This window comes from Brassica rapa, chromosome A09 (genome assembly GCF_000309985.2).
Source record: "Brassica rapa cultivar Chiifu-401-42 chromosome A09, CAAS_Brap_v3.01, whole genome shotgun sequence".
Taxonomy (NCBI): Eukaryota; Viridiplantae; Streptophyta; class Magnoliopsida; order Brassicales; family Brassicaceae; genus Brassica; species Brassica rapa.
In genome coordinates, this window is record NC_024803.2 from 19,292,210 (window position 1) to 19,434,434 (window position 142,225).

General features: G+C 36.0%; 15 protein-coding genes, 2 long non-coding RNA genes and 1 pseudogene across 27 annotated transcripts; 9 read left to right on the top strand and 9 right to left on the bottom strand.

Annotated features, from left to right (window-relative positions):
* The first annotated feature begins 14,190 nt into the window (after nucleotides 1–14,190).
* On the top strand, nucleotides 14,191–15,077 carry LOC117127737 (secreted RxLR effector protein 161-like). Its single transcript, XM_033278385.1, has 2 exons — nucleotides 14,191–14,794; nucleotides 14,893–15,077. Exons 1-2 carry the CDS (start codon nucleotides 14,191–14,193, stop codon nucleotides 15,075–15,077), a joined length of 789 nt encoding a protein of 262 aa, XP_033134276.1.
* A 7,963-nt stretch (nucleotides 15,078–23,040) lies between these two features.
* On the bottom strand, nucleotides 23,041–24,120 carry LOC103838904 (sodium transporter HKT1). Its single transcript, XM_033278386.1, has one exon. The coding sequence runs from the start codon at nucleotides 24,118–24,120 to the stop codon at nucleotides 23,041–23,043; it is 1,080 nt and encodes a 359-aa protein (XP_033134277.1).
* Nucleotides 24,121–40,772: 16,652 nt separating this feature from the next.
* On the top strand, nucleotides 40,773–45,332 carry LOC117128014. The gene is made up of 3 exons (XR_004451097.1): nucleotides 40,773–44,366; nucleotides 44,652–44,749; nucleotides 45,078–45,332. It is a non-coding gene; the product is annotated as an uncharacterized LOC117128014 (long non-coding RNA).
* Nucleotides 44,394–46,992, bottom strand: LOC103864033. The gene is made up of 2 exons (XR_632157.2): nucleotides 46,076–46,992; nucleotides 44,394–45,723 (listed from the first exon to the last, which is right to left on the bottom strand). It is a non-coding gene; the product is annotated as an uncharacterized LOC103864033 (long non-coding RNA).
* A 289-nt stretch (nucleotides 46,993–47,281) lies between these two features.
* Nucleotides 47,282–50,790, top strand: LOC103838903 (B-box zinc finger protein 23). Its single transcript, XM_033279317.1, is given in 2 exon segments — nucleotides 47,282–50,185; nucleotides 50,241–50,790. Coding segments are annotated over 2 exon segments (489 nt in total). The 5' UTR covers nucleotides 47,282–49,981; the 3' UTR covers nucleotides 50,526–50,790.
* A 1,607-nt stretch (nucleotides 50,791–52,397) lies between these two features.
* Nucleotides 52,398–55,252, top strand: LOC103838928. The gene is made up of 5 exons (XM_009115380.1): nucleotides 52,398–52,972; nucleotides 53,111–53,827; nucleotides 53,885–53,939; nucleotides 54,021–54,525; nucleotides 54,669–55,252. The coding sequence occupies exons 1-5, from the start codon at nucleotides 52,398–52,400 to the stop codon at nucleotides 55,250–55,252; spliced, it is 2,436 nt and encodes an 811-aa protein (XP_009113628.1).
* A 3,492-nt stretch (nucleotides 55,253–58,744) lies between these two features.
* On the bottom strand, nucleotides 58,745–62,499 carry LOC103838902. The gene is given in 5 exon segments (XM_018654549.2): nucleotides 58,745–61,022; nucleotides 61,504–61,636; nucleotides 61,739–61,828; nucleotides 61,830–61,907; nucleotides 62,017–62,499. Coding segments are annotated over 5 exon segments (543 nt in total). The 5' UTR covers nucleotides 62,094–62,499; the 3' UTR covers nucleotides 58,745–60,857.
* Nucleotides 62,500–67,222: 4,723 nt separating this feature from the next.
* Nucleotides 67,223–68,790, top strand: LOC103838901 (DPH4 homolog). The gene has a single exon (XM_009115351.3). It carries the CDS (start codon nucleotides 67,959–67,961, stop codon nucleotides 68,517–68,519), a length of 561 nt encoding a protein of 186 aa, XP_009113599.1. The 5' UTR covers nucleotides 67,223–67,958; the 3' UTR covers nucleotides 68,520–68,790.
* Nucleotides 68,791–73,105: 4,315 nt separating this feature from the next.
* On the top strand, nucleotides 73,106–79,049 carry LOC103838899 (RNA-binding protein 7). The gene is made up of 3 exons (XM_009115350.3): nucleotides 73,106–73,449; nucleotides 73,537–73,681; nucleotides 78,796–79,049. The coding sequence occupies exons 1-3, from the start codon at nucleotides 73,204–73,206 to the stop codon at nucleotides 78,897–78,899; spliced, it is 495 nt and encodes a 164-aa protein (XP_009113598.1). The 5' UTR covers nucleotides 73,106–73,203; the 3' UTR covers nucleotides 78,900–79,049.
* Nucleotides 78,928–83,957, bottom strand: LOC103838900 (subtilisin-like protease SBT3.8). The gene is made up of 10 exons (XM_018655099.2): nucleotides 82,352–83,957; nucleotides 82,162–82,253; nucleotides 81,976–82,073; nucleotides 81,677–81,832; nucleotides 80,933–81,594; nucleotides 80,763–80,851; nucleotides 80,433–80,681; nucleotides 80,230–80,344; nucleotides 79,959–80,151; nucleotides 78,928–79,860 (listed from the first exon to the last, which is right to left on the bottom strand). The coding sequence occupies exons 1-10, from the start codon at nucleotides 82,466–82,468 to the stop codon at nucleotides 79,289–79,291; spliced, it is 2,343 nt and encodes a 780-aa protein (XP_018510615.2). The 5' UTR covers nucleotides 82,469–83,957; the 3' UTR covers nucleotides 78,928–79,288.
* Nucleotides 83,958–84,202: 245 nt separating this feature from the next.
* On the bottom strand, nucleotides 84,203–85,117 carry LOC103838898 (molybdopterin synthase sulfur carrier subunit). Of its 4 annotated transcripts, XM_009115349.3 has the most exons (3): nucleotides 84,889–85,030; nucleotides 84,772–84,813; nucleotides 84,203–84,700 (listed from the first exon to the last, which is right to left on the bottom strand). In XM_009115349.3, the coding sequence occupies exon 3, from the start codon at nucleotides 84,668–84,670 to the stop codon at nucleotides 84,359–84,361; it is 312 nt and encodes a 103-aa protein (XP_009113597.1). In that variant the 5' UTR covers nucleotides 84,671–84,700; nucleotides 84,772–84,813; nucleotides 84,889–85,030; the 3' UTR covers nucleotides 84,203–84,358. The 4 variants fall into 4 exon arrangements, with proteins under 4 accessions (XP_009113597.1, XP_009113596.1, XP_033135206.1 ...); XM_009115348.3 differs by lacking the exon at nucleotides 84,772–84,813 and having other exon boundaries at nucleotides 84,889–85,117; XM_033279315.1 differs by lacking the exon at nucleotides 84,772–84,813 and having other exon boundaries at nucleotides 84,910–85,109.
* Nucleotides 85,118–89,550: 4,433 nt separating this feature from the next.
* On the top strand, nucleotides 89,551–90,909 carry LOC103838897. The gene is made up of 2 exons (XM_009115347.3): nucleotides 89,551–90,384; nucleotides 90,564–90,909. Exons 1-2 carry the CDS (start codon nucleotides 89,740–89,742, stop codon nucleotides 90,687–90,689), a joined length of 771 nt encoding a protein of 256 aa, XP_009113595.1. The 5' UTR covers nucleotides 89,551–89,739; the 3' UTR covers nucleotides 90,690–90,909.
* On the bottom strand, nucleotides 90,851–93,074 carry LOC103838896 (probable serine/threonine-protein kinase PBL17). 3 transcript variants are annotated; one of them, XM_033279307.1, is made up of 7 exons: nucleotides 92,718–92,951; nucleotides 92,332–92,654; nucleotides 92,115–92,250; nucleotides 91,900–92,036; nucleotides 91,666–91,789; nucleotides 91,069–91,586; nucleotides 90,851–91,012 (listed from the first exon to the last, which is right to left on the bottom strand). In XM_033279307.1, exons 1-6 carry the CDS (start codon nucleotides 92,797–92,799, stop codon nucleotides 91,081–91,083), a joined length of 1,308 nt encoding a protein of 435 aa, XP_033135198.1. In that variant the 5' UTR covers nucleotides 92,800–92,951; the 3' UTR covers nucleotides 90,851–91,012; nucleotides 91,069–91,080. The 3 variants fall into 3 exon arrangements, with proteins under 3 accessions (XP_033135198.1, XP_033135199.1, XP_009113594.1); XM_033279308.1 differs by having other exon boundaries at nucleotides 90,876–91,586; nucleotides 92,718–92,867; nucleotides 92,938–93,074; XM_009115346.3 differs by having other exon boundaries at nucleotides 90,876–91,586.
* Nucleotides 93,075–94,121: 1,047 nt separating this feature from the next.
* On the bottom strand, nucleotides 94,122–95,671 carry LOC103838895 (elongator complex protein 6). Its single transcript, XM_009115344.3, has 5 exons — nucleotides 95,309–95,671; nucleotides 95,170–95,242; nucleotides 94,716–94,906; nucleotides 94,505–94,651; nucleotides 94,122–94,421 (listed from the first exon to the last, which is right to left on the bottom strand). Exons 1-5 carry the CDS (start codon nucleotides 95,528–95,530, stop codon nucleotides 94,287–94,289), a joined length of 768 nt encoding a protein of 255 aa, XP_009113592.1. The 5' UTR covers nucleotides 95,531–95,671; the 3' UTR covers nucleotides 94,122–94,286.
* Nucleotides 95,672–95,897: 226 nt separating this feature from the next.
* Nucleotides 95,898–98,294, bottom strand: LOC103838894 (annotated as a pseudogene).
* An 80-nt stretch (nucleotides 98,295–98,374) lies between these two features.
* LOC108869852 (zinc finger BED domain-containing protein RICESLEEPER 2) lies at nucleotides 98,375–108,757 on the top strand. Of its 6 annotated transcripts, XM_033279306.1 has the most exons (5): nucleotides 98,375–99,101; nucleotides 99,183–99,278; nucleotides 99,369–99,470; nucleotides 99,606–102,598; nucleotides 102,732–108,757. In XM_033279306.1, the coding sequence occupies exons 4-5, from the start codon at nucleotides 100,526–100,528 to the stop codon at nucleotides 103,077–103,079; spliced, it is 2,421 nt and encodes an 806-aa protein (XP_033135197.1). In that variant the 5' UTR covers nucleotides 98,375–99,101; nucleotides 99,183–99,278; nucleotides 99,369–99,470; nucleotides 99,606–100,525; the 3' UTR covers nucleotides 103,080–108,757. The 6 variants fall into 6 exon arrangements, 3 of the variants coding, with proteins under 3 accessions (XP_033135197.1, XP_033135196.1, XP_033135195.1); XR_004451090.1 differs by having other exon boundaries at nucleotides 98,375–102,598; nucleotides 102,732–108,155; nucleotides 108,231–108,326; nucleotides 108,396–108,757; XM_033279305.1 differs by having other exon boundaries at nucleotides 98,375–98,830; nucleotides 98,920–99,101; nucleotides 99,183–102,598.
* An 11,529-nt stretch (nucleotides 108,758–120,286) lies between these two features.
* Nucleotides 120,287–131,638, top strand: LOC103838892 (probable serine/threonine-protein kinase At1g09600). The gene is made up of 9 exons (XM_009115343.3): nucleotides 120,287–121,199; nucleotides 121,267–121,551; nucleotides 121,615–121,932; nucleotides 122,009–122,236; nucleotides 122,430–122,530; nucleotides 122,613–122,916; nucleotides 123,006–127,928; nucleotides 128,698–130,658; nucleotides 131,429–131,638. Exons 1-7 carry the CDS (start codon nucleotides 120,750–120,752, stop codon nucleotides 123,171–123,173), a joined length of 1,854 nt encoding a protein of 617 aa, XP_009113591.1. The 5' UTR covers nucleotides 120,287–120,749; the 3' UTR covers nucleotides 123,174–127,928; nucleotides 128,698–130,658; nucleotides 131,429–131,638.
* Nucleotides 131,639–136,868: 5,230 nt separating this feature from the next.
* LOC103838887 lies at nucleotides 136,869–142,020 on the bottom strand. Its single transcript, XM_009115342.3, has 2 exons — nucleotides 139,595–142,020; nucleotides 136,869–139,333 (listed from the first exon to the last, which is right to left on the bottom strand). The coding sequence occupies exons 1-2, from the start codon at nucleotides 139,623–139,625 to the stop codon at nucleotides 139,089–139,091; spliced, it is 276 nt and encodes a 91-aa protein (XP_009113590.1). The 5' UTR covers nucleotides 139,626–142,020; the 3' UTR covers nucleotides 136,869–139,088.
* Between the last annotated feature and the right edge of the window lie 205 nt (nucleotides 142,021–142,225).

Sequence of the window (142,225 nt, forward strand, 5' to 3'; positions counted from 1 at the left end):
TTCTCGCGATCATGCGATCGTTCTACCATATCCCGGATGCTGTGGAGTTCCGGGTTCCCTGCCCCCCAGAGGGTTACTTCACTTGCTATGAGGCGTTCGTCGTGCGTTGTCGCCTATGGTTCCCAATACCCGAAATTCTCGTCCGAGTGTTGGACCGTTTCGAAGTTGCGATAAGCCAGTTGACTCCCCTTGCCATTCAGCATCTCATTGGGATCCTGATCCTAAGCTACGAGCATGGTCTTTCCCTTTCCGTTGATCATTACGAAGCGCTTTTGAGGCTTCAACTTGTCACAGATACGGATAAGCATAGGTTGGTCCCTCGGAAATTTATGTCAGTGGTTAAGAAGTTCATTTCGAACTTCAACTCGTGGAAGAAGTTCTTTTTCTTTGTTCGTATAGACGCTGCGTCCATCGAAGAGAGTTGCATTCCACTGTTCCGGAGGTTGCCGAATGATCGTCCCTTCATCAACCCTCTTGCTCTGTTCCCTGAGGACATCATTGCGGTGAGGGATCTTCTCAGGAACGGTCCTTTCTTCTGGACTTCTTTTACGCCGAAGAGGGTTCGGAGGGCACTGGGATTCGTGCAACCCGGTCCTGCTTCGGCTGCGAACACGGGAAATGACTCCGAACCTGACGACCAGAATCCCGTCGAAGCTCCAAAATCTGTGCCGGAGTCGAGCTCTTGGAAGGGAAAAGATGTCGATCTTGGCGACATAGAATTTTTGATGGATGACTCTATGCTTCCAGGATGGGATCCGAACCTTGCTTACGGCGATGGAAGTGGTTCGAGCGAGGTCCTTATTCCGGATTTCGATGATTTCTTTGCTGATCTGCCACCGGGTTTCGATGCTCCTCCTCCTACGAAGGAATCGGCGAGGCCGAGAGTCGTTGCGGAAGGATCTCGCATCATCAATGGGGTTAGTTTTTTTTTTGAGAATTTTTTTGCGATTGTCCTATGTATATATGTATGTTTATAACATGTCAATCGATTTTGCAGGGCCTGAGCTTCCTGGGCTCGGCCATTGAGGCGTGCCATAGAGAAGCCATGGTCTACCGCTTCAAAGCGGAGAAAGCGGAGCGGGATCTCGCTCGCGTGCAAGGCGAGATGTTGGAGCGAGAGGTGCAAATTTCTCGTGATCATGCGCGGGCTATCCGCAAAGCGGAAAGGAAGGGCAAAAGGGAAATTGTCGAGGTCATGAAGACTCGTGCCTCTCAATTCCAGGTTGAGTATGGGAACCTCAAGAATGCCTTTACCTTGGTGGGTGACCTTTGTGAGTGCCGCGGTTCGGTCAGAAGTCTTTGGAGGATGCAAGCCGATGACTACGTGTTCGAGGACGAAATGAGCTTGATGAAGAGTGGGATGAATGAACATGCCCACGCTGAGGCGCTTATCCCTCCGATTGACGAGCGGATTCAAGGGTTCTGGGATTCCATCCCGGTTTCCCCTGATACCGAGGAGGTTTCGACCGGGTTTCCTGATGGTGGCGAGGAAGTGGATTGTCCCGCGGACGCGTTCGGTGCTTCGTTGTCCGGGGACTTTGATTTTGGATTATGAGTGGTGGAGTAGTTATCGAAAGAAAGATGTTTGTCTTTCTGTTTTATGTTTATGGCCGAGTGTGGCCGAGAGATTTGTATGGGCCTATTTTGGCCGTTTTTATTGCTTATCGGGACTGGCCGTTGGTGGCTTCGAATCCCCTTGCCGCTTTACGCGGTTATTTATATGATGAATTTTTCGTTTTTCGAGTAGGTTCGGAGTAAATATGAGTTGTCGTCTCATATTTAATTCCGATGAGACGTCCAATCTGTTGGTTCGTTCGTGATTTTCGTAAGAATTACCCATTTTTACGATTTTCGAGAACATTGAGATACGAACGGAGAGACATGGTTTAGGATCTCGTATCATTTAGATATCATGCCATGAGATGTTTGAGACCAGAGTGTTAAGTTTAGGGCAAGACCTAGGTTTACTTTCGGTTAAGGTTTGTGCTGACTAGCCGGCTATCGTTTTTCCTGTTGCGATTTCTTCCTGACTCGTACCGATTTAAAGTCCGCGATAGGTTCTCGGCTTATATGACTTGTATGGTACGAATCGAGCATCTTCTCAGAGTAAACTGGAAGTGCTAAACCAAAATTTCGGATTTTTTTTGTAGCGCGCTTTTGTCCTTGTGGTGGACGTTTTGAAGATCAAAAGAGTGATCGAATTGCGTTTGTTTAAGATGGCTAGCGTGTTCGTCGGGGCCAATCGACGAACGAGGTGTAAGGTTTTGGTGGTCGCGTTCGGACAATTTGTTAGTATCATCCTCGAATTTTAACTTTTGCGACGTCTCGCAGTTATTTCGAGGATTGTACATGTATTTTTGAATGTTTGAAAGATGATTATTTTTACGATTTTTGGGCCGGATGAGGCCGCAGACAAGAGTCTTAATGTTTCCAGGCGTGTCCTGAAAGTTTCTTTTGTGTTTTACTGAAGCGTAAACGTTTTCGATAAAAAGAACAACGTATATTGTAGTAAAAGTTTTTGAAGTTTCTGAAAACTCGATTACAATAATGAAGATTTTTCTAAGTGGGAGTATACGAGTATACGCACCCACTCCCCCCCCCCCTTTTTAGAGAGGGGGATAGCTGAATTCGTCTTTTGACGAACTGCCTACGTACCCCTTTCGAGGATCAAGCCATCTCGCAGTTCTGTTTCATGCCGCGAGTGTTCTTACTCAGCGGTAGATGTCGCGATGTCCGCCTTGACCGTGTCGGACGTGGCTGGGTCAACGTTATTTTCCGGATGTTCCGGTTGAGTTGTAGCGTGGGCTTCGGACTTGTGTCGAGCTTCGACGTCCGATGCGTTTGCATCGGTAGACGATTTTAATTCGTCTTTTCCCTGGGCGCTTTTGGTCGAAGATCGATCTATCTTCGTGCGTTTGCCGTTTGCAGCTGCAGAAGTCGTGATTTTCCTTAACTTGTGCTCTGCGAGGAAACATAGCCGCGACTGTTTTTGGCATCCCCAGATGGCCGCGACTCCGCTTGGCGTTGGGAATTTGAGACCCAGGTGGTAAGTTGACGGAACTGCCTGCATGGCGTTGAGCCATGGGGTTCCCATGATCACGTTGTAGATAGCGGGATGATCGACTACCGCGAACTCGATGATTTTCGTGATCTCCTTGGCCATGACTGGCAATTGGATCGATCCAAGAGTCATCGATACTTCGCCTGAAAAACCTGTGAGTGGTTTTGGCGTCGGAATTACTTCTCCGAGTTCGATGTTCATCCGCTTGAGAATGCTTCCCGTGTCGACGAGTACCCTTCCGACTTCTAAATCTCGTATGACGAGATCTATGACGAGCGGGTCGCAGTGAGGTTGGTCGATACCGCCGGCTTCTTCCTTTGTGAAGGTGATCGAGCAATTTTGGCCATCTCGAGGAGGAGACCATGTAGGCCAATTTGCACTCGACTCTGCCTTCCGTTGGTAAGCCTTGATGGCCGATACAGTATCGCTGCAGTATTGTGATCCTCCGATGATCATATTGACTCTGCGACGATTGTTATCGTTCCCCTTGTCGTCCGGCCTCCTACCGCGTTTATCCCCAGGTTGGTTTCGTTGAGGGGATTTTTCAGCGGGCGGATTTCTGTCCGTCTTTGGAGGGCGATCAGAATCGAGGATGAGATCCTTGACGCTAGTTACTTCCGAGAGCTCTCCAGCGAGTAGCTTCGCGGCCAGTCTTGCTCCCAAGACTTTGCAGTTGGTCGTGGAGTGTCCTCGGGATTGGTGGAACTCGCAGAAGGTGTTTTCGTCATACCCTTGATTGCGAGTCCATGTGTTGCCCGTGGTCCGGCCTTGATCCGAATTGATCGCATAGTTATGCGCCCCTTGGAGATCTTCCCCCTCGTGATGGACGTACTTGTCGTTACGAGAGTTCTTCTTTTTCCCTTTCGGATCCACGTCTTTCGAGGATGGTCTTGCCGCCTTATGTTTTTGCGATAAGACTTTAGTTTCTTCCTCGACTATGATGTAGTCTGTTGCTTTGTGGAGGGCGTCCTGGATCGTTCGCGGTTTGTCGAGAGTTATCCACTTTCTGAATTTTGACTTGTACCAGAGCGTCTTTCTCAGCGCGTCGATGGCCACTTTGTCGCTTATCCCGCTGACCCTGGACATTATCAGCTTGAAACGACTGATAAACTCTCGGAGGGGTTCGTCTTCCCTCTGGGAGAGACTCCAGAGATCAACATCGGAAGTTTCTCTGTCTATGAATACGGAGTACCGTTTGAGGAATTCCGATGCAAGCTGTCGAAAACTCCCAATGGTGTTGCGACGAAGGCGTGCGAACCATTCGAGCACTGCTCCTTCAAGATTTTCGACGAACAGGCGGCAATAGCCGGCATCTTTTTCACCGTCCTTCAGTCTTGCTCTTCCCATCGCGATGTGGAAAGCCTGAAGGTGCGCTTTTGGATCGGCCGTACCATCGTACTTCGGTACTTTGATTTTTCCCGGATCGGACACCCTCATGTCCGAAATTCGACTGGTAAAGGGGTCTTTCGAGCTCCTTCCAACAGTCGATCGATCTTGGGGGAAGCACTAGTAGCATGATGGATTTGAGACTTTACGGCTCTCACTTCTGCCGCAGTCTTGGTGATGTAATCACGAAGATCGCGGATATCTGATGTCTCGTCAGTGGATTTCCGAGCTTGTCGGTGTTTACTGCGAGTGAGCTCGGTTTGCTTTTCGGCCAGCTCCTCTTGTTCGTTCCAATAGGCGACTTCCTCCTCTTCCGTCATTGGTTTTTCGAACGGGGAGCCTTCCCGAGCGGATCGGCTTCTGGTCCTTCTTGGATGTCTGTCGACATCCTCGTCTGTGTCGTTGGAAACATCGCTAGGATCCAAGTCAATGTGTTCGGCTTCGTTATCCTCCGAGTCCTTTGCAGGGGGCGGAAGACTTTCAGGGTTCCCCTTTTCGATGGGAGATTTCTCGCTAGGGTTTTGACCAGAAGGTCGTTCCCGCGCGACTCCTGTTCTATCGAGTGGGGTGGCGAAGTCGAGCCTTTTCCCGCGGATTTTGGTGGTTCCGCGGGGACGGATTGCTTGGGTCCTTGCCGTTAAGGTTTCAACCTGTTTGGTCAAGGTATTCACAAGCTTATCCTGTTCTTCCGACCTTTTTTCATAGGTGGCGAACATCTTTTTAAACTCCTTCAGCGTCGTGGCGTTGGCTTGTGCGTTGGCCGCGGATACGTCCGCTACTGGAGTGTGGAGATCGGTGCCGCTGCCTCCGTTAAGAGGAGTTTTCACGTTATCCGCATCGTTATTTGACATATCTGATTGAGAGTGATGTGGTTTTTGCGGGTTAGATTGATCCGTACCACCCCTCCTTCTAGCGCCAAACTGTGGGAACCGAAATTCACACTGTCGATTTCCGTTTAAATAAGGAAACTAGGAAAATCCTAATTTCCCAGAGGACCCGGATATCTGCTAATTACCACACGTCAAGCAATCAGAACACGAGAATAACAACGATAAAGTATAAGAAATCGAAAAAGAGAGCAAAGAAGATCTTATTCCGAATTTGCGTATGAGCGTTTACAACAAGGTATAAACCTAATTGAGTCGCAGCTCGAAATAACAAAAACGAAAAATTGCCTAAATTGCTCTAAGTGCTAAGTTTGCTCTGAAAATGTTTTCTCCCATGCTCCTCGCCTAGGACTCCTTATATACTAGCTCCAAGGTCGGTTTACGCTTTTACTCTTCTGCCCTTAAGCCGTCATAGCATAAAAATGGAGATATTCCATTTCTCCCGATCTTCACAATTATCTTCAAAACTTCCGTATTTATCCGCGGAAACTTGACATTTATCCTTCCTTGTGGGCCAAGCGTAAACCGTGCTGCGGTTTACGGGCTTTTGGTTAAGAAATCGTAGGATGGGCCTCGAGTCGTGTTTTAGGTCCTTTCGGGCCGTCTTCCGACTCGACACGTTTACTACGATATCTTTTTGTTAAAGAACGAACCTTCCGCGGTTTCTAATCCGCGAAGTTTGATCGATGAGTTAGAATAGCGGAAAACATGGACTGAGCTTGCTACGGTCTTCGGGAGATAGCATTTCGAAGGTTTGGCGAGAATGCATGGATTGATGTTTGTCGATGTTCGGAAGAGTTCAATCGCTACACAGCGACCGAACTTCAGCTCGAGCCCAGTCGCTACGTAGCAACCGAGCGGGACGAGTGCTCGGTCGCTACGTAGCGACCGAGCTTTGGCTCGAGCTCGGTCGCTACGTAGCGACCGAGCGGGACGAGCGCTCGGTCGCTACGTAGCGACCGAGCTTTGGCTCGAGCTGGTCGCTACGTAGCGACCGAGTGGGTCGGATGTTCGATCGCTATGAGGGCCGATATCGCCCCGAACTTGGTTGCTACGTAGCGACCGGACGGCGTGTATGCGCAGTAATTACGCAACGACCGAGCCTGGTTTGTTTGGTTTGAATCTTCAAGGATACTTCTTCGTAAAAACTTCGTATTGGTTATATTTTACGAAAGTTGTATCCTTCTTTTTACTATCTCTTTCGGAAATACGATCTCCGAGGATTTTCGGGTGGTAATTCCGTCGTAACCGTTTTTAACCCCAACATCTTATAATATGAAAATATTTACCATTATATAAATTGATAACCGGTAAATAGTTGACTGTCTATCAGAATCTACATGTTACTATAAAATTGGCTTATCCACATGTGTATCTTCAAAACAAATTTGAAGTATTCTACTTCCTCTCCACATTTATCTCAAGTTGTTAATTTTACATTCAATTGTCGATCTGGCGAACAAAGTTGGTTGTAAGATTTCTAAGACATTGCTGCACCACAAAGTGTAAAGACATATCCACTTTTTTGGATTTTGATTTTTACAGTTGGAAATCTATTTGGCATCATTTTATCCTTTTAAAACATTCAGTTATTTACCACAGCGTAGTCCGTAACTTTTAGTATAGCATCACTACTTTAATAATCTAGTTATGGCTTTCTAGTGTATATGATTTGGATTAATTGTGTAGTGACTAAATACATTAACTACATGTGATAGATCAGGGCTAATGCAGTTTGTTAAGTACATTAGACTTCTGATTACATGAGTATACTCCAATTATGACACCGCTTCACTTATATTTTTAGTCAGGTGAAGGTTCATGTATATGAGAGTTTTTGAATTCCCATTTTGAGTAGATTTTGAATATGTCAAGTATCATTTCAACATAATGAATTTAAGATAATATGATTCCTTGATTTTATTTTTTTTAGTGTTTTAATCCCTATAATGACATACATTAATTCCATATATTTCATATCAAACTTGCAACCCTAAATATTTTTAGTTTGACTGATCATGTCTTTATTACTTTCAATTGAGCATTTGATCAACATACAAATAATGCAAATGTATCTGTGTAGAGTAATTTTGATGTATATGAACGTAGCACACTCATAAAGTTGAACTGTTTGACATATTAAGATGAACATGGCCAAAACTTCCATGCCATTAATTTAGAATTTGTTTTAGTTTGTATAATGACTTAACAAGTCTGTAGACTTTTCTTGTTATGGGACAACCAACCTTTTAGATTTTTTCATATAAATCTCTACTGCTTGATTACCATATAGAAAGGAAGTTTTAAAATCTACTAGATTTTAACCCGTGCAACCGCACGGGTGTTTGTTTTCACTTTTCTATATATAAATTATTGTTCTAGAACATAAGTGGTTATATTTTAATGTTAATCATATACTTAAATATGTATATAACTATTTCAAATACAATAATTTTATAATTTACATGTTATAATTAATTAATTGTTTAAACCTTATGTATTTGCAACTTCTTATTATATATTTATCTTATTGTATTTGTATTTAGTTATTAAGCAAATTAATATATTCATGAGAAAATATATTTAAAAAATATTTTGTATTTAATTTATGCTAAATTATGACCCGTATTTTAAAACTGGATTTCTTTTTACCAATATTTTTATGCTTATTTATTTTAGATAATTTATTATTGTATATATAAAAGTGTAAGATATGTTAATTTTTAGACATGTATTATATAGTTTGTTAATTTTAAGCCGTTCTATTATCATATTATATTTTAAATAAATAGTTTATATTTATGAAAATAAAATTTATAAATTTATCAACTGAATATAATTTTATCATATTTATTTTAGTATAATAATTATATTTTAACATGATCATGACTATAAAAGTAGATAAAATAGGATATAATATATTTACTTTCATTTCTAAACGATAACTTAAAATACATTAAGTTATTGTTTAAATATTACACAGATTTATTAGAATTTTTAAAATATAATATATAAATATATATTATATTTAAAATGAAAATATATTATGATTAAAGTAGTTACAAAGATTTTATATTATTAACTTTAAAGAAATACATGTTAATTTTGATACATGTATTATATAGTTTGATAATGTCTACCCATCTTACCAACATATTAGATTTTATTTTTGAACATAAATATTTTATAATTACGAAAATAAAATATATAAATATATAAATTTAATACAATTTTATTATATTAACTCAATATAATAATTTTATTTTAGTATGATTGATTATGATTATATAATAACTAAAATATTATAGATTTTTTTATTTTTCATTTTATATAACTGAATATATTAATGTATAATAATATTTTAAACTAATTTTAAAATTAGTGAAAATATTTAAATATAATTTCGAAAATGAAGATCTTGTAAAAATCTTTTAAAACAGATTTGTTAGAATTTTAAAATAATATATTTATATTTAAAATGAAAAGATATCAAAAGATACTATGATTAAAATATTTTAAAAATTATATTTATTATTAGTCTGAATTAAAATATAGTATGAATTTCTATGAATAGGTCCATTAGGTCCATTTTTAAAAAAAATCACACATGAATCAAAGTTGTGACTTCTGTTTTAATATATAAGATTTGATTGACTTTTAGATCTTTTAGTGCCATCCATCAACATTATGATTACATTTATTTTTGTTACCGGAGAGTAGGTGTGATATCATTTAAATTTCCCTAAACAGTGATTTTATTCTTTTAATTAAAAGTTTCAATAGTAATATTTAAGGATCGAATCCACATAGACTTTAGGATTACACAATAAATTTGTAGTTTTCGAATTAAAACTAGATGATTATGATTAAAGCAGTAAATAAAAAGCTAAGGTTTTGATGAACAAGATAATTAACTTACACCCTAAGGCTTTTGTTGGATATAGTCAAGTTTCTATACATTGGTTTAGGTTCTAATTGTATAGCGGGATTAAAGTTGGTTTAGTCGGTTAAGCTTGTAATCAATTAGAACCGGCTCTCTCTCTCGAGTTAGTTGATCTCACGTGTGAAGTGTGCGCACGTGTGACGGTTAGACTAGGATAAGTATGAGCTGAGCTGATTAGGATCTTGTTAGATCAGCACTCAGACGTATTGTAGAGTGAGAGAAAAGCTAGGTGATCGAGTTGTAAAGACGGTGGCTCGGATTGTGAGTTCATCCGTTGAAGGCATAGTATATTGCCGGTTCAATCCCGGCCCTGGTGAGATATAGCAACCACTCCTCGTTAACGGAGTGGTGCGGTGAACACCGGGCGAACGCTCTCTTGTGTGATCCTTCCGTTCGACAGTAGACAGTGATCGAGTGGAGCGTGATTGAGTTTCACAAATTGGTATCAGAGCCGGAGGTTAAGAAGATCGAGCTGAAGGTTACAAAGATCAAGAACGGCGAGATTCGACTTCTCGATCGGAGAGTGAATCTGCAAAGTAGGTGAATCTTGTGATGGTGACGCACAAGATGAAGATGCAGATCCAGATCACGATGTTCGACGGAACCGGGATCTGGAAGAAGAGGATGCTTGCTAACTTAAGTGTTCAAGGCTTGAAGGATGTTCTGTCACCACAGTCACAAGCCTTAGTGACGATGAAGACAGATGAGGATGACGAAGAATCCAAGAAGAAGAAAGATCTTGAAGAAACGGCAAGATTGGATCGAGATGAGAAGGCGTTAAACATCATCTTCATGAGTGTTGGAGATCATGTTCTCAGAAAACTCGACAAGTGTACTACGGCATTGGAGGCATGGGAACTTCTTGACAAGCTGTATATGGCAAAGACTCTCCCTAACAGAGTGCATGCGCAACTCAAGGTCTACTCATTCAAGATGCAAGAAGCAAAGACTATCGACCATAACGTCGACGACTTCCTCAAACTTGTTACGGACCTGAACAAACTCAACATAGAAATACCTGAGGAGGTACAAGCGATACTGCTACTCAATGCTTTGCCAAGCAGGTATGACTCTCTTAAAGAGACGTTAAAGTATAGTAGAGAGGCTATTAGAGTAGATGAGATTGCTAGTGCTGCTAGGTCTAAAGAATTGGAATATAAGGACTCATCTACAGCTAAGTTGAATGGGGAAGGAAACTATGTAAGAGGTAGGTCGGAGAGTAGGAATAGAAATGCTTTTGCAGGTAAAAACAAGTTCAGGTCAAGATCAAAAAGTAAGGATGGGAAACGTCTGTGCTGGTCATGCGGAAAAGAAGGTCATTTCAAGCGGCAGTGTCATAAATGGCTTGAAAGAAACAAGAACCAGAAGCCTGATCAAGACAGTGGGGAAGCTTCCCTAGCGAAAGATGATGCAAAGGACTTGGTAGGGTTGATAGTAGATGCAGTGGTAGCAGATTACGATGAATGGGTGCTTGACACGGGTTGCTCGTTCCATATGACACCGAGACGAGATGTGTTCCTTGACCTGCAAGAAGTTCGACAAGGCAGAGTGAGAATGGCGAATGATACGGTAGTAGAAGTCAAAGGCGTGGGAGCTGTACGTTTCCAAAATGACGATGGAACTACTTTTCTACCACCGAATTCAGATACATGCCAGGGATTTCGAGGAACCTGATATCAATGGGAACCCTTGAAGACAAAGGCTGCAAGTTCAAGGCAGCAAATGGAGTCCTGAAAGTTATCAAAGGGTGTACAGTCTTTATGAAGGGACTACGAAGACAGTCACTTTACATCCTGATATTATGTGTATACGCACACCAATTAACCTAATGTGCACACTACCACAATCGAATGGTATGTCGATGTAGCACTTTAGAATCGAATCCACAGAGACCAACTATTACACTTTATCTTTATGGGATCAATATCAAGCTAAAACAATATGGGGGTTTTAAGATTTGAGGGTTTCGTGAGAAATAAGTAACAAGATTAATTAAAGTATTCAGATAACTAAAATGCTAGCCTAGGGTGGTTTGATCGGGTGTTAAGCAAGTGTGAGCCAAACAATTATTCAAGTTTAATTAAGAGCAAATCTAGAACTCGGATCACTCAAGTAGAACAGTCCACTGTCGTGGTACTGCTCCCTATGCTGATCGATCTTGATACCTAAACTCTCGTTTGGATCAAGATGCGACAGCAAGCAATAGAGGTCAAGTCCGATATGTTCACAAAACACCCTAACATCTACTTTCGTTGTTTAGGGATGCAATGCTCATTTAAGTTATGTCTAGCAACCTATAACACTTTTGATGAATAGATTAAACCTTAAATCAGGCACTAAGTGGTTAACTTGATGCAAGCCTTAAGAACAACAGTGAATGAAGACAATCGATTTATAACTTATTTATGTCAAGCTCACGGATCTAACACCCTAACACCCTAGACTAAGCAAGCTGACTACTCAGCCATGAAGCAAGAAAACACAGAGACAGAGATATAAAGCAACATGAAATATGACTGAAATAAAGTAATAGGGTTCAGGGGGTTCTTCTCTAAATCGAGAGAGATGGCCTTCTCCCTTTACAAAGTAGCAAAATCTCAAGTCCCCAACTCTAAGGTCTGGTTTCTTCTCCAAAAGTAACGTAGAATGATCAGGAAAAACATAAAAAGATGATATATCAAAGCTACATGCGGCTGGGAGAGAAAAGAGAGAGATTAGGGCAAATCCCAAAATAGGTTGTAGTTTCCTTAAAAATCTCTGCCGCTGGAACAGGCATTCGGAACAGTCACTCGGGTTGCTCCGCTATCCGGAACAGTCATCAAGACTGTTCTGCGTGAAAATCACCAAATTGCACTGTTTTCTGCCTCTTTTGTTCCAGCTGGTCCATCTCCCATCCAATGCAACTCCAGACCTGTAATGACTCGAAAAGGACTAGGAAGACTCGACAAAAACTTGAAAACCAATTGAAAAGCATATATACAAGATGTATAAAACACCATATATCACATCCTTACCTCTAAGGCCAGATCAACTTCATCGTGTGTAGGTGAAACTAGTTCAGCTTCAACCATAGACAAGCTGATCAGTGACACTCAGATGTGGCATAGCAGACTTGGCCACCTCGGACAGAAGGGTATGGAGATTCTTAACAAGAAGGGATCATTTGGAAAGAGCAAAGTTGAGAGCTTAAAGTTCTGTGAAGCGTGTGTGATTGGGGAAACACACAAGGTAAGCTTCAGCCAGGCTAAGCATGTAACCAAAAATAAACTGGATTACGTGCATTCTGACCTCTGGGGATCACCAAATGTCCCATTCAGCCTAAGCAAGAGCCAGTACTTCATCTCTTTCACCGACGATTGTACAAGAAAGGTATGGCTATACTTCCTGAGGTTCAAAGATGAAGTGTTTCAGAGTTTTGTAGTATGGAAGCAGATGGTAGAAACGCAAAGGGAGAGAAAGATCAAGAGACTCAGAACCGACAATGGATTGGAATTTTGCAACAAGCAATTTGACGGATTCTGTAAGGAGCAGGGCATTGTTAGGCATCGTACGTGCACATACACACCGCAGCAAAATGGTATTGCTGAAAGACTTGACAGGACGATAATGAACAAGGTTCGAAGCATGTTGAGTGAGAGTGGAATGGAGTTGAAGTTTTGGGCAGAAGCGGTGGCTACTGCAGTATATCTAATCAACAGATCCCCATCGTCAGCATTGGAGTTCAGAATACCTGAAGAATTATGGTCGTCTCAAGTTCCTGACCTCAGTAACCTGAAATGGTTTGGGTGTCTGGCTTATTTACATTCCTCTGAAGGAAAGCTTCTTCCAAGAGCCAAGAAAGGGATATTTACTGCCTATCCAGAAGGAGTTAAAGGTTTTAAGGTGTGGCTTCTCGATGAGAAAAAGGTGGTTATCAGTAGAAATGTGGTGTTCAGAGAGGAACAGGTCTACAAAGATATTAAGACTGAGGTAGCTGAGATAGAGGATGTCAGAACCGTTCCTAAAGTAGTTGACTTCAACGTACTGAAGACTGAGAAGGAGCATAACAGTACAGAAGTTGAAACAGAAATTACTACTGATGAAGCTGATGATTCAGAGGAACCTGACCTAAATGAATATCAACTTGCCAGAGATAGAGAAAGGAGATCCACAAGACCTCCACCAAGACAGATGGACTATGAGTGTGACATCACTGATGGCGAGGATCAGTTTGCTGGATTGGTCTGTTTTATGTCCGAAGATACGTTGACAGAACCTAGTTCATGGAAAGAAGCCATGATGGATGCTGATAGTGATAAATGGACTGGAGCAGCTCAGGATGAGATGACGTCTCTTGAAGCAAATGAGACATGGGATCTTATAGAAAGACCTAAGGGTCAGAAGACAATTGGCTGCAGATCGCTTTTCAAGAGAAAGGCAGGGATAGCTGGAGTAGAACCCCCAAGACATAAAGCTAGATTGGTAGCAAAGGGTTACTCCCAAACGGAGGGAATAGATTACCAAGAGATCTTCGCTCCGGTGGTTAAGTATGTTTCCATACGGTTCATACTATTGGCTGTCACTCACTTTGACATGGAGCTACAACAGATGGACGTAAAAACCGCGTTTTTACATGGTAATTTGGATGAATTCATAGTGATGGAGCAACCGGAGGGTTTCGTCGATAAAAGATATCCGAACAGTCTGTAAGCTCAAGAGATCGTTATATGGTTTGAAGCAGAGTCCAAGACAATGGAACAAGAGGTTTGATGACTTCGTAAGATCAAAAGGATATACGATAAGCAAGTATGATTCGTGTGTCTACTTCCAGAAGAACAAGCAGGGAGAATATGTCTATATGCTGTTTTATGTGGACGATATACTCATAGCTTCTGTTGACAAAGCTGAAGTCTGTTTTGAGTGCAGAATTTGAAATGAAGGACTTGGGAGATGCTAAAAAGATTTTAGGAATGGAGATCACTCGAGATCGGGTTAACAGGAAGCTATGTGTTTCTCAAGAGGATTACTTGTGGAAAGTGTTGGGTAAATTCAATATGGACCAATGCAAGACGGTTGCTACACCGTTAGGAGCTCATTTTGCGCTAAAAGCAGCTACAGACGAGGAGTTGCGAGATCAGGAGGAGTGTATGAAGAAGGTGCCGTATCAGAATGCAGTGGGAAGTATTATGTACTCAATGGTGGGAACACGCCCTGACTTGGCATATGTAGTAGGAGAGATCAGTAGATTTATGTCACGGCCTATCACAGATCATTGGCAAGCCGTTAAATGGGTACTGAGATACATTAAAGGCTCCACTGATACTTGTTTGAATTTCAAACGGAAGGGAGACTTTGTGGTTACTGGTTATTGTGATTCAGATTATGGTGGTGATATGGACAATGTGAAATCAACAACAGGAATGGTCTTTACTGCGGGTGGTAATCCAGTGAGCTGGAGATCCTCATTACAGAAGGTAGTGGCACTATCGACAACCGAAGCAGAATATATTGCGTTGTCAGAAGCAGTGAAGAAGGCCTGTGGCTAAAGAGGTTTGCGGAGGAACTAGGATTTTCTCAGAACTCAGTAGAGATTTACTGTGATAGCCAAAGCGCTATTGCACTATCTAAGAATGCAGTGTTTCACGAGCGGACCAAACACATGGCTACAAAGTATCACTTTATCAGAAACTTGATTAAAGTGGAAGAAGTACAAGTGTTGAAGATTGCAACGGCTTACAATCCTGCTGACATCTTCACGAAGGTGTTACCTGTGTACAAGATGAAGGAAGCATTGAAGATGCTTCGTGTTACTAAAGACTGACGCAATAAGTCATTGAGTCCGGTCAAGGACTCAAGGAGGAGCTCGGTGAAGAGTTCCTAGGAGGAGCAGTTACAGCTTCGCAGTGATCAGGTACATGGTCGTGAAAGTATTATGTTCAGAGTCATGAACATGGATTCAGCTAAGCTTGTTATGAGTGAAGACTTGCCAAAGGAGGAGATTTTTTTGGATATAGTCAAGTTTCTATTCATTGGTTTAGGTTCTAATTGTATAGCGTGATTAAATTTGGTTTAGTCGGTTAAGCTTGTAATCAATTAGAACCGGCTCTCTCTCTCGAGTTAGTTGATCTCACGTGTGAAGTGTGCGCACGTGTGACTGTTAGACTAGGATAAATATGAGCTGAGCTGGTTAGGATCTTGTTAGATCAGCACTCAGATGTATTGTAGAGTGAGAGAGAAGCTAGGTGATCGAGTTGTAAAGACGATGGCTCGGATTGTGAATTCATCCGTTGAAGGCATAGTATATTGTCGGTTCAATCCTGGCCCCGGTGAGATATAGCGACCACTCCTCATTAACGGAGTGGTGCGGTGAACACCGGGTGAACACTCGCTTGTGTGATCCTTCCGTTCGACAGTAGACAGCCATCGAGTGGAGCGTGATCGAGTTTCACAGCTTTAAATATCATGTACGATTTTTTGATAATATAGTTTATTTGCTATTACCGCTTCTATCGACGAATGTGCGCCTGGTGTAAATATTGCCCCAATGAAATTTCTTGATTCATTTTTAAGAAGAAAAAATACCAATAAATTGTCACCATAACTCATTTTATATAACTAGATTCATGTTTATACAATTTTATATCATTAAATGATGTGCCGTAAGTAATTTTCTCTTTCGTTTGAGGTGACTGCATCTTTTTCTTCCCGAGTTCATTTTGGATTTTTCTTCTTTTTTTGTGAAAATGTGACCACAAAGATAAATTTCTTGTTTCATGATTTATTAATATGGATATACAAAATCATAAACCAATAAGAACCACTATTGTATACATATCCAATGAAACTGCAATTAACATTTTTAAAACAAATTGTGACATATTTAGGTGGTGGAATTGTGAGTTTTGCGAGACACACCCACACATTTAGGTATTTGTAAGGATGTACAATACCTTTCCAACGCTCAAATGATGTAACAGTATTCTAAGGATTTAATTTGTGGTAAACAATGTTTCCCCCATATTTTCTAGGATTTAATATTACATTCATCACCTTTGAGGATTATTTTGTTTTGCTCTGCCACTATGTTAGATTCAGGTGAACACAGAGCAGTGGTTTAATGGATAATTTCATATTCTTTGCATAACACATCAATTGTTCCATCAGATTCACTTTCTCTATTAACTCTAATTATCTTTATTGTTGAGTATGTTTTCAACTTCGATTGTGTGCTCATAAAATTATTATTTCACCTCTCGTTTGAATATTCAAATTGCAACTTCTTATTGAGATTCATAAGAGTCTCCATTACATTTCAATTTGAGGTGTTGAATCTCTTCAACAAACCTGTTGATTTCCTAGGTTGAGATACAAATATATTATTTTCTTCTTGCTTACCAGGACCAAGAAAGAATTTTAGCAAACTATGTGTGCTATTTAAAACATCTTCATCATACTATTTTAAAATAAGCAAAAAAAAATGAAGAGAATAGGTTAACTTTTATTTATTTGAACTACTACTTTTGCAAAATAAGCTTCTCAAAAATATATTTTTGTCTTCAAACTTCTACCTAAAATTGTTTGGCATATTCTTTTGTTCTTCTTTTCTGCCACATTATTTGGCAAAAACTTTCTGAGTCTAGCAACCTTCCTTCCATCAAACAACTCATCAATTAATCAACTGAACAACTACCTTGTTCACATTTATTTACTGATTATTTACTGCTTTATTATTCTATTGCGTAGCTTAATTGCGACTTGTTTGAGTCTATTATGTGTGCACGCTCTCTGTGGATTCGATCCCTAAGTACTACAACTAAACCTTTTATTTAAAAGAGTAAAGTCACTCTTCAGGGTAATGTAATCAGATTCCGGTTGACTAAAATGGTCTTTTATTGATAAGGGTTGATGGACCACAATGATAAAATGAGATCGAAATATAACTTGAGAATGAGAGAGCTTGAGGTCGAGGTCAATGTGTTTTGCGTAAGTCGCTAGGGTTTCATGTGTCCTCTCTACTTCGGTCCTCCCTCGTCTTATAGCTACGTGCTCTTCCGGAACCTCCTCAACTATCTAGAGATCCTTAGGATCTCGGTTTGACCGTGTCAATTTCCTCTTCTTCTTGCTAACGGGCTGGCTTCTTCGATATGAATCGAGGCTGTCTCTAGTCTTCAATCATTCTTGGCCCAATCATTAGCTGACCGAAATCAGGCCCAACAATAATATTTACATGTAAATGGATGAACATTCTCAATTAGGATTGTCATCCCATTGGTTCTATTCGTATAACAAAATATTTCATGATTATTTGATTGAAATCTTTAATATATAAGTCGCTATATATATAACAAACGTTCTCAGAAATCACGTAAAGTGTTTTTAAACTTTAATAGTTTTTCCCAAAATCGTCTAAGGCTTTCTTAAACTTTTAATAGTTGTTCCCAAAACTCGCCAAAATGTGTTCTCGAACATTGTTTTATCACAAATATTGTTTTTACTTCTTTTTTAGGAAAACGAGATCTCAAACCTGTTAGAGACTATAGCATAAATCATTTTCTAATACGATTCATCTTATAGATCAAAACGTTTTGCACAATAGCTAAAGAGCGTTCACAATATTCAATCTGATTCATGTGATAAGCAGAAAATGGATTTATTGAGTGAAGATTATAAAACCGCGAAAATCCTAATTGAAAATAACGAAATGGAAACATATAAAGCGACAATATAGACTGAAAACGTTTAAGAAATCACATATAAATAGACGAATTCACGGAGTCAAGATTTAATCTCTTTCCTTAACTCAATAAATCACTTTGAATTCTAGGATACAACCATGATGAAACTGTTTCGTAACGCCCAAAAATAGAATCTACGAACTTTACTACTACGATACACTTTTTGTAAAATTTGTAAAATATGTGGAGTATTACAAATTAGAATACAAACTAATTAAAAATCACCTTTTGAGTGTGAAATGTGACCCTTTCTTATGATAAGGAAGGTCATGTTGTATTTTCTAAGTTATTCATGGTCAACCAGACATTCACGACAAAGAAAAACACAACGGGAAAAAACTATTTATAAAAACTATTTATGTAGAGAATGAAGCTATGTTATAGATGTAACCCTGGTTTACATCAAAGCCCGATTAGTTCAACACATAATGGTCACTTACCGGTCAAGTAAACTCGAGAGATATTAAAAATGAATCGTTCAAAGCTGATAAATATTACCAGCTCCGATATAGTGAACTTTTCATTTGTACTCTCAATAGTTTTTGGTCTTAAATGTTTTGAGTCTTATCTAGGAAGTTAACTTTTTCGAGTTGATGTTTCAAGCAATTGGGTTGCTGGAATGACCAATACTGTTCTGGAGAAGCAGCTTAGACATCAAGGTTTGCCAATTCCATAGCGGGGAAGGCTGGAGCAGAGGACGAGCTCTCATGTACGACTAAGACTTAGGCGTAGACGTTGGGGTTGAAATTAAGGATGAGGCTTTGGGCTGACCATTCCCAGTGTGGGAACGACGAGGAGGGAGTTTTTGGGGGGAAATTTTTCTTTACCATACCGGTGGGAGGGAGCCGACGCTTAGAGATGCAACAGAGGAGGTGAAACAAATAGATCTCAGGTTTAGAGAGAAAACGTACCAGTGCGTGCAGCGTGACTCTTTGTTTCAGTATTAATCAAATAGTTTAAAGCCAAAATTTCATAAAACCGTTTTGGAGTTTCAATTTTGGTTCATTTGGGAGGAGAAATCTTAGCCATAACCCAGACAGGATTTTAAAGTTTCCAAACCGAACTAGCCCAAATTTAAGTTGGGTATAACATTGGGATAAATTTATTAAAACAGAGAAAACCAAAATCCAAACCAAGCCAACGAGATTATCTAAATGCCTTGGCATATAAAACTAAATATTAGTGACTGGTTATGTTTTTTTTTTTTTTTGTGTGAATATGACTGGTTATGTTCGTATAATATTATACATATAACTTTACTATATATGGATGTGAACAGAAAAAAAACATTATATATGTTACATCAACGATATATGAGAACTACAAACAAGCTTGTATACTACATTAACATAACACAAGAACAAAAACGGTAAAACTATAGACATACAAGATTAGTTGTATTATATAAATTAACATATATATATAACATTTTATGGATAAAGTATCCATGGTCGACCAGATTTGGCTGTGAACTGCTTAAATCTACCATACAACATTACTATTATAAGTATAAATTTTCCATTGGGACTCCATCGTCCAACAAACCCATAACTGGTGTCTTTACAGCTACCATTGTTGATGTCTAGGCGCCTTTTGCAGCTGTAACCGGTCGTGAACCCCACGTTTCCAAATGCGCTGCCATAAGAATAATTTATTTGTTGTATCAGCAATAATATTAGTTTTAATGGAGTGATATATTAGATTTTATTGTATCTTATGATAAATGTTTTAAAAGATTTCTGCTTATATATAGCCGGCACAACAATTCATATAAAATACATAAGATCGTCTATACACGTGTTTAGAAACCCTCTTGTTAGTTAGTGGTAATTGTCATGTTTTTAAACCAAATGAAATAAACAGATATGCCAAAATAGATTTTTTTTTTTGCTAACTAAAATAGATTTTTTTTTCTTATCTGTTATCAAGGATTTACAAATATATACTTTTCTGTTTGATTTTTATGTTAAATTTTATTATGCTAATAAAAAAGTGTATATTTTTGGTCAATAAGAACATTTGTTATCATATATAGATATAGTTACATGCTGTATATATATAAAACAAAACAGATAATAATTAATAACTATATACCTGATAACTTCGAGAGTGATGTTAAGGATGTTGAAATTGAGTGGATCTCGTCGTAGATTTTGGCTTTCAGTGATTGAAATAAAAAAGACGGATATTGCCAAAAACGAAAGTTGTGACACGAAGAATCCAGTCTTCTTTCTTTTCTCTTCATTTCCAGTATGATCCTCTACCTCTTCCTTATACTTCTTTATGGTGGTCAACGGCATAAACAACGTGTATGGAGGGAGATACCTAGTGAACGCAATGACATACTTAAATATTACACTTTTTTTTTCATTAAACGACACTACTCTATTAAAATAGAACTATTCTAAAAAATATAATGTAAAAAATTGTTGGACCAGTTTATTAATAATTTAATATGTTTTATTTAATATTTACTTTAATCAGTTAATATAACTTTTAAAGAAAATCACAAAGTATATTCTTTTCTTATCCTCCATTTGCTGTTGAAATTTAAATATACTGGCATCTGCATTTACATATTTTAGCATACATAATTTATGTTATAACTTTTCTTGAATTATTTTGTAAAAATAATATACACATGTAACCATTATAAAAAAACACAGTGATATACATTGTCAAGTTTCATAAAACTTTTTTTTTTTTTTTTTTTTTTGAAAAAAGTTTCATAAAACTGTGTAGTTCAAATAAAATGTTCAAGTGTAGAATATCCAAATGTACACAACATTTAGAGATCTAACACGGATTAATATCTATAAGAATATAATCTCCACAAAATTATATAACTACTTTACTAACTTTTAATGATATTACCAATCAATATGAAGATAATTGTCGAATATATACGAACGATTCCACATATCTTCATCGTAAATATTGTTAATTCAAATATGTAAAAAAAAAATTAAAAAAAATGTAAATAATTGCAAATATGTTTTAAAAAATATTATTTTTGAAACTATATCCAATATGGAACACGATATACACTCTAAAGAAGCATCAAATTTACTACCACCATAATTTGTTTTCTTCCTAATTTTTTATTCTTACATACTTTAGGTGATACGGGGCTGGCCGTATAAACACGCAAATAGTGATTTCTAGTTATGGTGGTAGATTGCTAACAAAAAAAAATATAGAAACCAAATTATGGTGGTATATTGGACTATTAGACATCCTCCATTACCTTGAAGGGCGAATCTTATACGAAAATATAATATTATTACATACATATTGTGGTTAACAGAAAACATATACATATAGTAAATCAGTAGTTTTGGGTGCACCACCCTCTCATAAGCGCATGATTAATAGACACGTGCTTGAATAATAAAATAAAGAATCACATTTTTACCTTTTCAGTGAAAACGTATTAAAATTCATTGCCAGGAAAAGTTTGTTCCACTATATAAAAGGTGGCTAAATGATTTAATGGTAATCCAAACCATGTCAAATAATTTACATTTATCTTTATCCATGACATATTCATATCGTGAGAACGCTTGCATTAATGCAACCACAAATGTTAATGCACGTACACATAGATCGCCGATATAAATTATATTCGTGTACATGTCTATGAGAAGAAATCAATGTCCATATTGTCTACCAAATTGACATCAGTAATAAGAGTATGACTTCAGTATAAAAACAGATGCATATAAATTGTCGTCTAATAAATTAGCTTGACGAAACCAAATTTGAATTTGTGTCAGTCAAACGTTATCGATTTTATCTGAATAAAAAATTGGTAACAGTTGACTATAAGTAAGCATAAGCAACTATACTACTATATAACACTAATCAGTTAAAAAAACTAATAATTAATCAAAACAATCAGATTAAATTATTTATTTGCAAATTATAAAGTATATGTATATATATACAGTAGAACCTCTATAAATTAATAATGTTGGGATTTTAAAATTTTATTAACTTATAGAGATATTAATTTATAAAAGTTACCTTATTTAGATTTCTTATATTTAAGATATATTTATTTTAAGATATATTTATTTGATTTTGGTGTATAGGCATTAATTGTTTTTTTTTGAAATTTGAAATTTATATTAATTTTATTATATTATTTGGTGTATATAATATATATTGCATATAACTTAAATGTGGTTTTAGATGTAATATTACTAAAACTCATCAAAATATATTAAGAGTTAAAAATATAAAGATAATTTCATTGTGAATATAAAACAAACAATATAATAATAGGTTCTTACTTATATAAAATATGTATACATATAAATTATTAATTTATAATTTAATGGAATCATATATTTACATAGAATTTTTAAAGATATTATTATTTTATTATTTTATCGATTTGTGTCAAATTTTGAACTGGTCTAAGTTGGGACCGGCAAAATTTATTAATTTAAAAAGATTATTAATTTATCGAATATTAATTTATAAATATTCTACTGTATGTGCGTATGTGCGTATGTGTGTCATATATGCAATTTAACTAACATGAAATATATTTAAAATCAGACAGAAAGAAACTATTTTCACCTCTATTATTTTCGCACCCAACTGCAAAATGGGATTCACATAATTAGTCATGAATATTTTCACCTCTTAATGAGCGGTTAATATAAGGATGAAGGCAAATATTGGTCTAAAATATTGATCAGCAGATCAGAAATAAGAACACTGTGAAAAGTTAGAAAGTGGGAATATTGGGAAAGCACAAAAATATTTAAATTATCTAATCGAACTTTTGAAAGTATTTAATAAAATAAATGAGCAATTTGTTTCGACGTAATTTGTTTTGATATGTTTTCCATTTGATTCTGAAAGTGGGAATATTGGGAAAGCACAAAATAAATAAATATATATATATATATATATTGAGAGAGAGAGAGAGAGAGAGAGAGAGAGAGAGAGAGAGAGAGAGAGAGAGAGAGAGAGAGAGAGAGAGAGAGAGAGAGAGAGAGAGAGAGAGAGAGAGAGAGAGAGAGAGAGAGAGAGAGCTCACATCATGAAGATGAAGAGTACCAAGATGGCCGGGGATAGCGTAGAAAGGTCAACAATGTTTTCTCCAGTGTGTCTGGAGTTCACCACTTGAAACAACGAACCAACCAACTTCTCGTACGGATTCATTCCTTCAAGAGACACAGAGTTCCATTCAAAGGTGCAGAAAACAAAAAACTGTATCATTACAAACCCTAACACCGTCAAACCAAGAAGAACACACAGACGAAGGGAGAGTAAATGAGAGTATCCCATTGTCTTGTGATTCTTGAGAATGTAACCAAACTCCTCGCGCTTCGTGATCTTATCAAGCCCCCATATGAGCAAAAATAAGAAACAAGGAAACAATGTGTTTCCCATGAATATTTGAGGAATTAAGAGCCAGAGAAGACCCGAGTTCTTGCGAAAGATGACCATGTTCTCTTTTGTCGGGACAAACCCACAGTTTCCAAAAGTGGAGACCGTTGTGAAGATGGAGAAGGTAACAGGTGAGATTTCTTTGGAACTAAGAACAACCTTCGCCGTCTTAACAAAGGTTACGTACACAAGAACTAAAACGGAGCCTGCTAGGTTTGTAACAAGATGATAACCAAGAACCACCGAGTACAAATACTTAGACGCCCTTTCATTGATCTGGCTAGGACGCTTAAGATGATCTGTAATATTCTCAAGGTCGCGACGCCTATCCTCTGTCGGAGGCTTTATATTTAAGGAGCCCATAAGATGTCTAATTTTGTTATGCGGAAAGACGAAGTTGCTAAAATGAGAGAAGTAGAGATCGAGAAAAGAAGTGAAGACTTCTCCACCGAGGAACATGAGGATAGTGATGATGATCAGTTGAGTATTGGAAAAGACCTCCATGTCAATGGTGGACATGGAAGATACAGTGATTGCGGAGACTGAAGTGAATAAGAGATCCAAGTCATGAGGACGTGAAGTAGTTCTTGGCTTTGAGACCTTGAGTGCCAAGAACCCTAAAAGCGAAAAGGAAAAGAAGTAGAAGAAGTAGATGAAGAAAGGGGAACGAAATTTAGCAAGTTGCAAACGAATTTTTGCTAATTGTGCCAGAACTCTCTCCATTTTGTTTTTATTTTAGAATCGGTTTAGGAATTTATCATTGGGCATAGGTTATATATATACTGGATGATAACCCGCGCGAATGCGCGTAGTGAATTTTTATACTAATATTAATTCATTAATAGGATTTAACATTTTGCAATACTACGATTTTTATCGATTGTAAAATGACGAATACAAATGTTGATTTCTTAAATGTATTATCGTTATTGAAAAGTTAAGGTATTACAACTTTTTTTAATTATTTTAAAGATTTCATATACATAAAAGAAATTAAGTTTTGCGGGTGACATAATCACAAAAACCAGATAGGCAACATTGATTGTAAAATGACAAAAGGGGATTATTTTTTCTTCTCTCGATTTGTTTACTATTGAATCTGCATAAGTGATTTTATTTTCTACCTCTATAAAATTGTGTTTTTGTTTATGTTTCATTGATATGTGTTTTGTTTCTTTTTTTTAACTTCTTCTATGAATTCGGTGAATTACATAAGTGACAATTTAAAAAAATAGTCATTTGTAAAAAAATGATTTCACTCTATATACATATCAAAGAATCAATTAAAAAATCACCGGTAAATTCTATTCACAGATTAATGTTCAAATGTAATATATCAAGATGTTATAGAATATAAGTGCAAACTCGAAATATAAATGTCTGTCTAGAATATATTTATCAGTTCAGTCTAAAAATTATCTAATTCTAAAACAACAAAATAAATTACTTATTTTATTAACTTACGTTTTTAAGGGTTAGTTATTTAAGAGATACTTTTGAGGTTTAGTTATTTAAGAGTATACCGATAAAAAAATGGGTGGTTGGTAAAATTATGAGGATATCTTTGAATGGGTGGTTGGTACAGTTGGGAAACTCTCATGTATCATGGAAGTCGAAGAAGCATGATGTATTCTAGAGAGATGGATTTGTATTGTACAGACGGTTCATATCGGAGCTAATCTTATGTTTCATGAGCGTAAAACATGTGGAGTTAGACTATTACTTTATTAGAGATGACATAAAAACTGAAATCGTTCGAACAAAGTATATATCCACCACGGTACAGTTGGCAAATATTTTTTTCAAAATACTTGTTGGTCGTCCTTTCCATACACTATAATTCAAGTTGAACATTTGTGATCTTCATGCTCTATTTAAAGGAGGATATAAAGATATATATCATATTTTGTTTATTGTTAGTTAGATTGTATTCTTATTAAAGGAGGATTATGTTTTTTGAAAGCAATAAGATAATTCTTTTCCGGAACTTTAAAATGTCGACCTAGTTTATCATTTAAGGGACTCAATCACACACAAAAACAGAGTGATCAATTGTAACAGTTTGTCCTGTGGGAATAATGTTAAAAGGTGATGTCATGGATTCGAGACTCACCAACAACCTAATTATGGAGTCAGAGAGAACACATAATAGAGAGGTTGGAGTCGGTGCGCTGCGAACCTGGGGACTACGGGGCGGGTTGTCGGTGAGTCTCGAACCCAGGACCTCACCGTTTAACAGCATTCTCACAGGACAAGCTGTCACCAATTAATACATCTTGTATAAATATTTAAACTTAAATTATATTTCTCCGTAGAGTTGTGGTAGTATTCTTTTAAAGAGAAAGTTATGGTCGTTGATATAAATATCTCCTATATATTAATTGAGGATCATTTAAAAAGTTGGAACTCTAAGTTGTACTAATTAAAAAGAGATCATGCTTAGGTGTCATTTAATTAGGACTAGCTGATTTTCCCGTGCTCATGCACGGATATAAATATTTATAAAATAATATTATAATAATTGATTGCTATTTATTTTAATTTTTAAATTAATAATATTTTATTACTTTAGTTAGACGTATTATTTTAGATATATTATATCTAGTCGGGTTTTTGCTTACAGTCGATTTAGTTGTCATTTGGATATATTCGATTGCATTTATTTTTCTGAATTCAACTATTAAATTTTGTTTTCTAAATATATTAAAAAAATTATTAATTTTCTTATTTGCATTTAGGTTGGTTGTTATCTTAAATATGTAAATATATTTTAGGAAAATTATGTATACTTTAAGATATGTTATGCTTAGAATAAAATAAAAAATAAACTAAAGTGTTTAATTCTAAATTACATATATTAATATGACGATAATACTCTCAAGTCTCATGCATATATATATGTACATACATAAGTAACTCATACATTTTTGGAAGTTCATGAACACATATAAATTTAAAATAATTAAAATATTTTATAAATTCTAAATACTTTTATGCCTTAGATTTATTGAATGGTAAATTGAAATTTATTTTAAATAATTTTAAAATGAGAATTTAGATTTGCTTTGGTATCTTGATTATATATTAAGTTCTACAAACATAAAAAAATTTAAAATAAAATTATATATTAGGAAAACATATAATTTTAATAATGATAAAATATAATATATCTCCCTCATTAAAGTATGGATTTTTTGCATAATTGACCTACAACTTAAAGTCAAACACAAAACTAACCTCTCATTTTTTTGGAAATTGGTTTTGCCTTATTCACCCCACAAGTTCATATATTTCACGAAAATGCCATCAATTTTTTTTTTCCGAAAATGACATTTTTCTCTCTCACCCTCATCATCTTCAAGTAATTACAAGATTGCCATTGTCATCAATACCCTAACCACCATGAACAACCAATTTGAAGCTCTTAATGCTCCCAAAATCGAGTTACCCTTCTTCTTTTTCCATTCTTATGAACTAAACACAACGTATCTCTCACTTTCTCTCCACATTAAGCTAAAAAAACCCAAGATTTTGATTTTACATTTTTTATGGTTCATAAAGTCATAGAAGCTAACGATTATGGGTGGGTCACTTTCGTTTGAGATTCTGTGTGCTTGGAGAAGCCTTATGTGTGCTAAAGAAGTTTTCTCACCAATTTAAGGTATGAAATCAAATTTTTTTCCAGATCTGTTCGTCAGACAACTTACATGGGAAGTCGTCTGGCAGTAGACGACCTACCTGGAAGTCGTCTGGTCAACGCAGAGGTTATTTTTGCAATTGAATTTGAAATCTGTTTTCTGAGACGACTGAAAGTTAAGTCGTCTGATTTTGTTTGGTTACAAAAAAATCTCCAAAGAACCTAGACGACTTACATTTCAGTGGTCATAGGTTAGTTTTGCATTTGACTGGATTATTTCAAAAGTTTGACTTTCCCGGACGACTTACATTTCAGTCGTCTGGTGAAAATTGAAATATCAATATTTTATTAACACTATACGACTTATAATTAAGTCGTTATAGGTTAGTTTTGCAATTGAAAAAAAAACTTTAATATTTAATTATACCCAGACGACTTACAATTCAGTCACCCGCCCGACGACTTACATGTAAGTCGTCCATGATTTTATTCCGAGATTCTGGTCAAACCTCGTAAATCCTGAACGACTTACAAGTAAGTCGTCTGACGGACGACTGAATTGTAAGTCGTCTATATACAATTAAATATTGAAGTTTTTTTTTCAATTGAAAAACTAACCTATGACGACTTAATTGAAAGTCGTCTAGTTTTAAGAAAATATTGATATTTTAATTTTCACGAGACGACTGAAATGAAAGTCGTCCAGGAAAGTCAAACTTCTGAAATAATCCAGTCAAATGCAAAACTAATCTATGACAACTGAAATGTAAGTCGTCTAGCTTTTTTGGAGTTTTTTTTAGCCAAACAAAAGTAGATGACTTATTTTTCAGTCGTCTCAAATAACAGATTTCAAAGTCAATTGCAAAAATAACCTCTGCGTTGACCAGACGTCTTATATTTTAGTCATCTGGAATACTTAGATTGAAGTTGTCCGCGACGACCTAAATGGACGGCTCTCTGGAAGTCTACTAGATGACCTCCATGGATGTCGTTTGCGTCAATGTTTAATAAACTTGCATTTTCTCTAAAACTATAAAGACTTTTTTAACATTTTCTTGTTAATTCATGTTTATTAATGAATATTTGGGCTACTGAATGAAATTTATAACTTAATTGGTGATATTTATGAGGTTACCAACATTCACGTTAATTTAAGTTTCTAACTGATCCGAGAAGCCTTCAGTGGAAGTCTTCTCCGCTAGTTTTTAAGTCTTCTACATTAGTTTTTGAATAACTTGTATTTTTAAGAGTGATAAGTAACTTCAAGATATGTAAAACTCATATTTACAAAATATGTTCTCTCCCTTAGTTTTACTAAATTTGACTAAGTTTTTCAATGCAAACTTAAAAAAAAAAATATGATATGCATTGACTAGTTACTATTGTTTGTTTCCATCTCTTAAGTATTATTGTTATAGACAATAATGATGATTATTGTTATGGGTTGGAAGAAGGGTTAAAATGATTCTTAAAATGATTCTTAAAATGTTGTATCAATATGAAGCTACCAACATTCTTGTTTATTAATATGAGAAAAAGGCCAGTGGAGTTTATTCTTGCATATGAGAGATCTAAAGATAAGAAAAAGGCTATTGAAGTCTATTATTTCATTAATTTGTAAATGTGTAAACACATTGTTAGCACATGTATTATATCTTGGGAAACATTATTACTGATTTTACAAAAAATTCACAACTAAAAGAGTAGACATGCAATTCACAAAAAAAACCACAAACAAAACTATTATAGATCATTCCTCTACAAAGACAAGCTTGGACTCCACTTGATATGGAAGAAGACTTTATCAGAAGACTTCCAGGAAGTCCAGACGACTTTTAGGAAGTCCAGACGACTTCCAAGAAGGCCATACGACTTTCAGGAAGTCCAGACGACTTTCAGGAAGTCCAGACGACTTTCAGGAAGTCCAGACGACTGAAGTGGAAGTAGTCTGGAAGACTTCCTGGAAGTCGTCTAGTGCATTATATTTTAGACGACTAACAAGTAAGTCGTCCCAGAAGTCTTCCAGATCTGAAAAACCTGCATATCAAATCCAGATCTGAAAAACCTGCATATCCAAAAATGTTCAAATGGCTTAAAAACAGAAAAATGAGTGAAAAATTAGATAAATCTATCTTTATAGAACACACAAAAATACATATCTAAAATTAATAGATCTACCTTTAAACGAGTGAAAGATGTGTACCATCTGATTAAAGCCTTAAAAAAAGATAGATTAGTAAGAAAGACATGAGACAAAACTGAAAAATTTATATAAAGTTTGGTGTTTTCAAGTCAAAGAGATTATAGTGGGTTTGGAGAGTTTTAGTTTGGGAAAAAAGTAAGAACTTTATACAACAAGAAGTTACCAAATGAAGAAAAATCAGACATAAAAACTTACCAAAACGCTCAGATCTATTATGAAGGGGAGACTTCGTCAGATGACTTCCAGGAAGTCCAGACGACTTTGTGGAAGTCCAGACGACTTTCTGGAAGTCATCTGGAAGACTTCCTTGAAGTCCTCTGGACTTCATGAAAGTCATCTGGACTTCAAATCCAGATCTGAAAAACCTGCATATCCAAAAACGTTGAAATGACTTAAAAATAGAGAAAATGAGTAGAGGATTAGATAAATCTACCTTTATAGAACACACAAAAATACATATCTAAAATTAATAGATCTACCGTTAAATTTGTGGAAGATGAGTACCATCTGATTAAAAACCTGCAAAAGAGATAGATTAGTAAGAAATACATGAGACAAAACTGAAAAATTCATATAAAGTTTGGTGTTTTCAAGTCAAAGAGATTAGAGAGAGGTTGAAGAGTTTTAGAATGATGAACATTACATTTTTGTTGCAGCCATTTGTGAGGAGGAGAGAGAATGTGTAAATTTTTCTTTATATAGGGAGACAAAAAATCTAATTAGGTTAAATATTTTTGATTCAGACGACTTCCTAGACGACTGACTTACTTGTAAGTCGTCCAGAAGAGTTTAATATTTTTAGCGGGAAATTAAAATATTTTTAGCGGAAAACTAAAATAGAAAACTTTCCAGACGACTTACAAGTAACTCGTCTGGTTTAAATTATTTAAGCGGGAAAATAATTTTTTAAAAAATATTAGGCGGGAATATTTGGACGACTTACATGTAAATCGTCTGTTTTAATTTCTTCACCAGACGACTGAAATGTAAGTCGTCTACACCCTAAACATAACTCCTAAACTTAATTAACTAACTAAACACTTCATAAAATCAAATTAAACTTCAAAAGTGTTTACTATACACAAAAATAAACATGTATAGGTAAAAAATTAATTTTTTAAAAAAACATTTAAGCTTTCCAAAATCTAACCCTAAGAATACATACAATACTACAACATATGTTGCCAAACCCTAGACCAAAGAATACCATGATTCACTACCTACACTCATCTATGTTGAAAACAATTCAATTTTGTTATATTTTAATTTATATCATTTAAAACTGTTTATAATTACATGATTATAATTTTTCGCTTATCAAAAAATTTTTAAAAAAATTTATAAATTATTTTAAGATCAGCTACACCAGAAGACTTACTTTGAAGTTGTCCAGACGACTTCCAAAATCTCAGACGACTCGAACGACTTACTAGGGCTATATTCGTAAAAATAGCTTCTGTTTTTTTGTTTGGTCACAAGGGGCTGGGCTGTAATTTCACAAGGCTTTTAGGTTAGTTTTGCATTTGATTCAAGTTTGGGTATAGGTTTGGAGTTAAACTCAAGTTGTGAGTTAGTTTTGGCAAATTCCCCTTAAAGTATAGTGTTATGCTATTTTAAAATATTATGTAATTACTTGATTTGCTTTGGTATTCACATTATATAAAAATAATGTTTTCATATAAGAAAATATAGATATAAATGAAATATTTTATTACTTCAAAAGTATATTTATGTTATTTATAAATATTCTTTTTAAATGGAGTATTACTATTTTCTGAATTTTCCTTTTTAATGAAATCATATTATATATACATATATTTTCGTTTTTAAATTTACTTTTTAAACTTTATAAATATTTCCTTTTTATTATATATGTTATTTGGAAAATTTTAAAAAGAAAACTAAATAAAAAATAAATAATAGTATTTAAATATAATATTTTAATTCATTAAGGGTTTCAAAGTAATCAACCACCATGAAAATTAACGTGAGAGCGCCACATAGGAAAGTGACTTCTCAAATAATATTAAAGAGATGTCAATTTACCTTATGTGGCAGCTTAAGAATCATTTGAAAAAATGTTAGTCCAAATCCGATTACTATGAAACATTATATTAACCCAAAATATAAAAAAATGTATATTATTTTCTTAAATAAAAGCTACAAAATTACCTAATAATATCAATACATATATATATATATATATATATATATATGGCAATTAATAATTATGAATAATAAAGATTTGATAAAAAAATTTGCATCTTTCTTCATTTTTTTTTAATTTTATATTATTAAAATAATAAACAATCACATTAACCTTATAATAAAAAAATTAGATTTTTTCTTATATGGTATATTTTGAATTTTTTAAATGACTTGAAATTTCAAAAATGAGGAAACTTTATATGTTATATTTTAAATTTTTTAAACGACTTTAAATTACAAAAATGAGGAAATCTTATATGTTATATTTTTCTTATATGCTATATATTTTTCTTATATGTTATATTTTGAATTTTTTAAAATGACTTTAAATTACAAAAAATGTAAGTTTTCTTTAAGGATACGACTAAAATCATTAAAATGACATGTATCAATTTGTTGGTTGATCTGAAACCTTTCAAAACCATATGGAAGATAAATTTCAAAATAATTCAACTGTGTAAACAATATTGTTCACTTTTTTCAAGAATGTGTTCGGTGAAAAAAAATAAAGTTTTTGTGTCATAATATTTTTAATGTCCAATCCGATCAACCCCTAATATATTAATTATTTTTTAGTTCCACAATTTTTAATAAGAATTAATCCGGTCCATCGAAAAAAAATTATATAATAAAAACAAAAACATTGTATATATAAAAATAAAATGATAAAATATATAAATATTTTTCTTTTGATAATATATGTAAATAAAGTCACCATGTACAATACACATGTCTTATCCTAGTTTAAATCTAAAAGATGAGTTGAATGATTGGTTTTTAGGAAGGGGACCATTGATCTAACTCTAAGATTTGAATTGATAAAATAAATAAATCTTGATGTATCAAATCACTGATGTTTTTTGTTTTCTATAAGAAAGCTTTTTGACGACAACGACAAAAAATATTTTTGATACAAATTAGTGTTATTTTGATGAGAGACTATATTGAGAAAAATATTAAATTTGTATTAAGAGGGTAAAAAGAGATAGGAAGAGAAAAGAGCAGAGAAGGAGTGATATGATTAATTGGTGAAATAAAGTTTTTTTTGAATTATTGGATCAATTTTTCCTACAAATTACCTCTTAACTTTCTCGACGAGGACATATAGGTCGAGTATATATCGATCGACGGCCAACTTTATATAGCGCTAGCTTTTATAAAAAAAAAAATATTTTGTAATAATTAAATCTGAGCCTTATTGTTTGTCGACAAATGAGGACAAAAATGACGACCAGAAAACAACAAAAACTGTTGGATATTTAAGTGAATCCTTGCGACCATTAAACCGAAGGATTGCAATTGTTTAGATGAACAAATACAACTGTTTGTGATTGTAACTATTAGTGATAAATCGATGCAACTTTTAATGATAAATCATTGCAACCGTTAATGATTTAAATCTTTGGTAAAGAACCATTATGACTTTTGGTTAACCATTGCATTTGTTGGACTTAACAGCTGTAATTCTTGGACCATTACAACTGTTGGTGCTAACCATTGCAACTGTTGGTGTTAACCATTGCAACCTTTAGTACTCTATATAAAGAGTTGTAGGCAATGGAAAAATAACAATTTTATAACTTGAATCACAAGAAAATCTAAAACTAGTTAATAGAGAGAAAGAGAGGTTCATTGTTCAAAGATCATCAAAGATCTTTGAATAACCACATATAAGCATTAAAGCTCTATTTGTTATTCTTGTATCTTAACCTAGAACAAAAGTGAGACTTTGATTGTCTTATCATACAAAGGGATTTTGTGTAACCCAATGTTTAAAATAGGGTCAAAAAACTCTTTGAGGAAAGCATGGCGATTCAATCAATATCCAAGTATATAATTCACAATTATTCGGGTTACAACCCAAATAACCAACAATCTTAAAGAGTATTTTCGTTGTGAACTATAACTTATGATTTTGTGCGAGAGCTAAAAACAAAATTTGGAAAGTTGTAAATGCTTGAGAGAATAGACTTTCGAAGAGGTGCGATCATATTGTAATCCAAGGAATGCGAGTACATCGTGAACCAAGAGATGCGAGTGCATCATGATCCAAGGGATGCGAGTGCATCTTGATCCAAGGGATGCGAGTGCATTGTGATCCAGGGATGCGATTGCATCGTGATCCAAGTGGTACGAACGTGTTGTGATCCAAGAGGTACGAACGTGTCGTGATCCAAGAGGTACGAAAGTATCATGAACCAAGGGGTACAAACGTATCCTGATTCAAGGGATGCGAACGGGTCGTGATCCAAGGCATGCGAACGAGTCGTGATCCAAAGGATGCAAACGTGTTTGGACCCAAAGAATGCGAATGTGTCGGAACCCAAAGGGTGCGAACGTGTCGGGACCTAAAGAGTGCGAACGGTTCGGGACCGAAAGGGTGCGAATGGTTTGGGACTGCAAGGGTGCGAACGATTCGTGACCGAAAGGGTGCGAATGGTTCGGGACCGAAAGGGTGCGAACGGTTCGGGACCGAAAGGGTGCGAACGGTTTAGGACCGAAAGGGTGCGAACGGTTTGGGACCGAAAGGGTGCGAATGTATCGTCACCAAAAGGGTGCGAATGCATCATCACCGATAAGGTGCAAATGTAACATCAATGAAAGCCATGGGAAGGTAGATGTGATTGTTAAAATTTTACATATAAGTAAAAAACTATTGTTAACACAATCTCATTATATTGAGAAAGTTGTTCAGTAGTTCAATTATGTTCTCCAATGAAGTATCCAATGTATGTGAGAGTGACGCTTGTAACTTATAAAGGACAAGAAGTATCACAACTTGAATATTCGAAAGGAACCATAAATTATGGTTTGTTATATGTCAGATTTTCTTCGATGGTATAAGGGTATTTAGATGCAAGTTTGATTATCAATATAGAAGAACATTCTTCTATTTGAGTAATTTTGCTTGGGGAGGTGCTATCTCATGGGCTTTTAAGAAGCAAACTTGCATGAAATTTTGAATATTGAGTAAATTTTTTTAGCATTAGTGTATGCCGATTAATAGACATATTGGCTAAGGAATTTAATTTAAGAGATTCTGTTGTGACCGAAATAGTATCACCAGTTTCTATTTATGATAGTGAGGTAATCTTGGTTAAGGTTTATAATCAAGTCATTAATGGTAAGTCGCAACACCTGGCGTTTGATATATTTCATTATGTGAGCTGATCACTCACGGCGTGAATACCATAAGGGTTTGTTCGGTCTGAAAGAAATATATCTTATCATTTGACGAAATGATTAGCTAAAGACTTGGTAAGTGAGTCTGTTAAAGGGATGAGTTTAAAGTCTATTTGAAATCTTTAATAGTGGGATACCCAATTCCTCTCTAATACGACGTTAGAGGTTGAATTCAATGTGGAAAGCCTACACTTAAAGATTGTAGCACATGTCTATATATCATCCCAGTGTATGTGCTTGGACCTGCAAGAAAGGGTAATGTTGAAATTTTATTCTTAATAAATACTTTGAAAAAGTGCATTTGCAGGTGCATGAGTGAAAATATTTACCTATATGAGTGTGAAGTGATGCCGCTTCAATAAGCTGAGACTTGGCTTTGTATGCGCTCATGAATGGATAGGGACACATGGCTTATAATAGTGTCAAATACAAACACTTAGAGTAGTATGGAAATACGTGTGTATTATCTTCATGTGCTCAAAATGGGTTGAGGGATTCAATCTGTAGGACATTCTGATTCTCGATCATTTGGATTGTGTAACACACTAAGATAAAAAATCAATTCTTAGTAACATTTTCATTTATGCATGAGTTTGATATGTGTTAATTATTTAGTGAATCTATGATTACACTTAAATGGGGGAGGATTGTTGGATATTTAAGTGAATCTTTGCAACCATTATAGTGAAGCCTTGTAACTGTTTAGATGAACAAATGCAACTGTTTGTGATTGTAACTACTAGTGATGAACAGATGCAACCTATGGTGATAAACCATTGCAACCGTTGATGATTAAAACCTTTGGTAAAGAACTATTATGACTTTTGGTTAACCATTGCAATTGTTGGAGTTAACAGTTGCAACTCTTGGACCATTACAACTGTTGGTGTTGTCCATTGTAACTGTTGATACTAACAATTGCAACTGTTGGTGTTAACCATCGCAACTTTTAATACTTTATATAAGGAGTTGTAGGCAATGGAAAAATAACAACTTCATAACTTGAATCACAAGAAAATCTGAAACTAGTTAATAGAGAGAGAGAGAAAGATTCATTGTTCAAAGATCATCAAAGATCTTTGAATAACCACATATAAGCATTAAAGCTCTATTTGTTATTCTTGTATCTTAACCTAGAACAAGAGTGAGACGTTGATTGTTTATCATACAAATAGATTTTGTGTAACCCAAGGTTTGAAATAGGGTCGAAATACTCTTTAAGGATAGTACGGCAATTCAATCATTATCCAAGTATATCATTCACAAATATTCGGGTTACAACCCAAATAACAAACAAAAACGAGGGCAAATATATCATCTAGATCCATTATATTATTTCCATAATATACTATAAATCAAGCGAAAAAAGATAACAGGTGATATTCGAAGCCACTTATCAAATCTAGTAATATGTTAGATAGATAGTCTTCCTGCCTAAATTAATTGGTGATAATTGAATTGGTCTATTTATCTTATATATTAGTTAGAATTTTTTCTAATTTTCGAAGTAAAACATTTGTCCATAATATGTTTCTTCGAGATGTTGGTTCTTTGAGTGTCAATTTTGAAATATTTGGGCAAGGATCGATAGGTCGACTTTGAGCTTGATCGATGGGCCGACTTTGGGCTTAATCGATAATGGATTGGGTTTGATTATTTGAATCGGGCTCTGATACCATTTTAATCTAGATTGACTTCCAACTTAAAACAAATTGGTGACAACTTAAAATTATAATTTAAAATAAAAATCAATACGAAAATATTTTATATATAAATAATTTTTGAATTTATAATACAACAATCGGAAAAAAAACTAAGGGTCATTCATCGCCTGGTAGAATTCCTCACTCCTCCTCGCAACATCCGCCAAGTTATGTAATGGAGAGTAAGCATGTTCCTTCGAAGGCCCTGCAAAAAAATTTAATCTTTGAAGTTAACATCAACAGTATTAACAAATTCTATAATTAACAATTTCTATAAATCTAGCTAAATTCCCTACATTAATCACCTAATCAACAGTAATTAACATAAAATCCGTAAACCTATCTAAATTCTCTACACTAACCACCTAATCTATCCTAAAATAATCAAATTAGAGAGAGTTACCATTGCTACGAAATAGAGAGGAAGTGGAGAGGAAGTTGAGACGAAATGAAAATGTGAGCGCTCGCGAGTATATATACGAGATTAGATATCCTCGTAATTTCCTCATAAATTTACGAGGAATTACAAAGGCCCGCATTTTGTTTCCTCGTAAAGCCCACGTTAAATTACGAGGAAATAGCAAGGCCCGTAATTTTATTTTACGAGGAAATAGCAAGGCCCGTGTTTTCCGGTTACGAGGTCTTTACGATGATTTCTGCTTACGTGGAATTAACGAGTCCCACATTCTTTATTTTTTAATTTCGTCGTAATTTCCTCGTAAAATTACGAGGAAATTACGAGGATTATGTTTAAATCCCTAAAATCCGAAACCCCAAACCCCACCTTCCTTATCTTCTACTTCATATATTCCAAACCCCAAACCCATCTTCCCTTTAACCTCAATCTATTCTTTCAATTCCAAAACCCAAATTCTAAAACCACAATTCCTTAACTTATAATCTCAATCTCTTATTTCTAATATAAACTCCCATTATCATACACAAAATCAAATAATATAAATAGTTTTTCATGATTAAATCCATCAAATCACATGCATTAAGTTACGAGGAAATAGCAAGGCCCGTGTTTTTATTTTATGAGGAAATAGAAAGGCCCGCGATTTCCGGTTACAAGGTCTTTACGACGATTTCTGCTTACGTGGAATTAACGAGTCCCACGTTCTTTATTTTTTAATTTCATCGTTATTTTACGAGGAAATTACGAGGATTATGTTTAAATCCCTAAAATCCAAAACCCCAAACCCCAAACCCCATCTTCCTTATCTTCTACTTCATATATTCCAAACCCCAAACCCATCTTTCCTTTAACCTCAATCTATTTTTTCCATTCAAAACCCCAAATTCTAAAACCACAATTCCTTAACTTATAATCTCAATCTCTTATTTCTAATACAAACTCCCATTAGCTTACACAAAATCAAATTATATAAATAGTTTTTCATGATTAAATCCATCAAATCACATGCATTAAGTCTGAAAATCAATCTTATTAAAAACAAATACATCAATCGGATACATCGACATTCTCATCATCACTAGAAACATCATCATTTTCATTAAACTCGTCTTCAACAGCTTCGTCTGTGGCATCGTTGGTAAGATCTTCGTACTCGTGATTATGCGGATCAATGAGAAGGATGTCATCAATTTCTTGTTCAGGTTCCTCGACTTCATTTATCTGTTCTTCTTGCAATGGTGGTTCTTCTCCCCTGATGATTCGTCCTCGAGGTGTAACTTTGATCATGGCTAACGAATGTATTCCCGATTCTCTCATCCGAGGGTATGGAAGGAAGCTAACTTAGTCTGCTTGTGAAACTAAGATGAAAGGCTCGAATTTGTTGTACCTGCAAAAATAAAGTTGGTGGATTCAAAAATAAAGCTAGGTTGCCGAAAAAACGTGTTACAACTACAAAGTTGGTGGATTCAAAATTTACTCGCTAAGTAAACGTAAAATATTTTCTGGTAAAGTACACACTACATTTACGTCGAGTTTACAAAGAAAGCGTATTTCCTCGTAAAAGCCACGTGACATTACATCGACTTTACGACAAAATGATTTTGTCGTTATTTTACGAGGAAATAACGTTGATTTTATATTTCCTTGTAAGTTCCTCGTAAATTCGACGTAAATTTACGAGGATTAGTTTTCCTCGTTAAGTTTTCCTCGCTAAACTTGTGTTTTCTTGTAGTGCTATCATGTATGTTTCATCTTGTTCAATGGCTGAATAGTCGGCTAGCTTGTCTAGGGTTCTAGGGTGTTAATCGCTAAGCTAAACATAAATAAGCGAGTATATTGTGTCTTCGTCTCAGAAAGAAACACAAATCCTGGGTGATGCTTCCGACACATCTCCGTAAGGCGTCGAACTGTGAGGTCGTTTCCAATCCCTCGACAGTTCCAACTGAGTGTCCTCATTGATAACGGTGGGATGAGTTTTTGGACCTCATCGAACCATCACCTTTTGACCCGTTTGACTCTTTTTTTTGAAACTGACCGGTATGGTCCCGACTTGTCAACTCTCTCTGATGCAAGTGAACCAGAACGAGCCGTTCTTTTACTTGGAGAGCCCCGACGGAGGATCTCAAACTTCCGGCTTGAACTACCCAACGGGGCACTTCTCCTGATGCCGAGCCTCTTGTGTTTCGCCTTCTTTTTCTCATCAACATTAGCACGCTCAGCGTTCAACAACGCGTCTCCTTCCATCTCCATGAGCTCATCACCCAATAGATCATCCTCATTAGCGTACGTATCCATTAAGCCGCTGTCCTGTTGATCGACAAGGTCCATATCACTTAAAGCTCCGATAATCTGATCATCCACGGGGCCTCTTGCTTGTGGAGAGAATGTGAGAAGCCTTCCATCTGCAACATCGTCAACCCTGCCCCGAACTGTCACGTTTTCTGAAGATCTCACTCGTGACGGAGTGACAATTGCACTAGCCAGCTTCCTAGTACCAGGCGTGTCCTCTTTCTTTTCCTCCCTATTCGAGAGATCATTACCAGAGATCAAAGGATCGTGAGATCCCGCGCCTAAGAAATGTTCATATGGAACAATCTCATTCCTCTTGTTAGCCACTCCATTACCATTCAGCTCAGAATCTGTTGCATTATTGAGTTTTGGTTTAACTCGCCACGACCGTCCTTCATTGCGATCATACGGCCCCGTACGAGCATGTCCACCACCATACCTATCGCTCCTACCCACATGACTTCTGTCACTTCGATCCTTCCCCCATGAACGGGAGTAGTTGTTGTTGCTCTCGCCAAACCTATTACGCAGATCCGGTCTGGTCTCATACTCTTGCGAATTGCGAGAATACATCTCCCTTTTCATCAGCGAAGACTGATGATAGTTACGGTCACTACTTTGAGTATCACGAGCACTTTGATGAACCGGTAACTGTACGCGAGTGAAAACATCCGATCGCTCCAGTGGGGGTTGTATGACCTCGATGGAGGGACAATACCCTTTTACCGGTGAGTAAAAATTCAAGACATTTAAAAAATTAACAAAACTAAAACATGACTTTGGTTCTAACCTGACTTGCTATGGCATCAGCGCAAATTTTGCATATCCTGGGATAATGGACTAAAATCCAGCTGTTAGAATAAATATGCAAGAGGCGATAATAAGCTAACTCGGACGTAAAAACTGGTCAGAATATGAATTCAGGGCATTGGTTGTCATTAGGGACCGGATTAGGGTAATTTTGGACATATATATGACCTGACATAAACGCTTCCTGCAGTTATTTTATTCCATCTGGTATTTAATGGCTACATCGATACAATAGCAATACTAACTTACTAGTTTAAAACCCGTACAATTGCACGGGATGAATGTTATATATAAAAATATTTTTTATCTATTATTATATATTTGTATTTATTTACGTATTATATATATAATTAAATTAGAGTAAACACATAAATCAAAACAATACACCTTATTTATTTACGATACTTTTTAGTAAATAAAAAAATTATTTTATTTATTTTATATGGCATATAACTAAATTTCAATGCCATGAACATAGATAAATAGTATATTTTAATGTAAATATTTATTATTGAGAATTCATACTCATGTCATAAACACAAAATTTTTAATATGCAATTTTTTTAATGCAAATTTCAAAATTAAAATATCAAGGTTTCACTATTTTTTCAATACAAAATTTCAAAATTATCATATCTAAGTATTTTTCTATGTTATATAGTTTAATTTTAAACTACATTAATATATAATATGAATGTCTAGTAAATGAGACTTCATATTCATACGATTTATGATCATTTGTATCTTGTTATTACCAAAAACAAGTTAAACCATTGATCACAAAATTTTAGTGTGAGACATTTAACGTTTATTAATTTATAGTCGTTTTAAAAATTCAAAATATAACATATAAGAAAAAATTTAATTTTGTTTATTATATGATTAATGTGGTTGTTTAATATCTTTCAAAATATAAAATTTAACAAAAAAGAGCTAAGATACAAAAATTATTATCAAATATTTATTATTCATAATCATTAATTGTCATATATACGTTAATCATATTAAGTAATTTTGTAGTTTTTATTTAAGAAAAGTGCGAGAATATTCTTTTGTACACTATTTATCAATTTAATAGTTAGTTTAATAAAAAATATAATATAAGGTAAGATGGACCATCATATTTCTCTAATATGGTTAATGTGATTAATATGATTAATGTGGTCGTTTAATATATGTTAATAATATAAAATTTAACAAAAAAGAGCTCAGATACAAAAATTATTCTCAAATATTTATTATTCATATCATTAATTGTCATATATATGTTAACTATATTAGACAATTCTGTAGCTTTTATTTAAGGAAAGCTTTTATTTAAGGAAGTTCGAGAATATTTTTTTGTACACTATTTATCAATTTAATAGTTAGTTTAATAAAAAGTATAATATAAGTTAAGATGAACCAACCCATTTATCTAAGAATTCTGAATGTCATTCTCATGGTGACACATGACTACAAAACAATGTCGTAATTTTTCTCAATTAATATATAAGAGATTATAAAGGAACTTTACAATTTTCAGCCAATTATCATACAAGCAGCTGATTATAATTATCCACAAGTACGATATAGTTCACTTTTTTTTTGGTAAAGAGAGGTCTTCTAAGCATAATATATATATATATATATATATATATATATAAATATAAATCATTAGGGCCAGGCACCTTCATATCTTGAATATATATTTAACACCATGAGCTTAAAGTTGAGTCATGAATGCATACTTGTGGTTTCCGGGTTGTTCTTTAAATTTCCCACTAAATTGGAGTGTAGTGGTAGGTGTGCATGGTACTTTCTTCTTCAACCACTTACATTTTTCCAACATCTATAGATTCATCTTCATCCAATAATACTTTCTTCTTCAACCACTTACATTTTTCCAACATCTATACATTCATCTTCATCCAATAATACGCTTCCCAGAATACTAAATGGATTTCACACATATTCTCAACTAAAACTAAAAAATGTTATCTTATTGTGTGAAATCGCTAAAACCCATATCACTCTAGGCATGTATATGAAGCGCGAAAAAACACTAGTAAGTTTAAATCAATTAAAAATAGAAGGTAATCTCTAACCGCACTTGCGATAAGTCCAATAAGCAATTCAACTTTGCCCGTTAGTTGTTTAAATCAATTAAAAATAGAGGTAATCTCTAACCGCACTTGCGATAAGTCCAATAAGCAATTCAACTTTGCCCGTTAGTTGCGGCTTTTTGGTATAGCGATATCAACGAAATTATCACTTGATCAGCTGGGGGAAAAAACTGAGCGACGCCATAAGGGCTGCTACACCATTCAACGCTCCATATGGTCTAACTTAAGAAAACAATATGAAACAAAGTCACTTTCGTTGCCTCATCTCATTTCAAATCCTCCAATAGTTGTAAGCGAGGTCAAAGGTATAGTAGTCTCTTTCTTGTTTTCTGGTTACAATCGTTTGAGGTTTTATTTATAATACTTACGATTCAGATAGGAACTCTTAATTAAGCCTATTCCAACATTGTTGGTTATGTCCGGGTAAATAAAAAAAATTAAAATCCCCCAAAAATTTCTTTTTGTAGTTTTGTAAACTATTGGTATAATAAATGTTTTTTTGCCGACCAACAAAAATTAATCAAGAAATTAAAATGTGGTGTTGGTATTTCTCACAGCATGGAAACTTGTTTGGTGTACATGGGACACTAAACATGGGCCTAATTTATTTAGTTTGTCTTTCATTTGAATGGAAAATATTAAAAGACTTGGGATGTGAACACATTTCAGGTTCGATCTACCTGTGATATCATTCAAATTATCCTAATAAGTGATTTGTACTCTTTCAAATATGAGGTAGAGTTATAGCATTTAAGGATCAAATTCACAAGGAGCTAGAACACACTAGATCTAAATAGTTATTGATTAAGCTAGGCTAATAGATTATAAAGCAGTAAATACCAGAACATAGTGAACAAGGTAGTTGTTTAGTAAATTGATGAGTTGTTTGATGGAAGGATGGTTCATTAGACTTAGGGTTTCTATTCAAGCAATCATGATTATAATGGTATAGATGCTAAGGTAGGATATTCTAAAACTCAAACTAAGTAAAAGTTTATCAACTTCCGATTGTTTATATTATCTATTTTCTAGATCTAAGACCTCAGTTGTCGCTTGTTGGTCTTGAGAAAGTGTTGATCGATACCAATTATGGATTATCGATCGATACACCTTTCAGTTTGTCGGTCGATACAACTACTGAGTTTTCAATCGACGTTCCTTCTAGCAAGCTTTACCGCACGAGTTTGACTTGTTCATTAGGTCAATCCTAGCACAATGTAAACTAGATCAGACAAAGGACCATGCTTCCGCTTGCGCCCAATTATCTATAGACAAAGTCCTAGTTAGCTACTTTAGAACACATACATTGAAGAACAGTTCAATTGATTGATATCCTAACAACTTAGCAGTTCTATTTTTTCGGGCTAATCCCTCGTGACTATCTAAACCCTAAATCTAACAAGGTGAATCTATTCAAACATGATAGTTGTCATAGAAAATCATAGATGAATAGATGAAACTACAATAGATATAAAAACCAAAGGAGTTCCAGGAGGTACACTTCCGCTTAAGTATATTCAATCAAAGAATCATATGGTTAAAGGATTCATTTTTGATGAATCATAAAAGAATTAATTTAACAATATCTACTTTAATACTTAAACTAATCAACAATTTCAAAAAGGTCTAGTTTTTTTTTTAAGTAATACTCTTAAATCTGTATATTCTAATATATTATTTAGGATCTTATTTTTAATTTATTGTTAAAAGATTATCATAAGTTTTGGACTCTTTCAGACATATTACAATAATATTTCACGTTCATAAGGCAGGTAGTATTGTCGGTTGTCGAATCGTCTATATAATCTTTCTTATATCATAATTGTAATATCATAATAAATCAGCGTTAAAAAAAAAAAATCAAATGCACCGAACTACTTAAACTAAACAAACGTCGTCACGTACAACTAAAACAACGTTGGTTATATATCTACGAATAGAAGAACAATAGAAAATTAAATTATTTTTATACTAATCAAAGACACGGCTCTGTTTATAGTATGTCTTCAAATAATAATGGACAAATAATAATGTGTTTATTTGACGGGCTTAATCTATCAAATAGTAACGAAAGACAAATGTTTTTCATTACATTTTTCTTCATCTATTACTCATTCACATAGAGTGAATTAGCCCAATATCATATAAGAAGTAGCAAATTAGGCAAATGCCTATGACACAAAAGTTGTGGGGATCCAACATAGAGAAAATGTCAAAACTGACCTTATGTCTATAAAAAAGAGATCACGACAAAACCGGTGATAATAGGTCATAAGCTAAATGAAATAAAAAGTAATTAGCGAAAAGCAATAGATCTCTCTCTCTTTCTTCCCTCTATTATTTTTGAGAGAGAGGGAATTGCGTTATTTCCCATGCTTGATCAATCTGGTGAGGTTTTCAACCCGTATATCAGGTTTGTCTTCGGCAATGTCTTGTCTGGTTTTGTTTTTTTTTTATTTGTTTTTTTTTTAGTTTCTCTGAATCAACCTCGCTTCTCTTTTAGAAAGGTTTCAATCGGATCAAAATCTTAGATCGATTTGTTTCATCCTGCCCTCTCTGTTAGGGTTCAATCATCTTCAAGCTTTTGATTTGCATGCAAGGATTTGAGACTTTCGTTTGCTTTTATTTGTTTGATTCGATTGGTTCTGGGTTTGATGTTCTGAAGCGTTGTTTTTGATTTCGTCTGTGCTGAATCAAGCTATTGTGGAAGCCAAATTCTCTCTGTCGCGTTTTCCTGTCTCCGGTATGTTTTCGGTGGAATACCGATTAGACCGTCCGGCAACGGCTTACCTTTGGGTAAATCAAGCAAATTTAGCAAAAAGTTAGCATGTTTTTGGGTTTAGGTTAGCAAACAAAAATCTAAGGTAACCAGCTTTAAAAAGTAATAACCGCTAAAAAGAATGTTAAATAGATATTCTAGAATTTTTAGCATGTATATCGGAAGATTATTGCATATGCTAAAAAAGTTATTAACAAACTAAAGGAAACTTTGCACTGGTCCTGTGTTAAAATATTAAATTAGTTAGCAAATATTGGTGTCGAAGATTTGTTAGATATGTTAGCGCGTTAAATAAAGTATTGTAAGCTATACCGTTTAGTGACCGTGTAACACTTTTTTATGCAGGTGTAGCGTCAACTCTCAACTGCTAACGGGGTTTGTCTATAAAAGGAAGCCAACAAGCAAACTCTCACCATAAAAAGCTGTCTAGTTAACAAAACCAATACCACTCCTCCGTTTCTGTGTATTGATTGTAGACTTTGTAGTTACAGAATCTTGTTTCGTGATATTTTATTAATACTAGTTACAGAAGCTGTCTAGTTAACTAAAATATTAGTTTGCTCCATTGTCATTGTGGCCAATTATTTAAGTTAACGTCTTTGAATCGTTTGTAGCCGGCTAAGAATAATACTGGATGAGTATATTTAAAGTTAGCTATGGAGTGTCATCGCTACAAAAAGGAAGTTGATAAGGGAGAACAAGGATTCGTTATTATATATAGATAAATCAGTACAAAAAGGGACACAAACATCATTGACTGTCCAAACAAAACATGGTGTCTGCAATCTTTCTGAATAGAAGCTAAGTACAGTCGTAGCAATGTAGGTAGTGTGGAGTGTATTGTTGCTAATATTAGTATTTCAAAATCCAAATATAAATTTGGACGATTCTGAAACTAACGAGGATGTCTTTCCATGTCTTCTCCACCTGTATTGTCGGTCCCATCACCCTCACGGATTTCTTCAGCCTCACGATTGTCGGTAACTGGAATCTGAAACATTTACATGAATAGCAATGTTAAAAAAAATAAAAACAAGAAAATGTGTTGCAATTTGTAGAGTTCAAACAAAACATAATGAGAGCAATATTTATAAATAGAAGCTAAGAAAATTCATAGCAAGGTAGTGAGCAAAAGTATGTTGCTAACATGAGCAAATTAAAATCCAAACAAAACGGGAAACAAACGTCTTTGGCAGATCAAACAAAACATAGTGTGCAATCTTTATGAATAAAAGCTAAGTACATTCGTAGCAATTTATTATGGAGTGCATTGTTGCTAATATTAATATGCCAAAATCCAAATAAAAATATGGATAATTCTGGAGAAAAGGAGGATGGCTTACCATGTCTTCTCCACCTGTATTGTCGGTCCGTCACCTTCAATTGTGAGAATCTAACCGGTTTGCCAGCAAATAGAAACCGAACTTCGTGCTTCTTCGCCACCTTCAATTGTCGGGATAACAGGAACGGACCAAACCGGCCAGAAAACGAGGGTTTGTCTGCAATTTCGACAAGCTTTCCGAACTGGGTCTCCCTGATAGTCTGAGCTTCATCTGGTTCGAGGGCGTTGAGAATTTTCCGAATGCATGTAGGTTTGTGGTAAGGAGTAACGCCGACAGGTTCATCGCCTAGCGCAAACATTCTAGGAGGAAACGGGGGCGGAGAGGGAGGTTCATCGCTTCCATCCATCTGAATTTATTTTTGAATTGAAGTATAAAATTGGGATCTAATTTAAAATGGTTGAATTGAAGTAGAACAATGGATCAACAGAACTTAATATAAAAGGGGATGAAGTGAGAGACTTTTGATATGCACAACTACGAAGCCAATAACCGAGTTTCGATAACCGAAAAAAATCTACGTGCCTGACACAAAAAAGGTAACGTGTTGGATTGGGTAATAAAAAATAAATAATTAAAGAAGTAAATTATATTACAAGAACAGTAGGTAACCGGTTGATGTGAATATGAAGTGAGCAAGGTTAGAAATGTAAAACTAACACCTCCTGACATCCTCGATAATGTAAATAGTGCATCTACCTAATTAGCGTATATGTCTTGTGTGTACGGTGCAATTTCTCATTCATATATATATATATATATATTGTATCTCTCTTATGTTATTCCAATAATTCAATCAAATGCCATCAAAAGTATTGTTTCTGGACAAATAATAATGTGTTTATTTGATTGGCCTAATCTATAAACGAAAATATTATTTATAGGATAAATAAGAAATTTTAAATAGCTACTAGACTTTAACCCGCACGTCCGTGCAGGTGTTTATTTTTCTTTATGTTTCGAAAGGATTATTTATTTTTATTATTAGTAAATATTTATTTTAATATTTACCATATAACTAATTATGTATTATTATATTTTCAAAATTGTATCGTGAGAAGGTTTGTTGGTCGATATTGACCAAATGCTTGTGATATAGAAATTTTTTATTGTTTGATATTTGATCAAATGGTTCAATATGTAATAATAATTGGAGTTATCCATGAAAAAGGTATTCAAATGATAAAAATTGTTTTTTTCTTAGTTTTTATGCTCACTTTGTAATCCGGAGAGTAATGAACTAATAATATGTTCTTTGTTGAATTTTTATTGACTGAATATATGATAATTATATGGTTTATATTTGCCAAGGTTATAATTTTATAGTGGATCAGTGTAGTATAAGAAGATGCCATTGTATTTTTGGTATGATTTCAAATTTATAAGAGTTTGGATTGCTTATAGGAAGAGATAATGAATGGTTAAGATTTTTAATTAATTCTTGTTTTAGGAATGTTATTGAATTGACGTTTGTTTGGTTAACTACTATGTACGGTTTGGTTAGTTATTTAAATTAGATCTAAATGGTTTGATTTAAGTGTTAAATATGATTTAAGCTAGTGGCATAGACTTGTAATATTTAAGGAAAACTGAGGGTTCATTTCAATTTGTACTCCAATTTTAATAGATTAGATAATTTGATATTAGATGGACCAAATGTGTAATATGTTTTCACAAAAAATGTAACCTATATAAATCCCTAAAAAATTGTGGTATATATAATCATTACTACATAACTTTTTTATAGAAATTTATTAATCCTAATGTTTAATATGAAATTTCTAAAGCACAATTAAGCATGTATATTTCTTAATAATACACTTTGATAACTACAATGTTAGAAAATGCAATGAAACTCAAAATTAATAAATTAGATTAAACAAATTTTATTTGGCTAAAATTATTATAAATTGTGTTTGATTGAACTAAATTATTTGTATAATCAAATGTTAACCAACATAAAATTTCAACAAAATCACCTCCTTAATTTAAGAAAAATAATAACAAATTTAATCTTTAAGTCAAATCACTAAATTACCATATATTAACGCTGGGTAAAAACCCCGAATCCGAAGAAACAAACAAAATCCGATTTGAATAGTACCGAACCCAAATATAAATTGATTAAATATCCAAATGGGTTCAAAAACTGAATCTGACCCAAACCAAAGTATTTTAACAAATCACCTCCTTAATTTAAGAAAAATAATAGCACGATAAATCCTTAAGTCAAAACACTAAGTTAATACATATTAGTGCTGGGAAAATACACCGAATCCAAAGAAGCGAACCAAATCTGATTCAAAAATATGAAGATAAGATCCAGTTCTCTAGTTTATATATATGTGCACTTTGAAAGAATGCAGCAGGTTCTTGAAATATCTATTGGTAGATTTTTGTAGAGATTCAGATTGTTCTAGCTTTTTGGCTATGGATATCTTACTAAATTGTGGCCGCCTAGCCGATTTTTCTGCCGCCTGCACGCTACACAGTTGATGAACGTGGCGATTATCATCAATTTGGCTGTGTTGAACAGTGTCACGCGTAATCTGCACCTAGAGAATAGAATACGAAAAACGCGGCTTATAATTTTCGGAAGCCGATTAATCAAAATCAAAAAATTTCTATGTCTGCTCCGTTCTTCTCTTTAGCTGGTGCTGTCGTCGTCTTCGTTTCTAAACAGTGATCCCATCGTGTTTCTGGAATATTCTCTAGCTTAAACAGCCAATCTCTTTGTATCTGCATAGTTGCTTTAAAGGATCTTTTACTTCTTGTAGTTTCAACAGCTGGAGTATTGCTTAAATTTAATTAACACTAATAAGCTCATCAAAAGCTGTGTTCATGTGTTTGGATAGATAGAACATCAACCGTTTATGAAAAATATCAAAAGAAATTGACAAAATATTTTGAAAAAAAAAAAGAATGGTTGACGTCAAAAAAATAAAATACATAACTCATAGTAGGATTTTTAGGAAGATGACAGGGAAAATGACTTTCGTGTCATTCTCTATGTTTAAATGAAAAAATATATATGATAAATAATGATCTTTCCATTTTTCCTTCGAACCCATGACCTATAGGAATGACAAAAACAGTAGCAAACCACTATACTACGTAGTTTATTGGTATTCCTATTAAAAAGAAGGTATATATATTCATATATAGCTATAACAGTGCTAAAACTAGGTCCCGATTAATCCCCGCGTAATCTCCGATTAATTGATTCGGTGCTAGGTCCGGGTCGAGCGTTACCCCTAGCGTAACTTTGAACAAGGATTATGTTATTACACGTTGGATAGGCTGTGTGTCTTTGAGAGTCTCCCCTCATTTCCTGATATTTCATGTAACAAATATGGCAAGACTAAAGAAAATTGGACTAGCCCATGACACTTTTTTCTGTGCAGGCCTATTTTCTTTGGCCCATTACAATTACTGCGTTTGATCAATCAAGAGATGGGAATGTTGACGAGTCATAGACCTTTGTCTACGCATGGGAAAGGGATGGGGAGTGTGAGTGTGCCATGAGCTCCTGACGTTTTAGGGTGTTGGATCTCCATTGCCTATGGTCATTCACTTTATCCCCCAATCTTAGTTTTGCATAGTGTGGTCCTCTCATTTCTTTTGGCTTGCCATGCTTGTGCATTAAGAGAAGCTTGTTGTTTTGTCTGCCAATTTATATCTCAAAAGGAAACAAGTAGTACACAAGCTTCTGGAGAATCATGTCATGGGGACTTCGGTAGCAGAACATTTATTGACTTAAATGCCACCCACAAAGTTGGTCTAACCTCAGCATGTGAACCTATTCAAGTTTGTTCTTTCTTATTCCAATTCTCTTAGATTCTCTCCTTGTCCTACTTCTTAATAATGTTAAGGAACATGTTATGTGTCTTTGTATTAGAAACTTGAAGGATGAAGATACAGTGTGAAGTGTGTGAAAAAGCTGAAGCAGAAGTACTTTGCTGTTCAGATGAAGCTGCTCTTTGCAAGCCATGTGACATTACGGTTCATGAAGCTAATAAACTTTTCCAGAGGCATCACCGAGTTCCTCTACAGAAACCTTCATCCACCACATCATCTACAGCTCCTCTATGAAGGTTTGTTTCCATCATCTCTGTTAACACTCGCAGAGGTGTTTTACCAATTGACTCGAACACATATAAATATGTAGGAGAGAAAAGGGTACTTCTTCTGCTTAGATGACAGAGCATTGCTCTGTAATGACTGTGATGGAGCCATTCACATTTGCAACTCCCACCAAAGATTTCTACTTTCTGGAGTCCAAGCTTCTGATCAGTCTTTGACTAAAAGCTCCGGATGCAGCACTAATCTTAGCTCCGAAACTTACCAGATTCAGTCAAAAGCTTCTTTGAATAGTCAATATTCCAGTGAGGAGAATGAAGCCGGAAACTCAGGTGAGACAGACAAGACTCCTTCTGTCATCTTAAGTCCTTAAAGATACACAAAATCATGGATGGTCCATTCATGTTTGTAGACTAAGTGACAAACTACTGGATATTGATGTCTAATAATAACAGTTTATGTAATGAAGTCTATATAGGTACATAGTTATACATATGTTATATGCATATATTATTCCACTCAGAAGAGATGTTGAGTAATCATTTTTTTTTTTGAGCAACTGAGTATCATATTTGTGGTTTATCCGAGCAAAAATAAAACATGACTTCTTTGACCAAAAAAAAAAAAAAAAAAAACATGACTTCAAAATTAAATGGAAAATCATATTTTAAATCTTGAAAGTAACACACAAACGTATTTTAAATTTTGAACTTTCAAATTATCACTTGTAACCGTCAAACAAACAACATTAACATATCAAACTTGAAATTTTATTTTACACTAAAAAAAATTAATGAATACAATGTATTAGAAGTGAAGTTGTGGAGAGATGAGTACATAAATAGCAAAGACGTCAAACTTTTTACAGTAAAAATTCGATTCAATTAAATTATTATTTGTAATTTATTTTTATTAAATTTCTAAATTAAAAATAAAACGTAACAAAACTATGATTATAAATTTAGATTTTTTTATTAAAAATTTTAAACTACAAAACTAACAAAATTATATTAAATATTTGATTTTAAATTTTTTTTTGGAAAACATAAGATTTTACTATATAAAATCAGAATATATTTATATATATATATAATAAAAATCATATCAAGAATTCAAATCATAAGAAATATATAGTTAGATTTGTACTTATAATGAACAAAAAATATTTTTCCATGCAAATTTGCAAGAGAATTGCGAGACACAAATTAACCTTGCAAATTTTCTAGGTAAATGGTGAATGTGGATATGGTGAATGCGGATGCCATCCTAAGTCTCTCGAAAATTTGCTAGAAAATTAGGTGTCCCTAAATATTTTCATCGCAAATCCCTCGTACAATTACAATAGAATTGCGAGAAAGTTGTTTAAGTGTCTCCTAATTCCCTAGAAAATTTGAGAGAAGTTTGGGTGATAACTTTTTAAATGCTTAGCAAAAACCTCACAATTTTGCCAGAAATTTATAAATTACATATACAAAAAAAAAATAAACACTAATAAAATTATAATTTAAAATATATATTTTAATATAAATAAAGTAAAATAAAGTAAAAGAAGTTTTAAATTCATTACAAGCACAGTAAAATAAACAGAAGTTATAAAATAAGATAGAAAAAAAGTAACTTCTTCAGAATCGTTGTTGCGGCTTAAGAGTGTTCCTAGAAAGCAACAATAGAGGTCTGAAGAATTGTTGCCAAGGTCAAATCTTTTGTAGACATCGCAACTTCTCGATCTTATCATCATGACTCTCAACCGAGCATCATGGCTTTCGAGCCGACTGTTTTGTGCACGAATCAAACGAGCTCATTCCTCGATGATCATCTTCAACTTCAGAAACGTCAGAACAAAAAGAAGCGGGAGTGGATGCTAAAGATTTGCTTATGAAACCTACTTCGTACATTCGTCACTTTTTAACGGGAGTAAACTACATAATAAAATTCAAAATTTTAAATTTAAATTGATTTAAAAATTTAACATTGAGAAATAAAAATTCATTGTAACATGATGAATCTGGTTCCATCAAGAGTGAGGAAGAAAGGAAGGTTCACATTTGATAAACATTTTGATGAAGATCAAGGAGAATGAAAAAACAGAATTCAGTCGCTTTTGGATGGCACGGGGGTTAAACATTTTGATGAAGATCACAAAGGAGAGAACTCGGTGCAGTACTTCCAAGATCTTTTTCATTCCTCTGGCTCTCAAAGTGCAGACCTGTTGCTAGAAGGAATGCAAACAAGATTCACAAACAGAATGTACAACAGCCTTTCAAAGCCGGTGACAGATGCTGAAATTAAACATGCAGTCAAAGCTATCAAAAGCGACAGTGCACCGGGGATAGATGGCATGACAGGTCAGTTCTTTCAAAGATACTGGAGCATCACGAGTGCACAAGTGACCAAGGACGTGAAACAGTTCTTCGAGTCTGGAGTGATGCCTACAGACTGGAACCATACTCAACGGTGCTTGTTACCAAAGGTGCCCAATGCAAAACAAATGAAGGATCTGAGACCAATTAGTCTTTGCTCGGTGGTGTATAAGATCATCTTGAAAGTGTTGAGCAACAGGCTAAAGGTTATCCTACCTCAGATTGTCTCTCCGACCCAAGGAGCCTTTGTTGCAGGTCGGTTGACTTCAGATAATCTTCTCACAGCGCATGAGATGATTCATGGTCTCAAGACGAATCCCAACTGTAGAGGAGATTATATAGCTATAAAGACAAATATGTCTAAAGCTTATGATAAAGTGGAGTGGGATTTCTTGGAGACCTTGTTCACGAAGTTGGGGTTTGCTGGGCGTTGGATTGAGTGGGTAATGAGCTGCGTTCGGTCAGTCTCATAAACGGTCCTCTTGAATGGAAAATCCTTTGGACATATCACTCCTGAGAGAGGTATAAGACAGGGAGATCCCCTCTCCCCGTTCTTGTTTATTCTTTGCGCTGAAGCTCTTGTACATGTGATGGACAGAGCAGAACAAAATGGATCACTTACAGGCATGAAGTTGACGAGGAACTGCCCTTCTGTTCAGCATTTTCTTTTTGCAGATGACAGTATGTTCCCGTGTAAAGCCAGTTTATGTGAATGTACTGAGTTATTAAGATGCTTGAAGCTGTATGAAGACTCATCGGGTCAGGTTATAAACTTCCAGAAGTCAGCGATCACGTTTGGTGCTAATATTGATCCGGTTATGAGGAGGTTGTTGGCTGAGATTCTACAGATTGAAAACGAAGGTGGCGAAGGGAACTACTTGGGTTTACCTGAATGCTTCTCGGGTTCAAAACATAAACTGCTTGCTTTCATTGGTGAGAAACTTAACGAGAGATTACGAGGTTGGTTTGCCAAAAAGCTTTCCCATGGAGGAAAGGAGGTGCTCCTCAATTCTATTGCTATGGTGCTCCCGGTGTACGCGATGTCATGTTTCTGCTTGACCAAACACCATTGCCAAAAGATCATGAGTGCAATGGCCAGCTTCTGGTGGGCTGAAGAAAGTGTCAAAAAGAAGATTCATTGGATTGCTTGGAAAAATATATGTGTACCAAAGGACAAAGGTGATTTGGGTTTCAGGGATATAGAAGATTTCAACCAAGCTCTATTGGCAAAACAAGCATGGAAGCTGCATAATGAGCCTGATAGCTTACTGGCGAGGGTCTACAGAGGTCGCTATTACTCTGCATCGAGCTTCTTGTAATGTGGTAAGGGCTATTGACCATCTTACGCTTGGCGTAGTATCTTGTTTGGCAGAGATCTATTGAGGAAAGGACTAGTTAAATCCATTGGAGACGGGAAAAATACCTACGTATGGTCTGATAAATTGATACTTGATGATGTTCCTCGAAGACCTGTGAATAAACAAATTTCTATGGATGTAAATTTGTAGGTTTCAGAGCTGATAGGAGATGATGGAAAATGGAAAATAGATACATTGGAGGAACTATTCCCACCAAATGAAGTTCAACGTATCAAGCAGATCATACTGGGTAACATGGATGACAAGGAGATTTGGGCCTTTAATAAGGCTGGAGACTACTCAGTTAAAAGTGGATGTTCGCTGCTAAGGAAACCAGCTGAGAATGCGGGAGAAGAAGGTATGGTGCATGATCAGGCTGTGATTGAGCTGAAGAAACAAATATGGAGAATGAGAACTATCCCCAAGATTCGAACGTTTGTATGGTGTGCAGCATCGGGGGCCCTAGCGGTAGCAGAACGTCTTACGGCCCATGGCATGCCTGTGGAGATGACATGTAAGTTATGCCACCAAGGGATAGAGACAATTGAGCATGTTCTGTTTCAGTGCACAAAGACACAAGAGCTCTTGAGTGAGTTTGATCTAACCTCGGGCCATTCCTTTCATGCTGGTACACTCACAGAGTTGTTGAATGAATGTATGCGGCTTATGAAGGATGAAAAGATAGAACATACAAGAAGAAGAGCGATCCCCTGGATGCTATGGACGATATGGAAAAATAGAAATAGCTTAATCTATGCTGAAGTTCAACTATCTCACTCTCTCTCTTGGTACAAACAGCGTTAGAAGAAGCAACATTATGGCATGATTTGAATAGAGTACAGAGCAGTGGCATTCCAATGCCTAATGACCTAGGAGTGCCAAAGCAGTGGACTCCACCAACGCCTGAACTTGTGAAGTGCAACTTTCATACAAGCTGGAGGAATAATAGATACCACTCAAGAGGAGCTTGGATCACAAGGGATCATATGGGAGCAGTGGGTATGCACGCAAGAGACGCTTTTGCTCCATCACCGGATAAATTATCCGCAGAAATTGAATGTTTACTATGGGTCCTTCGTAGTCTGAGAGATTTGTGGCTAGAAGAAGTTATTATAGGTACAGACTCTTCGAGCTTATTGGAAGCTATAAAGAACCCGTCACGTTGGCCACGGTACAGAGGGTTTCTTAGCCACATTGCTGCAGTTTGCACTGAATTTGAAGTGATTTCCTTTGAAGTGGAATCAAGTGAGTCCAATCAGGTGGCGAGAAAGATAGCTAAGAGCGTTCTGAGAGATGGACAGTTCCAGTCTTACCTTACAATGGGAGGACCATTGTGGTTACCTGATCTCATCCGAACTGAGGTTACAATCGTTAGTTCTTAAACTGTTCTCTTAGGGTGAGCTAATGTAGGCCTTGGTTTTTGTTGATGCTTTTATTGTTGGCTTGGGCCGTTTGATTCTGATTTGCAGTTTGTAAACTTGACTTTGGATTCCAATTCTTTGAGTTAAAAAAAAACATGTACCTCACAATATATCTTGTTCTTCTCCGTTGGGGTGAGGCCGCCAAATACGGTTCTCTAGGGATCATCACTAGCAGAATGAGATAACTTCTCAAATCCAGAAGTCACTGAGCGGTGAGATTTGTCAGCGTCAACGAAATATCCATCATGGTTCAATTTTGTCTGCTCGAGAACCCAAGGCAAGTCGGGAATAAAACACCCAGTTGTCCCACGGTTCCGTTTAGTCTGCTTTTAAAGGTTGCAAAGCAATACGGGTTATTCTTTACTAACAAGTCGATACCATCCTCAATCAACTTTTGACTGCATAGATCCCTAAAAATGGCTCCAATCCCTATAAATTTCATCATTAAACAAAAATATTATTAGTATTTAAATTGAAAATTATATATCATTTTTAAAAGTAAATTTTAAATTTATTATCATCTTTTGCTTCATGGACATGTGTTGGTAATAGATTTGCCATATAAACGGTAAGAGTTGCTGCATTAATATGTGACAATCTTGGCTCTTTATCCATAAAATTTCTGGTGTTGCTCTTTGCATCTTCAAAACATCAACACCAGTGTTTTTAAAACCGGACCGGCTAGTGAACCTGAAATTTTTTGGGTCATGAGTCATTGTGGTTCGACTGGGTTTGAACCGGGTTCGATCGGGTTTGACTGGATTAAACTGAATTTAATGATATTTTATAAACATTATGCATATTCTTATAAACAGATCATATCAAATAAAATGTTTAAATAGCCATAATGTTTAGAAAAAATTAAAATAACATTTAACAAAAATAATAAAATAATTTAATAGTTCAAATATAAAATCAATATGAAAAGCATATTTAAACTTTATTCCCAGATCTTATCACTTTATATCTTCGTCACCTTTTTAAGAAATTATATACAAATAAGGTAATATAAAAAAATTTATATTTTAAAATAAAAATTTCACAAATGTAAATGTTACAATTATTAAAGTCTTCAAAACAAGTGATTATAAAATAAAATTTAAACAAAGTGAGAAGTAGACAAAAACAATATCTTCACGTGAATATTAAACTTTATCAATCTTGTAATTTATAAGTTGTAGAGACGTCAAAAGAAAAAGACAAGAGGCAACTTTATTAATTTTTAATATATCATATTTTTACTTAAAAAGGAAGAAAAATTAATTGTTTCATTAATAAATTTTTGGTTTATATACGAACCGGGTTTGGCCGGTTCATTGGGTCAGCGGTTCCCGGGTTTTTAATGGTTCGATAGGAGTTTTTAACCGGTTCAATTTTAGTTAGGTTTTGGCATTAACCCAACCCGAATTATTATCGGTTCAGGGTTCAACCCGGCCCGACCACCGGTTCGGTTCGGGTTTAAAAACACTGATCGACACATATCAATCCGTGATATTTACGATAGAATTGTGTTTACACTTTTTCTTGACATTTAAAATTGTGCACAACGTTCTCAAAAATATTCATTTGTGTGTACGTCAAATCAAGGTTGTGCCTTAAAGATGATCTTTTCAATCTGGAAGCTCCCAAACTATGCTTTTTGTGCCAATTATGAGATGTTGTATATTCATCCAGCAAGTTAGCTTGACTGTGCCAATCTCCCCCAACTTTACATATCTCTCGAATATAATAATACTCAATCTGCTCTAACAAATCAGTTTTTGATTGATATGCAGGTCGATGAACATACACTACCTTGTTTTTCCTTAAAAACTTTTTGTTCTAACGATATGTATGAAGTGGTAGAAGAAGCATACGGTGCCAATCAAACCAGAATGAATTCCTCCCTTTATTCAGCTGAAAACATATGATCTATCCAGAAAATATGGACATGATAACCTTACATGCGTAGTACACCCTTATAGCATTTCATATGCGAGAAAGTCACTAAATGGTCCACATAAGAACACATGCATATTGAATTTCTGCTGCTGCGAGTAGTCGAACATCCGTGCACCGCAATACCACAACTGTTTCAGCTCACAAAACAGAGGTTGCATAAATACATTAAGTGCTCACTTTGGATGTTCCGGACCAGGCACGAGAACGCTTATGAATAAAAATTCTTTTGCATGCACATCTACATAAGGAGTTTGTATGCCTTCAAGATGACAAGCCATCAAAAATATTGTCTCCCAGACATAACAAATGAACTAAATCCATCAGTGCATAGGCCAAACGTTTCAATACTCACTCGAAAAGTCGGTATGTTTGAAAGTGTTTCCATAACTTAGCATCTGAGATGTGTAACCTCGCCATCTTCTATTGAATGTTGGTCATGCCAACACATTTACGTGGACGTCATTTACGAGTGATACAAACGCTTTAATGTATCTATTGATTGACAAGTATCACATACGTTCACATTTCCTTCTTATGATTTTCTGATATCCCGGCTTTCCAGAAAATTGGCATTCTTACAAGGTTCTCATAACTTTTCCAAAAAATAATGCAATTGTCAACACATACATCAATTATATTAGATGGTATACCAAGACCCGCAACTAACCTCTGAATTTCATAATAATTTACAACAACAATATTACCAGTAGGTAAATACTCATTTATTAGTTCAGCCTACGAATCCATGCACTTCTCATTTAGAATATGATCACTTTTAACTGTCATCATCTTAGATGTCAGTGATAATCTAAAAATCACATCTCTACGTTCTTCGTCAATGGTTTTTTTTCATCGTCTAATATATTAAGACCGTTTTGAGTCTATGCTAGGCTCTTCCCTATACTATCTGGAATTCTGCTTCATGACATAAATATGTAACCATATCATGATACCTAGTTCCCTGGTCATACCTATCACCCGTTTATGATTGTACATCCACGCATGTAAAGCATATTTTGATGTTCTGAATACATTTTACTATCTCCCTTTTTTTTCTTTATCTTGTGTTCAGAACTCAACAAATGTTTTTCTATTTATAGATTCTCCTAAAAACATTGGGAGAGACATGAGTGGAAACTGTAATGGCAAGGGATTTACGAAAACATAATATTTTGTGAGGGATTTGAAAGCGATATTTCCGTCACAAAAAGTTGGATACATACCAAAACGTGTTTTCACCTACTTTATTCTATTTTTATGAGAGAATTATGATGAACCAGAGTTCATTCGCACATCCTACGCAAATTTGTGAGGGAGTTACGATGAACCAAAGGTAACAAGCAAATGCCTCACAATTTTTTTGAGATTGTGAGGGATGTTTTTGCCTTGCAGTTCCCTCACAGTTCTGTCACAAACACTGAATAAATTTAAGAACTCAAAAAAGATCAAATAAAAGTGTACATTTTGGAGATGTAAAGAAAGTTCAAGCAAAAACAGTTTTAGCTTGCTTTCATCTAGCTATCTTTCTTTTTCTTTAGACATCGAATGTTTACATAAGTTTTAGTTTGATATTTATCTGTTTACCTGGTAACTTTACTGTTTCAAAATTAGTAAGATTGTAAATTTCATGATTACTAAAGGCTACAACATTAATCTAGGTAAAAAAAATTAACAAGCCCATTAAAAAGCCTAACTACAAAAAATAGGGCCCGGTATATGAAATCATTACCTTTACTGAATGTACAGCCACAATCCACCTTCGCCTTGCCTTTCTCGTCATAATTTTTGAAGCTCGTCATACCACCAATGCGAATTTACAACCATGTTTCTCCAATGTCTGCAACAAATCCAAAATTGTTCCTTTTCCAAAGAGATAGGGTTCATCGCCTTTTATTGACAAATTTCCAAAAACAAATTATTTAGTTAACCACAATTAATGCTCTCCAAACCAACGAGTCATTTTTACCCATTCCTCCAGCGTGGAGCAAATGTTTCCCGGGCAAAGAAGAGTGCATATACGCAAGTTTGTTGGGCAAATTAGCCCACAATATAAGCCCAAATGCGATTTTAAATGTTAAATGTTAAAACAGTCAAACAAATATTCTCTTTCCTATTAAGTCTCCCATTTTGCCAATTTAAACTTGATGTTGCCCATTTTGCCAATTATAACTTAAAATAGTCCAATTCTCTAACTTTCCCAAATTTTAAAACCAAAAACAAAATTGAACAAGTAATAAAATAACAAGTGTTTAAGTGGTCTCTCACGTATTTCTAATAGTCCCTCGTTAAAGAGAAGACCTTGACATTCTTTTTTTACTGCTTTCTCTTTCATGCTTTTGATTAATTTACAATATTAATTGTTTAAGAGACTGATTTGGTATTTGAGTACTACCACTGCTAGTGCTCTAAATTACAGTATAAATCAGCTGATGGAAAAATATATATTTTAATATCAAAACATCGTTTTATTTTTTAATGGAAAGTCAAACAGGATAAAACAAATAAAAACAAATTTCTATGAAAAGAATAAATATTCCTAGCTAAATGATCAACACTTGAACGCATGAAAACGAGTCTAGCAAATTTATTGAGCTCGGTTGAGAAGTTATGCCATGATTCTAGATGTTATGGATATCCTTTTGACACTCAGTTGCAAAGGCTTGAACTTATATTCTTACGGATGCCAATATGTTTCATAGAATAAACATAAATATAAAAATACGGATGATGAAACACATCCGCTTGGATCGTTTCCATGGACGCGGAGAATTGCAGGGTTGTCTTCTTCTTCTTTTTTTAAATGATTGTTAAATTATATTCACCAAAAAAAACTGTCCATCATAAGCTGAGATGCTAGCTAGGGTCTAACAACAGTTTTACAATCTTGTGCCAAACCAAAATTGTAGAAGACCTTCGTGTTTCTTGTTGTCCGTAGACCTTAGTAGAACAAGGCGATTCGTCACATTTTAATCCAACTGTTTGTGTAGAACTTGAGCAGAGCGGGAAGCTTCACTGTGAAGCCGATTATTTCGTTTACTCCAAATCATGCGGATGGCAGCCTGCAGAGAATACCTAACACACACCTTCGACTTGAAATCAAGCTGCATGACCGAGACAGACTGAACAATCTCATTCCAGAACGTAGTGTGATTCCCTTGAAGTATACCCAGCGTGAGGTTGCGCCAGGCCCATGAAGTGTACTCACAGGAGAAAAACAGATGGTTTCAAGATTCAGCCGAGTTATTACAAAGCACACAGTGAGTTGGTGTGTCGCAGGGTTATCTTCTTGCTCTGCTTATTAGTTTTGTCAATGTACGTGGCTGGCACAAACCAATAGACTTTTTTGAATCGTTTTGATTCGTTCTTTGAGATCTTGATTGTCAACTTCATAACCAAAGAACAAAAAAAAAACACAAGAAATGGACTTATGCTTATGTTTGATACAATGATTCATATGTAACCCTCAAATATTTTGCTGACGGTTTCTAAAAGAGGTTTTTGAACAAAAGTGTAAGGATTTGATAATGCAATCGTGTAAACCCTATACATTAGGTCGTCTATTTATCTCAATTCAAGGGTTTCGTGTTGATTAGCAGTAAAATGAGAACCCTAACTCTTGTTGAACTTAAGCGACTCTAGGCTTCGGGTTGAGCTCCGTCTCCATACTTATTGGTATTTTGGGGGTTGAAGCATCGCCGCCAAACTTGCGACCAAGGATCTTGAAACACGGAAGCAACACAAGGTACAGCGCAATAAAGAAGAATGGAGCTGCTACAAGCCACCCTAGTAACTGCAGTAACCAATAAACCAAAGGACTAACAAATCAAAGACTTATCTTTCAAACCATATATGACTAGGCTAGGGACTGCAACACGGCAGATTTTATAATGCTGGAAACACGCTTCAAGCCTAGGCAAATGATCAATGTCGCCTTTGGTATCCGAGGCGCCTTCATTGATCCCTACACAAGAAAACATTAGGTGAGTTATCTTTATTGATCCCTAAACCATTTTAGGACATGGTTGCAAACTTGGAAAAAATTTACTGGATTATATATTAACGTGTAATTAAAATTTTAAAATTTTAAAATGATGTTTAATGCAAAATATACCTTTTTGGAGGCATCAGAGCAGCGTCAGGCATTACAGAGCGAGCTGCTTTGTGAAATTGCCTAGCCTCGCTATGTTAGGCGATGAATGAGACTGCTTGCCTCACCTTGAAACACAAGATTACGGTAAGAAAAAAGAGAGAGTCACATTGTAGCTACTTACCGCATTACCAATGCTTAAAAAGACTTGCTGGGAGGCTTGACCAGTGAAAACCTTCTTCAGGGCATCTGATGTCAAAGGAAAATGAGGTCCACCTGTGACTTTCTCACCAAGTCTTAGGAAAGGCACCACGAGGCTTTAAGTTAAAGATAAACCAAAAACAAAGTCAGGCAGAGAGTTGATGATATGAAAAGAATTAAAAGGGTGTGTGTGTATAACAGCATAATAAAGGTTATACGCAAGTTCTGCTGGAGTGGCAATGATGTTAGCCAACATCACGGTAGGAGCATGACAAGCAGATCCAAGAAACGCAATAGCTACTCCACACAGGAACACCGCATATGGGAAATATCCCCAAGGTAATACCGAGTGCGGCGGGGAAAGCAAGCTGCTTCGGCTCAGTGCCTCTATAAGAAAATTGAAAATTTTAAACAAAATCAAACTCAGATTATTACAAATATCAGATCCCATATACAGTCAGAGATGTGATGATAGAAAACGCGTAAAGAGACAAACCTACGCAAGATCCGGAGGAGAGGATCGGTGATTTTCTTATTGAACCATGCTTTCAATCTACCTTTTGATAAACCCATCACGATTCTACCAAATCTTAACGAAAGTTTTCCCCAGAGAGAGAGAGATTCAGAGATGAACGTGGAATCGGCTTTTGCCTCCGTTGGTATTTCCAGAAGCGGGTCCGGGTAATCGGTCTACTACTGACTTCCAAATAAGGCCCCCATAATATTTAAGATTCCAAAATTTATAGGCCGATGATAGATTTATTATTTTCAAAGTTTTTTTTTTTTTGATCAACTTGAAAGTTATGCAAAGCGTGTGACCCATCAAAATTTTGATTATCCATTTATACTAAACTAGATTTTAACCTGCACAACCGTGCAGATAACATTTTATTTATAAATATAAAATTTTATATTATTTTATATATGATAATATATTGTTGTTATTTTAAAAATAACTAAATAGATGATATATAGTTCTAAATATTAAAATTTAACATATGTTAACAATTTTATTTTTTGTAAAAAGTATTACATAATTTATGAATATTAATCATTTTAAAAGGTGAATGATATTTTAGTCATTTTAAACGGTGAATGATATTTTATTTATTTATCTTAATGAAAGTATTTTTTCAAAATATATTGGTTTACCAATTCAACATAATTTTAATATGTTTGCACAAAAAAATAATTTTAATATGTAATTCATTAGTTACTTCTATTTTAATATAATGCAGAATATACTTATAAATTTTATAAAATTAGCAAATAATTTTATTATTTTATTTATAATAAAAATGTATTAAAATTAATTTATAATAACATTATACTACTAATTGCGAAATTAATCAGTGCATTAATTAAAAAAATATTTAAAATTTTAGAAAAATTTTGTTAGATTTTTTCTCAACAGATTTTGTTATTCGTAAAACTAAAATTTAAATTTATAGTTAAAATGGATTTGTTATTAATATCCTTATAATTATTTAGAAATGTTATACATTAAATAAACTAATGTAAACAATAAAAATATTATTTGAATATATGGACCTAGACTTCTAGTATGACTATTTTGTAGTAGATAAAAATGGTACTTCTCTTTTAATAGAGAAGACTAGGTGTTTTCCTACACCATCTGCAGATATAATATTTTAAATTTATTTATTTTTTAAATAAAAATTTGTTAATATTTTAGATTTTATTATTTTTAAACCAATATTACTAAACACAAATTTAATTAAACATAGAATTAAGATAAAATAAATAATTTGATTTATTTAAAATTATATTTAAGTTATGTTTAAAATTATAGTTTAGATAGATTTTTCATTTATTTATTTTGGTTAAGATATATTAAATTAACTTGTACAAAGTAAAAATTGATACATTTTTTTTATAATTAACAAAATATAAAACTAAAAAGAATTTCTAAAATTTGTAGATATCAAAAATAAACAAATGATACTACAACTAAAATTTTATTTTAAAAATAAAGATTGTATAAAATTTTGAATATATTGTTTAATAATAAATAAATAATGATTATAAGAATATATTTAAATAATATTTCGAAATAAAAAATATTTTATATTTCCCTTATTGTATTATTTAATGATATATTTGAATAGATTTATTTTAGTGATGATTTTTATTACCATATTATCAAAAGTTACCAAAAATTGAAATTAACATTAAATGTAGTTGCCTATGTTACTTTTTACCATATCTCATGTCATCAATTTTATTATGCCATGTCATATTTTTTTGATGGAAATGATTGTAGAGATGACATGTGTGAAATCACTTCACAAATAATGTCTAAGGGATAACAGATACTAAATCACAAGTCATTTAACGAATTAAAATTTGACATTTGGCAAAACTTTTCAAACAAAAAATTAATAAACACAAGAAAAAGCTAAATTGTTAAATTTTCTTACAACATCTCATCCCACGTTCAAAAATTTTGGTTTACAATTTCAAAGTGTTTTATCCTTTTTAAAATTCCATTTACTAATTTATTTCCTCTTTGCTCTTTTCACTCTCTCTTCTTCATTGTTGTCCTCATTGTAATCCTTTTATTTTTGTTAAGATTTTGACTGTATACAGAAGAACTGTTAATATTTATTGTTTCTGTTGTGTATCTTTAAGATTGAAAATAAACTTGAATCAGAGCTTCATTGTTCAAAAGAATGTGAAATAGAATTTTATCATCAGCGACAACAACAAAGGTAACGAAGTATGTTCTTCACTTGTGGCTTTAATGCATTTATCCTTCTCAAAACGCTTTCATTTACTTTCAAAGAAAAAAAATCATATAACTCTAACTTCATCATACATTTAACAAAAAAATACATAGGCTTTGTATGAGAGAGAAACTTACTTAGAAATCCACACTAGCCAAGAGGGATTCATTTTCCCATTCAGAAGGGCCCAACTTTCTAAACTTGCAGTTATTTTCTTCAACTTCACAAGCAAGAGTATTAATATTAAGTATTTACGTATCTGTTTTGTGGCTTATCTTTATTGAGTTACTTGTGTGGCCTTGCATTAATTTTAAAACGTACACTCTTGATATTGGATGATCTAGGATGTTTGTCAAAAGTTATACCTTATTTTAAGCTATAAAGATTAAGAAAAACAAGTATTCATGACACACCTTTCATACACATGAAACCACCACAACAATACTATAATATCACGTGTGACATTTTAAAATTTTACATCTACTTCAGATTTATGACGTGAATTGATCATCATATATTAATTTTATGTTAAAGTAGCTGATTATCCTAAAAAAAGTCATTTTTTTTCATTTGATAGGGGGTTAACAATTCCTTTATATGTCTTATATACTAAATCACAGTCACCTAACGAATCAAAATTTGACATGTGGCAAAACTTTTCCAAAAAATAATAATAATAACACAACGAAATCATGTTTTGGATTCTTAATCTGTATCTAATTAAAAAAAATCCTAAATTTTCTCACAACATTTCATCTCACGTTCAAAAGTTTTGGTTTACAATATCAAACTGTTTTTATCATTTATAAAACTCCATTAACTAATTTATTTCTTTTTTTGCTCCTTTCACTCTCTCTTCTTCATTGTCATCCTAATTGTAATCATTTTGGATTTTGTTAAGATTTTGACTGTATACAGAAGAACTGTATAGATTTATAACTGTTAATATGTATTTTTTTTGTTGTGTATCTTGAAGATTGAAGATGAAACTTGAATCAGAGCTTCATTCTTCAAAAGAATGAGAAATATAAACTTCATCATCAGCGACATCAACTAAGGTAACAAAGTAAGTTCCTCGCTTGTGGCTTTAATGCATCTATCCCTCTCAAGACGCTTTCATTTACTTTCAAAAAAAAATCATATAACCATGACTTCATCATTCATTTAACAAAAAATATATATATATGCTTTGAATAAGAGAGATTTACTTAGAAATCCATACTAGCCAAGAGGGATTCATGATCCCATTCAGAAGAGCCCAACTTTCTAAACTTGAGGTTATTTTCTTCAACTTCACAAGCAAGAGTATTAATATTAAGTATTTACGTATCTGTTTTGTGGCTTATGTTTATTGAGTTACTTGTGTGGCCTTGCATCAATTTTAAAACGAACACTCTTGATATTATGTTGGATGCTCTAGGATGTTTGCCAAAAGTTACACTATTTTAAGCTATAAAGATTGAGAAGAACAATTATTCATGACACACCTTTCATACACATGAAACCACCACAACAATACTATAATATCACGTATAACATTTTAAAATTTTACATCTAGTGAATGGATCATCATATATCAATTTTATGTTAAAGTAGCTGATTATCCTAGAAGATGTCATTTTCTTTCATTTGATAGGGGGTTAACAATTCCTTTATATATATAAATATGCATTTCAATTGTTAGAAGAACAACTACATGTGTGTTTATCATTATTGTAGAACCAAAAATCTACACAAAGTATTTGATAGTGATCGAGGTTTGATCTAGGGAAGACAAATGATGTAGGCAACGTTATCTTTACAACACAACGATGTTAAATAGTTTCCAGTAGGCGAAAATGGACTTTATTGATGATTAAGATTGAATACAATGAATTGAACTAGATCGAGTGATACAAATGAGATCGGTAAAGAAAGAATCTAAAAATGGGAAGACAAAAAGATCGATGTGAATGTGTAGCTCTCTCTCTAGGGCTTTCAACGTGTCCTCTTCCGTCTTTCTCCTTCTTCCTTTATAGTAAGTCGACCCCGTGACGTTCGTAACAGCTTCGAGATCTTCGCCTCTTTGTTGCATGATCTCTGTGATCTCGGCGGTTCCTCCTCGAGCTCGTATTCCCGCTTCGGGCTGCGGCCCTTCAAAGAAAATGCCTTTGATCGCGGCCCATTATGATATTGACCAAAATTGGGTTCAACACAAAATATCAACACGCCTAATGAAATCAAAACACATATAAAATTACAAACATTTCACATATAACAAAAATAAATTTTGATCAAAAACTGAAGGAATGTCCTAGTATTCATTGTTGTAATGTTTATGTATGTCTCGGTTCAGGTTGAGCTGGGTTAGTTTAAGCTTAACTGGAACTCACATGTATTATCACGTGTATAGTTTATTGTAAAACGGCGTAGTATAAGCTGTTCAGCTCAACCACTTGACACTCACTATCTTGGATCTTATACGATCAAGAAAACAGAGAGAGAAAACACCAAGAGAGAACGAGATAGACAAAGGCGTTACTGATCTGAGAGATCGAGTTTGAGCGTGATAGTGGATTGCTGGAGTACCAGCTCCGGTGAGTGTAAACACTCTTCCACATTGGAGGAGTGCGGTGAACACCGGGTAAAAAAATGTTTTATTTTGTTGTTTGGTTGACAGAGAATACATGGTAGTAGATATAGGTCGTAATCATATCGTGAATCCTCACAAATTGGTATCAGAGCTCTGGGTGGAGAAAAAAATCAGATTACGCGATTCAAGATATAGGTTTTCTCGAAGGAAGATTCAAAGATTGCTAGATCCAAAGTCGACATCGAGAAATTCGACGGAGATGGTGACTTCTCTTTGTGGAAGCACAGGATGTACGCTTACCTTAGCGTATCTGGACTTAAAGATTTACTCGTGACCAAGAAGACAACATCGGAGAAAAAAGAAGAGGAATCAGATCAAGATGTTCCTAAGAAGCTGAAGAAGAAGCCAAATTAGAGAGGTGCGAGAAGGCAATGAATACTATCTTCTTGAATGTTGGTGACCACGTACTGAGGAAGACTGAGAGATGCACAACCGCTGCAGATACATGGTCTCTTCTCGAGGCTTTGTATGTGCCTAAGTCACTACCTAATCGTGTTCATGTCCAACTCAAGTTGTATGGGTTCATGATGCATGATCACCAATCTATTGCTTAACATAGACAACTTCAAGGTATAAACGGTTACTTCCAAGACGGTATAAACGGTTACTTCCACTAACTCTCTAGACAGTATAAATGCAAGCTTCATCTCTTGTTCTTAAGTGGTTCTAATTCCGTCTGTCTTTAAAATTTTCTCCTCCTTCATCCGGTCATTTCTCAATTTTGTATTCTGAAAATATCAACCTTTTCTTACTACGACTTTGGCAAAGTATTCTGAAGAATCAAAGAGTTGAGTTTTGGAAGCTAGAATTTATGATTTTGGTTCATTCTTCTTATCTTATATAATAGGGCCTTAATTGGGTAATGGGCGTTTTAGATTTGATTCCATTGGTAAACGACTTTAGCCTTTGCGCTTATAAATGAAATGTTGATTGTTGACAAGGAAAAGAAAAACGTATCAAATTGAACCCAAGTCAATTGTGAAAAAAACGAATTGCCTTTACCCTAATAACCAACCAACCCCCTTTGGTGTAATTGCACAAAGGAAGGATTCAACAATCATGCTTCTGGGTGAAACGTCTATCCACGAGACATACTACGAGATCCTCTCCGTCAAAGAAGACGCGAGCTATGACCAAATCCGCAACAGCTATCGATCCGCCATCCTCCACTCACACCCAGATAAGCTAAACACCTCTCGTTGTTGTAGCTCAGACGACAAGTTTCTCAAGATCCAAAAGGCGTGGCAAGTCCTAAGCGATGCAGAGCTGCGCGTGGTTTACGACAACGACCTTCGGTCTTCGAGACAGGACGGAGGAACCACTGCTGATGAGATTAGTCTAGAGGATATGTCGGTGGAGATCAACGGACAAGACATGGAGATTTTCTATCAGTGTAGGTGTGGTGATTACTTCTCTGTTGATTCCTCTGAGCTTGAATCGATGGGTTTTGAGTTGTTGAAAGAGGGTGATTGTGTTCAAGTTAGGAGATTGGGTGCCTCGGTGGCGTCTGTGGTTCTTCCTTGTGGGTCTTGTTCTCTGAAAACCAGAGTTTGGGTTGGTTCTGACATGAAGATTCCTTTCCAAGATGATTCAGAATTGAGGAACTCACTGGATGGATGATCTTTGAATGTGTGGATAGATTCTTTTAGGAGAAGTATGTCTTGTTACCAATGTGATTTTGGTTGGTTCAGATTTGGACATTCTTCTACAAGCTTGTTTCTTTTGTGACTTGTGTACTCAATTTTTATATTAGCCGGAGAGCTTTTAGTTCTGTAATAACTATAATGGGTAACAAAAGGGGCATTTGGATTTCCAGTGTCGTCTCATTTTTTTATTTGCTTGGAGCTGAATTGTAGCGAAGATCTGTTTTATAGTCTTCTTTAAAGTTCCATTTGTGCTTCAGTTTTAGTATAAGAACATGATCAAGACGAAGCTGTGTAGGTGTGATTGATGTAGTACATCAAGACTATTCTTTCTCAAGAGAGTGGTATCTCTTCTTCTATATCATAATTCTCTGATATCTATTGAACTTATTTTTATGTGGTAATGTCATAGTTTATCTGATATTTATGGTGATTTTGATTAAGGTGAGATGTAGAGGACCTATAAGGTGGATGACCTGTTTTGGAAGTACTGATACAGATGACTTTAATTTTGACTTTGGAGAAAGACTTAGATCAGGGAGAATTATCTGTCATAGTTTGTAGATTCAGTTTTAATATTGGCAATTTGACATGTAAAGATGATTCAAAAGTCTTAGCAGTTATAACATCTTCTTGTCTTTGGGTAGAAACTTTTCCGGAAGTCAAGTTTAGAATTAGGTTTTAGGCATTCAGTTCTGTAATCACAGCAAGTTCCACTTGTTGCAGGGAAAAAGTTAACTGCAATATGCGTATGACCTTTTTTTTGTCACGAGCAATATATGTATGACCAAGGAACACAATGTTGGTATAAGAGAAGCCTAGGGAGCGGAGATAGCACACTAGATATAGTATTAGAGTACCATGATCCTTCAGGTAGCTATCATACTCTCTATCAATTTGTGAAGTCTGAACATCTAAAGCCTAAAGGAACTAGGAACATGGTAGTTCTGTTGAATCTGTCCTTGCACAGTTATACCCAGCTTCTCTTGTTGGACTATATAATATCATACATATAGTGCTGTGTAGTTCCGTTATTATTCACTGTTTACAACCCATTAAAGTAAATGAAGTGAGATAATAAGAAAATTAAAAAAATTACTTAATCCCATAGGCGTCAGGGTGGATTTGAGTCTATGGAGTTCCGCCATTCTCTTCCACGTACTGTTTAAAGTATTATTATTACATACTTCAAATTGGTACTACTAGGTACAACTTTGACTGATACTAGTGGATACAACTTGATGATGACATTCCACATACTAGTATGATACTAGTGGATACAATTTCTCATTAGATACCAGATTGGTACTATTATGTACAACTTTGCCAATTCAGAAATTGACACTTCTCATTGAGTATTAATTTATGAAAGAACAATCAAATGTCCAAATTGGTAAATGGCCAAATTGGTAAGAGTAGATACCAACATTGTTTCACTTAGACTGCTCCTCTGCTTTTCAACCAGATTTAGCATTCCTCTTGTAATGCGGCTTTATCACAAAAGTTCTTTTTGTCATACAAGAAGGCTGGATTAAAAAAATAAGCTGCAGTATAGATGTCACGACGAAACATCCTATCCCACCTATTGGCAATAATCTTCGTATAAGACATAAAGATTTTTATTTTTCTTGAATATATTTTTTATGTCTAGCCGTGCCCTATACATCCCTTCATATACATAAGGCAAAGATGGTTTTTCATCAGCATTACAAATACGCAATACACCGATCAACAAAGTTATAATCTACACAATCATAAAGCACTCATTCCAAAAGTCTTTATCAAAGATAAGCGGTTCCACATGTTTGCTTTCTCAGATCTTGAGATCTTTCTGAACTCCTCATCAGCACCATACTCTGCAAGTAATCTTTATGGACATGTAAACTTTGTAAAGCTATGAAACTTGTAGCAAATCGAGTTTCCCCAAGCCGGATTATCTCACTCCAACTCAGTCTATTTCTCAACCAGTTCAAAATATGCTTATAGCTATACACAAACACAGTGATCTTTGATGCATTGCTGGTTAGTTTCTCCACATGAGGTAGCTTTCCCACATTTTCTACTGTCAAGTTAATATAGTGAGCTGCACACGGTGACCAGTATATGATAGAATATCTTTCTACAAGCCTAACACCACCAGCTTTGTAGTTAGGTGCACAATCTGTCACCATATGGACCACATTTTGGGGGCAATCATCTTCACAACCTCAGCAAATAGGTTACATAAATTTTCTGCATTTGTATATATTCTGGAAGCATATACTGGCTTGATGAAAGGATAGTATCCCCCTTAGGACACTAGACCAAAAATTAATTAATGCCCTTTGCCTAGTATCTTTCCACCCATCACACATCAAAGTACAACCAGTATCAGTCCATGTACTCCTAAAAGAGTCGATAATCAAAGAAACTTGAAGCTTAGCATCACATAGTAAACCAACCCTTAAAGCATGATACGAAGGTCCTTCATAACCATGACTCACACTTGCAATTTTTCTGATAATATACTGATAAAACCTAGAATTAACTGCATTCATAGGCATACGTAATAGAAAAATAATGCCTTCAACACAAGTGATCATGAAATAATATTTAAATAAAGTGAGAAATAGACAAAAACAATACTTTGAGAAGTAGACAATACCTTGTGAATTATAGAGATGTCAAAAGAAAAGACGAGATGGAGATATTTTGTTAAACTGGCAAACCCTAATTTTACTTTAAAAGAAGAAAAGTTAATTGTTTTATTAGTAAATATTTTGTTTATATACAAAACAGAGTTTTGCCGGTTCATTGGATCGCCGGTCCCGGATTTTTATAATTTCAATATGGACTTTTATCTGATTCAACTTCAGTTGGGTTTTGACATTAACCCAACCCGAATTGGAGTCTGCTTCGCGGTTCAACCCGATTTGACTGCCGGTCTGGTCTGGGTTTAAAAACACTGCTACAAACACACACAAAATGAAAAAGATGAAAAAGATTAAATAATTTTTATTAATTTCGGTATGGACCTTATGAAAGGCTGCATGTGTATATTTTTCAAGGATCAACCTAAATGTATTGTACAAAAGAGATCAAACTGTCTTCACTATAGATGGCAAAGTCGAACCTGGACCGCGGGCCTGGCCCGCAAAGGCATGTAGCGGAACAGTATTTGGCCAGCGTTTTCTAGCCCCGCAAGTTTATGGGCCTCGCGGGATGGGATGTTGCAGGACTGGGCTTTTTCGGGATGGGCCAAAACAGGTCATGCGGGATTATAAGGGCCCGCGTCTCTTTTTCTTCATTTCTTGTTTCACCTGAAAAAGACAAGAGAGTGTGAGAAGAAGACAATAGCTTGTGGCTTCAGGCGCGAAAGAGATGAATTCCGGCGATGATGGTTCGAACTCAGATGGTGTTCCGGTCTTCACATCGTTAGAAGTTATGTAGTAGAGGAGGTTCACAGAAAGAACCGATGGCAACGGTGATGGTGACTTCCACCGACAGAAGCTTATATCTTTGGTGATGACGATTTGACCTCTGAAGGTTTTTCCTCTCTTCTCCTTCGTCTTTGATCTACATGCATGCAACAAAATCATGTACATATCTCATGTTCTTTATTTTCTTTTCAGTAGATCTACTTTTAATTGCATGTTCATTACCTCAAGAAGAATGATTGAATTTTTCTATATACTATTTATTGCATGTTACTGGAAGAGTCGGCCTTATTGCCTTATTCTTGAGATATTTTCGGTTTGTTCATTCTCTTATTGCATGTTATGTTGGCGTGTTGATAATTCATTGTGTAATATGTGATTGTGCTTGTCTTATATTGTTTGCTATGTGTTATGTGTCATTGTATTGTTGTTATGTTTGTCTTATATTGATTATAATGCTGTTGATTGATCATAACTCGAATTTGCATCAACATAGCGTACTGATCATGTAGTTTGGATAGTGCAGGCAACATCATATCAGACGTCTCGCGGGTCGACCCGCGAAGGCATACTAATATTGCGGTATGGGATTGGGTTAGTCACTTCGGAGACTGCAGCTTGCGTGGACATGATCCGTTGTGACCCACTTGAAGACAAACCTTTATGCTTTGCAGTACAGGACGGATAAATTTGTTTGCCATCTCTAATCTTCACTTACTTATAGAGTGAGTTACTATATAGTAACTGGATGCAAGCAATAGAGAAACAAAGCATGGCGAAAAAAGTTTAACTAGGTTCACTAGACTAAAAACCACATAGAACTAAGCTCCCTAGGCCTAATGATAAATCCCGATGCAGGAAAAATTATTTTTCTTCTGTTTCGGCCTTTGTTTATATACTCAACACTAGGAGGGCGACGACTCCTTGGTCGAGTAAGTGGGCGACGACATGGAATAAGTGTGTGCGAGTGTAAGTAAATTTCAGAATTGTGTGTGTGAAATTCTCAAGGTTGATGATGCTTCTTGTGGAACTTAAATTAATATGTTTGCTAGGTTTGATGTAAACCGAAACCACTAGACCGTCTAGATGGGTAATCTTTGCTCAAAATGAAAGGAAATTACAATTCCACCCCTCTTGAAGCTTTTCGTGTCTTCTCATCTCAATTTCACAATCAGTTAACGGAAACGAATCTTGGAACAGCATCTCTTTCATCGTGTCCTCATTGTAGGGTAATCATCAGCGTCCATGTCCGGGAACACCAGTTGTACCGTGTACATAGGGAACGTGGACGAGCGAGTAAGCGATAGGGTTTTGTATGATATCTTGATCCAAGCAGGGAGAGTAATCGATCTACACATCCCTCGCGATAAAGAAACTGAAAAACCAAAAGGCTTTGCGTTCGCGGAGTATGAGACTGAAGAGATCGCCGATTACGCCGTCAAGCTCTTCTCCGGTCTTGTCTCTCTCTACAATCGAACTCTCAAATTCGCCGTGAGTCCTCCCCTCCCCTCCCCTCCCTCCTCCTTTCTTTGACTTTGTGTGGTGCTTGCGTTGCTGAGTTTCGCTTGTGGATTTTAGATATCTGGACAAGACAAAGCACAGTCAGGTTCAGGTTCAGGTCACAGGACAAGACCTCAGTCTCTGAGTTTCGATCACCATTCCGAGAGATTCTCATCACAGTTGATGTCTTCACCTTCCCCTATGCCTCTTGATTACACTCAAGGTCTGTCTCTTAAACCAAAAAGATGGAAACTTTTCTTAGATACGACACTAACTAACTGTATATCATCTGTGTGAGAATCAAGCTGCTTGTTTACTACATTAAACTGTTGAAAGTTAAACTTGATTTGTATCACATTTTGGGCTAATAATTTACTAATCATTTTAGCCCAAACTTAACTCAATATCTAGAATTATCCTCCACCTCCATAAGATAAAAATCTAGATATTCTCATAGAATTATCTAGATAATTAGGATAAAAAAATCTTAGATATTATGCTAGAATTCTCTAGATTTAGGATTAAAATATGTAAGATATTTTGTACTTTGGAGGCTATAAATACTTCCACTCCCCATCATTTTGTATCATCAAGAAATAATCCAAGTTTGTAATAAGTAATAAAAATCCTCTTCTAAGTTATAAAATCTTTCTTCTTCACACAAAACACTTTCTCTTCAAACACTTAAACACTTTCTCCATCTTTATAAAGTTTTTCATTCCAACAAAGTGGTATCAGAGCTACAAGTTCCCTTTGAAGATGGCAAATAGTGGTGTTCCCCTCCAAGTTCCATTGCTCACTAAGAGCAACTATGACAATTGGAGTCTTAGGATGATGGCTATCTTAGGAGCACATGATGTGTGGGAGATAGTCGAGAAAGGCTTCAATGAACCGGAGAATGATGGTGGTCTATCTCAAACTCAAAAAGATGGTTTGAGAGATTCAAGGAAGAGAGACAAGAAGGCTCTCTGTCTAATCTATCAAGGATTAGATGAAGATACATTTGAGAAGGTTGCTGGTGCAAAGACGTCCAAAGAAGCATGGGACAAGCTTCGGACATCTTACAAGGGAGCGGAACAAGTTAAGAAGGTACGACTTCAAACTCTAAGAGGAGAATTTGAAGCATTACAAATGAAGGAAGGAGAACTCATCTCAGATTACTTCTCAAGAGTCTTGACGGTTACTAATAACCTAAAAAGAAATGGTGAGAAGTTAGATGAGGTGAGAATCATGGAGAAAGTTCTTAGATCATTGGATTCGAAATTCGAGCACATTGTTACGGTGATTGAAGAGACAAAAGACTTGGAGACTATGACGATGGAGCAACTTCTTGGATCACTACAAGCTTATGAAGAAAAGAAGAAGAAGAAAGAAGATATTGTGGAGCAAGTTCTCAAGATGAGAATTGATCACAAGGAAGAAAGTGGCCGAAGCAATCCAAGACGTGGTGGCGGTCATTTCCGAGGACGAGGTCGTGGTGTAAATGGACGAGGTTGGAGACCATATGAAGACAACTTCAACCAAAGAGGAGAGAATTCATCAAGAGGTCGTGGAAGAGGAAACCCAAAATCAAGGTACGATAAATCAAGCATCAAATGCTATAGTTGCGGAAAGTTTGGACATTATGCTTCTGAGTGCAAAACTCCAAACAACAATAGAGTGGAAGAGAAGTCCAACTATGTTGAAGAACGGCACAAGGAAGAAGATATACTATTGATGGCTTACAAGAAGGATGAACCAAATGAGGTTCACAAGTGGTACCTTGATAGTGGTGCAAGCAACCACATGTGTGGAAATAAAAGCATGTTCGTGGAGCTTGATGAATCGGTGAAAACCAATGTGGCTTTGGGAGATGAATCGAAGATGGAGGTGAAAGGTAAAGGAAATATTCTCATCCGCTTGAAGAATGGAGATCATCAATTCATTTCCAATGTTTACTACATTCCAAGCATGAAGACCAACATCTTGAGCCTAGGACAACTCTTAGAGAAAGGTTATGACATTCGACTAAAGGATAATAGCCTTTCTTTAAGAGATAATGCAAATAATCTCATCACAAAGGTGCCGATGTCAAGTAATAGAATGTTTGTCCTAAACATTCAAAATGACATTGCACGATGTCTCAAGATGTGCTACAAGGAGGAATCTTGGCTTTGGCATCTTCGATTTGGGCATCTCAACTTTGGAGGCTTAGAGCTACTTTCCAAGAAAGAAATGGTGAAAGGCTTACCTTGCATCAATCATCCAAATCAAGTGTGTGAAGGTTGCTTACTTGGAAAGCAATTCAAGATGAGTTTTCCAAAGGAGTCGGAGACAAGAGCAAGAAAGCCACTAGAACTCATACATACAGATGTATGTGGTCCGATCAAACCAAGTTCACTTGGTAAGAGTAACTACTTCCTTCTCTTTATCGATGACTTTTCAAGAAAAACATGGGTTTACTTTTTGAAACAAAAATCAGAAGTGTTTGAAATTTTCAAAAAGTTCAAAGCCCATGTTGAGAAGGAAAGTGGTCTTAAGATCAAGTCCATGAGATCGGATCGAGGAGGAGAATTCATGTCCAAGGAGTTTCTGAAGTATTGTGAAGATAATGGAATTCGAAGACAATTGACGGTGCCAAGAACCCCTCAACAAAATGGAGTTGCGGAAAGAAAGAATAGGACAATACTTGAGATGGCAAGAAGCATGCTCAAGAGTAAGAAGCTACCAAAGGAGTTGTGGGCAGAAGCAGTTGCTTGTGCGGTTTATATATCAAACCGTTCGCCTACAAAGAGTGTTTTAGAAAAGACACCACAAGAAGCTTGGAGCGGAAGGAAGCCCGGAGTCTCACATCTAAGAGTCTTTGGAAGCATTGCTCATGCTCATGTTCCAGACGAGAAGCGGAGCAAACTAGATGATAAAAGTGAGAAGTATATCTTCATTGGGTATGACGCTAACTCCAAAGGCTACAAGCTCTACAATCCTGAAACAAAGAAGACAATCATTAGTAGGAATGTCATCTTTGATGAAGAAGGAGAATGGGATTGGAGATCAAATAATGAAGACTACAACTTCTTTCCATCCTTTGAAGAAGAGAATGTGGAGCAACCGAGAGAAGATCCAGCTACACCACCAACTTCACCAACAACAAGTTCTCAAGGAGATGAAAGCTCAAGTGAAAGGACTCCACGTTTTAGAAGTCTACAAGATATCTACGAGGTAACCGAAAATCAAGACAATCTTACTCTATTTTGTCTATTTGCGGATTGCGAACCTATGAACTTTGAAGAAGCCCAAGAAAAGAAGTCATGGAGAAGTGCAATGGATGAGGAAATCAATTCGATTCAAAAGAATGATACATGGGAGTTAGCTTCACTTCCAAATGGACACAAGGCAATTGGTGTGAAGTGGGTGTACAAGGCAAAGAAGAACTCTAAAGGAGAAGTTGAAAGGTACAAGGCAAGATTGGTGGCAAAAGGCTATAGTCAAAGAGCCGGGATCGACTATGATGAGGTATTTGCTCCAGTTGCTCGCTTAGAAACGGTTAGACTAATTATTTCATTGGCAGCCCAAAAAAGTTGGAGGATACATCAAATGGATGTAAAATCAGCCTTCTTAAATGGAGACCTTGAAGAAGAAGTCTACATTGAGCAACCACAAGGCTACATAGTCAAAGGAGAAGAAGACAAAGTCTTAAGGCTGAAGAAGGCGCTTTATGGATTAAAGCAAGCACCAAGAGCATGGAACACTCGGATTGATAAGTACTTCAAGGAGAAAGACTTCATCAAGTGTCCATATGAGCATGCACTTTATATCAAAACTCAAAACAATGATATATTGATTGCATGCTTATATGTTGATGACTTGATATTCACTGGCAACAATCCGATTATGTTTGAAGACTTCAAGATGGAGATGACAAAGGAGTTCGAGATGACCGACATTGGATTAATGTCATACTACCTTGGCATTGAAGTAAAGCAAGAAGAAAATGGAATCTTCATTACTCAAGAAGGCTATGCAAAAGAGGTGCTTAAGAAGTTCAAGATGAATGACTCAAATCCAGTTTGCACGCCAATGGAATGTGGAGTCAAGTTGTCAAAGGAAGAAGAAGGAGAGAGTGTGGATCCAACACTCTTTAAGAGTTTGGTTGGAAGCTTACGATATCTAACGTGCACAAGGCCCGACATCCTACACGCAGTTGGAGTTGTTAGTCGATACATGGAGCATCCAACAACAACTCATTTCAAGGCAGCTAAGAGGATCCTACGCTATATCAAAGGTACAATCAACTTTGGCTTGTACTACTTTATCTCTGAAGATTACAGGCTTGTTGGATATAGCGATAGCGATTGGGGTGGAGACGTAGATGACCGGAAAAGCACAAGTGGCTTCGTGTTTTTCATTGGAGAAACCGCTTTCACATGGATGTCAAAGAAGCAACCAATAGTCACCCTTTCTACTTGTGAAGCGGAGTATGTGGCAGCTACTTCATGTGTTTGCCATGCTATTTGGTTAAGAAACTTGCTAATGGAATTGAGCCTACCACAAGAGGAGCCAACAAAGATATTTGTGGATAACAAGTCGGCAATAGCATTGGCGAAGAATCCAGTCTTCCATGACCGGAGTAAGCACATCGATACTCGTTATCACTACATTCGAGAATGTATTACCAGGATGGATGTGCAGTTGGAGTATGTGAAGACAAATGATCAAGTAGCTGATATCTTCACCAAGCCACTCAAGCGAGAAAACTTCATCAAGATGAGGAGCTTACTAGGAGTAACCAAATCAAGTTTAAGAGGGGGTGTTGAAAGTTAAACTTGATTTGTATCACATTTTGGGCTAATAATTTACTAATCATTTTAGCCCAAACTTAACTCAATATCTAGAATTATCCTCCACCTCCATAAGATAAAAATCTAGATATTCTCATAGAATTATCTAGATAATTAGGATAAAAAAATCTTAGATATTATGCTAGAATTCTCTAGATTTAGGATTAAAATATGTAAGATATTTTGTACTTTGGAGGCTATAAATACTTCCACTCCCCATCATTTTGTATCATCAAGAAATAATCCAAGTTTGTAATAAGTAATAAAAATCCTCTTCTAAGTTATAAAATCTTTCTTCTTCACACAAAACACTTTCTCTTCAAACACTTAAACACTTTCTCCATCTTTATAAAGTTTTTCATTCCAACATAAACTTAGATAAAGGATTCATTACATCTTATTATGTGTTACGAGCCTGTTCGGTCTTGTAACCGGAGCCGTGATTGGTTATTACGTTACGAAACAGAGTATTTAGTTTGCATTAACCATCCTAGTCTCTTGGGTCTTTGCGTTTTTGCAGAGCCACCTCCGCCAGGAGTTTCAAATGGAGCCGGTTTGGAGTACAGTAGAAGGGTTCTGAGTTCGGCACTAGATATCAACCATTCAAGACCCGGTCGCTACTGAGACCACTTTTCTTTGCTTTTTCTTGTTGTTGTGATGATCAGTGTGTCTTGATTCGTCATTATAAAGACACATCTTTCTGTGCTGTTTAGAAACAAAGGGAACGTGTTTCAGATTTTAAACCAAGTTATTGGAGGCATTATCTTTGAGACCCGGTAAAAACCTAGGAGATCCAATAGTCAATAATACTGTATATATATTTTATTAAAAACTGGGATTTAGAGAACAAAGCAGAAACTTCCATCATTATCAATTATTCAACTTTGTGTTTTTGCCGGTGAATCATTACGAAGTTATTATTCAGCATTACATACAAAGTTGGACACATACAAGTAAGTATACAAAGCATAATGTTAGTACAATCACAAGAATAATAGTTACTAGAGACAAGTTCAGTTCTCATCATAGTAATTCTGCAGAATCTGGGTTCTCACAGACAAAGGAATTGTAACGTTATGCACATAGTCACTCCAAGTCAAGCTTCCAAAGTAATAGCCTGTGTTGGTTTTGTGTGTGGTCGAGACTCTCACGTGGAAAGAGACCTTTTTGTTGGTTGAGTTGAACACTAGCGTTTCTGGTGTCACAGTCACTTGAACTCCCAACGGTGGCTCTACAGCTACTTTATAGACCGAATCGACTGGTCCAACATTAGTGAGGGTTCTGGTGAGAGTAACTTCTTCTTTGAGTTTTGGGATTGTGATGGAAGGCAAGTTGAAATCAAGTACGGAAGGTATGGGATTCGAGCAGACTGTTCCTTTACCGACAAGCTGAGAGATTGATGACTCGTTATAACCAACAGTGCACATGTAGAGAACATAGTCTTCGATGCCCAAGTCATATACAAGACCTGGTTTTGCTGCTTTCTCTGGATTCACAAGACCTCCACCATAGTCGAACGGATCAGCTAGCTTCCGGGGTGACCCTTCTGCAAAAATCCGCTCTCCAGATGGATCTGTTCTCCAAGCTGCACAGTTATTAAAACACTTTTGTCAGAAGAATAAATATGTTCTTAAAAGAGTTGACTCTATTAGTTGTCTTATCTTTTCCAAAGAAGGCAAGAACCTGTAGTGACAATGGCTGATCTAATGGCAGCAGGAGACCAATCACGGTGTGTAGCTTTGAGAAGTGCAACAACACCTGAAATGGCAGGAGCCGCCATTGATGTTCCGGACAGCATAATGAATCCTCGGTCGTTGAAAGTGGTGTTAGTGTTTGTAGCTGCTAGTATGCTCACTCCTGGTGCTGCTATATCTGGCTGCATTGCCACACATGCATCATATGTGATTAAAAGCATCTTGAGACAGACAAGTTATGTGCATGGACTCTGACGTACTTTAAGGATCGCAGGGGCAATTGAATTAGGTCCTCTTGATGAGAACTCTGCCACCTTTGTACCAACTGGTTGTCCAATGAGTGTTTTAGAAGGTTGTATCTTCACAACAGGCGATCTGCAAACCACAACAAGCACATTATCAGTAATACAAGAACTAGAGTTTGATCACATTCTTCTCTCAAAGTTCATGTTTACATACATACCCACTGGAACGTATGTAGAGAAGTATATTTGTCCCCAGCTCGTAGTCAACAGCAACGCAAGGGAAATCATCAAGACATGGTGAGAGAGTGTCTCCTGGGTTTCTTGCGATAATAACTCCAACACCACCAGCATTCTTCACATAACGTGCAGCGCTTGATACAGCCCCGGAACGTTTTGCTGTTGTGAAGCACAACACGACCTTTCCCCGCATTGTACTATTAGAATTGATGTCGAGAAACTCACAGGTACTGAGTTACAAGCACAAGTAAACTTAGAGAATATTTTTTTTTTTTGAACAAGAAACTAGAGATTTATTAGTTTTTATTTACCCAGAAAAACTTTCGTTGCTGTTCCCTGGATTCTCTGGGTAAACCAAGCCAGTGAAACCAAGTTCTGGACCTGTGTACATTGCTTGACCCTGAGAAATAACTCAGAATAAGAAGACGTTACGTTGTAAAAACGTCTAATAGGAATATAATGGGGTATATCTTGTTGTTACCAATATGACTTTATTGTTCCCAAGTGTAAGAGGTGTGGGGAAGGACCGGTCTAAAGTAGTTGCAGCCACTGTTAAGATCCAAGGGGCCGCGTTTCCCACAGTCTGAGCAGCTGGGCCAGAGTTACCACCTGAACAAACAACTGTGATACCCTTTAAAACGGCATGGAACGCCCCTGTAGCTATTGCATCTCGAACATCAGTTTCTGGGAAGTAAGGAACTCGATAGCCAAGAGACAGGGACAAAACATCGACACCATCATGTATAGCTTCATCCATAGCTTTCAAGATGTCAGCTGAATAACAACCAGAATCGTCCCAACAAGCCTTGTACATTGCTATTCGAGCACGAGGGGCCCCGCCTCTCACCGTCCCTCCGGCTAGGCCCTTGTAGCTTATGCCGGGCAAGACCGAACCACCTGCTATGGTGGCGACATGCGTGCCATGACCATCATAGTCTCTAGGGGAAATAAAGTCTAGTGATTCTGTCTCGTTGAAGCTTTCGTTGTCCGCAAGAAACCCATTGATGAAATATTTGGCTCCTATGAGCTTTTTGTTGCAGTGAGAGGAGTTGAAATCCTCTCCTGATTCACAGCCTCCTTTCCAGTGTTTCGGCACCGGTCCAATACCATTGTCGTTGAAGACTTCAGATTCTGGCCATACTCCTGCACAATCAGAATATGTTTTTTTTAATTGATTATTCAGAAGCAACAGGACATGTATGTACAAATAAATTAACACTCCAACCTGTGTCCACAACGCCAATGATAACTTCTTCACCCATATTACTGTCATTTAGAAGATTTTTCGGAGTGGCGGCTGAAAGTCCTAAGTAGTCCCACGTACGAGTTGTTGTCAGTTCGTAGAAACTATCAGGTGTGACGTGAACCACCTCAGGTAAATCTATTGCCACATAACATTAGCAGTGAGGAACATTTCAGATGTGTGTGATGACACAAATGAAGATGGAATGTAAATGTATGATGTAGATGTTTGTTTACAAGAAAGCCAAGAAAATATATGAGACTTGAAACATGATATGATACCTGCTATTTGCTTGGCTTGGGACTTGGTAAGCTTGGCTGCAAAACCTGAGAAACCATGTCGGTAACTGTACACCATTGAATCATGAGCATCTTCTTTACTGTAATCATGGGAACAAAACAAAACTTAAAAATCTGAGTAACAGTTTGAGGCAATAAACTCTGGAAGGAGAAACTACTCTTACATACCTCCCTAGAAGTGACCACAACATCTGATGATGAGATTCTGTGACAAACTCAGGATCATCATGCTGCTTCTCGCCCAAATACACTATATGAACCTATCATTGTTTATAACAACAGAACCAACTTTGTTAGTCTATTGGTGTCTGCTTATGTTACTGGTCAAAAAATAATAATAATAATAATTGTCTAGTACCTTTCTGTCCGCACCAGCTCTTGCCTCGAGACTGCTCTGCCCATTGAGAATTATTAGCAGAGTCAGCACCACAAAAATTCTGTAATTCTTCATTCCAAGCATAAAAAGGAGTCCCATTTCAAATCTCAAGCCACAAAGAAAGAGAAAGAGATGAAATATAAATGGAGACTAATATCGACAACTCCCAAACATTTATAGAGATGTCTGCTCAAGAAGAGTTTGACCAAGAATTATTCTGCTCTACTTCTTGGAACTGTTCTAACTTTTGATTGTTTGAATCTCTTATTTTACATCAAATGTAGAACAACAAAGCGCAGACACACAAAATCTAAAGAATATGTCAAGCTGTGTGTCTTAGTCAACTAAATTATAGTTTATTTTGCAAAGAATGGAGCAACAATAAACAGGGAAATGAACATATCTCAACGAAGTGCAGTTGGTAACTACAACAAGCGAATAGATGGTGCAAAGACCTCTTGCTTTGACCATAAACTCAGGTGTCCATGCTCTGTCAAGCTTGCTTTGATGCTCTTGAGGGTGGGTGTAAGCAAGCGTTTTGACCAAAGAAACGGCCAACTGTTTAGTTTCAGAATTTTAAATGCTGATTCCTTTGTTCTATAGAAATCAGAAGAAGTCTAATATGACTTCGAGAAAACAAATAAAATATCTTTTATTTTCTTAATATTGTAAATTACATGTTTGAAGTAATTTTAGCGGAAAGTACTCTAGTGTTGTTATATTTGACCAGTTCTATTTTGAGTTAATTACATGCAACTAAACCCAACACACTTGCTTAGTACATCTGGTAACTATGCATATGACATAGTTATGGGCGACCTTACCCTTTTTGTATAAAAGATGATGGTGTAAAATAAGGCTGCCAGAATTAGTACCACAAGAACTGATATTCTTTAATTTTTCATTCCAAACAGGAAAAGAAGTCTCATTTGTTAATTCAAGCAACAAATAAAGAAATGTAAAATACTTGGACAATGTTCATATCGATGTCTACTCAAGAAGATTTTGACACCAAGAGCGTTTTTACTTCTTGGAATTGTTCTTACTTTTGATTGTTTGAATCCGTTATTTTACATCATAGTTAGACGCAGTAAAGCACAATTACAAAAAATCAAAAGAAAATGTCAAGATGTGTGGATTAATTCCTTTGGTGTCTTGTCTGGTTCATCTACTTAACATCATTGATTAATTCCTTTGGTGTCTTGTAATATATATCTCAAATCCTAATGTGTGATAAAAAGTGATCCTACCCTGCAAGTATTTAATACAATTAGACTCCTCTGTACAATGTATGTATCTCTGTTCTCGCTTTCATACCTCCTGCCGTTTATTTCTCTATCCGGGAACGGTACCAAAGCTTACATGATCAGGGAAAATAACCAGTTCCATATGTTTGGTCGTTGAGAACCAGGCAATAGATCACAATCTCTTAAAGATGCACTGAAGCTTTATATCTCTCACCGAGGAGTGTTAAACACCAATAACAGGTGCAAGAAATCGATGTTCTTTGCATAGAATATGTAATAGCGCAAACTGCAGAGAACTTTTAAGGGAAAAATAGCTTCCTTTCTAATATATACAAGCGTCCAACTAATATTATATACAAGAGCAAGTACTTTCTCTTGTCTCATACATTTTCATTTTCTTGTATACAAAAGGTTCGTTTCTTTTACCTGATTGGTGGAACAAAGAACAAAATCGAAAATAAATATATTTGGCTGCTGAGTTATGATAATGTGGCAAAATCAACAGAGAGACTACAAAATCAATACACAGAAGAAGTCATGATTGTAGGAGAAACAGAGCAAACTGGAACTAATGTTAACCTTTTTCTCATCAAAAGAAAGATTTTTTTTTTGTTTTTTGTGTTGTTTAGAACAAAAAGTAACGAGTTTCTCAAGTCTTTTAACTGTTACATTTATGATTTTATTGCCAATGAAAATACAAAAACCCCAAGTTAAGAGGATTTAGTAACAAGTAAAAAAGGCATTAGCCACCACTTATTGGAGGTATGATGGCTAACTCATCTCGGTGTTTAACAATGGCCGAATCAGTTGTATATTCCTCGTTCAAAGCAAGAACCACGCAGCTGCGTACCTCTTCTAACTTTGGAAACTTGATGACCAACTCGTCCATACATTTCTTTGTTGTACTACCCGATGGCATCTTCAGTGTTAGATCAGGCACACCCGTGAGCTCACGCGCTCTCGCGAATAACAATACTTTGATCTCGATTGATGAAACTTCATCGTTTACAATCTTTGAAACCTCTTTCGTAGCTGCTTGTCCTGTAACGTCCATGGCCAAAAGGGAAGATCCCGACCAAAGCACCTGACAAAAAGAAAACACACACAAGGATTAACAGTGGTTGAGTCCGAGAAGAGAAGTAGAAAGTCTCCAACTTTGATCTACGCTCCAGTTCGATTTCCACGCATCGGAGTTGCCTTAACAAGAAACCTTTCAGATACCATCGCTTTTAATTTCTGAATGTAATAAGTTCTCTGGATATAAAGAGTTACCGGGGGTTGATTAAGCGAAACCGTGAGATTCGATCGCCGGAGGCAGCGTGTCGATTTCAGCGGAATCGCAATCCGGCGGTGAGAAACCAACCACGAGGTGAGGTGATGTTGTTTGGTCAGCGCCGACAATTTTCTTTGGTTTATGTCCAACCATCAACGACCCACCCCCATGAACCACGTCATCTCAAGATGTTTAAATTACTGAACTGCCCCTCGTTCCAGAGATAGATGATGGTTTAACCTGAACTCGATCCGAATTTTTCAAGTAATATCATACTGAACAGTAAATAAAAAACAATCAAACCAAAACCGAATCGGGTTCTATCTGAATAGCTTTTTTCATTATATCTAAAAAAATCTAAACTAAGTGGAGAACCGAAGATATGTAGCAGTGGGTGGGAAGAAATTCCGAAAATCTAAACAAAATCGACCCGAAAAATATATTTGATTTAAATAAAATCTGACATAAATATACAAATGAGTCTTAAGGTATTTGATTTTGGGGTTCTACCCAAATGAATAGCCCAAAAAACAAAATTTCAAAATCAAAAAGAAAATTTTCAAAAATTTTAAAAGAAAATTTGAACCAATCCCAAATAAGTACTTAAAATACTTAAGAATGTACGTAAAATATATATTCATTACTAATTAACTCCGAGACTGGTGTAACCGCAACGGTTGCGGTTGCAGGAGTTTGCGGATGCGGGTGATTGCGGTTTTAAGCGGTTTTAAGAGATTTGTACGATTGGTACTGCGGTTAGAAATTAATGCGTTTACGGGATACTTATGACTGGTTAACCACCAAATAAAATAACGGCTAAATAATAAATTAAAAATATTTACAGTTTATATAATTATTAAAATATCAAACATCATAATATTATGATAAATATAAAAATTATATTTTTAAAATTATATTTTTAGTTTTTAAAAAATTATTGAAAATAATTTTATTTTAAAATTTATAATATAAAAAATAATATAATAGATATATTTTAGTATTTCTATTATTTCAGTTTAAAATTTTTATTTTTATTTTTATTTTTGTATTGTTTTTAGAAAAAAGAAAAAAATTTACTCTCCCGCAACCGCAAATGCTAGCAGGAATCAACTTTTGAATTTAAGAGGTTAAGAGATATTTGAAGCGGTTTAGAGCGGTTTGAGTGATTGTTGCAAAACGCCAACAACCGCTAGAAACCGCAAAAGCTGTATTTGCGAGGGGTAGCGGAGAAACCAGTCATGCCCTTTTAATGTATATTTTGATATTTGGTTAAATATTGGAGGAGGACGATGGTTTTTGTAGCTATTTCGTTGTAAAATAGGGTTTACGACAAATTAACTATGAAAGTCATTTCCTCGTTAAATGTTTGTCGTAACGTATATTTTCTCTCTAATTTGTCGTAAATTTAAAAGGAAAGCTTTCCTCGTAAAGTGGGGTAAAAAATTTCCTCGTAAAAGCCACATAAACTTTTTCCTCGTAAGAGCCACGTAAAACATTTCCAGAGGTTTGCCTCAGTAACCTTTGTTTCTATGAAAACCACGTACGCTCTTAATGGCTCGAAAGGTGCTTCCTTGAGATTCCAGAGGTCTGCCTCATCAACCTTTGTTTCTATGAAAACCGAGTATTGTTTGAGGAATGTAGATACTAACTGGGTGAAGTTGTCGATTGAGTTTTCTTCGAGGCCTGCGAACCATTCAAGGGCGGCCCCGGTGAGGTTTTCGGCAAAGAAGTGGCAGTAGCCGTCCTCTTTTTTGTCGTCGTTGAGGTGTGCTCTTGATATCGCTAGTCGAAAAGCTCGTACATGGGCTTTCGGATCTGTGTTCCCAGCGTACTCGGGAAATTTGAGTTTTCCGACATGGTGCAGCCTTACGCTGGCGATTCGGTCCGTGAATGGGGTTCTTCTTGTTTCCTCAATGACCATATCTATGCCTGGAGCAGAGCTCGTCGCCATATGCACGATGGCGTGTATTCTTTTGAGCTCGGCGTCGTTTCTTTCAATATAATAATGAAACGTTCCGGTTTCGCCCGGGGTTCCCAGGTCTTCTCTTTGAGGATCTGCATCGATAGGTCTTCGGGGGGTCATAACCGTGGGCTTACCCTATTGGGTCGCCGAATCCCGTTTGCTGGGCGGTACTCGGAGCTGATGGAGTTTGGTTCTCAAAGGTTAGGTTTCCCAAAGGCGGTATTCGGTTTATATGCTCTCCGGTTCTTTCCATATATCTGTTTTGTGATTGGATCGGGGTACCTCTTTGGGCTTGTAGTCCGGTGTCTATTTCGTCCAGCCCGCTGTAACTCAAACTTCGCTGTGGCATGCTCTAATGCGGAGGTCATTGCGAGTTATCTCCCATGTAGCATCCGGATCGGACGGTCAGGATTTTTGGAGTACTGAAGGCTCCGACGTTTTGAGAATTTAGTGTTTCTCTTAATGGATCGGGAGGCAATTGGGTTCATCTCGGGCGTTAGCTCGGTGCTCCGTGAGTTCCCGTTCAGTTTGGTCCAGTCAGTTGGCGATGGCGCTGTAGACGGCCTTTTGGTTGCGGACTTCGTCGATTAATGACAAGACCATTCCCCAAAGCTCCGGTTCGGTCTGGGGGCATGGATTGATCGTGGACTGATTATCGCTCTTGGTTCGAGGTTCCGATCGGAGAGATTTATTGCTTATGGGTCGTCCCATCGGTGCACGTTGGTCCCACGGGTAAGGTTTTGATTCTCGAGTTGGATCCGGCTGGATCGACGTTGTCGATTCTTGATGGCGTGGTTCCGATAGTTTGATTGAGATCCATAGTCGCGCTTAGGAAACTTAGATCGGTTTTTTAAGCAAAGATGTTTTTCGTTTATCTTCCCTACAATCGGCACCAAAATGTAGATCCTAAAATCTACACTAAGAATTTGATAGTGATCGAGAGTTTAATCAGGAGAAGATAAATGATGTAGGCAACGATATCTTTAGAACACAACAATATAATCAGTTTCCAGTAAGCGAAAATAGACTTTTATTGATGAATGATATCGAATACAATGTGTAAAACAAGATCGAATGTTACAACGAGATCGTAAAAAAAAGGTCTAAAGATCGATGAAAACAAGGTCGAAGTATGGGTGCATGTCTTTCTCAAGGGTTTACAACGTGTCCTTCTCCATGTATGTTCTCCTCTCTTTATAGTATGTTGCTCTCGTGACGTTCGCAACTGCTCCGCGATCTCAGCAATCGTTATGCGATCTCCGGATCTTTGAAATCTCCGTTTGGGGCTCGAGTGCTCGTTGTGGGCTTTAACTCTTCGCGGCCCATTCAGTTGATCGTGGCCCATTTGCACATTGACCGAAATTGGGTCCAACAGATGTCATCAGTTTGTTGTTTAGGTTCTTCGACTTCATTGATGTGTTCTTCTTGCAATTGTTGTTCTTCTCCATCGATTATTCGTCCACAAGGTGTAACTTTGATAACGGTAAACCAATTGATTCATGATTCTCTCATCCGAGGATATGGAAGGAACCTGGCCTGGTCTGCTTGCGAAGCTAATATGAAAGGTTCGAATTTGTTGTACCTTCGTTTACTATTGGCATCAACTACACCGAATTTGTTCAATCGAACACCTCTGTTGACGACGGGGTCGAACCATTTTTTCTTGTTTATTTTCGTCGTTAAAATTGTGTTTTCTTGTAGTGTTCATTTTTTCTTTCATTATTGTTTAATTAGTCCATAAACTAAAATACCAGTTTTAGGATCCAACAAATAAGGTTTTGTTTCTTTTAGAAACTTTCAAATTTAATTCTAAAAGCAAGAAAATAAGAAGCAACTCCTCTAAACAATTAGTGTATTAACTTTTCACTTATTCTATATGAATGATCTTAGGTTTGTGTTTCTCAATTCCTTATGTATTGGTTATTATTATCTTTGTTAATTTTTGGATACAAGTATTAGGTAATAAATAAAAACATGCATATAATGAATATATAATTCAAATAATAAGAGTTGTAAATGATATATTCTTTTATGTTTTTCTCATTTTTCTATAATTTTTTTTATCATTTATTAAATAAATAATTTTAAATCTAATGCATGTTATTTACACAAAAATAACTCTATAATTAATTTCTTTTTATAAGCACATTCTAAATTTACATTCAGATTATGAAAACGATATAGTCCCTCTGTTTCATAATAAGTGTCATTCTAACTTTTTTTTTCTTGTTACACAAAAAATGTCACTTTACAATTTCAATGTAAATTATATTTATTTTCAGTTGAAAATTAATTGCAAACTGTATTGTTTTTATAAATAATTTTATTTATCTCAAATATTATTGGTCAGAAAGATGTAATTAATAACAAGTTACATATATTTCTGTTACTTTTTGAGTCTGTGTGAAAAGTGTCAAAGTGCACTTATTCATTGAGGGAGAGAGTAATATATTTTAAACATTATAAATAGCAACTTGTGAGTTAGTCCACACAGCCGTTTCATGCGAAACAGAATTGGACATGTATATAAAAACCACAATTCGCTGTGGATCAGCCCGCCCGGTTCGTAAAAATGATCCGCTAGGCTATAGACTACTTGGCCGCGGTTTGGTCCGCATGATATCTCTAGGAGGAGACAAAGCGAATTATACCATACTTGTGACCTTACCTTTACTTAAATGCCGTGTGGAGAATCTAGCTGAAGATTTAAAGACGCAATGCATTGACACGTAGCCAATTAGAAACCTCCACGTCTTCCTTCATCCATTGAGTGGATAAAAGACACAGTTAGGGTGTTTTGATCATCGTCAGTCAACCGCTCTAAACCCAAGTTGGCTCATTTTCTTTCTCAGAAAATCAAATCTGAAATCTTCGAACTTCGATTGTTATGGAGGCAGAGTTGCTCGACTGGGAGCTTGTGCATGGCTCCGACACGGAATCAACTGATTCAACCGCATCGGAGAAGAAAACGGGGAGCTCAAATGGAATCGATGATGGTATGATTCTCTCGCATCATTTCGATCAGTTGGATGTTTGTGAATCGAGTGACGCTTGTATCAGAAACGAATTGGGGTTGAGTGGTTTTGAAGATGCGCAAGCCGAGAGCGAGGCTGTGGCTTATGTTGCGAGAGAGTGTTTGTCCGAGACAGACCATCTCCAAGTTGCTGATGGAAGAAGGCACGTTGAGAGCCAACTTGGTGTAGAAGAGGATCCGAGCAATTCAGAGGGAAACCAACTGGTTTCTGGGATTGTTCACGGTGAAGAGGAGATTGGATCTGATAGCGAAGCAGTTGAGGAAAGTGGAGGGGATGCTGTGGTTGTGAGATGTGGTGATGATAGTAGTAAAGGCAGAGAGACTGTTTGGTGGAAGATGCCTTTGGTGCTTGTCAAGTACTGTGCTTTTAGGATTGGTCCTGTCTGGTCTGTCTCCATGGCTGCAGCTGTGATGGGTTTTCTTCTCTTTGGACGCAGACTCTACAACATTAAAAACAAACCTCAAAGGATTCATCTTGAAGTTGCTTTCGACTATAAGGTGGTAACATTGAACTTGAATTGCGTTATCATTTTGCTTGGATTGATTCGTTTTAGGAGTCAGCTTTGCTCTTATCTTACGTTGATGCAAAGTAAACTTTGGTCTACCTTTAGCTGTAGAATTTCAAATTTTGGTCTACTTCACCCTCCTAGCTTGGGTTGTTTATATGGTCTGTGCAGAAGGTGTCCCAGGTGATGAGTCAGGCAGCTCGACTCAATGAAGGATTCACAGAGGTAAGAAGGGTCCCTGTGATCCGCCCTGCTCTGCCAGCTCCTGGTGCATGGCCGGTTTTGAGCCTTAGATGAGAAGCTGGATCATACAATCTTTTCATCTACCAAAAGAACAGAGATGCATGCGTGTACAGCGTCTTATCATGTTATGTACCAAAAAAGAATAGAGACACATGTCTTTGTGATGCTCCTATCATATGCTATATAATATTGCTATGCATTACCAAGTTATGCAATCAGTTTGTCAAATATACCACTTTCTTTGATCAAAACAAAAATCCATTTGAATTTCAAAGGTTGATCAAATTGCATATTGCACTAATATTCGTAATCCCCAAAAAGATTAAAAAAAAGAAAAAAGGATCCCCAAAACGAAGACTCAGCTTATTTATACACTTAACCCAACTCTGCTACCTTTCTTGATCATAAATCCTCAATTCACTTGTGATCTTTCTTGTCTCGAGTCTTAAACTTTGGTAGATTCCGGATCCGAGTCTGAAACAAGAGCAGAAACATCCACGGAAGCTTCGCTCTTGCTTCTACCACCCCTCCTCTGTCCGTCAACGTTTCTTGTGCCTTGGGAAGAATCACAAGGAGCTGCTTCATATAAAGTTACAGACTTGCCCCTGCTATGGAGATTAGCCATGACTTCCTCTTGCGCATTACCGTCCTCCTTGAGAGTCTCGAGGACTTCTACTACATGACTCATGAGGGGCCTTCCTTTAGGGTTTTGGCTTAAGCATTGGTATGCCAAATCAGCTACTTTCATCAAGGCCTTGGTGGTGTACTGCCCATCCATTCGAGGGTCTATGATCCTCAAAAGCTTTTTGTTGTGATTGAGTAGCGGTCTTGCCCACTCGACCAAGTTATGCTCCCGGCAAGGTCTGCTTTTGTCCATTGCCCTTTTCCCAAGGAGCATCTCAAGGAGAAGAACCCCAAATCCATAAACATCACTTCTCGATGTCAAATGCCCTAATGACAACAACAAATAGAGTCATTTTAAAAACAGCTATGAAAAGTGGGAATGGAAAATTAGCAAAGACAGACAGACCTGTCATAACATACTCAGGAGCAGCGTATCCGTAAGTGCCCATAACACGTGTTGACACATGCGTTTGATCTCCGCTGGGGCCATCTTTAGCTAGTCCAAAGTCAGCGAGTTTAGCATTGTAACACTGCACAAGCATTACACCTTTCAGGGGGGGGGTGGGAGCATAGACAGACAAACCGAAACAAGACTGTAGTAACTTCACTAACAATTCTAAAATCTGAAAACAAAGCAGACCTCGTCGAGCAATATGTTGGCAGTCTTGAGATCTCGATAGATGACGGAGCGTTCAGCACCATGAAGAAAGGCGAGACCCTTGGCTGCGTGTAGAGCGATCTTCACTCTTTTGGACCATGTCAAAGTGCAACCAACTCCTGCCAAGAGAAAGAAACATTTCATATTATATAAAGACTTAAATCACAAACAAACAAAGGAGGAAAACAGAAAGATACTTCGAAAGAGATGTTTCTCGAGGCTTCCCAATGACATGTATTCATAGACTAACAACCTGTGGTCATCTTCACAGCAGTAGCCAATAAGCTTGACCAAGTTGGGATGACTAAGCTGCCCTAAATAGTTAACTTCAGCCTACAACAACAAAAATCCAACACTTTGAAAAAACATAACTCTCTCTCTCTCTAGATACATAGCACAATTACACATACATACCAGCCACTCGCGATCTCCCTGAAAGCCCTCTGGATTAAGTTCCTTGATAGCAACTTTGGTGGAGTTGTAACCAGGCCGCACGGTCTCATCAACGACACCTTTGTAGACGACGCCGAAGCCACCCTCGCCGAGGATGAAATCAGGCCTGAACTGCTTGGTGGCTAACTTCATCTCCTCGTAGGTGAAGATGTCGACGTTCTCGTAACCAGGATTGGACTGCAGATCTTTGATGTTTTTCGGAGGCAAAGGCAAACCGCTTGGACTCGGTTTCCCACCCACCGACGACGACGACGACTCTTTACAATCCGTATTCATTAGATACACTGCAAAATTCAATTTGTTTTTTACAAAGGAGATCCGAATCCGACATGATAAGATTGAGATACCTGGTGCTGGTGTCTTCTTCTGAGAGGAGTTTTGGTTTTGAGAGAATTGGAACTGCCCTTGAGCGCTAAAGCAAATCCCCATGAAACTCCTAGAGATTAAAAAAGGCTATTTATTTTATTCGATTACATTCTCCATATTAAGCAAGAAATCTGAGACGGATCAAGGAGAAGAAAGGCTATTTATTTTATTCGATTACATTCTCCATATTAAGCAAGAAATCTGAGACGGATCAAGGAGAAGAAAAGCCCCGAGATGGTTTCTCGGAGTCAGGCAGAGAGAGAGAGAGAGAGATATGAAAAACAAAAAAAAAAGATAAAAGGGAGGAAGAATAATTGTAGAGAGAGAGAGAATGATCCGTTGGACAGAGAGAAGAGAGAGAGAGAAGAGAGAGAGGGTTCCCGGCCGACGGCGTGGCTCCTTAAGCCACCGTCGGTCCGGTCATGTTTTTCAAGTTTCTTTTAAACGGGGGTTTAGGTGTTTAGGTTTTTAGTTTGTGGATCTGGTTGGGTTTAGTCTCGGCGGCGCACCTTTCTACGGTGGCCGTCCGATTTTGTCCCGGGAAGTGATGGCTTTCTCAGCATCTTCTTCGCCGGTTTCTGTTTCCGGGAGTCGGTGGCTTCTTCAGCACCGAGATCGCCGGCTTTGGTTCCGGGAGGCGGTGGCTCTCTTAGCACCGCTAGCGCCGGCTAGTTTCTCGAGTTACCTCACCGCGATCTACGAATCCGACCCTCTCTTCTTCATCTGCCTCTCGTTTCTGAATCTGGTTCCGCATGCATGTATGTCGGAGATGATGAGCGATTGTAGGCGGGTTTATTCTCTATTAAATTCGTAGATCCGGTTAGTTATGAGTCTCGGTGTGCGTTGGTTGTATTCGAGTTGTGGTGGAATGGTGGGTTTGAATGGTTTCGGCTCAATTCCGATGACGGCGTAGTGTTTAGGCGTCGTATCGCGGAATCCGGAGCCGAAGGAAGAAGATAGGGAGGCGCGCGCTTCGCGCGGATCGAGCGGCGTTGCCCTAGCTAGGGTTTTCGGAATTTGGGTCTGTTGGCCCATAATGGTTGTTGTGCTTTTGTTTAATGTATTTGGGCTTTTCTAGTTGTTCCTTGTAAGGTTTGGGCTGTGCCCTTTTGGGTTGTTTAACCCCTTTAATTAATAAATTCAGATGGAAAAAAAAAAAAAAGAGAATGATCCGTTGGAATCGATGGAATTTCAGAGACTAGCCGCCAAATCAGAAGAGCCAACCCTATTAACTCTTGTTTTCTTCTTAACCAATTATATTTCTCCACGTCACCAAACAGGTCCAATGGTCGGTGTTGAGACTTCTCTATTTCGTTACGAATTTAGGATCCGGTTACACTAAACCCGACCCGGTTAAAATACTACGAAACGATACTTAGGCCCACTGTAGAATAAAGCCCGTTTAAACCAATTTTAAAGAAGAAAAACAGTGTTTCGACCAAGTCAAAGAATCCTCATCCATATGCCAAAGCGCACACACACGTGTCTTAGCTGCATATCTCACTAACATACAACATTTATAACCGTCAAAAAACTATCTCCAAATCCTCTCAGTTTCTGCTGCAACCAGGGTAGAAATACTCAATACCATTTTCCTTGATCCGGAATTGAAAATTCTGCAACTTGTTCCTCGAGCTTCCTTTTCCCGACTTGCTGCTTATCATCCCCTTGTTCACAACTGTCAGCTGTATTAGCATTACGCCAAACACAAAAGATTAGTTTCTAATGAATCCAAAGAAAAGGAGGAGGAGGGCATTGAGAGATTTACTTGGCCATGTACGTCATTTGCTAAACCTGAGGCTAAAGGCTCTGCTTTTATCACAATATCCGCAAGGCATACCATCTGTAGCAAATACGCAGGTCTCTCCATGCTCGAGTATATATCTTCGTGATTGAGAGTGACCACCGAACAATTCTGTTGGTAGAGAAAAAAAGTTATTAAGAAGGGGGTTAATAGAGTAAAGAAGAATAAAGCTTACGCTTTCAGAAGTTAAGGTGTGGCAGTAATGAAGGAAGTCCAAGACGTGATCTGAATTGCTATTGGTAGCAGCAATTTCCAGGAGAGACATGTCATCCACCATAACAGTTATGTTGCTATTAGTCACACTGCGTAGCTTTCCAACTGTTCCTTGTATCTCCCGAAATAGCTTTGCAACTCCACTCTCATTATCTGTGTTAAAAAAAAAAATTCCATTGTTCCAAATCTGATTTGCAGGGAGCAGAATCAATATGCTACTCTCTTTTTTCTTTTGAGCAACAATCAATATTTGCTTAAGTGGTCGATTTCAAAGAAGAAGTGGTGATAAAACAATCGAGATAACCAAAAGTTAGGAGCCAGATATAGAGATGTCCTAATTCTCCCTAAGGCCAAGGCACTCTCAGACATCGACAGTCCAACTAAAAGTACGAATGACTAGGAGAACACCAGTTTACCTGAGCATTTCATCATGAGCATGTCAACGAAAACCAATCGATTGTTTGTCTTTTGAGTAGCTAGATTGCATCCCTGTCAGACCAACATGGTAAGACAATGAGAAAAAAAAAGAAAAAAAGAAGGATTGTGGATGATTACGAGTTTACGCAGAACTCGATCGTAATGAGAGAAAGGGCGAGCAAAGGCGAGAAAGATAAGGGAATCAGAGGAATGAGGGGAGAGAAGACGCTTCATCATCTGGTGAAGCACAAACGAACCACTCGTCTCCACACAGTCCTCGATCAGCACTACCTTCCCTCTCAGTGGCGATGGCTCATCTAACCCTAAGGCTAGATCCAGGAGGTTCACAGATCGATCCATGGGCTCAACCAAACTGACAAGCAAGCAAGCTTGGTGTTGGTGGCAATTTGGCTGCACGCTACGCCGGAGAAAGAGATGTATGTAGCCTTGAAACGAGTGGCGAAAGTTAGGTTTCTTCTTTTTACAATGTTTTGAAAACCGGATATTGACTAGGCATTGTAGCCCAGACAATGGCCAGTTCCGGTTCAACCAGATTTTATATTTTAATATAATTTCCAAACTTAATTAACTAGATATATATATGTATAGATATAAAACTATTTTCATAAAGCTTTTTATCATTTTTAAAATCTAAAAAATTATACGAAAATAAAATAAAAACTTCAAAATTAATATAAAATATAATAAAGCAAATTTATTTAGACAGAAATTTAAAAGAAAATATTAATTTTTTTTATAGAATCTTTTTGAAATTTGCAATTCTTTTATTTTTTTTTAATTTTAATTTTGAAAGCAGTCAAGTTTTAATATCACACCTAGTCACTAGTTGTAACGAATTTGATCGAGTTTACCGATTTAATTTAAATCAGATTTTTGTCATATTTCAGAACCTGCTAGAAAAACGAGTCACGACGATCTCCGGTTTTTAAAATACTAGTTTTTGCAACTTGTAAAAGTATTTCACATTAACAAAAACAAAAAGGACCCCTAGACTTTGATTAAAGAGAAAATCGTGTAGATAACATTTTTAAAGTTTTTGTCCTTTAGTAAACTTTAAAATTATGAGTAAATTATCAAAGGTATAAAAATTAATAAATAATAAAAAATAAAAAATAAGAAAATTGAACTACTTTTTTGATATTTCTTTCTCAAAAAAATTAATTTTCAATTTTTAGTCAAAACTTAGCTTTTTCCAAAAAGATAATTTTATCAAAAGAAAAAATTCAAACCTTTTTATCAAATAAAATCTATTTTCAACTTTTTTTTCAAAAAGTTTTCTTTTCTCTATGTATCTTAAAAATATTTAGGGAAAGCTCATGAGCTTGTATACTATCTTCCTGAATAAAAAGATTTGCATTCATGAATATCTTTATAAATGTGTAAATAGAATTGGACTATCTTCTTATAAAAGGTATAACGTCGTGTGCTGATGATGATAATATTCCAAAATGGATGTCAATGAACGCAGGAAGATATACCGGAGGAGTTTGCGAAAGTAGTTGTGAATTTCATATCACGTAACGGAATCGGAGCTCATGTTGTTGAGGTCTGTTCTGTGTTGTGTTCTATGACTCACTCTCTGTTTGATGGTAAAGTCTCAATTAGACAATCCATTTATTTTGACAGATACCAGGAAATGGAAGCCTTCACAGCCCAAGACTTGAATCAGTCATCACAAGGTAGACAATGCCGTGGTCTTTCACTTGTTTTGCTTGTCAGCTTATGAATTAGAACAAGCTAGGAACTCAATTCACACTACAAATATACAGTCCGGACAAAACTAGTCTTGCTGTTCAAGTGCGATTTTAGTTTCCCTAGTTATATGTTTCTAAATATGTCTATTGGGCATCGAGAATTCAGCATGGAATGGTACATACAACTTTCGTCGTCGAAGAATCTGATTTGAAACCAAAAACTAGGCAAGTGGAATAAAATCTCCTGAATTTCGTGGTGGAGAAGATTGCCTCTTCTTCCCCATTGAAAAAATTAAAGATATACAAAGCAAGTTTATGACCACCATATACGTTGGTCTTATTTTTTATCTATGCGAAAAAAATGGAGGGTGAACAGAGGCTCCATTATAACCGAGCGTCTGTCTATGCAGTACCTTCCTTCAAATAAGCAATGAGGTCGGCACGATCTTGTGGCTTTTTCAATCCAGGAAACACCATTTTCGTCCCAGGTATGTACTGTTGTAACAAGCAAACAAAATCCACATCAAAAAGAGATCAAAATGTTCTCAGCTAAAAGAGAAACTACTAACGGAAAAAAAAAGAACTACTAATGAAGAAATGACTCGGTATTAAACAATCAACATGTTGCCTAAATCATGAACAAGCAGATGGGGTTTGTAGCAAATCAAACATTCAACAGAAGAATACTTTGGAATCCATTAAGAAAAGCATTAATCCATGAAGGAACAAGGCAAGATCTTCAATTCATTCACCAAAAAACAATGAACCTTTGCTATATAGCAATAAACAAATTAAAAAACGAGTACCTTCTTGGGGTTCAATAGGTAATCGTAGAGAGTCTTCTCCTCCCACATGACGGCCATGTTTTTGTTAGCAGCAGAGTAGGAATACCCTGGCGTTGTTCCTTATTGCCTCCCAAACAATCCGTTCAAGTTTGGTCCTGTTTCCATCCCAATGTCACATTCATAGATCCAGAGAGGAACAAACTTAAAACGATTGAGATTAAAATAGAAAAATAAAATAAAGAGAGGTGGACCGTCGGACCTTGTTTGTGACCGGCACCTTTATCGACGGTGTGGCACTGCGCACACTTGGTTCTGAATATCTTCTCTCCGGCCTTTGGGTTTCCGGGAGGTGCTTCATCGAACGACGCCATTTCTGATCGACAATATGAATAACGGTGGCCTTGAGATTTTTTGTTTTTGTTTTGTTCAATGAACCGTGAACGGTGGCTCCTTTTTTTCTCTTTTCTATGTGAAAGGGGGAGGGACTTTGTTTTAAATGAACGTTCGAGGAAGAAGAAGAGTAGGTGGCAAGCGTCGTCCCACAGGCCATACGTTTTTATGAGACCACGTGGCATTTTCTTTTGGTTCATTCTGACTTCTGAGTCGATTGACTCATTTATTCCTTTTTAGTATTTAAAAAAAGAAAAGAAATTCGCTTTTGCAATGTGGGTTTTGTTTGTTCTCGGAAGCTGGATATGTAGACCCAAATAGGGATGGCAAAGAAAGTACTGGACCGCGGGCCTGGGCTTGGTAGGGCTTGGTTTGGGGCGGGTTTGGGCCGAGATATCAACAACCCGCAAAATAGCGGGCCTTGCGGGCTGAGGCTTGGTTGGTACCGGGCTCTATGCAGGACGGCCCAATGCGTACCGCGGGATGCCCTAGATCCCGTTTCCTTTCGTCATTTGCGATTCTGCCTCTTCACCTGAAAAAACAAAAAGAAAAAGATGAACGGAGAAAGCGATGACGATGTAGTTCACCGCGTGAAGAAATGGAGCTCCGAGCCTCCGACCACGGCCGTTCGATGTCCGGTGCTGACCACATAGTATTCGATCTTCACCAGAGAAGCTAAGTAGAGAAAGCTCCAACAAAGTCGATTCTTCTTCTTCGATGTCTCTTCATGAGCTTCTAAGCTTCGCAGTTCAGACATGCATGTACAACTTGTAAGGTTCTTCTTCTTATCTTCACAGATCGGACATTACACGACTGTTTTTTTTAACAACTTGCTTTTGATTTTTTTTTGTCAATCTAGTGAATCATCGGAGCTTCTCTTCCTTGTCATTCTACCACCGAAGCCTCTCTTTGTCTTCGTTCCATCAGCTGAGCTCCGACGACGGTTCCATCACCTGAGCTCTGACGGCATTACCTGAGCTCCGACGCCGGCGGTTCTTACTCATGAGCTTCTCTTATAGTTTAATGATCTTTGGTCAGCAGGTGAATACTCAACTTGCTTATAGTTTAATGATCTTTTGAATGTTTCTGATTCTGATGGTTGTACTTTTATGTATTGTGCAGTATGCGTTTAACCTGTTTTCCCTTAACGCTCCCATTACTGAGAATGGTTACAACGAAGAGGAGATGAAACTTGTCAAAGAGACAAGGAAGATCTGGGTGAGTGTTCATTTCACTGCGATCTTTTTTGTTCAAATGTTTGGTTGTGTTAAAGAGAGAGAGACTCTGTACCTTTCTTGGTCTTCGCAGAATGACACAGAAGTGAAAGTAACAGCGACGTGTATACGTGTTCCCGTAATGCGTGCTCATGCAGAGAGTGTGAATCTCCAGTTTGAGAATCCTCTCGATGAGGTAATAATTATAATAATATACATTTTCTACTGAATATTTATTAGTAGTTCTTGAAGCATTGGTGGGTTTAAGTTTCCTAATGAATGTGAGTTTGAATTTTAACAACTTGGTTTGGAATTTTTTTTGTCAATCTAGTGAATCATCAGAGCTTCTCTTCCTTGTCATTCCACCACCGAAGCCTCTCTTTGTCTTCGTTCCATCAGCTGAGCTCCGACGACGGTTCCATCAGCTGAGCTCCGACGACGGTTCCATCAGCTGAGCTCCGACGACGGTTCCATTACCTGAGGTTTGACGACTGTTCCATCACCTGAGCTCCGACGACGGCAGTTCTTTCTCACGGCAAGTACATGTTATGTATTACAAACAAAAAAATAAGTTCTTTTAACTTAAATCTTTGCTCTAACTCTTGAATTTTTTCATCTTCTTCTCCTCTTTGAAGTCAAGACGTGTGTTGTCTCGAGTGATGGTCAACTCGTAGGCGTTGGAGTGATGGCGAACTAGGAGGCAACCGCTCGTTAGCTTAGCAGACTTATTTCGATATAACAGCTAAGGACCTCGGGTTAGTACACCTAGTAAGCATTGATAGGACTCACGGTTTAGCTAGAGGAACTCGCTGTTTAGATAGGACTGCTGTTTAGATAGGTTAACTCATTGTCTGGCTTAGAAGTTAGAACTCGATCATGTTGTTAGATACTTAGATGCTTGTTGTTTGAGAACTAGTAGGAATTGATAGGAATGGCTTGATCTGTTGTTAGATGCTTAATTGATAGGAATGGCTTGATATGTTGTTAGATGCTTGTTGTTTGAGAACTAGTGAGAATTGATAGGAATGAATTGATCTGTTGTTAGATACTTAGATGCTTGTTATCTTGAGAACACGTAACTTCTATTTTATTTTTTTTAAGTATCAAAATTTTACAAAATTTAATTTAAAAATTAACTTTAGTAAAAAACCCTACGTCCACTTAGTCACGTATAGGAGAAGTTAGAAGCAGCCGTAAGTTAAAACTTAGAATTATCGAAAAAAACCAGCAACAATAGAAACTTGAGAGACGATGGGATCATCCAGAGACGACTCAGAAGAGCAATTCAGTTTGAATACTGACTACTCGCCACCAGCTACCTGTGACTTGGGGACTCAGCAACTCATTGCCAGACTTGCTGCAGAAGAAGAAAGGAATGATCTGAGAGCTGATGAGGCTAATGATGGAAAGAAGCAAGCACGGAAAAGAAAGTTGATTAGTCTGGTCGATTCAGAAGAAGAATCTGATGTTGAAATCACACCCCCAACCCAATCGAGCAAGCCTCGCAGACAAACAACTTATGGAACAGCCAAGCGGAAGCCCATGTTACAATCCACTCTGGATGGTGGTAGTGGCTCGTCCGCACGGGCTCGTAGTCAGAAGAATGTTCCGTTGAAAGCCGTGATTAGGGGAGGAAGAAGAAAGGCATCACCTCAGGCCTTGTCTAGTGAGGCACGAAAAAAGAAGGGCTCCTCTAGTCGGTCGCAGAAGAATAAGAAGAAGATTGAAGAGGATATACCGGATTTTGATGATGATTTGGAAGAAGTTGAGTTGGACGAGGCTGAAATCAATTTGGAAGAGATGGAGAGTAGGCAATGGTCAGACGTCTGGAAGGATTTCACTGTGGTTGAAAAACCAAATGGAGATTTGAAAGCTGTATGCAATCATTGCAAGAATGAGTATGCGTGGTATTCTCACTCGCATGGAACAAGTGGGTTGAGGAGACATCGAGGGAGATGTAAAATGTATCCAAGGAATGGAGGAAGGCAGCAACAACTCAATACCGAGGGTAAAGTAGTAGCTCGCAAGTACGATCATACTGTGTTTAGGCAGTTGGTAGCGAAGACAATTTTCCAGCATGATCTACCATACTCTTACGTGGAGTATGAGAGAGTGAGAGAGACATGGAAGTATTTGAATGTTGATGTCCAATTCATCTGTCGAAACACGGCGAAATCAGATGTTTATCGTTTGTATGAAAGCGAGAGAGAGACACTGAAACGTGAGTTATCGAGTCTTCCTGGACGAGTCTCCTTCACTTCCGACTTGTGGACATCACTGAAACGTGAAGGATACATGTGTGTGACAGCACATTACATTGATCGGAATTGGAAGTTGAACAGCAAAATCCTATCATTCAGTGCTCTACCACCACCACATAACGGAATGAGTGTTGCGGTTCACCTTCTTGAGTCGCTGCAAGAGTGGGGTCTCGACAAGAAGGTTTTCTCTATCACATTGGATAATGCTTCAAGTAATGACTCGATGCAAGACATAGTCAAATCGCAGCTGTTGTTAAATGATGATTTGTTATGTGGAGGAGAATTTTTCCATGTCAGATGTGCTGCTCACATCCTTAACCTGATAGTGCAAGATGGTTTGAAGGTTATTGGAGGCGCTTTGCACAAAGTTAGAGAGAGTATTAAGTATGTGCTAGCATCGGAAGCGCGGGAAGAGTTGTTTGAAAAATGCGTGAATGCTGCAGGCATTACTGAAAACGCGGGTCTGATCTTGGATGTGCAGGCAAGATGGAACTCGACTTACTTTATGCTTGAAAGAGCCATCAAGTTCCGTAAAGCATTTGTTAAGTTGGAGACATTTGATAAGAGAGGTTATAAAGTGGCGCCTACAGCTGAAGAATGGACGCGAGCTGATAAGATATGCCAATTTTTGTGCCCTTTCGCAGAGATCACAAAACTGATGTCAGGTGCTAATTACTCCACCTCGAACTTGTATTTTTATCAAGTTTGGTCCATCCATGAGTGGCTTCAAATGAACAAGTTCAGCGAGGATGAGATCGTCCGAAAAATGGTGCCACCAATGAAAGAGAAATTTGATAAGTATTGGGATGAAGTTAGTGGTATTTTTGCAATGGCAGCAGTCTTTGATCCACGTTTCAAGCTTTCAATTGTGGAGTGTTGCTTAGGGAAGCTTGACATGAGTACACGTGATGTGAAGTTGAAAAACTTGCGCCAGAAGCTGAGTATTTTGTTCGAGTCTTACGACAAAAAATCCAAGGCTAACTCACCGTCTACGGAGCCACGTGAGACGGTTCCACAAAATGTCACTTCTGCAGGTTCCATGGGACTGTTTGGAAACTACCAAGTGAGTATTTAAAATCGTTTTTAAAGTATCAACTTTCTGTTTTTTTTTTTAAATCGTTTCTTATTTATTTTAAGGTATCAACTTTCTGTTTTTTTTTCTAATCGTTGGTGGTTTTTTTTCTATAATTTCATAGGAATTCTTTAAATTTCGCAAAGTCAACGGAGCTGCTACTGGAAAGACAGCTCTAGAAGCTTATCTTGATGAACCTCCTTTGGACATTGATAGTTTAGAGAGCTTGGACATTCTCCAATTCTGGAAAACTAACACTCATCGTTACGGTGATTTGGCTGCAATGGCTTATGATCTGCTCAGCATTCCTATCACAACAGTGGCTTCAGAGTCCTCCTTTAGTATTGGGTCGCGAGTTCTTAACAAATACCGTAGCCGTTTACTCCCAAAAAATGTGCAAGCTCTGATATGCACAAGGAATGGGATCAAAGGATACGAGGCTTATGAACATGGTAAATATCACACATTATAATTAGTTGTATAGTATCATTATCTTAAACACTAATCAACTGCAATTTTTTAAAATTTACAGAAGATGAAATTGATCCTGAAGAGGAGACATTGCCATCTTTTGACTCTATTACCAATAAGGAAAATGATGATGAGGAAGTTTGATATCTTTCTTGAATTGCTGTTTTGTTTTCTTTCAATTTCTTGGATTTGTTTCAGTACTATGATTGGTTTTTTTTGCTTTTATTACATTGGTGTTTTGGTTAAGACAATATGAAGTCCAATTGCTTTTCTTTTTGTTATCAACAGAGTGAATGTTGCTTTTCTAAACTACATATACACGACCATAATCTTATACACGACAACAAAGTCTGATGGTTGACTCTACATATACACGACCATAATCTTATACACGACCAGTGAGTGATGATCACTTTGGTTGCATTGAAGCATTTATAGAGATAAGACAAGTCTGATGGTTGACTCTCATGGTGTTTGGTGTTTTCTGTGACGTCTCGTAGAAGCAGAAGCAGCTTGAAGCAGCTAGTATGGTGTTTTCTGTGACGTCCCGCGGGACAGCTAGCCCGCCAAGGCTTATACATTTTGCGGTACGGGATTGGGCTGCTAGTTTAAGGACCGCATCCCGCGCGGGACGGTCCCGCCGTGTACCGCCATAAGAGAAACCCGCATCAGGTCGGGACGGGACGGGAGAGCCCAATTGCCATCCCTAGACCCAAACATAAAAAAAAAACCTGAACAACTTTTTTTAGAAATTAATTTATAAATTTAATTCGAAAGACGGAAATAAAAATCTGATTGCAGATCCAACTCAAACAAAATTACCCAAATTACAATGTTTCCTAACTAGTTTCGTTCGACTCAGCATCCCGGTGCGTTCCGCTAAACCGGAGCCAAAATCATCGATTTTCATTATCACTATTGACGTTAACCACATGAAAGTGAAATTCACCTTCTTGCCTCAAACACCAAGACTTCCCATGTCGATTTCAGAGTAGATGGTTCACTATGAACTAATCGGAACTTGTAATTATCACCATCTTTGAAGCTCTTGATGAACGAGAAGAGAGAGTTCCAAAAATTTCACCTGAATAATCCACCGGATATTCTAATTGTAAATTTGCTTTCATCATCGAAGAAAAATAAGAAGCAGGCTTGAAGTCGCCACTAGACTCTGCTATAGCATGTCTCCTAACCTGCACAAAAACAAGCCGATATACATTACCAAAGATGAACAAGAAAATATCTCAAGCATTGTGAGATCCAGAAAAATAATGAAATCAAGCAACGTTAAGCAAACGCCAAATACCGCCATCACGAGTTCGAGTCCCGGCCACAGCGGATTTAACATGGCTTCCGTTTGGCCTCCAGGACCTTCCTCGCCAGTTCCGGTTGGACGCGGTAGGATAGTCGGACTAAATGAGAGGTCTGGATACCTGGATTATCAAAAAAAAAAAAAAGAACCCTTCCAGTGCTGGCGGTGATAATCACGTTCAAGCCGGACGCCAACGCAAGGATGGCACACTTTAGAGAAAATGAAAGGATAAAGAGAAAGCAAGAAAATTTTAATAATTCACGTGATATCTGATTTATGTGTTTGGCTACAATACATCATATTATATATATATATACTATTGTTCTTATATTATTCTAACAATTATGTTTTTTTAGAAAAAAATGATTGTTGACTACATGAAGTATTGGCCATCACATGGCTAACCATGCAAACTAAACTAATGTACACTTAGCCACACGAAGTATATGTTATGCATGACAACATCCCTCAATTTTATGATGTTATGTAGTTAACATCGCGAGTTTAATTTCATTCATCCAAACACTGATGTGAATGTTAGAGGTCGTTTAAATATTTTGTTTCAACAATTAAAATATGACCGACCCGACTATAATTTAACTAAAATTAGATTTTGACCCACATTTTAAAAGCGTAAAAATATTTTTAACAAAATCTAAACCCACATTTTAAAAGCGTGAGAATATTTTTAACAAAATGTGATATACAAAATCAGTATTTTAAATATTGTTTGATAAGTAGTGTTTTAATATTTTTATTTTAGTGTATTTTAAAATTATATAATTGTATTATTTTTATTTATATTAATTTGTTTCGTTATTAACTTTTAATAAGTAGTGTTTTAACATTTTTTATTTTAAGATTTTTATTTTAGTGTATTTTAAAACTATATAATTGTAAGATTTTTATATTTATTAATATGTTTTGTTTTTTTTATTATTATTTTTTTTTGTTATGAAATTTTAATAAAAGTTTGTAATTCGTTTGATTAATGGTATGATATACACTTCTTTGATAAATTTTTAACTATAAAATTTATTTACTGTCAGTTTATTAACTCTAACATTTTATTTGCTTTAGACTTATGTGATGTCAATTTAAACCAAACATAATCTTGCCTTTTAAGAATAAAAATAATCAAAGAATAAGAATATAATGTGAAAGTTTTACTAAGTTAAAATGAATGGAATTTAAAATATATAAAATAATTCATTACCTTAATAATTTCATATTAAACAAATAAAATATTAGAGTCAATAAATTGAAATCAAAGAAGTTTTATAATAATTTATTTATCAAATAAGTATATATCACACAGTTAATTAAACGAATTACAATTTTTTTTTAATTAAAAGTTCATACCAAAACAGATTAAAAGAACTAAAAAACTAAATTAAATAATATCTTCTATAATTTTTATATTTAATATACATAAAAATAATATAATTATATTTTTTCAAATACACTAAAATAAAAATGTTAAAACACTACTTATTAAAATTTATAGAACATACTGATTTTGTAAATTAGATTTTGTTAAAAAATATTCTTAACATACTGATTTTGTAAATTAGATTTTGTTAAAAAATATTCTTACGCTTTTAAAAAACGGGTCAAAATCTAGTTTAGGCAAATTACTGTTAGGTACGTCACATTTAATTGATGAAATGAGAGATTTAAACGGTCTCTAGCATACACATCATTTTTTGGATGAATGAAATTAAACTCATGATGTTAACTACATAACATCATAAAGTTGATGGATGTTGTCATGCATAATATATATTTCGTATAATTAAGTATACATTTGTTTAGATTACATGGTTAGCCATGTGATGGCCACCACTTCATGTAGTTAGCAATTATTTTTCCTTTTTTTATTAACCTTGGGGTATCCCTGACCTATGAAAGGGTCTAAACTAATCCCTAAGGGAAGGTGCAATCCATGGATATACCCTTTTTCCGGATATTCAAATGGGCCGAAAGCAAGAACCCATTTCCATGTAGGGTGTCCAGGTAACATGCGACTTAGTTTCGCATGGCAGGTAGATCAAACCTGGAATGTGTTAACATCCCAATCCCTTCCCTTTATCACTTGACCACAAACTCCTGAACCTAACAATTATGTTGAATGTGGAAATTGAGGTTTGATCTACAAACAAGTTTGTAGTGATGAAAATGAATGGTCAGACATTCAGTATAAATAAAGTACATATACAAACGGGAAAATAATGATATAAGCCTAAACTCAAGAGAACGATAAAATAGGTAGTTAAAGACCAACCGTCATTCTTTTTATTCCCTTGTAATTTTTTTTCTTATAGGCAGTTCTAGTCTCCGTGTTCACATATATTGTTTTTAGGTTTTCACTACACCTACAAATTTCTACAGTCTTTGCGGGTTGTTAAGCAGCTATGTTCGGCACAGCGACTATGTTCCTTCTTGTTGCCACAATGAGCTGTCCCATCGCATGTTTTCATGGGTCGACTAACCGAGTAGGTAAGACGACAGTTGTCTGGAAGCAGGTTGATGACACATTTTCTTCCTCTAAAGGACCTCCTCTTAACTTTGGATCAGGCCAACTGGGGGGGGGGGGGGGGGGGTCGTGCAGACAAACTTTATGAATCACCGTATAAATGAGTTGGCCTTGTTACGATTTCCAAGCAGCTTCTGACGTGTCATTTCTATGTTAGATGGTTTTTTTCTTCGTTTGTCATGAAAGTGCGTCATAAAGAGTTGCAACACTTAATGACAATGTGTCATTTATTAATCACGCCTTTGTAATTTTTTTTTCTTGATAACTGTCGTCTTCTGTTTCTTTATTAGTGAACGTATTTCTGACATATTCTTATTTTTGTTTTTCTTTTTCAATAGCTTTGTTACTCTGATATTTCTTCCTTCATTCTTATTTCATCGGGTTTTTTATTTGTAATCATGTTTCAGAAATCGTTAATTGAATCGAGTTTATTATCGGTGACCCTAAAGGAGGTTCTGGTTATATGCATTCGTCTCCTTCTCCAATTAGAGTCCGTTCATCGGAGTAGGCTGAAGATGATATTCCAATTATTCATCAGCTAGTCCCTAGATAGTGAAATGAAGCTCATCCTTTATGTTGGAGCCTCCAATTAATGCCTCCTTCTCGTGGTGTTTCCGCTCGTCCAAGCCAAACTGCCATTCCTCAGCCTGCCAATGAACATTTTATCGATCTTGACAGGAGAAGAAGGTGATGTAGGCAAGTCGATGACGCCCCAAGTGGGCCGAACGTCTCTAGAGTTTTCTCTCCTTTCTTATGAACAAGATGATGATCAGGATATCCAGTGCTTTCAGTTTACTTAGAGCTATTGATGTGTGTTCCTACTTCCAAGTAGAGGTCTTGGAGCCCTCCCCCGTTTGGGTATGTTTGTATGAGGCGTTATTTTCTCATTCAAGACTCTGATTTCTATTCCACGGCTCTTGACGTTGTATGTCAAGGCGCACAAGATTGCTAATTCGCAGTTTACTCCTGCTGCAGTGAGGAACATGGTTGTAGCCCTTGTTATTGGGGCTGAGGTCGGAGTCAATGTGATATTAATTATTTTGAAGATCTGGCCAATATTAGCAGAAATTCAGAGACTCCGAACGCATATTACAACAATATTAAGCCCAAGTATGGCAATCTCCAAAACAGAGCTAGGAAGGCTCACAATTATTTCTTCGTGTGGGTTGGCTCGACGTCAGCTGCCGATCACATTTCTTCTTTTAGGAGTGATTGGAACCCATAGCCTTGTAAGTTTTATGTTCCTTATTATGTACTTGGATTGCGTTGAATGTCCTAATTAACACGTTTTGCTTTCGCCATAGAGCGTCATCCCATATTCTTTCCCCCACCAGCCAGAATTTTCGAAGGTGTATCTAGGATTTGTGGGGATTTTTGAAATCACCCTCATATAAGTCTTGGTATGTATTTTTGATCCTAGTTTTATCGTCTTGGTTATCTGCCAATAATCTTTCATTCTCTGTTTTCAGCTGTGGAGGCCGAAGTCGATATGTCAGGTTCATCGAGGCAAGAGAACCATGGTTCACCACCTTTGGATCGTTCTGCCGATGTCAATCCACCTTCCCCAATGCTGTTCTAGCAGCTGACTAAGTCGTACTTCTTTGATGCGGACAAGGAAGGTTCGTCACAAGATTAAATCTTACTCTGACCTCTTAGACAGAGTGGCGTTGGGTCCCTCATTTGGGGGAAAGAACATGATCATTTCTCAATCTGGCTCCTTTTTAGATCATGATCATGTTGTTTGTTTGAGTTGAGAAGAAACTATTGATGCACTGTGGGGAGAACATGTTGTAAGAAATAGTTTTATTAGTATGAGAATATTTCTTTACCATTATGTGGTATTATGGTAAACCTAATATTATTGAGATTGTTAAACCCTAGGACACTTGGTAACCATTAAAATGGTAGTTAAAAGAGTTTAGTTCCTAATATAACTAATGGACAAGTGATTCATGTTCTAGAAGGTTTCTCACTTTAAGCATTTGAATTAAGTTCAATGCATCAAAGGAGACCAAGTTTAATGTATGAATGAATGTTGTAGAAGACTAAACACAGTGTTATTACTCAACTTTGATGGATGGTTAGAATTAAAGAATAAATTTTTCAAGGAAAAAAGAAAGTCTTTGTGAAATCAAAACTTGATGAGAAAGATATGTCAATCTTTCCACCTATAAATAGATGTATTTGTTCCATCCTAAAAAAATTTTAGCCTCGGTGAGAATAGACTCTCCCAGGCACATCCTCCAAGGCAAGGCAACCTTTTGTCAACGGTCGAAAAGCCTCGATAGTGACTACACACAACTTAGCTGAAACGGTTAAGAAACCACCGGTCTCTCCATTGATTCATCCTGGAAGCCCTATTCTTTTACCAAATCCAGCATCCTCCAAGAAGTTTTCCTTCCCCGTTTTCAAATCTCAAACAACCTTGTTCCTACAGATCTACTGATTGCAAGAGCTTGAATCGACTACCAAAGTAAAAAAGATCGCTAACGGTAACTCAGCTTCCTTGTGGAACAATCAAACAAAGGAAAACCCGGGAAAACACCATGGCACGACGTTTTTCAAAGGAAGAGAAAGGAAAAGACCAACTAAAGGCTCACGACGGTCCTCACATCATTCGAATCAAGGCACCATGCGTAGATAACTCAGCACTTATCAGGGACAATGAACTCACTCTCATTGGAAGAACAACTAACCCGCAGGAGCAGAGAATGTGGGCCCTTATTCCAGCTCTTCCCCGCAAATGGCATCTACAGGGGAGAGTCTCGGGATCAGACCTGGGTAATGGATGCTTCCAGTTCAGATTTGAAAGAGAAGAAGACCTGAAAAGAGTTCTGGACAACAGACCATACCACTTTGCCTATTGGATGGTCATACTGCAGAGGTGGGAACCCATTATCTCAGAATCTTTTCCCTCACAAATCCCTTTCTGGATCCGTGTAAAAGGCCTCCCCCTCCACTTCTGGCATGAAGACATGCTTTGCGACATAGGCAAGGAGCTGGGTACTCTCATGAATCATGAGCTCACAAAGACCTCGGCGAGAATTCAGGTCCTAGTAGACGGTTTAAAGCCGCTGGTCAAGAAATCTATTGTGGAGTACGACTCGGGAGAAGAAAGCTTTATCTACCTGGAGTATGAAAGACTGGAACAACACTGTTCCTTCTGTAACGCTCACTCCCATCTAAAGAAAGACTGTCCTAACTGGCGGGCTGAGGAACCTGCAAAGCTCCATCATCATGAAGAGATCGAGAGATCCATAAAGGAGAGCTCTAACCCAAGAAACGAATTGGTAGCCTACACCACCAAGAAGCAAGATTTTTCCTCAAAGGCCAGAGATGGAGAGAGATCTCCAACAAAAGACCTTCGAAAGGGGCACAGAGACGAGCAAAGCCCAAAGCCCTTCCAAGAGAGATTAGACAGACACGGGAACAGTTTTGGTGACAGAGTGGCTACAAAACAAACAAGAATCCCACCTCCTCCAAAGGACTTGGTTCTCAGGAGTGAAAAGGAAGGAACTTGGAGAAGATTCTCTGCTTCCCGGGAACCAGAGCCATACAGTTATGCTTCTCCTCCCTACACAAAACAAAGAGGCTCTCGCACAGGAAGGGAACAGCACAATCGTGGCCCTTTCCCCCAAAGAGAACTCAAAGAATGGAGGGCAAAACCCTCAAATGTAGCTATCACTGCATCGCAGGAAGCTGGACCCGACAACAGCAACCACCAGAACCCCAAAACGGATCTCTCACAGCAAGACCACCAGATGGGGACAAAGAGGCCACAAACCGAAGAAGAGATCCTACAGGACCTCAATGAGGCAACTCGATTATACCTTAGCTGCCCTGACCCCACAGAAGCTGCAGCTAGGAGGCAGAGAGTCATGATAGGGGATGCAAAAGGGCATGTGGAAGAAACTGTAGCTACGATGCTGAAAAAGCCAACACCCCACGCAAATAACCTATCATCAGGAGGAGAGCGTCAAGATTTAGCCAGAGGTCATTCCAGAGAACAAATAATGGAGGAGCTTAATGAAGTGACACTGCAATACCTATGCTGCACAGACCCAACAGAAGCTGCGGCTAGGAAACAAAGAGTTCTCACCAGTGATGCATCGTGCTTAATGGAAAAAACGGCAACCAATATCCTAGTCTCTGAGACAACACCAAGACGTCCACTTTCCCCCTGGGAGCTAGGAATAAAATCAGTGAGTCCACCAGCAAATAATTCTCTGATGGGACTGCGACCAGACCAAATCTTCAGCCCAACTTCACTAACCTCAACGCTCAGAGAAGAAGATGATTGCGGTTTTACCCCTCCCCATCGTAGAGCTTCATCAAGTAGAAGACAATCCCCCCCTGATGAGGCCAGAGCCACAACGGCACAGATTAAGTCGATCATTATAAGCCCATCTTCGAATTCAGTGGAGGTTCCTCAACAGCACCAGATCCAAACTAACCCTGAGGCACCTGAAGATGTATCCATTATCGACGGCCAAGGTAAAGTAAAGAAGAGAACGATCAGAAACAATAAGGCAAGGTCACCTCTGCAGGGCCCCAGCATCCTTCGGGGAGCTAGTTCTAAGAAAAGAAAGCTATCTCAACTCAGAAACTCACCAGGAGGCGGCAAAAAACTCAAGATAGGAGGCTCCAGCAAAAACCAGCCAACGGAAGATCCAACAATCCTGACTGCTGACGCCCCTAATGCCCCTAGGAACCCACCGATCCAACTGATTCCGGCTATGTCAAAAAAGAAGACGGATTTTCGGGTTCCCCCTCCCCAGGGTCCTTAGTCGTACTGAGCTGGAACTGTTGTGGGCTGGGGAACCCCATAACAGTCCAGCGTCTAAAGGAGCTTCACAAGAAGAAGTCTCCTGACATCATTTTCCTGATGGAAACAAAAAATGCAGAGGAAATGATTAGGAAAGAACTCCCGTGGCTTAAAGACGAGTTTAGCTGCATAGTTCCCCCCCATAGTCCTGGAGGCGGAGGTTTACTCCTCAGCTGGAAAAAAGATATTGACCTTACGATCTTATCTACCTCCAACAACTACATTGATACGAGAATCACCTCTAAAGGGAATTCTTTCTTAGCTACATTCATCTACGGAGAACCTGATCACACTAAAAGAGCTGAAGTATGGGATTCTCTGTCTAATCTACACGCGAACCCAAAAGGCCCCTGGTTCCTTACAGGTGACTTCAATGAGCTTCAAGACAATAGTGAAAAAAGAGGAGGTCCGGAGAGAGCAGAGGGTACCTTTGGGGCATTCCGCACCTTCTTATCTGAAAATGACCTGTTTGATATCAAACATTCAGGTAACCCGCTCTCCTGGAGAGGCAAAAGAGGTACACATCTGGTGAGATGCCGTCTGGATAGATCCATGAGTAATCCAGAGTGGACAGAACTCTTCCCCTCCTGCCACTGCCAGTATCTCAAGTATGAAGGGTCGGACCACCGTCCTATCATATCTTACCTGGATACTACAAGGAAAAACGGTCGCAACCTATTTCGTTATGATAGGCGATTAAAAGATCAGCAAGAGATAAAAGACCTGGTAGCTGAAATCTGGAGTAACTGCAGTTATCTAGGGGTGGAAGCAAGACTAGCCCTCTGCCGTCGAGCAATATGCAAATGGTGCAAACTGTTCCAAGAAAACAGTAAGAAGGTTATTGAGGAATTGAGACAAGAGTTGGATAACCAAATGTCTAGAGACGATCCTATGGAGGACAGGATTCAAGAACTAAATAATCTTCTCCTCAAAGCCTACAAGTCGGAAGAAGCATACTGGAAACAGAGAAGCAGATTACTATGGCTAACCCTTGGAGACTCAAACACTGGTTTTTTCCACGCAGTAACAAAAAACCGAAAAGCAAGGAATAGGCTGACAACACTGGAAAATGATGATGGCATACCTTTCTTTGAGGAAGATAAGATCTCAGCACTAGTCTGCTCCTACTACGACAAACTTTTCACTGCAAACCAAAGAGAGGGGATCAGCTCCACGGTTTCTCAAGCCCTGAAACCCTGTGTAACTCAGGAATGGAATGAACGCCTAACCAAAGACCCGTCGCCAGCAGAGATTAAGGAGGCTCTCTTTGCTATCCATGCAGACAAGGCCCCAGGTCCCGACGGTTTTTCCGCGAGTTTCTTCCATTCAAACTGGGAGACGATAGGCCCGTCCATAATCAAGGAGTTTCAAGGCTTCTTCTCTACAGGTATAATGTCCCCTACATTGAATGAAACGCATGTTAGATTAATCCCAAAGACGCTAGCGGCCAAAAGAGTGGATGAATACAGACCTATAGCCCTCTGCAACGTGTACTATAAGATCATCTCAAAGCTTCTCTCCTTGCGACTGAAACCTGTCCTCTGCTCTATCATCTCTGAAAATCAATCTGCCTTCATTCCTGGACGTGCAATAACAGACAACGTGTTAATCACACATGAAGTACTACAATTTCTCAAGACTTCTCAAGCAGAAAAACAATGTGCAATGGCAGTCAAGATGGATATGTCTAAAGCCTACGATAGAGTAGAGTGGGATTTCCTAGCGCTAGTGATGAAAAGACTGGGTTTTCACGACAAGTGGATTAACTGGATTATGCAGTGTATCACATCAGTGTCGTATTCCTACCTCATAAATGACTCAGTCTATGGAGCTGTGAAACCTCACCGCGGTATTAGGCAGGGAGATCCGATCTCCCCATACTTGTTCATCCTATGTGGGGAGGTCCTCTCGGGCTTGTGTCGAAAAGCAGAGCTAGAAGGGTCGATGAGAGGGGTACGAGTTGCTAGAGGCAGCCCCCGGGTAAATCATCTGCTGTTTGCAGATGACACTATGATGTTCTGCAACTCATCTGAGGAAAGCTGTCGCTCTCTACTCCAAATCCTGAGTGATTATGAAAAGGCATCAGGTCAAAAAGTCAACATAGCAAAATCCTCAATTACTTTCTCCGCAAGAACATCCCCAGAAAGAAAACAGAAAACAAAAGACCTTTTGGGAATTCAGAAAGAGGGAGGAGTGGGGAAGTATCTAGGACTCCCAGAGCATTTTGGAAGGAAAAAGAAAGATTTGTTTTCCTCCATTGTGGATAGGATACGACAAAGAGCCGCTAACTGGTCGACACGCTTCCTCTCCAGAGCAGGTAAACTCACCATGCTCAAAGCCGTTCTCACAGCAATTCCAACGTACGCAATGTCCTGCTTTATGCTGCCCCAAAGCCTTTGTAGCAGAATCCAATCCTCTCTAACTCGCTTCTGGTGGGATAAAGCACCTGAAAAAAGGAACATGTGTTGGGTAGCCTGGGACAAACTCACTAAACCAAAACAAGCAGGGGGACTCGGACTGAGGGACATTCAACTCTTTAACCAGGCCCTCTTGGCTAAGATAGCTTGGAGAATCTTATCAACACCAAACTGCCTACTGGCAAGGGTTCTTACCGGGAAGTATTGCCATAAGAGAAGTTTCCTTGAAGCTCAAGTACCAGCGGTCTGCTCCCATGGCTGGAGGAGTATCCTTCATGGTAGAGATCTTCTCCAAGATAACCTAGGCAGAGCAATAGGTAATGGTCAGAACATAAAACTCTGGAAGGACTCGTGGATATCTCTCAACTCAAAGCTAAAACCATATGGACCAATTCACGAAGGAGCCCTCGATCTCAGAGTCTCTGATCTTCTCACTGATGATCTCCAATGGAATAAAGAGAGAGTGGAAAAATTCTTACCAGATTTTAGTAACCAGATTCTCAACCTGAAGCCAAGCAAATTAGGGGCAGAGGACATTTATGTGTGGCTTCCTCTCGACTCTGGTGTTTACTCAACAAGATCAGGCTACAACTCAAAGGCTCAACCCTTATCCCCTACCAATGCGCAAGAGGCAACAACCACACATCCCCCTGCGATGGAGTTCAACTGGTTAAGAGATGTCTGGTCATCAAAAATGGCACCAAAACTTAAACTCTTCTTGTGGTCTATGATACAAGGAGCATTACCGGTGGGAGCTGAACTTCAACGCCGAGGTATGAACTCTGCTGCCCTGTGCCCTCGTTGTAAATTGGAGGAATCTGCAGAGCACATCTTCTTCCATTGCCCCTTTGCCAAAGAGGTGTGGCGGCTCATTCCTCTCAATGTACCAGTTCACCTAGCTGATGATGCGGACATTAAGTCGATAATGGTCATATTCCGAAGTCTCCTCTGTCTCCCCCCCACAGGCATCACAACCCCAGTCTTGCCTTGGATCTGCTGGTCCCTGTGGACAGCAAGGAATAAGCTTATTTTCGAAAATAAGACAGCACAACCTACCGAAGTAGCCACTAGAGGACTCTCGTCTGCTCTAGAGTGGGTGCAAGCTCAAGTCCCCCTCACAACATCAAGCAAAAGAAGCTTACCAAGAAATTCAACCCGGCGACAAGGTCCCAATCTCCAATCGACCCCGTCGGTTTTTGTGGACGCAGCGTGGAAAGTTTCATCGAACCAAGCGGGTATCGCGTGGATACTGACAGAGAACCTCTCAATCGAGCCGATCACAGGGTCTCTGATCATTACGGAGGTGGCTTCCCCCCTCATGGCCGAATCGCTTGCTCTTCGACAAGGAATCTCAGAAGCTCTACGGTTAGGGTTAACTTCAATCTCGGTTTACTCCGATTGCGCAACGCTCATAAGAGCAATCTCATCAGACAGTCAGATCAAAGAGATCTATGGCGTTCTCCAGGACATCAAGAATCTCTCATCTCACTTTCATTCTATCTCCTTCCTGCACGTCGATCGTTCTCAGAACATTGCTGCAGATGAATTAGCAAAAAGGGCCCTTAAGGCCTCTTCAGTTTCTTCTTGTAATGGTTCTGGGCCTGCCCTTTAGGGCCTAAACTCTTTTGTCTTTCCTTTTAAGTTTTAATTTAATCAGTTGTTCAAAAAAAAAAAAAAAAAAAAAAAAAATTGTTCCATCCTAAAGACATCACATCACAAACACTGAAGAGTAACATGTAAAGAAAGAATTGTAGGCTTGGGAGAGAAGTTTAAACTCTAAATTAAAAATCAAGAAATTATTTTCCCTAATCAAAATCACTCAAGATGATTTCTGCAACGACAAATCGAGGTATTTAGCTAATCCTTCTTATAATTCTATTATGTTGATTAGTACTACCTTTGAATTAGTCTTGTTTTAGTATTAGTATGCATGTCTTTAACAAATATAAAACTCATCGTCTACCACGACATGTTAAAGCACTAATTTTCATTGATTTACGTTATATGATTCTGGTAACAACATTTATAGAAGTTTATTTTAAATAATTTATATATGCCAGATATCAATAAATTTTGTCTCTATTTTTTTATATATTTATATTAGTCTCTGATTACCAGAAAAATTTACCGAGTGTCGAATAAAACTCTTGACTCTACAATTTCTACTACTTTGAGTTGATATATATATATATATATATAATTTTTTATTTGGTATTATTGTTGTATCATATTTTATTAAATTAAAAAAATTTCAGTTTAATTAGATTTGATAAAAACAAAAAAAATGAAAATTTCATGTTTACCACTTTCATGGTACCATTATTCATCTTTACCACCACTAAAGAGACATTTTCAAAAATACATTCTTCATTAAGTGGTAAAAGACATTTTCATAAATCCTTAATTCAGTTTGGCCATAAGATTGATGAGCCTAACCGTCAAGAATTGAGAGATATTTTGAGGATTCAAAATCTCGGTGGAATGGGTTCGAATTTAGGACTGCCAGAGAATTTAGGAGGATCAAAGATATAAGTGTTTGGCTTTGTACAAGATCGTCTAAACCAAAGGGTGAATGGTTGGACACTTCGTTTTTTCACCAAGGGGGGTAAGAAAGTGATTATTAAATCGGTGATTACGGCTTTGCCAAATCATGTAATGTCGGTGTATAGGCTACCGAAAGCTACAATTAAGAAACTAACGAGTGCAGTAGCACAGTTTTGGTGGAGTCCAGGAAAAAGTACAAGAGGTATGCATTAGAAATCATGGGATAAATTATGTGTTAATAAGGATAATGGTGGGCTAGGTTTCAAGGATTTGAGTGATTTTAATACATCAATGCTTGGAAAGAAATTATGGCGGCTAATTGAAAAGCCCAATACTCTTTTCTCTAGAGTTTTTAAAGGACGATATTTTAGGAATGCTTCACCCCTGGAACCGATCCGCTCATATTCCCCATCCTATGGCTGGAGGAGTATTATTTCTGCTAGATCTCTGGTATGCAAATGACTAATTAAAAGGGTTGGAACAGGTTCATCTATCTCAGTATGGAATGATCTTTGGATCCCATCCACTCGCCCGAGACCAGCTAATAAAAACTTTCATAATAACTACCCGGATCTCACAGTGGATTCTCTCATTAATCAGAAATCCCGAACATGGAATTTACAGGCTATCAGGATACTGGTGGAACCCCAAGATGCAAAAATCATCGAAAGTATTCCTTTGAGTAGGAATCAGATGGAAGACAGAAGTGGATGGCATTTCACTACTAATGGGAAATACACGGTCAAATCAGGGTATCAGGTAGAAAGGATATATCCTGACAAGGAAAAACCACCTGCCTTTTATGGACCAAATGTGGATATACTTAAGGCATTTTGCTGGAAAGTGAAGTGCCCTCCAAAGTTACAACATTTCTTATGGCAGATTTTGACAGGTTGTATCGCGGTAACAAAAAATCTAAAGACGAGAGGAATACAAGGAGATACTTTGTGTGCAAGGTGTGGAGATCCGGAAGAATCAATTAATCACGTGTTTTTTGAATGCCCTCCGGCACATCAAGTGTGGACACTATCTAAGATCCCCTCGAATCCAAACCTTTTCCCTATGGGTTCCCTTTTTGCGACATGGACCATCTTTTTTGGCGGGTAAATCCAAATATGGAAGACCATCAGTTCGCATGGAGATTATGGTACATCTGGAAGGGCCGAAATAATAAGGTGTTTAGCAATCTTGACGTTGACCCGAGGGATACACTAAAATTAGCGGAATTGGAATCCAGACTTTGGGCGGAGGCACAGGTTGTTACTCCTCCCAGATTGGAACAAAATATTCAGATAAGAGCGGCTTATGGGACTACAGGAAGATGGTGTTTTACAGATGGTTTCTGGAAAGATACGAACTTATTCTCAGGACTAGGATGGTTTAGTACACTACCAGGTTTCGAAGGGTTATTAGGGGCTAGGAATGTAAGGGCATGTCTCTCTCCTCTTCATACAGAGTTTGAGGCATTAATTTGGGCAATGGAATGCATGAAGAATTTACGCCAATTCAGGGTGACGTTTGTAACGGATTGTTCCCAAGTGGTGAAGATGGTTTCGGAACCAGAGGAATGGCCAGCATTTGAAAGCTACCTATAAGACATTATGCTTTTGAAAAGAAGCTTTACCAACTCAAGCATCGTTCATGTCCCCAGGACGGAAAACACAAAGGCGGATCGTTTGGCATGTAGTGCTCGGATTCAGTCGTCTTTCATCATACACATGGATGCAGAGTTGCCGCCTTGGTTAACAGAGTATATATGAGTCTGTAGGTTGTTGCTGTCAAAAAAAAAAAAGACTCTTATACATTTGTTCTCTACATATAATAAATAATTATTTAAATAAAAAATTTAATTTTTTTATGTTTTCGAATTATAATTTTTGGAATCTGAACTTTTTATATTTTTTTTCAATTTGTTTTTCAATTTTCTTTTTCAAATTTTCTTTTTTCAAAATTTTTTTTGAAAATCGAAAATTATGTTTGAAACTATTTTTAATTTTTTTAAAATAGTTTTTATGTATTTATTTATATATTTATTAGAATCTAAATTTCACATTCTAAAAACCATACATCACCCTTCAACTCTAAACTCTAAGTCTAGATTAGTTAATCCTATGGATATAAATGTTCTTACTCTTCATTAAAAGTGATGGTGAAAGTAGTTAGTGTAAACATGAAATGTGATATTGTGAATGTGGTATTTGTGGTACTTTCCCAACAAAAAATATGATCTTTGACCAGAAACATAAAATGATGATGGTTTAAGTTTGGAACTTAAATTATTTTTGTTTTTAATAATTTTCTTTTAGAAAACAAAATTCAAAAACCTCTCTAGCTATATTAGGGTTGGATCGATTTTAGAATATAGGCTCGGAATTGTTTCATGCCGAGCAAAAATCTAGTATTTTTGGGCTTTGCGGGTTTGAGGCAAGACTGGGTCAATTTAACTCGATTGATGTTTCTTATTTTGATCTATTATTTTGTGATAAAACTCTTTGTGTTTTTAAAATACTATCAATTGTTAATTTTGTTGTATATTTTTAGTTGATTTTTTTTTATCAATGAATAATTAATGAGATGATATTTGGGAGGATTTATCAGTAGTATATTTTAGTTTTTTTTAATCAAAATTTTGGTTTAAAATTTTGAAATATATAGTTGATATTAGTAGAGAAATTCTCTAAGATATCATTTTTTAAGTTTTTGTCACTAAAATAGTTCTCAATGAGAAAAATGTCCAAAAGAAGTTTTATTAAAGGGTAAAAAATATATTTTACTCTAGAGTTAACTAATCTAGATTTAGAGTTTAAAACTGAGGTGGGCTTTTGGGGATAGAATTTCAAATTTTAAAAATAAAAAATAAATATTAAATTTTCAAATAAAAATGCTATTTTGGTTATTTTTATGGCTATTTTTGTGATAAAAACTTAAAAGTAACTATTTGAGAGAATTGCCCAATAACTCTTTAAATGCGGTTTATCTAAGACCACGATTATCGCGTTTTCCAAAACCGATTTCTGCAGGATTTTAACGTGTGCGTCCTACTTTTAAAAAAAACGGTCTCCAAAGTCGTGAGTTAAGGATCGATCTTGGGCCAGTTTTTGTACAGTTTGCGGGCTCCACGGACAAGTGACGGCTCGCGATTGGTTCAATTTTTTTTTTTAAGGACAAAAAAAAAATCAAGGACCCATAACGGTATCACGCGATAATCATTCTCTAATGCAACATGGAGTTTATTTTGTAATAATCTTGTCGATGTCCTTGGAGATTGTTATCAGCTAGAGAGATACGTTGTGGCAGACTTGAACTTAAAAGAGTTTTGGGATCATGTTCGAAAGGATACATAAACATAGAGAAAGTGGTTCCCATGATCTCTGACAGACAAGATCCTACGTGGGTCATTGTCATAACGACAACAGAAAACAACAAACATCTCTCATATTTGACCGTTGGAACAAATCTTTACCTCATGCAAAGTCGTTAAACTGTTTCTTAAAGACCCCAAAATAGAAAAACAAAGAGAGAGCTAGATCTCTTGAGTTGTGTACTCCACAGAATCTAGGGCTCCTCCTAGTTTCTCGCGAAACAAAAACGAATCAGTCTCTCATGGTCCTAAAGATTAATGACATTCTGTTCTTCAGTTTTCTCTCTCCGGATTTTCTTTATCGACGAACAGGGTTTGCTGCAACTTTTTGACCACCATGCAGTGACTTAACGGAAAAAACAAAAGCTTCGAGTATTTTTGTTGTTTGTAAGGTTCTTTTCGTCCTCATCTCTTGTTTCTTGAGTTACAAGTCTTCTCTCCTGTGATTTTAGAATTTCTCATTGTACTAGCTAGGGCGTTTCCATTTCTGAAAAGTCATTGATTGTACATTTGGCTCTCTCTCCTTCCTCCTGACACATAACCTTCGAGAGACTCAATTACATCTTGATCATCCATCTGATGAACCTGAGATTCTTGGGTTTTATACTTGGGGATCAATCAGGAGATAGTATTTGTTCTTGATGCACACGGAGATTGTGAAGTTGTCTGGAGTATTATGGGTTGCATCTTCTCAAAAAGAAATACAGAAGAAGAAGAAGAAGAAGTTAATGTTGAACATGAGAAACCTCAAGAAACATCCTCAGTTCAATTGATTGCGCCTACAACCTCCCAGAAAGATGACTTTTCACATAAATCCGTGGACGGAAGCTCATCGCATAAAGCATCTGGTCGAGGCAGCGGATTGATTGTTCCTATAGACGATAGTGATGGTAAAACGGTAATTGTGGAGAGACCCACAAGGTCCCACCGGAGATGTTCAACAGCAGATGTTGGAACAGGAGGAGGATTTCAATTGTTTCAGCAGCCCCCGAGTAATGTTATCTCAAGTAGCCCCGAGTCTGAGCTCACTGCAGCTGGATGGCCTTCTTGGCTAACCTCTGTTGCTGGTGAAGCCATCAAGGGTTGGGTTCCTCGTCCGGCCGAATCCTTTGAGAAGTTGGACAAAGTTAGTTTCTTTTGCCCCTAATCTTTGGTCTTCACGGCATGTTTAAACTTACATATGTCTTATGCAGATTGGACAAGGGACTTATAGTACCGTGTACAGAGCTCGTGATCTTGAGACCGGTAAAATGGTAGCCATGAAGAAGGTTAGATTCGTCAATATGGATCCTGAGAGTGTGAGATTCATGGCTAGGGAAATCAACATCTTGCGGAAACTTGACCATCCAAACGTTATGAAGCTCGATTGTCTTGTCACCTCAAAACTCTCTGGTAGCTTGTACCTTGTGTTCGAGTACATGGAGCATGATCTTTCTGGTCTCGCTCTTAGACCCGGTGTCAAATTCACAGAACCTCAGGTACATTTTATGTCTGAAAAAAAAGTTAACAAGTGGACTAATAACCATTGTTGCTTCTTGCAGATCAAATGTTACATGAAACAGCTGCTTAGCGGTCTTGAACATTGCCACAGCCGAGGAATCCTCCACCGCGACATTAAGGGTTCAAATCTCTTGGTGAACAATGATGGAGTCCTCAAGATTGGAGATTTTGGTCTGGCGAGTTTCTATCATCCAGATCAAGATGAACCCCTGACGAGCCGTGTAGTCACCTTGTGGTATAGGGCCCCTGAGCTTCTACTTGGAGCTACAGATTATGGAGCCGGCATAGATCTGTGGAGTGTTGGTTGCATTCTAACAGAACTTTTCTTAGGGAAACCAATCATGCCCGGAAGAACAGAGGTGAACATCATCAGTTCTTTGAATCCCCATAACATGTTCATCTTTTAATTTATTGATTCCAAGCAATGTCTTTTAGGTGGAGCAAATGCATAAGATCTTCAAGTTGTGTGGTTCACCATCCGATGATTACTGGCGGAAGACAAAACTACCACTTGCGACAAGTTTCAAACCACAACAACCTTACAAACGTGTCCTTCTGGAGACGTTCAAGAGTTTGCCATCTTCGGCTCTAGCTCTTGTTGACAAGCTTCTATCCTTAGAACCAGAGAAGCGAGGCTCAACTTCATCAACGCTAAACAGCAAGGTAAATATATCCTTGTGCATATTTATTATGCTAGCAGTTCTTGATTTGCCTCCTCAACTAAAACTCTAATCTTCTATTTTCTCTAGTTTTTTTTTTTTTTTGAGAGCATACCTTAAATTTGTGATTAAAAATATTAATTTCACTTTCCTAAATCATTTTTTGAAAGCATACCTTAAATGTCTCTTTTCTCTAGTTCTTCACAACCGAACCACTCCCTTGCGAGGTATCAAGTTTGCCCAAGTATCCTCCAAGCAAGGAACTTGATGCAAAGGTCCGTGATGAAGAAGCAAGAAGGTATGTGAATAGTGTTTCTTTTTCTTCCCACATTGATTCATTTCATGCAAAGTTCTAAGCATATCTTCTTATATAAATTCAGGAAACGTGCCGAAACTGTGAAGGGACGTGAAGCTGAATCGGTGAGAAGGGCTTCGAGAGATTTTAATCCTGAGGAAGCCAGTAGAACAGGGTCGAGAGGAGAGACGGGAAGAGGCGATAGAGATAAAGGATTTTCTCATACCAATTCAATGATTCACCCAAGTATAACAGCAACATGGAGTAAAAACGAAAGCTCTAGGCACAATGTAGTAGAGCTGAAAGCTACCCGATCTAGCAATGTGCCAGTCACAGCAAGATACTTGTCTCCTTCATATAAAGATGACGCAGCCATTGAACCCACGACGGTAGTAAAGTCAACATATAAGCTCTAATTTCCCACTTTTAGTAATGGTTCATAATATGTTTTTTGTTGTTGTTGCTCATGCTGTTACAGACATACAGACGCAAGAAGAACAGAATGCACTGTTCAGGTCCATTGATGCCTCCAGGTGGAAACATTGAGGACATTCTGAAAGAGCATGAGAGGCAAATCCAAGAGGCTGTAAGGAAATCGCGGCTTGAGAAATCTGCAACAAAGAAAAATCACAAAACAGGTTCATAAATAGAAGACATGAGTGAAGCTTTGGTAACACTAAAAACATCACCTGAACTGGAAGAAGGAAGACTGACCATGGCCATCGGGCTCTGCTTTTCGGTTTTATGCTGCAATAGCGACAGTTCTTCAACATCTTTTAGCAGGCCGTTGCCGCCACAGCTATGCTTGTGCTACTAAGCTCTGTAATTATGTGGTCATTGTACATGGAAACTCTTTGTTCTCTTTCTCACATATTTTCATGTGGCTTGGAGAAGCAAATAAGTGTGTGTACTATTTAGGAACTGTGTTTAGTTGTGCAAGTCACTCTGCAGATATAAGTTTTTTTTTTCCAGTCTTTACACAGAAGTGCATTTACATATACAAGAACTACATAAGTTGATGGATCTTAGAATCCATTCAAATATTATGGTTAGAGTTTGGTCTAACATATTAACAGGAAATGAATAAAATAACTTCTTTTTATTTAAGACAAAAGGTCATTCTATTACTCAAACTTGAGGTACTAGAATAGAATAACCAACAAAGCAAATGTCCCTATGATATAAGTTATTTTGAAGTCTTGAAATCTGCTCTTGAATCTTGAATAAAATAGCTTTTAGTTATGAATTGATAGTGAAAATATGATACTACTGATTTTATAAGATGATGATATAGACAAAGGTGAAAGTGATTCTATGATTGTAACCAACTCGAAGTATAAAACTAGATAAAGATTAGAGAGGATGTCCAAAAGGCCAAGATCCCTTTCTCATTCATCTTCTTTCTTCTTTTCTAGCTGGTTCTAAGTGAATCGTAATGAAAGCTTGATCTTCATCGTGAATCTAGCGCGATCAAGTTGTCATTAATTTCCCAGTTTCTTCTTTGTTTTGAGTTAGCTGTCAAAGCAATGTTGACTCCCTTTGGGCTTGATGGACCTTTGTTCTCTTATGTTTTGTTGTCTCCTTAATGGGATCTTAAACTATTTATTGGGACGATTGTTGAATCAGGTTTAGAATAGGGTAAAACCCATCTCCAACAATAATCCCCTCCGAGTTCAGAGTGTTTAATATCTTCAACCAGTTGCGGTGTTGATTCCAACCTGGTCACGTATTTTTTTTTGTTTTTTTTTTGACATCGACATTCATAAATCAGGGGATCACGTATTTGTACCAGTGGTTTATGATTTTCAAAACTCGGTTCAAGACTCTGATCCTTAAAATTTATTAATGATTTGATTTCCTTTCTTTGTATATTAAATTGATTTGGCCTGGGCGATCATTTCCTTTTTTTGTGGAGATATAAACCCTTTGTCCTCTCTCTCTCTCTCTCTCTCTCTCTCTCTCTCTCTCTCTCTCTCTCTCTCTCTCTCTCTCTCTCTCTCTCTCTCTCTCTCTCTCTCTCTCTCTCTCTCTCTCTCTCTCTCTCCCTCTCTCAGTCTCCAGATCCCTCCTCAGGATGTTACCTTGAGGAATGAGGTTATTACAGAAATCAAAGTTACATGAGCCTAACATAACCTATCAAAGCTAAGTAGAGACGATCACGGTATTCTTCATCTTCTTGCTCTAAAACCATGTTTGAGAAGAAACATATCATGTCTTACAACAGAGATGTGAATATAAAGCGTTGTGCTTGTTCGGATTTCTTGCAACCAGTGGGGTGATATATATCCATCGGCTCAAGTAACAGGGAGAAATATGTGGGCAAAGAGGCTAAAGTAAACATCGTTTCATTAAATTTCTCTCTCTCTCTCTCTCTCTCTCTCTCTCTCTCCCCAGTTCCCTCCTCAGGAAGTTTCCTTGAGGAAGGAGGTTATTACAAAAAGAAAAGTTTCTTTGAGGAGGGAGGTTATTACAAAAAGCAAAGTTACATGAGCCTGACACAATCTATCAAAGCTAAGCATAGACCATCATGGTATTCTTCATCTTCTTGTTCCAAAACCTTGTTTGGGAAGAAACAAATCATGACTTACAATAGAGATGTGAATGTAAAGCGTTGTGCTTGTTCAGATCCATCTTGCAACCAGTGGCTAAAGTAAACATCGTTTCATTAAATCAATCTCTCTCTCTCTCTCTCTCTCTCTCTCTCTCTCTCTCTCTCTCTCTCTCTCTCCCATGTTCCCTCCTTAGGAAGTTTCCTTGAAGAAGAAGGTTATTACAGAAAGCAAAGTTTCCTTGAGGAAGGAGGTTATTACAGAAAGCAAAGTTACATGAACCTGACACAATCTATCAAAGCTAAGCATAGACTATCATGGTATTCTTCATCTTCTTGTTCCAAAACCTTGTTTGAGAAGAAACATATCATGTCTTACAACGGAGATGTGAATGTAAAGCGTTGTGTTGTTCAGATCCATCTTGCCATCAGTGGAGTGATCTATATCAACCGGCTCAAGTAACAGGGAGAAATCAGAAATATGTCGGCAAAGAGGCTAAAGTAAACATCGTTTCATTAAATCTTTAAAGCATTTCAACACCTTGTTGGTTCTATGAAACACATAACACTGATTTATAGATACATAAGCAAATTTTGTGTATGTTCTTTTACATACGAGTTAGTTTGAAAACTGCTGCAATGTTGTTGTTTGGCCACTTTTATTATTTAATAGTTAACTTCTAATGCTTCTAAGATCATATGTTCCTCCCATCTCTTGTCAATATGAAACCAATAGCAAAGCTTCATCTTTTGACATGAGAAGCCAATTAAATGACCAAATAACATAGTTTAGACCAAATTTTCCTAATAAATTTACTCTTACCATCTAGATCTAAAACATAATTCAGTTCAACTATCTGAGTATTACACAGTTTTCATTTTTCATTATTTTATTGAATGACTAAAAAATTTAATTAAATACTTTCTAATTTTTAATATAATCTTATAAATTATGTTACATGTGGGACATCCACCTAATAAACTATTAATTTAAATAGTAATGTTTGAAAAGTATTTTATTGACATTGTTTTAAATAAATTCATAGTTCTAAAAATAGCAATAACTTTTTGAGAACATCAGATTTATGTACACGCATAGGACACATACCTTTTTATTTACTTAAAGGAAAATGAACGAGTCTAAAGCTTCCACATGTTATATGAGAAAAACATGGATTTTTCTAAATTAGATTCGTTTAAATCGGATAAAAGTGGGTCAAATCATGGATAAAAGTGGCCCAATTCCATGGTCTGTCAACTATTAATAAAAAATATGATAACATTATTGCTAGATGTAACCAATATTATGTATAAAATCAAAAGCTTAAGACAAGTTAAAAAGATAGAGATGAAATCACAACCAATATTTAAATGTGAGATAATCAACTAACATGTAATTTTGTACACATTGTAAAAAAAAAAAAGCAAGAGTTGATTATCAAACTAGAAAGTGTTAGAAAGAGCAACAAATCATGCAAGGGCAGTCTAAGCTTGAATTGGCATGACAGATGGGTTGCAGACATGCCATGTGAAATTTCTACAAACTCATAAAACAATGCAAAGAAAATTGATAGCATTGTTTCTGAACATGACAAAGCTCTGGTCATGAAGAAAAATTTCACAACCAGAGTTTTTGGTAGTCCTCCTCCAATGTCATCATCAGCTACGATTTCTGAGATTTCATCTACATAGTCTCAATTTCCCTTCTCATGAAGTTTCCTTTAGGGAAGAGGTTATTACAGAAAGCCAAGTTATATGAACCTAACACAATCTATCAAAGCTAAGAAGAGACGATCAACCAGTATTCTTCATCTTCTTGTTCAAAAATCACTGTTTGAAAAGAAACAGTTTATGTCTTACAACGAAGATGTGAATGTAAAGTGTTGTGCATGTTCAGATCCATCATGCAACCAATGGAGTGATCTATATCCACATGCTAAAGTAACAAGGAGAAATATGTGGGAAAAGAAGCTAAAGTAAAGATCGTTTCATTAAATCATTAAAACATTTCAACACCTTGATGGTTCTAAAACACACACAAAATACTGATTTATAGATATTAGTATGAAGACTGCTGCAATGTTGTTGTTTGACCACTTTTATTATTTAATAGTTAACTTCTGATGCTTCTAAGATAATATGTTCTTCCCAACTCTTTGTCAATATGAAACCAAGAGCAAAGTTTCATCTTTAGACATGAAATGCCTATTAAATGACCAAATAACCTAGTTTAGACGAAAGCTTCCTAATAAAATTTATTCTCACTATCTAAATCTAAAACTGAATTCAGTTCATCTATCTGATTATTATATAGTTTTCATTTTTCGTTATTTTATTGAATGAATAAAAAAATTTGATTAAATACTTACTAATTTTTTTAATATAATCTTATAAATTATGTTACATGTGGGACATCCACCTAATAACCTATTAATTTAAATAGTAATGTTTGAAAAGTAATTTAATGACATTGTTTTAAATAAATTAATAATTCTAAAAATAGCAATAACTTTATGAGAACATCAGGTTTATGTACACGCATAGGACACATACCTTTTTATTTACTTAAAGGAAAATGAACCAGTCTAAAGCTTCCACATGTTATATGAGCAAAACATGGATTTTTCTAAATTAGATTCGTTTAAATCGGAACATATTAATGTGAGTTTCTTAAATTAGATTTTTAATATGTATATATACGTAAGAATACTTCTTATGTTTAAAAAAAAATAGAATACTTCATCTCTTTCCTAATTTTTTAAGTCAATATCAATCTATTTCTATAATCCAAGATGAAGAAATCCCTTCAACTCTCGTTTACGTTCTTAATTATCTCCATCATTCTCTCACAAGGTTTGTATTTACATCTTAATATATTGCATATAGTAATTCCATAATAAATTGATTATAATAAAATTTGACTTTTAAAATATTGTAAACCCTCATATAATAAATTTTGTTTACTAAATAAAACATAGCATTAAATTATCTCTTTGTGTATAATTCATAAATTTGAAGAAGGCTAGAAAATATAGAAAGTATGGTCAGAAATGTTTGCGTTAAAATTGAAAGGATCAACCCTGAAGTATTTAAGTGTTTTTATACTTTATTTCATTTATAATTTTTTTAATGTATGGGTTTATATATGATGAAGAACTATTATGATGAAATAATATTAAATAGTTTCATTTTTATCATCTATTTATGAACATTTTGTCCTGCACATACAAATGATTTAACCAACACTTTTCATAATATGGATGAACTATAGTTCTTACGTAAATTTATTTGATATTTTTAATTAAATTTATAGATTTTATAGGTTATATGTTATGCTTTTCCAATACATACAATAGTTGTTCTGAAAATATCAAAATTTTATACGTAATGTTTATTAATATGCACACAATTCTTAAAACCATATTTTTTACAAAATAAAAAATAATGTGTGACCAAACGATATGCTCATTTTTTTATTTACTGGCAAAATATTTTTTTTTTTACTTATAAGGTTTAAAACAAAATGTTATTAAACAATTTTTGCTGATAAATAAGTTTTGTATTTCATAAAATCTATATATATTTTCTAACAATTAAAATTTGAGATTTTTATATCTTACAGGAATGATGGCAGATGCGCAGAAAAAGAATTGTCCTCATAAAATTCCAATAAAAGGAAGCTATTGTGCTCCAACTATATGTTTGGATAAGTGTAAGAAGCAATATGGAACTCTTGGTAGTTGTTCAGTAGAAAAAGGATTTTGTAACTGCGCTTGTAAGTAAGGGTTCTCACTAAGTGTTATGAATCTAGTAATGTCCAACCAAAGTTTTATATTATTTCTTTTAACAATAAGTCTAAAAGTTTGTCTCTGATTTGTGGATCTATTTATAATAAATAATAATATGAATGTTAAATAAATACAAATGTGTAAAACAAGAGTGGACTATTAATAAAATATATGATCACATTATTGTTAGAAGTAACCAATATTATGTGTAAAATTAAAAGTTTAAGACGAGTTAAAAAGATATAGTGAGATAATCACAACCAATATTTAAATGTGAGATAATCAACTAACATGTAATTTTGTACACATTGTAAAAAAAAAAAAAAAAGCAAGAATTGATTATCAAACAAGAAAGTGTTAGAAAGAGCAACAAATCATGCAAGGGCAGTCTAGGCTTGAATTGGCATGACATATGGGTTGCAGACATGCCATGGGAAAGTCCTACAAACTCATTAGACAACGCAAAGAAAATTGATAGCACTATTTCTGAACATGACAAAGCTCTGGTCATGAAGAAAAATTTCACAACTAGAGTTTTTGGTAGTCCTCCTCCAATGTCATCATCAGCTACGAGTTCTGAGACTTTATCCACATCTCAGTCTCCATTTCCCTTCTCATGAAGTTTTCTTTAGGGAAGAGGTTATTACAGAAAGCCAAGTTACATGAACCTAACACAATCTATCAAAGCTAAGAAGAGACGATCAACCTGTATTATTCATCTTCTTGTTCAAAAATCACTGTTTGAAAAAAAACAGATTATGTCTTACAACGAAGATGTGAATGTAAAGTGTTCTGCATGTTCAGATCCATCTAGCAACCAGTGGAGTGATCTATATCCACATGCTCAAGTAACAAGGAGAAATATGTGGGCAGAGAAGCTAAAGTAAAGATCGTTTCATTAAATCATCAAAACATTTCAACACCTTGATGGTTCTAAAACACACACAAAGTACTGATTTATAGATATATAAGCAACTTCTATGTATGTTCTTTTACATACGAGTTAGTATGAAGACTGCTGCAATGTTGTTGTTTGGCCAATTTTATTATTTAATAGTTAACTTCTGATGCTTTTAGGATAATATGTTCTTCTCAACTCTTTGTCAATATGAAACCAAGAGCATAGTTTCATCTTTAGATATGAAAGGCCTATTAAATGACCAAATAACCTAGTTTAGACGAAAGCTTCCTAATAAAATTTATTCTCACTATCTAAATCTAAAACTGAATTCAATTCATCTATCTGATTATTATATAGTTTTCATTTTTCGTTATTTTATTGAATGAATAAAAAATTTAATGAAATACATACTAATTTTTTAAATATAATCTTATAAATTATGTTACATGTGGGACATCCACCTAATAAGCTATTAATTTAAATAGTAGTGTTTGAAAAGTAATTTAATGACATTGTTTTAAATAAATTAATAATTCTAAAAAATAGCAATAACTTTTTGAGAACATCAGATTTTTGTACACGCATAAGACACATACCTTTTTATTTACTTAAAGGAAAATGAACGAGTCTAAAGCTTCCACATGTTATATGAGCAAAACATGGATTTTTCTAAATTAGATTCGTTTAAATCGGAACATATTAATGTGATTTTCTTAAATTAGATTTTTAATATGTATATATACGTAAGAATACTTCTTATGTTTAAAAAAATAGAATACTTCATCTCTTTCCTAATTTTTTAAGTCAATATCAATCTATTTCTACAATTCAAGATGAAGAAATCCCTTCAACTCTCGTTTACGTTCTTAATTATCTCCATCATTCTCTCACAAGGTTTGTATTTACATCTTAATATATTGCATATAGTAATTCCATAATAAATTGATTATAATAAAATTTGACTTTTAAAATATTGTAAACCCCCATATAATAAATTTTGTTTACTAAATAAAACATAGCATTAAATTATCTCTTTGTGTAAAATTCATAAATTTGAAGAAGGCTAGAAAATATAGAAAGTATGGTCAGAAATGTTTGCGTTAAAATTGAAAGGATCAACCCTGAAGTATTTAAGTGTTTTTATACTTTATTTCATTTATAATTTTTTTTTAATGTATGGGTTTATATATGATGAAGAACTATTATGATGAAATAATATTAAATAGTTTCATTTTTATCATCTATTTATGAACATTTTGTCCTGCATATACAAATGATTTAACCAACACTTTTCATAATATGGATGAACTATAGTTCTTACGTAAATTTATTTGATATTTTTAATTAAATTTATAGATTTTATAGGTTATATGTTATGCTTTTCCAATACATACAATAGTTGTTCTTAAAATATCATAATTTTATACGTAATGTTTATTAATATGCACACAATTCTTAAAACCATATTTTTCACAAAATAAAAAATAATGTGTGACCAAACGATATGCTCATTTTTTTTATTTACTGGCAAAATATTTTTTTTTACTTATAAGGTTTAAAACAAAATGTTATTAAACAATTTTTGCTGATAAAAAAGTTTTGTATTTCATAAAATCTATATATATTTTCTAACAATTAAAATTTGAGATTTATATATCTTACAGGAATGATGGCAGATGCGCAGAAAAAGAATTGTCCTCATAAAATTCCAATAAAAGGAAGCTATTGTGCTCCAACTATATGTTTGGATAAGTGTAAGAAGCAACATGGAACTCTTGGTAGTTGTTCAGTAGAAAAAGGATTTTGTAACTGCGCTTGTAAGTAAGGGTTCTCACTAAGTGTTATGAATCTAGTAATGTCCAACCAAAGTTTTATATTATTTCATTTAACAATAAGTGTAAATGTTTGTCTCTGATTTGTGGATCAATTTATAATAAATATTAATATGAATGTTAAATAAATACAAATGTGTAAAACAAGAGTGGACTATTAATAAAATATATGATCACATTATTGTTAGAAGTAACCAATATTATGTGTTAAATTAAAAGGTTAAGACAAGTTAAAAAGATAGAGATGAAATCACAACCAATATTTAAATGTGAGATAATCAACTAACATGTAATTTTGTACACATTGTAAAAAATAAAAAATAAAGCAAGAATTGATTATCAAACAAGAAAGTGTTAGAAAGAGCAACAAATCATGCAAGGGCAATCTAGGCTTGAATTGGCATGACAGATGGGTTGCAGACATGCCATGGGAAAGTCCTACAAACTCATCAGACAACGCAAAGAAAATTGGTAGCACTGTTTCTGAATATGACAAAGCTCTGGTCATGAAGAAAAATTTCACAACCAGAGTTTTTGGTAGTCCTCCTCCAATGTCATTATCAGCTACGAGTTCTGAGACTTCATCCACATCTCAGTCTCCATTTTCCTTCTCATGAAGTTTCCTTTAGGGAAGATGTTATTACAGAAATCCAAGTTACATGAACCTAAAACAATCTATCAAAGCTAAGAAAAGATGATCAACCAGTATTCTTCATCTTCTTGTTCAAAAAACACTGTTTGAAAAGAAACAGTTCATCTCTTACAACGAAGATGTGATTATAAAGTGTTGTGCATGTTCAGATCCATCTTGCAACCAGTGGAGTGATCTATATGCCCATGCTCAAGTAACAAGGAGAAATATGTTGTCAAAGAAGCTAAAGTAAAGATCGTTTCATTAAATCATTAAAACATTTCAACACCTTGATGGTTCTAAAACACACACAACATACTGATTTATAGATATATGAGCAACTTCTATGTATGTTCTTTTACATACGAGTTAGTATGAAGACTGCAGCAATGTTGTTGTTTGACCACTTTTATTATTTAATAGTTAGCTTCTGATGCTTCTAAGATAATATGTTCTTCCCAACTCTTTGTCAATATGAAACCAAGAGCAAAGTTTCATCTTTAGACATGAAAGGCCTATTAAATGACCAAATAACCTAGTTTAGACGAAAGCTTCCTAATAAAATTTATTCTCACTATCTAAATCTAAAACTGAATTCAGTTCATCTATCTGATTATTATATAGTTTTTATTTTTCGTTATTTTATCGAATGAATAAAATTTTTTTATTAAATACTTACTAATTTTTTTAATATAATCTTATAAATTATGTTACATGTGGGACATCCACCTATAAACTATTAATTTAAATAGTAATGTTTGAAAAGTAATTTAATGACATTGTTTTAAATAAATTCATAATTCTAAAAATAGCAATAACTGTTTAGAACATCAGATTTATGTACACGCATAGGACACATACCTTTTTATTTACTTATAGGAAAATGAACGAGTTTAAAGCTTCCACATATTATATGAGCAAAACATGGATTTTTCTAAATTAGATTCATTTAAATCAGAACATATTAATGTGAGTTTCTTAAATTAGATTTTTAATATGTATATATATGTAAGAATACTTCTTATGTTTTAAAAAAAATAGAATACTTCATCTCTTTCCTAAATTTTTAAGTCAATATAAATCCATTTCTATAATCCAAGATGAAGAAATCTCTTCAACTCTCGTTTACGTTCTTAATTATCTCCATCATTCTCTCACAAGGTTTGTATTTACATCTTAATATATTGCATATAGTAATTCCATAAAAAATTGATTATAATAAAATTTGACTTTTAAAATATTGTAAACCCCCATATAATAAATTTTGTTTACTAAATAAAACATAGCATTAAATTATCTCTTTGTGTAAAATTCATAAATTTGAAGAAGGCTAGAAAATATAGAAAGTATGGTCAGAAATGTTTGCGTTAAAATTGAAAGGATCAACCCTGAAGTATTTAAGCGTTTTTATACTTTATTTCATTTATAATTTTTTTTTAATGTATGGGTTTATATATGATGAAGAACTATTATGATGAAATAATATTAAATAGTTTCATTTTTATCATCTATTTATGAACATTTTGTCCTGCACATACAAATGATTTAACCAACACTTTTCATAATATGGATGAACTATAGTTCTTACGTAAATTTATTTGATATTTTTAATTAAATTTATAGATTTTATAGGTTATATGTTATGCTTTTCCAATACATACAATAGTTGTTCTTAAAATATCAAAATTTTATACGTAATGTTTATAAATATGCACACAATTCTTGAAACCATATTTTTCGCAAAATAAAAAATAATGTGTAACCAAACGATATGCTCGTTTTTTTTATTTACTGGCAAAATATATTTATTTTTTACTTATAACGTTTAAAACAAAATGTTATTAAACATTTTTTGCTGATAAATAAGTTTTGTATTTCATAAAATCTATATATATTTTCTAACAATTAAAATTTGAGATTTTTATATCTTACAGGAATGATGGCAGATGCGCAGAAAAAGAATTGTCCTCATAAAATTCCAATAAAAGGAAACTATTGTGCTCCAACTATATGTTTGGATAAATGTAAGAAGCAACATGGAACTGTTGGTAGTTGTTCGGAAGAAAAAGAATTTTGTAACTGCGCTTGTAAGTAAGGGTTCTCGCTAAGTGTTATGAATTTAGTAATGTCCAACCAAAGTTTTATATTATTTCTTTTGACAATAAGTCTAAATGTTTGTCTCTTATTTGTGGATCTATTTATAATAAATAATAATATGAATATTAAATAAATACAAATGTGTAAAACAAGAGTGGACTATTAATAAAATATATGATCACATTATTGTTAGAAGTAACCAATATTATGTGTAAAATCAAAAGCTTAAGACGAGTTAAGAAGATAGAGATGAAATCACAACCAATATTTAAATGTGAGATAATCAACTAACATGTAATTTTGTACGCATTGTAAAAAAAAAAAAAAGCAAGAGTTGATTATCAAACAAGAAAGTGTTAGAAAGAGCAATAGATCATGCGAGAGCAGTCTATGTTTGAATTAGCTTGACAAAGGGGTTGCATACATGCCATGAGAGGGAAAATAGATATCATTGTTTCTGAATATGACAAAGCTCTGGACAGGAAGAACAATCTCACAACTAGAGTTTTTGTTAGACCTCCGCCAATGTCATCATCAGCTACGAGTTCTGAGACTTCATCCACATCTCATTCCCCAGTTCCCTTCTCAGGAATTTTCGTTGAGGAAGGAGGTTATTACAGAAAGCCAAATTACATGAGCCTCACACAATCTATCAAAGCTAAGAAGAGACGAAAGCCAAGTTACATGAGCCTTATTAATTATATGATTATTTATATGATGGTATGTATAAAATACGATTAATTATATTATACGTATAAGAAAAAAATAACATTTAATACAAAATAAAATTTAACAACATATATATATATATAAATTAAACACCTAAATCTAGTTTTTTGTATTGTGTTTGAGAATATAACACATTTCTATGTTCGACTAGTTTCAGTTCTCAATTTAATTGACTGACCGAAGAGATTAGCAGTTGTATCATGGAATTTTTGAATGTGTCAAACTGACACAGTATATATGTTTAATGAATTAAGGAGATTGATTTTATCTCGGCTCTGCTTAGACTAAATAGTATCCCTTTTATATTTATCGAGGAACATTTGAAAAGATGTAACCTCAAGTTTGTAAAAATTAAAAAAATGTCTATCCTACGTGTCAGTTAATTAGCATAACAATTTTGATGACGTGTCAGCTCCATATTCAATTGAAAAAAATAGTTGGTCCAAAAGCTCTCTAATGATTTCGCTAGGATCCCTTAAAAATTCGATGCACATGATGCTAAGCATATGATTTGATACATAGCGTGAGATAATTAAGCATTTAATGGAATTGACAGTTTATTGGAATGCTAGCACTTATTAGCATATATTTCTTATGTAATGTTGTACGCCAATTTTGTAATAGTTCGTCTAATATATATTGCCGGTTACCATATATGTTTAAAAAAATATTTAATATGTGCATATTGATAAAACTGTGTATTTAAGAATATATATCATTATATCCGTAGCTACGACTATATACATAACGTATTTATGCAAATAACTATATATTATTTATTTGTATATTAGTAAATATTTTAATTTACGTTCGTATACATACATTCAAATAACTTATGCATATGTATACTTTTGTTATTATGTCACAACATCCCCTATTACACAACTATATGCATATTCACAAAACTAACAAGCATGTGTTATGATGTAAATTTTAATAATATCTTTAAATAAACATATATTGAAAAGTTAATATTCTAATTTTGGAAATCTTCATTGTTTTTTTTAATGATTATAAATTATTGGAACTATTAAACATCCCACATTAAAAAAATTTCGTTGGTGTAAAACTTTGTTACACAAATATGCAAATAATCATAAAACCATATGAGTAGAAACCTCATTTAATAAATATACATATTAAAAGTATACTATATATCTATGTTAATATCATTTAAATTTAATTATATATCGTATATGATAGATAAGATTGATTGTTTTGATTTATTTACCCTAAAATGATTGCGAATAAACAAGAGTGATCGTTTGATTTATATGTGCACAACAATTTTTTGCATAATAGTAATTGGTTTCTTAGTTATTCAATATATATAATATTATTTTATTGTTTCATAATATGCATAAAAATATAAAATAAGTAATAAATATAAAATATTTATTTTGCACAAAACGCGGATCTTAACCTAAGTATGTAGCTCTTTAATAATTTTAAATCTTAAACATTTTCTAAATCTCAGGCCAAAACAAACAAACCAAATAAGAATAAAATCTAAAATCAATATTTATATTGAGAAATAACCAAAATGAAAAGGAGACACAAAAAGTAGAAAACTATTGACGATAGATAAGATTGGCACGTGAACGTAAACTTCTCATATCCATAATTAAATTTTAAATTGTTAAATCATGTTATAAAACCAAGCTGGCATAGTTTTATTGTAACCAAATTGTAGACTTGAGATTCTTCGGCCTAAACGTGAGGTTCTTATGTGATAAGTGATTTTTTGACCTAAAATATTTTTAAAAATGAGATCACCTCATCAATAAACAAAATTATGTAATTAACAAAATTTTAAAAAAAATTTTAAAGGCCAAAATATTAATTCGATCAAAAATATACATTTATTTTTTTCATACAATATTGTTTAAATAATTTTCATATAAATTTAACATGCGCAAGGCACAAGTCTTATCCTAGTTTTGTTTATGTCTATTCCTATTATTTGTAATTTGTCACTTTACATATTCGATTTGTCCATCCTATAGAATATGGATGGTTACATAAATCCCGTTTACTTATAAACCTTCTGTTTCAAACAGACTTCATCTTTTAAAGAAACAACTGTTGAACCAGGACTTAACCAAGTTCCATTGAGTCACATTTGCAAGAGAAATGACTAACAAATATAGGATATTCATCAATTGACAGACAATGTTGTTGCTGATATCCACTGCGAATCAACACAATTCTGGTACGTGTGAAAGACTTCATACTTAGAAACTATTAAACCCTCATAGGTCCAACACTCAGAGATATATATGATAATATGAAATTAAGTTTGTTCTTACATACATACGATCAAAATGTTGTACAAGTCATCACAGATAATGCTTCAAATTGTAAGGCGGCTGGAGACCTTATTGAGGGGAGGTTTCCTCACATCTATTGGACACCATGTGTTGTTCATACTCTCAATCTCGCTCTGAAAAATATTTGTGCACCAAGGTATGTGGAAGCAAATCAAGAAACATATGAGGAGTGTAATTGGATTACTGACATTCATGGAGATGCCATTGCAATAAAAAACTTCATCATGAAACCACAACATGAGACTAGCCATTTTTGGTAAGTTCTGTCCGCTGAGACTACTTAAGGTTGCTGATACACGGTTTGCCTCAATCATTGTGATGCTTAAGAGATTGAAGCTGATCAGAAGGGGTCTTCAAGCCATGGTTATAAGTGAAGAATGGTCTACTTACAGAGATGATGACAATTGGGAAAGCAAGCTTTGTTAAAGAGAAGGTTGTAGATGATGACTGGTGGGAAAAGGTATCTTATATTATAGATTTCACAAGATCTATATATGAGATGATTAGATTTTGTGACACCGACAAACCATGTCTTCACTTGGTATATGAGATGTGGGATTCTATGATCGAGAAGGTGAAAGCTGAGATTTACAAGAGAGAAAAGCGTTCAATGTCTGAATTCAGTCCCTTCTACAATGTTGTTTATGAAATTTTGGTGGCTCGCTGGACAAGGAATAACACTCCCCTACATTGTCTAGCTCATTCTTTAAATCTAAGGTATGATTTTAATATATGATTTATCATTTTATTTTACATTTGTCACATATATATGTTTATATATTGTTCTGTATTTTGTTGATTTTATAGTGATGATTGGCTGAATGAAGATTTGGCAAGAAAATGTCCACATAGGGATGCAGAAATTTCACATGAAAGGATAAAGTGCTTTTGAAGATTGTTTCCAAGCAATGAGGATCACATGAAAGTTATGCAGGAGTATGCATTGTTCTCGATGAAGAGTGGTCCTTTTGAAGATTTAACATCCATTTCAATGATGTCTACTATGGATCCCAAAAGTTGGTGGGCTAACTTTGGTGCTCAAACTCCTCTACTCCAAGCTTTGGCTTTTAGGTTACTTGGACAGCCTAGTTCATCTTCATGTGCTGAGCGTAATTGGAGTACTTACTCATTCATTCATTCACTAAGAAGGGACAGGTTAAATCCTAGTCGTGCTCAAGACTTAGTTTTCATCCACAACAACCTAAGACTTCTATCAAGGAATTCTGATCAATATGAAGCTGAAAAGACCAAGATGTGGGACGTTGGTGGAGATGGATTTGATTCTATGGAAGATGTAGGATTCTTGGAGTTTGCTGACCTTTCACTAGATGAACCGGAATTCGAAAATGGGCTACTAGATGATTAGTTTATTCTGTTGTTGTTTAGTATTTTAATCAAGTGTGTTTGCTGCTGTTTCTGTTGCTGTTTCTGTTGCTATCTAGTATTTTTATCAAGTATGTTTGCTATTGTTTCTGCTGATGTCTAGTATTTTGATCAAGTGTGTTTGCTTCTGTTAAAGCTTATGTTTCAGATTTTAACATTTTGACTTATGGATATTTTTATATTTTCTTATAACATGGTCGCCGTTTCTATGCCGTACTCGTATCTACAAATTTTAAGTTTGACGTTTCCCGTCTCCGCTCCCGTCCCAGTTTCCGGTCCCCGTCCCGGTCCCGGGGCTGCTTTGGAAGTAACTATGAAACATTCACTTTTTTGGAGAATGCTTAGGAGTAACAACAGCATTAACGATGGCTTCTACCTCTTCTTTGACGCGTTCAAAGAAACCAGGTCCTTTCACATCATCAACTGGTGTATTCTGGTCAATGTCGTCACTTGTTCCATGAGTCTCTTTGTGATGGTGGCTCCTTGACTTTTCAGGATGATGACCTATTGCCTCTATCTCTTCTTTGACCCGTTCTAACACATTAGGCGCTCTTACAGTCTTCTCCTCTTAGAAAAAACACCCAACAAAGAAAATAAGAATTGTGTAGTTTCTCTGAATCTACACAAATGATATTACAAACATGATCAGTTTATTTCTATTATATCGATAATTCTGATAAACATTCCAATAGACTCGTGATTTGATTGTGAAATTTTTGAAAACAGGATTTGATCAAAGTCTTTGTTTTTTTTTTCTTTTTTTCTTACAGAAACTCAAAGAAACCTATACATATAACCCATGAGATCTGATGTGTTCATTGTGTGTACCTGATAAAGAGTTTAGGTTTTGTTCCGCCATGGATGGGTGTCTGAATCTCCCCTCCCCATAGATAATGATATGATCTTTGCTGCTGCCTACTTTTGGTTCTTGGTTCGGTGGCGTTTGCTCTGCTTTGGTATTTTTCTCGAAACGAGATGCGTTAAAACCGTCAAACGTAAACGAAAAGTAGTGGGTCCCACCTACAAACAGCTAGAAGACAAGAACCTGATCTGTACTCGAACCGGTGGAATGAGATTTCTGGATCAACGATTCCCAAATGTAGGAATTAAATTGATAACACTAGACTTAAAGCTAAGAAACATGAAGTAAGATGTTCCTTTCATAATAACTCTTATATATTGTACCTAAAGCCAATTTAGAAATACTATTGTCACGCGAAATATCCCAATGTGTAATTGAGTATATTCAATTTTTTTTTGTCGATTGTATTATTAAGCTTTTTAGGAATTTTTTTTTAAACAATGATAACTATCAAAACAAATATAGAAAATAGATACACCAATAGAGATCCAATGTAAACTAACACACATCTATCTTGCGTGTGTACGATGATATGTCATGGATTTTAACCATTTTAACCATAATTTATAGATATTTGTAGAGTCTTTTATATATGGAGTCTTTTCAGAGCTTTTACAACTTTAGGTACTCATTTGAGGAAAATAGTGATTTTGGAGTATTTTGGAACCTTTTTAAGAGTTATGCTGAAATCACTAAGGTGGATCAATTATTGAAAATAAACATCGATCGACAGATCACTTCCACTATCGATCGACATAGAGCTATTGATGTCGAACGAGCGAGAGTCAGCATTTAAGAAAATTACAAGTTTTATCCAAAACTCCAAGTTATTGCACCATAAGTTCTTGGCCGCATGTTAGGCTATTTATCAGGGTTTTGTATCATTTTTGAGGCAGACCTTATTGAGACTTCTTCCACCATTATCACACACTTGAAGAGGAGGCAAACTTGATAGGTTGGAAAGTTTAGGAGAGGAGAGAGAGATCTGAACTTCATAACATAAAAGATTTTAAACTCCCTTGTTTCTTTAGTTTGTCTTGTTACGTTTCATACTCATTTCACTTTAAGTATTATTCATACTATCATGACCATGTTTCTTATGAATATGTTTGAGTATTCTTATTGTTAGATTAGGGTTCTTCAAAGGGTGATCTATGTATTGATAATATGAATTGTTGTTAGGATATTTTAATAGTTCTTCATCTAGTTGTTCTTAATGCTAGGTCTAGGATTGATCACCCAGACTATGAACCATGATTGTTAATAGTATTGATTGAATATATATTAATAGAATAGATATATGGTGATACGTAAACTGATTATGTTGATTGGGATCAAAGATGAAGATTATAAACTCATTAATTTTTAGTTTGATCGGTTTCTGAAAAACACATGTTGATTTTGTATGTAACTTTTAATGAGTTTGTGTACAATCAAGGCAGTATCAGCAACTTACTTTTGCAACTTCCATGTTCAGTCACTTGAGATACCAAAATCTTCATCCTAAACTTGGTAAATTGTTACCGCAGATGACTATTATAGGTGATGGTCTGTCGGACGATACTGACCTCTTGCATGAGACACTGTAAACGTGTCTATGAGTCGCCATTCACCAAGGCGTAATTTACTATGGGTACGTTGTATGATAGTTTTTCTGGTCAAGCAGTGTATTTTTATTACCCTGAAACAAAAACAGATTTCAAAACTTAGTACACATTATTGATTTTGAGAAAAAAATAAAAATTCAAATACTCTTTACAGTTTCATCTGTGAAAATCATCTCAAAAGTATCACCTCCATAATTGGTTTTCTGCCTCACCAATGAATCAACTTCACTTGGATGCGCCATCCCTCTTTGTAGGGCTTAATGTCTTTTAGTAACGAAAAAGCCTTAATCATAGACATCGCTGTTGTTTAAAAAAAAAAAACATAGACATGGCTGAAAGTGTTTTAGTTAAGGTGATGGTTGATTTTAAGAGCACTGAGATTGATATATATGAGTAGAACTGTTAGGGTATTTAGACAGAATATACTGTTAGTAAAATCGTAATTAATATATATTAGATGTAGATATTACGAATTTGTTTTTATGGTTAGCTATAATGTAGATATTGCTATCTTATAGTATATTTGCTGATTTTAAACCAACAATAGAGGAAAACGGATGAATAGAACTCATGATATCATATATACATAAAGAATATCCTTCTTTTAAACCCTCAAGTAATACCATATTGTGTGGATTAGTTGAAACCGACCATCAATTTATAAAAATTATTTTTAAATTATGTGAATATTATGGAATATTGTTATTATTGTTGCAACCGAATGATAAGTTTGAAATTTTTTGTTAAATTAAATTTGAAGATATGTGTTTGAATTCTCGAGGTAGATATGTAACGGCCCGGTTCCTAGCCCAAAAATTTTCTTAAGGAGAGCCCGTTAAGACTGCAGCCCATTAGGGTAAATGACCTAGGGTTCCCTCCTTTTCCTATAAATAAAGCTGCCTCCTCTCATTTTTCTCTCATTCTGAAACTAGAGCGAAGCTCTGCAGAGATTTAGAGAGACTAGAAAACCCTAGCCGTCAAGCTTCCCTT

Excerpts from the sequence above, each read along its gene's own strand:
- LOC103838900 (XM_018655099.2), bottom strand. The coding sequence starts at position 82,468 with ATGGGACTCCTTTTTATGCTTGGAATGAAGAATTACAGAATTTTTGTG. Across the intron at positions 81,595-81,676 it reads CATTGGCGTTGTGGACACAG|GAGTATGGCCAGAATCTGAA; the intron begins GTTGGAGTGTTA and ends CTGATTGTGCAG. Across the intron at positions 80,345-80,432 it reads CTCTACATACGTTCCAGTGG|ATCGCCTGTTGTGAAGATAC; the intron begins GTATGTATGTAA and ends TGTGGTTTGCAG.
- LOC103838904 (XM_033278386.1), bottom strand. The coding sequence starts at position 24,120 with ATGGAGAGAGTTCTGGCACAATTAGCAAAAATTCGTTTGCAACTTGCT.
- LOC103838887 (XM_009115342.3), bottom strand. The coding sequence starts at position 139,625 with ATGGCGGAACAAAACCTAAACTCTTTATCAG. Across the intron at positions 139,334-139,594 it reads AAACCTAAACTCTTTATCAG|AGGAGAAGACTGTAAGAGCG; the intron begins GTACACACAATG and ends GTTTTTTCTAAG.
- LOC103838901 (XM_009115351.3), top strand. The coding sequence starts at position 67,959 with ATGCTTCTGGGTGAAACGTCTATCCACGAGACATACTACGAGATCCTC.
- LOC103838899 (XM_009115350.3), top strand. The coding sequence starts at position 73,204 with ATGTCCGGGAACACCAGTTGTACCGTGTACATAGGGAACGTGGACGAG. Across the intron at positions 73,450-73,536 it reads ATCGAACTCTCAAATTCGCC|ATATCTGGACAAGACAAAGC; the intron begins GTGAGTCCTCCC and ends TGTGGATTTTAG. Across the intron at positions 73,682-78,795 it reads GCCTCTTGATTACACTCAAG|AGCCACCTCCGCCAGGAGTT; the intron begins GTCTGTCTCTTA and ends GCGTTTTTGCAG.
- LOC103838892 (XM_009115343.3), top strand. The coding sequence starts at position 120,750 with ATGGGTTGCATCTTCTCAAAAAGAAATACAGAAGAAGAAGAAGAAGAA. Across the intron at positions 121,200-121,266 it reads CCTTTGAGAAGTTGGACAAA|ATTGGACAAGGGACTTATAG; the intron begins GTTAGTTTCTTT and ends TGTCTTATGCAG. Across the intron at positions 122,531-122,612 it reads CGTGATGAAGAAGCAAGAAG|GAAACGTGCCGAAACTGTGA; the intron begins GTATGTGAATAG and ends ATATAAATTCAG.
- LOC103838928 (XM_009115380.1), top strand. The coding sequence starts at position 52,398 with ATGTACAACAGCCTTTCAAAGCCGGTGACAGATGCTGAAATTAAACAT. Across the intron at positions 53,828-53,884 it reads TACTCTGCATCGAGCTTCTT|AGATCTATTGAGGAAAGGAC; the intron begins GTAATGTGGTAA and ends CTTGTTTGGCAG. Across the intron at positions 54,526-54,668 it reads CACAGAGTTGTTGAATGAAT|CGTTAGAAGAAGCAACATTA; the intron begins GTATGCGGCTTA and ends TGGTACAAACAG.
- LOC108869852 (XM_033279306.1), top strand. The coding sequence starts at position 100,526 with ATGGGATCATCCAGAGACGACTCAGAAGAGCAATTCAGTTTGAATACT. Across the intron at positions 102,599-102,731 it reads GACTGTTTGGAAACTACCAA|GAATTCTTTAAATTTCGCAA; the intron begins GTGAGTATTTAA and ends ATAATTTCATAG.
- LOC103838897 (XM_009115347.3), top strand. The coding sequence starts at position 89,740 with ATGGAGGCAGAGTTGCTCGACTGGGAGCTTGTGCATGGCTCCGACACG. Across the intron at positions 90,385-90,563 it reads AAGTTGCTTTCGACTATAAG|AAGGTGTCCCAGGTGATGAG; the intron begins GTGGTAACATTG and ends TGGTCTGTGCAG.
- LOC103838895 (XM_009115344.3), bottom strand. The coding sequence starts at position 95,530 with ATGGATCGATCTGTGAACCTCCTGGATCTAGCCTTAGGGTTAGATGAG. Across the intron at positions 95,243-95,308 it reads ATCGAGTTCTGCGTAAACTC|GGATGCAATCTAGCTACTCA; the intron begins GTAATCATCCAC and ends TTGGTCTGACAG. Across the intron at positions 94,422-94,504 it reads CAAATGACGTACATGGCCAA|CTGACAGTTGTGAACAAGGG; the intron begins GTAAATCTCTCA and ends ATGCTAATACAG.
- LOC103838896 (XM_033279307.1), bottom strand. The coding sequence starts at position 92,799 with ATGGGGATTTGCTTTAGCGCTCAAGGGCAGTTCCAATTCTCTCAAAAC. Across the intron at positions 92,251-92,331 it reads AGGGAGATCGCGAGTGGCTG|GCTGAAGTTAACTATTTAGG; the intron begins GTATGTATGTGT and ends TTGTTGTTGTAG. Across the intron at positions 92,037-92,114 it reads CGAGAAACATCTCTTTCGAA|GAGTTGGTTGCACTTTGACA; the intron begins GTATCTTTCTGT and ends TTCTCTTGGCAG.
- LOC117127737 (XM_033278385.1), top strand. The coding sequence starts at position 14,191 with ATGAAGGACTTGGGAGATGCTAAAAAGATTTTAGGAATGGAGATCACT. Across the intron at positions 14,795-14,892 it reads AGAAGCAGTGAAGAAGGCCT|TGTTTCACGAGCGGACCAAA; the intron begins GTGGCTAAAGAG and ends CTAAGAATGCAG.
- LOC103838898 (XM_009115348.3), bottom strand. The coding sequence starts at position 84,670 with ATGGACGTTACAGGACAAGCAGCTACGAAAGAGGTTTCAAAGATTGTA.